This window comes from Ylistrum balloti, unplaced genomic scaffold (assembly GCF_031769215.1).
Source record: "Ylistrum balloti isolate Yb309-2 unplaced genomic scaffold, AGI_CSIRO_Ybal_v1 Utg370586, whole genome shotgun sequence".
Classification (NCBI taxonomy): domain Eukaryota; kingdom Metazoa; phylum Mollusca; class Bivalvia; order Pectinida; family Pectinidae; genus Ylistrum; species Ylistrum balloti.
The window spans coordinates 58,017-202,195 of NW_026782364.1; the positions used below are offsets into that span (position 1 = coordinate 58,017).

The 144,179-nt window shown below is 34.7% G+C and overlaps 9 protein-coding genes across 9 annotated transcripts; 4 read left to right on the plus strand and 5 right to left on the minus strand.

The window, feature by feature from the left end:
• Positions 1-6,421: 6,421 nt before the first annotated feature.
• Positions 6,422-18,379, minus strand: LOC132556735 (24-hydroxycholesterol 7-alpha-hydroxylase-like). The gene is made up of 13 exons (XM_060221176.1): positions 18,170-18,379; positions 17,160-17,295; positions 16,188-16,337; positions 15,328-15,422; positions 14,880-14,965; positions 14,539-14,626; positions 12,533-12,628; positions 11,814-11,910; positions 11,025-11,152; positions 9,697-9,792; positions 9,423-9,511; positions 8,082-8,172; positions 6,422-6,586 (listed from the first exon to the last, which is right to left on the minus strand). The coding sequence occupies exons 1-13, from the start codon at positions 18,377-18,379 to the stop codon at positions 6,515-6,517; spliced, it is 1,434 nt and encodes a 477-aa protein (XP_060077159.1). The 3' UTR covers positions 6,422-6,514.
• Positions 18,380-18,502: 123 nt separating this feature from the next.
• LOC132556722 (protein OSCP1-like) lies at positions 18,503-41,582 on the plus strand. The gene is made up of 10 exons (XM_060221164.1): positions 18,503-18,660; positions 23,346-23,500; positions 26,375-26,542; positions 30,032-30,112; positions 30,612-30,715; positions 39,086-39,211; positions 39,559-39,634; positions 39,953-40,080; positions 40,623-40,695; positions 41,300-41,582. The coding sequence occupies exons 1-10, from the start codon at positions 18,549-18,551 to the stop codon at positions 41,399-41,401; spliced, it is 1,125 nt and encodes a 374-aa protein (XP_060077147.1). The 5' UTR covers positions 18,503-18,548; the 3' UTR covers positions 41,402-41,582.
• Positions 41,583-46,888: 5,306 nt separating this feature from the next.
• LOC132556731 (enoyl-[acyl-carrier-protein] reductase, mitochondrial-like) lies at positions 46,889-48,179 on the minus strand. The gene has a single exon (XM_060221173.1). It carries the CDS (start codon positions 48,174-48,176, stop codon positions 47,052-47,054), a length of 1,125 nt encoding a protein of 374 aa, XP_060077156.1. The 5' UTR covers positions 48,177-48,179; the 3' UTR covers positions 46,889-47,051.
• Positions 48,180-48,386: 207 nt separating this feature from the next.
• Positions 48,387-75,442, plus strand: LOC132556730 (sperm-associated antigen 17-like). Its single transcript, XM_060221172.1, has 40 exons — positions 48,387-48,476; positions 49,675-49,815; positions 50,185-50,376; positions 50,699-50,873; positions 50,979-51,167; positions 52,024-52,050; positions 53,547-53,731; positions 54,039-54,183; positions 54,684-54,877; positions 55,091-55,228; positions 55,365-55,641; positions 55,969-56,175; positions 57,985-58,005; positions 60,063-60,263; positions 62,062-62,235; positions 62,627-62,814; positions 63,414-63,568; positions 63,784-63,956; positions 64,608-64,795; positions 64,929-65,066; positions 65,618-65,885; positions 66,931-67,104; positions 67,369-67,505; positions 67,802-67,937; positions 68,213-68,391; positions 68,721-68,859; positions 69,096-69,295; positions 69,458-69,602; positions 69,892-70,768; positions 71,263-71,432; positions 71,594-71,799; positions 72,174-72,315; positions 72,474-72,575; positions 72,708-72,854; positions 73,021-73,128; positions 73,340-73,491; positions 73,875-74,135; positions 74,325-74,469; positions 74,628-74,765; positions 74,933-75,442. The coding sequence occupies exons 1-40, from the start codon at positions 48,387-48,389 to the stop codon at positions 74,965-74,967; spliced, it is 7,059 nt and encodes a 2,352-aa protein (XP_060077155.1). The 3' UTR covers positions 74,968-75,442.
• A 1,531-nt stretch (positions 75,443-76,973) lies between these two features.
• LOC132556719 (uncharacterized) lies at positions 76,974-82,768 on the plus strand. The gene is made up of 4 exons (XM_060221161.1): positions 76,974-77,143; positions 80,813-80,936; positions 81,201-81,679; positions 82,294-82,768. The coding sequence occupies exons 1-4, from the start codon at positions 76,974-76,976 to the stop codon at positions 82,766-82,768; spliced, it is 1,248 nt and encodes a 415-aa protein (XP_060077144.1).
• A 7,040-nt stretch (positions 82,769-89,808) lies between these two features.
• On the plus strand, positions 89,809-91,332 carry LOC132556726 (uncharacterized). Its single transcript, XM_060221167.1, has one exon. The coding sequence runs from the start codon at positions 89,809-89,811 to the stop codon at positions 91,330-91,332; it is 1,524 nt and encodes a 507-aa protein (XP_060077150.1).
• A 643-nt stretch (positions 91,333-91,975) lies between these two features.
• LOC132556720 (low density lipoprotein receptor adapter protein 1-like) lies at positions 91,976-108,604 on the minus strand. The gene is made up of 9 exons (XM_060221162.1): positions 108,455-108,604; positions 101,808-101,965; positions 100,973-101,085; positions 99,166-99,280; positions 98,440-98,535; positions 97,667-97,766; positions 97,153-97,238; positions 96,764-96,819; positions 91,976-96,378 (listed from the first exon to the last, which is right to left on the minus strand). The coding sequence occupies exons 1-9, from the start codon at positions 108,528-108,530 to the stop codon at positions 96,225-96,227; spliced, it is 954 nt and encodes a 317-aa protein (XP_060077145.1). The 5' UTR covers positions 108,531-108,604; the 3' UTR covers positions 91,976-96,224.
• Positions 108,605-117,009: 8,405 nt separating this feature from the next.
• Positions 117,010-124,643, minus strand: LOC132556732 (general transcription factor IIE subunit 1-like). Its single transcript, XM_060221174.1, has 5 exons — positions 124,555-124,643; positions 120,586-121,288; positions 119,802-120,033; positions 119,169-119,382; positions 117,010-118,145 (listed from the first exon to the last, which is right to left on the minus strand). The coding sequence occupies exons 2-5, from the start codon at positions 121,230-121,232 to the stop codon at positions 117,976-117,978; spliced, it is 1,263 nt and encodes a 420-aa protein (XP_060077157.1). The 5' UTR covers positions 121,233-121,288; positions 124,555-124,643; the 3' UTR covers positions 117,010-117,975.
• A 10,101-nt stretch (positions 124,644-134,744) lies between these two features.
• Positions 134,745-140,726, minus strand: LOC132556721 (uncharacterized). The gene is made up of 7 exons (XM_060221163.1): positions 140,641-140,726; positions 139,296-139,544; positions 138,798-138,938; positions 138,631-138,678; positions 137,576-137,735; positions 136,028-136,147; positions 134,745-135,381 (listed from the first exon to the last, which is right to left on the minus strand). The coding sequence occupies exons 2-7, from the start codon at positions 139,499-139,501 to the stop codon at positions 135,349-135,351; spliced, it is 708 nt and encodes a 235-aa protein (XP_060077146.1). The 5' UTR covers positions 139,502-139,544; positions 140,641-140,726; the 3' UTR covers positions 134,745-135,348.
• Between the last annotated feature and the right edge of the window lie 3,453 nt (positions 140,727-144,179).

Here is a 144,179-nt window from a genome sequence, read left to right on the forward strand (position 1 = left end):
AAATAAAACTCACTGTTTGGCCCTTTTGAATTTAACTCTAAACTGGTATAAAAAGGTACGATTCATATGTGTGTCTTTGTACAGTCTTTAAACCGCCAATCACATCGCTCATAAATCACGCTTTTTCGCCGGGACATACTTTCAGATTTTAACGCTACCATCCTTGCGTGATAATATTTTATGCCACGCGGATGTTACAATGTCTCCTGCCATGTCGATATTTTGGAACAAACCGGTTGTCATACGTAATAATTTGGTATTTCAGCTATTTAGTTTCACGTTGGAAACTAAGCACTAAGCTAACAAGACTGAATACAAACACTGTAAAATATATATGTAACAGCTTTATTTAATTTGGTCATTATTAGAGAAAAGAATGTCATTCATAAGAAGGAAGGAAGGAAGGAAGGAAGACATAAGAATTATGGAACGCTTATTGAAGGCTTTGGAAGAATACAGATAAGAGTGAAAATACACAAAAATAGGTTACATGCTGTTTTATTTGTAATGATAATAAAATGGTTTCTTTCAATTGCACATTTTTTCAAAATTTCAAATTATATCCAATTGCTTAGAGGAACTTTCATATATCATGCCTGAATCAGAATTTTTATCACAGGAAGTCTAAAGATATATTCTGGTACAGAACTGAGATGAAAAAAATATAGCTGAGCTGAATTCCTTTTGCTTTTTGCAATAAAAGTTAAGTTAAACTTTTAACAAGAAGACATACTACAATACTTATTCCAAAACCACTGATAGAACTACATATCTATGGTTAGTATCACTATAGATAGGTTACCATAGCAACTCTACACACTGATAGAACTACATATCTATGGTTAGTATCACTATAGATAGGTTACCATAGCAACTCTACACACTGATAGAACTACATATCTATGGTTAGTATCACTATAGATAGGTTACCATAGCAGCTCTACACACTGATAGAACTACATATCTATGGTTAGTATCACTATAGATAGGTTACCATAGCAACTCTACACACTGATAGAACTACATATCTATGGTTATTATCACTATAGATAGGTTACCATAGCAGCTCTACACACTGATAGAACTACATATCTATGGTTAGTATCACTATAGATAGGTTACCATAGCAACTTTACACACTGATAGAACTACATATCTATGGTTAGTATCACTATAGATAGGTTACCATAGCAACTCTACACACTGATAGAACTACATATCTATGGTTATTATCACTATAGATAGGTTACCATAGCAGCTCTACACACTGATAGAACTACATATCTATGGTTAGTATCACTATAGATAGGTTACCATAGCAACTCTACACACTGATAGAACTACATATCTATGGTTAGTATCACTATAGATAGGTTACCATAGCAACTCTACACACTGATAGAACTACATATCTATGGTTAGTATCACTATAGATAGGTTACCATAGCAACTCTACACACTGATAGAACTACATATCTATGGTTAGTATCACTATAGATAGGTTACCATAGCAACTCTACACACTGATAGAACTACATATCTATGGTTAGTATCACTATAGATAGGTTACCATAGCAACTCTACACACTGATAGAACTACATATCTATGGTTAGTATCACTATAGATAGGTTACCATAGCAACTCTACACACTGATAGAACTACATATCTATGGTTAGTATCACTATAGATAGGTTACCATAGCAACTCTACACACTGATAGAACTACATAACTGTGGTTAGTATCACTATAGATAGGTTACCATAGCAACTCTACACACTGATAGAACTACATAACTATGGTTATTATCACTATAGATAGGTTACCATAGCAACTCTACACACTGATAGAACTACATATCTATGGTTAGTATCACTATAGATAGGTTACCATAGCAACTCTACACACTGATAGAACTACATATCTATGGTTAGTATCACTATAGATAGGTTACCATAGCAACTCTACACACTGATAGAACTACATAACTGTGGTTAGTATCACTATAGATAGGTTACCATAGCAACTCTACACACTGATAGAACTACATAACTATGGTTATTATCACTATAGATAGGTTACCATAGCAACTCTACACACTGATAGAACTACATATCTATGGTTATTATCACTATAGATAGGTTACCATAGCAACTCTACACACTGATAGAACTACATATCTATGGTTAGTATCACTATAGATAGGTTACCATAGCAACTCTACACACTGATAGAACTACATAACTGTGGTTAGTATCACTATACATAGGTTACCACAGCAACTCTACATTGAAACAAAGAAGTTGTGGTGTATTGAAAAAACCAACACACACATCAGAAGTAAGACAATGCCATTAGATTATCACTAGAATGAAAGTTAAAAAATACAACATCAGTGTATGTACATCACCAAAACCTATGTCAATAACATACAGGTTGCAGAACAGCACTGTTTGTATACATCAGCAATTCATGTAAGTAGAGTGAGTAACAAAATATATAACTAATCCAAAATAATATTTTTAAAAACACAAGTACATATGTATATCATGAAATACTTAAAAAGTCTTAAATTCTTAAACAATTCTAAATATTTAAATTAAAGTATGGCACTCATTTTTTGGTAACAAATTAGTATTTACATGAATATACGTACCTGTATTTAATTATCGTTGCTTAGACAGGTGTATCTGCACTCCCCAGTGTGGGATTAATCATATCTGTTACTCCATTGGGGTTGAGATAGGGGCATCCCAACCAGAGGAGCAAGATTATTAAGTTCACTGACATTTTTGCTCCTTAAGAATCTGTCCCCTAAGGTGATGATCCCATTTCCTCAACCTCAAGGGGGTGAATTACTATTTTTTTTCTAACCCCTTTATGGCCTCGTATTGTTATCTCAATGCTTAGCATTTCTGGTGTGAAGTAATTTTTATGAACACTAATAAAAACACAAACGTGGGATGTGAATATATAGTTCACAATTATAGTTCATCTTTAGCAATGAGGGATCTCTTCAAAATTTCATCAAAATTGTTTAAAGATTTTTGAGAAGAATTTGAAAATTAAGTTGTTAACAAATGCATGTGTGATGCCAGAAAAAGGCTATCACAAAAGACTTTATCTCAGATGACCTATTAATACAGGAATCTAATACTCTCTGAGATATAAAATCAAGTTGCCAAACTTGGTCATATTGCCAGTTTTATAATCTCCCCCAGTGTCACCCCAAAAAATATTATAAATTATGTTTATCACCATGTCAATATATGTATACAGGTCTAAAACAACATCTTACACATTGGACTACAAGTATTTCATTTGTGATTTAGGGATAGCTTGTAAAATTTCCTGATATAGAAAAATCAGTGCAACTGGATTTAAATTTTAGCAGAGCTCAATAGATACCCCAACTCCAATATATCAAGTTGCTTTTTCCCTCAAAGGTCAAAGGAGGTCAAAATGCCCAAAAGATTGTATGAAACAGATATTTCCATGATACATGCCAAATTTGATGATGTCCAGACATAGTCAGGAAACAGCAGGCCTGATTGAATGCTTTGAAAATAATATCCAGGATGACTTGTATGACCTTGAAAGTGGGTTAAGGTAATTCATTTTAACAAATTTAAAAGCATGCTAATATCCAGTTATCATAACCTCATACCTCCTTTAAGTTTTAATATGATTGAAGCAACAGGATTTGCCTAATGAAAATTGAAATTGTTAATCACTTTAATAAAATTCACCACACAACCCCTGTAGCAGATAGAGAAAGAAAATCTCTGCTGTATCTCTCTGTTTATTGTAAGAGGTGACTAGGTAATTCTGGGGTGGCCCTTGCAGGTGGGGGGAGGGGGTGTTGGTAGTTTCTTCAATGTCTTCAGTAAGAGGACATCTGAGAACCAAAGAATATGGACTGATGTATTATGTGTGATTGAGGGAGGCCACTGAAAGTGGGCTCCTTGCAGAAATGGGGGTTTCCTCCTGTGTCTACCAAAAGGACATTGAAGAGAACAATACAGATCTGCTTCCCCCATGGTAATGCTTTGGAACCTGGTCTTTATTTTTACCATTGTTGGTGTCCTATTTGATAGCTATCCTTATATGACCCTAGCTGCTGTGAGGACATTAAACCTATAAAACAGAACAGTATTAACTGGTGTTCAGTCTAGAATTGAGCCAGACCATCTTTAGTATATCCCCTGTTAATGTAATTGATTGCAATATGTTTCCCCTTCCCAACACAACAATCATATGGCAATGACATGACAATGTCATTTTCTACACAGCATGGCTTGAAAGTTATGAAAATTGCATTATCAAGACCATGTTGGGGGATGCGGCACCAGGACTCTAAGACAGGGAGACACAGGAGAAGAGGATGAAGAGAAAAGAGAGGGCAGAAGAAATCTTAAATTAGTACCAATTAGAAAACAAACAAAAAATAGTCCAGTGTACACATTAAATGTAATCATGACCTCTCTACAGTGACCTTCCCCATTCTGACCTTGATTAAATACATTTCAAGTGTAATAAGCAAAGTATTTTTCCTATGACCTATCTTTTAATTTCCTTTTTTTTGTCACCTGGTCAAATTTTGGTGAATATATTGAAGAGTACGACCATCAGTATGATATCAATCTTTGTCCAGCAATTCTCTTTAAATTCTTCATTTCATTTGCAAGATAACATATGTCATATTCTCAATAGTAGACATTCTGGAACAATCAGACTGTAACCAAACCTGACTTCAAGAACAATACCTTAAAAATAAAAACTACAATTTCGAGCTTTTACAATAAAGTATATATTTACCTGAAAATCACTTCATGGTTGATTTCATATACCTAATTAATAATTTAACAATTGACATTCATCACGTATATGAAATCATTTGACTGATTTAATTTATTCATAAATTGCAAAATCTAAATGTTCAGTTTCTTACATTGATTACCTTTCTTACACTAAATACTGGTAAGAATTGTTTAAACAACAAACACTGTTAGGAATATCATCATACTGAGTGACAGTTATATGTGTGGAGGAGATATGATTGCATTTAAAACAGATTAAATCTACAACATATCGCTTCAACATCAATATCAAAAATAAAAATATCACATAAAAATATCACAGTAATAGCTTTGATTTTCAGTTTCATTTTTTCTGAAGATGTCAAAAATACAGCGTAGCTAGGACAAATTAGAAGTCATTAGTGGAATGTGATAGTTTTAGTATGAAACATCAGTGTTCAATATTGCAGTACAAATACTGATATCACTCCTTGATAAATATGCCTTGAACCACATCCTCTTGGTATGTCAATTACATTGTTACGGGGGCTGATTGATAAGTTAGGAGCCTTGTATTGAAGTGGTTAAGCATAGGTGTTTCTTTTTCAGCTCTACAATGACTATTTCGTATACTATAATGAAAAAGTGGGTGGTGGAATTTAAACATGGCAGGCAGAGTCTTGGGGATGATGCCTGTTCTGGAAGGCCTGTCACTGTTGCAACCCCAGAAATGGTCAACAAAGTCCATGTTAGTTTTATGACTGACAGGCGAGTTACAGAAAGATACATAACCAGTACAGTTTGGATTTCACAGGAAAGAGTACATTCCATTCTTATGAAAGATCTTGCAATGAGAAAGCTCTCAGCCTGTTGGGTACCAAGACTTCTGACAGTTGATCAGAAGCACACCTGGCAGACTTTATCATGTGCTAATCTGAACCTGTTAGAGGCAGATTCTGCTAACTTTCTGCAGAGGTTTGTGACTGTGGATGAGACACAAGTCTATCATTTCTCTCCAGAGTTAAAACAACACTCTAAACAATGGAAGCACCATGGTTCACCACCAGCAAAGAAGGCAAAGACTGTTCCATCAGCTGGAAATGCCTCAGTTTTTGGAATGCTGACGGTATTCTGATGGCACATAAACAATACTTCTTAAACAGGTAAGAAAAAATATTCAAGTGCCATGGTGAAGGTATGTTGTTCCACCAGGACAATGCTCCTGTTCACAAGTCTGTCATTGCCATAGCTGCCATTAATGACTTTGGCTTCAAATTGATTAAGCATCCACCTTATTTGCCTGATCTTACTCCATCAGTCTTTCATCTATTTCCAAAATTGAACAAAGCCATTTCCAGTACCCACTTTCGGTCAGATTATGACGTCATACATGTAGTGGAGGACTTACTGAATGGTCAAGAAAAGAACTTCTTTAAAAGTGGCATTGAGGCCCTTCAACATGGTTGGCAAAAGTATATAGATACTGATGGGGATTATGTTGAAAAATGATACAATGTGTCCACCAAATCTTTAAATATGAGGCTCAAAACTTACCAATCAGCCGTCATATCAAAGAAAAATCAAAGCAATTTAAATCCAGAAATATTGTTTCATTTGGTAATGTATTATGGCTTGAAGAAAAGAGTAGAATCCTGGGTGTTCCTTCTGGTTATTGTTGTTCGAAATAGAATGGCTGTTCTAGAACATTTATCTGTTCAAAAAGTCTGTTTTAGGTCCACGAGGAATGGCTCTGCGGGCTGCTGTGTTCCCACCAAATGCTTTGTGCTCTACAATAATATAACAAAGAAATATTCAAGACAAAATCTATTAATCTTGATTTCAATTTTATTTTTTGGAGGTGGGATGAGGTCAGATATAATCACTTGGGACAGGGTGTGTTCAAATGATTTATTGTTGGTGGTGTGCATTCAGATATACTTACTGGTGGTGTGGCGTGGTCAGATATACTTACTGTTGGTGGCATGTATTCTGATATACTTACTGGTGGTGGAGTATTGTCAGATATACTTACTGGTGGTGGGGTATTGACAGATATACTTACTGGTGGTGGGGTATAGTCAGATATACTTACTGGTGGTGGGGTATTGACAGATATACTTACTGGTGGTGGGGTATAGTCAGATATACTTATAGGTGGTGGAGTATTGTCAGATATACTTACTGGTGGTGGGGTATTGACAGATATACTTACTGGTGGTGGGGTATAGTCAGATTTTCTTACTGGTGGTGGGGTATTGACAGATATACTTACTGGTGGTGGGGCGTGGTCAGATATACTTACTGGTGGTGGGGCGTGGTCAGATATACTTACTGGTGGTGGGGTGTAGTCAGATATACTTACTGGTGGTGGGGTATAGTCAGATATACTTACTGGTGGTGGGGTATAGTCAGATATACTTACTGGTGGTGGGGTATAGTCAGATATACTTACTGGTGGTGGGGTATTGTCAGATATACTTACTGGTGGTGGGGTATAGTCAGATATACTTACTGGTGGTGGGGTATAGTCAGATATACTTACTGGTGGTGGGGTATAGTCAGATATACTTACTGGTGGTGGGGTATAGTCAGATATACTTACTGGTGGTGGGGTATAGTCAGATATACTTACTGGTGGTGGGGTGTGGTCAGATATACTTACTGGTGGTAGGGTATAGTCAGATATACTTACTGGTGGTGGGGTGTGGTCAGATATACTTACTGGTGGTCGGTTGTGGTCAGATATACTTACTGGGGTGTGGTCAGATATACTTACTGGTGGTGGGGTGTGGTCAGATATACTTACTGGGGTATTGTCAGATATACTTACTGGTGGTGGGGTATGTCAGATATCTTACTGGTGGTGGGGTATAATCCACTTTTTGTGAAAGAGAGGGTGAATCTCCATCTGGGTCAGATATAAACACACTGTTATAAAATCATGGTGGTAGGTAATTCATTGCAATATCACTATTTCATAATCATATAATTTGATTGTATTTTCTATCTATTGATTATCCCTCGTGAACACTGACAATATTTAGTTGAAATCATGAACTTTTCTACCAAAGGGAGGTTTGGCATGTATGGAACAAACTCTGCAATTTGCATTAATAGTAATTAATGGGATTAGGTTGTGGCATTTACAGAACTGAGTGTCTTACTATAAACATTGTCCAGTCTGGGGTGTGGTCTTACTATAAACATTGTGGTCCAATCTTAAACTGGTGGTGGGGTGTGGTACTATATACATTGTACTGGGGTATTGTCAGATATACTTACTGGTGGTGGGATATGATCAGTTAGCACAGTACAATCCACTTTTTGTAGAAAGAGAGCCACATACATCTGAATCTCCATCTGGGCATACCATCTGATATCATAAACACAGGCTGTTATAAAATCATGCTGATAGGTAATTCATTGCAAATCACTATTTCATAATCATATAATTTGATTGTATTTTCTATCTATTGATTATCCCTCGTGAACACTGACAATATTTAGTTGAAATCATGAACTTTTCTACCAAAGGGAGGTTTGGCATGTATGGAACAAACTCTGCAATTTGCATTAATAGTAATTAATGGGATTAGACAAAAGAGCATTTACAGAACTGAGTATCTTACTATAAACATTGTCCAGTCTCCAATCTTAGACAACAAAACTGATTATCTTACTATAAACATTGTCCAGTCTCCAATCTTAGACAACAAAACTGATTATCTTACTATAAACATTGTCCAGTCTCCAATCTTAGACAACAAAACTGATTATCTTACTATAAACATTGTCCAGTCTCCAATCTTAGACAACAAAACTGATTATCTTACTATAAACATTGTCCAGTCTCCAATCTTAGACAACAAAACTGATTATCTTACTATAAACATTGTCCAGTCTCCAATCTTAGACAACAAAACTGATTATCTTACTATAAACATTGTCCAGTCTCCAATCTTAGACAACAAAACTGATTATCTTACTATAAACATTGTCCAGTCTCCAATCTTAGACAACAAAACTGATTATCTTACTATAAACATTGTCCAGTCTCCAATCTTAGAAAACAAAACTGATTATCTTACTATAAACATTGTCCAGTCTCCAATCTTAGACAACAAAACTGAGTATCTTACTATAAACATTGTCCAGTTTCCAATCTTAGACAACAAAACTGATTATCTTACTATAAACATTGTCCAGTCTCCAATCTTAGACAAACTTTGGTATAAAGCTAAATGGGTATAATTCTCAAGGTGTCATACCAGATATATCCTTGACACTGTCAAGCAAGGTGAAATTAAGGGCAATAACTCTGTAAGTGATGAAGTAAATCAGATATATGGTATTTTGTACAATGTTATGTAACTTGAATAAAGGACATAGCTTTGTAGGTGATCTAGAGTATCAGATACATTCATATGGTACTCTGCACAAAGTTACAGAATGTGAAATAAAGGGCCATAACTCTGTAGGTGATAATAGACTTATGATCTACCTCATAGTACATCAGATATGCCATACTATGTACAAAGGTTTTTACTCAGTATATCATAGGACACAAGACAACCATCCCAAATGTTGTAGATGAATTTATTTTGATAATTTCCTGTCACTAACCTTCCTGGACACTGGTATCTTCCACCACCAAATGCCACAAATCCATCTAAAAACAGATTTTTTTCCAGGTCAGCATCTTTCCATCTATCCTAAACAAAGACAAATGACAAGATAAAATTTTAATGAAACATCATTCATAAAACAGATAACATCAATAAAATCTGACATCATCAATCTTTTATTTAACAATTCCTTTGACAATTCAGTGAAATTCTTAAAGGAAATATCATATCAAAGTCTGCAATAAAAGCATAGAAGTTATTGCTGCACTTACTGGTCTGAATTCTTCACAATCAGAAAAATATTTTGGGTTGCGATGGGCCCAATATGGAGACAGCATCAACATGTCACCCGCAGGTATCTCCATTTCCTATAAGATCAATGAAAGTAAATGGTTAAAGCAAGGACAATTATAAATAAAAAAGTATTGCTGCCACCACTTCTTCATACAATAATTAGTTGATTCTACATTTGTATACAAGTCAACATTAATAGGAAACCCGATGTATGCTGTAACAGGTACTGTTACAGTCAAGCATGGGGAACTGCTACTATTCCTTTTATGGTTAAAAAGAATATGTTTTAATGTACATTACACAGTGTTATTTAAACAAAGTCACAATGATTGAAAAAAGTTAATTCAGGCCCAACCATGCTTTAATTATACATGAGGCCCATGGGCCATAACCGCCATCCGACAATCAAATCATTCATTCAAAAAATTATTGCCGTTTTAACAAAATTTGGTTGAATCAACTTGGCCAATTAGGAATACTAGTACTGGACAGCAAATTTAGCTTATTTCTCCAGCCCCAGTCTCCAGAGATTGCAACAGCTTTAATTTTTGTGGTTATTAGGGAACATTACCACCATTTTGAAAATTGAAATAATTATTATTGGTTATTGGTGTGGGTGAAAGTCTCTTTGTACTAATAAAACCAAGAGTAAACATTATATATCAGTTCACTTTACAATACTTCAATCCAAAATAGATTTTACCTTTTGCTTGGCTTTCCTTAACAAAATACATAGCGATATTGTCAATCAATTTTAATTACTTTGCACAAAACTCCCATTAACTCTTTTTGGGCAATTTATTTTATACTGTTTGAAGATGGTTTTTAGCAAATGATTACAAATGGACACCAATAGGAAGTTGTATTTTTGATCTTCAGAAAATTTTGCTTAATGCAAAAAGAGCGTGTTCTTTCTCAAAATTCATCACATTTTACCTCCTGTTATCAATGGATTGAAAGCTGTGACTTCTTGCTTTACATATTTGATATCTAACATGTTATTAGCAGCATGTTTATGTTTAATTCTCTTAAAAAATGAAGAAATGATATTGTAGCATTTTCCCAAAAAACACATTTTTTTCATTTTTGGCACAAAAAGGACGCTATATTTTTGTGTATGTACAAGTTTGTAAACTATTTGTAAACGTACAACTACAGAGGCTACAAATAGCATATACAAGCTGTTGTATTTTCTTCATAGGCCATTTTGCAACCTTACCTTCAATAAAGTTATGCTAAAATGTATGAAATCTTAAAAGATTAAATGGCAAAACTGAGAGTAAATATATCAGGCAAGTACAGTTACCTTTATTTTGAAAGCCTTAACAACACGTCTGGTAATAATACCAGCAGGTCGCAGTCGTATGGCCTCAAGGACACAAGACCGAAGGAATGGCATATCCCTGATTTGCTTTTCTGTGATTTTGATCTGACCTACCATTTTAAAAGAAAACATGAACATTATGTTTTATACTACATTCTGAAGTACAGTCAAACTTCATTAACTTTATATATAAACTATAAATAACTTTATATACAAGTTGTCAGGGTTGTGGAAAAGCTTTCAGTTAGCAGAGTAACTAAATATCAATTCTTTTTTTTTCAACTTTTGATTTATTACCTGGGTAAGTGTTACACCGACCTAAATACTAATTTAGAGAGTAATACTACCGACACGGAATTCATTCTGTATACTACACGTATGACTTTTCAATCAATATCAAGCATATATGAACAAAATTTTGTAAATTTTCTTCAAACAAAATAATTATCACCTTTTACATTATCATTATCATTCATAAAATATTAGAGTGACATCCAATCATTAAACGATAAGGAGTAAAGTAAAGGGAGAGAACTCTTGATGACATCATAATTTAAAAATCGAAAAATTTATATTTCAAATATAGCCTGCATGTAAAAATAAAAATAGTGCTCATGTATATTATAAAATCCTTAAAAACTGTTTCAAGTTTAATCTATTCTTCTTAACGAAAAATGATTTTCATTCAAAGAGGTGAAAACACAAATAAAACAAAGAATGCCTTTTTTAGTTATACATATATGGCAGTGATGAATGTCCTTATAATCTTACCATTCCGCTCAGTTCCTAAGGTAGATGATATTTCCTTTTTCAATTCTGACCAAACTTTCTGATCTGATAGGATAAAAACTAGGCACCAAAAAGTTATCTGCAAATTAATATAGACATTATCATTAAATATCATTAAAAATGCCTGTCCCATACAGAGATACAGCATTTATTATGTGTTAATGTATAACAACCAAATCCTGACTGTAATCAGATAATATGTACATAAAACTCTACTCTTATTGCACCTCAATATGCATTGCATGTATTTATTATATCAAGGACAAAAATAAAAAATTAATTATATACACAGTACATCGTTAACATCAGGTTGTCCTTGATATGATGTGTTAATAAATTGTAGTCCCCTAATCATAACCATCATGACAGTAAAACACCTTATCTAAACAGATGCATATACAGCCTTGTCCAATTTCTGCATTTGTAAAGAACATTAGGAGGAGCAAATGCACATAATGACGATTGATTTTTTTTTCTTTTTCTTTTTTGTGCTTGAATAAGTGCACTTATATATAGATGATACAATTACATGTATAAGAAAAATGTGCATGTTAGCTGAAAGTCTGAAGGAAAAAATAAACTGTGACCAGCTGTAGGCCTATCTGTGAGTAGGTGTATATTTCACCTCGTACAACTAGTGTAGGGAATGGACTGGATATCATAACTGATGATGAGGTAACAGATCAGCAGCCAGTACTTACAGGGACAGCGTTAGCCAGAGATGCCCACAAAAACAGCAAGGCATAATTAGGGGCATGTTTATCATCCACCAGGTTCAGGAGTGTCTGTAATATTGTCTGCAGAAATGAAATTAAAAAAGTGAAATCAGATTGAATCATTTTGCCCCAGAATCTAAAATCATATATCTCTGCATAGCTAAGGGTAGATTTTACAGAACAAAATGCAGGAAAAAATTGCCATTTTATGTCCTTTAGCAATGGGAAAATTAAAAAGATGTGTATTGAATTTTAACAAGAATTCAAATTATCCTTTGTTGTTCCAATGTTTTTTTTTAATTATTTGACATTTTAAGTCTAATCGTTTCAGCTAGCTTGTAGCTACACTGGCACAGAATCTGCATCTCAGATTTTGTGACTGACTCTATGTATAACAATAACAGGAAGGGAACATCAGTATAATGCTTTATTATATAGACTTGAATCCTGTCACTTGAGTGGCCTTAAAGTTATTTATCCTCTTTTCAAATACATGGTTTTTCCTCTCCCCAGGGAATCGACATCCCTCTTTTAAACAACAATGAGCTCCATTTATTTGTGATTCTTCATACCATTCACCTCTGTGGTCATATCTTGAAAAGCAATTTTTTAAGGAGAAAGTTAATAACATACAGATGAATGAATTACTGGAGCAGAGAAATATTATATATTCCAAGATGGAGCATCAGAATTGATCTGTATGAATTCTCACTATATAATATATGGCCTGAATAAAACTGATCTTCTGAACAGCTATGGATTTAAAACATGTTGATCATGGCCTGTACTGATTTCTCTTAATCTATGCAAGGTTTTTTTTTATGTTTTTAGGTTAAATATTAAGGTAAAAAGCAAGAAAGGTTTTCGTAGAGAGGGCTTTTATAGGAATTGCCTGTTACCCAATTCCTCTTGTATTCAAAATATTCTGATATGAACAGCAATGGAAAAATTAAATGAGAAAGGTCAATCAAATAGGATCCATATAGATATTTTCTTATCACATTATAAGACAAGAGATCCCTGAGCGATCTTGGCGCCCACCATTGTTTTCTCTTTGAAAGTTGGATCTTTTCCCTTCTTTTCTCACCTTGTCTTTGTTTTTGCTTTTAATTATAAGACATTTGAACATTCCTTTTTAGAAATTGTGATGATAATCTATACCTGCCAAATCCAAAATAGCTGCCTGGAAGCCATTTGTTTTTTCTTACCAATCCCAAAATCAAATGTGCAAAAAGAGAGACCAAAGGGAACATACATATGAAATTTTTTCTGAAGAAATAGGGATAACAATATTTACTAGCCAAAATCCAAGATGGTTGCCTGTCCGCCATTTTGTTTTTCTAATCAGTCTCAAACTCAAATAGGCACAGCTATGGACAAAGAGTAATGTACACATGAAATTTAAGAAAGATATATACAGTACTTTTTAAGAAATAGTTATAACAAACTTTCAAAGTCAAATCCAAGATGGCCGCTTGTTGGTTATTTGGTTTTTTCTGACCAGTACCAGAATCAAACTGGCACAACTAGGGATCAAGGGAAACATACACATGAAATTTAAGAAAGATATATACAGTACTTTTTAAGAAATAGTGATAACAAACTTTCGAAGTCAAATCCAAGATGGTCTTTTTTGGGTTATTTGGTTTTTTCTGACCAGTACCAAAATCAAATGGATACAACTAGGGACTAAAAGGGACCTACATATGAAATTTAAGAAAGATCCATCAAGTACCTCTCAAGAAATAGCGGCGATAACAATCTTTCATTATCAAAATCCAAGTTGGCCATCTGTTGGCCATTTTTTTTCTGATCAGTCCTAAAATTACATGAGCACAACTAGAGAGCGAGGGAAACCTCCATATAAAATCCACGAGAGATCCATCCAGCAATTATCAAGAAATAGCGATAACCAAAACTGTTTACGGAGGGATGGATGATGGACAAAGGCTCAGGGTGATTTAAATAGAAAAATAAGTGATAATACTGACCTCATTTTCACTTCTTTCCTTGTTCTTGATACCTTTGTATAAATCTTTAAACATCCCAATCAACCACCATTTTGAGGAGGTCCAATCCCTAGTGCAAACAATATCCATATATTGTGTTTTGTTACATATGAATCAACACAGTTCACATTTCTATGTTTACAGTGATCACTAGTAAAAACTCTACTGGCTGTTTATGAAATATCTAGATAATACAGGTAAAAATAAATAAATAATTGATTGAAATGCATGCAAACAGAAGCATTTTGGATAAAATCCTTTCATAATACAGTTCTTTATACTCATGTTAATTCTGTTATTGATGACAAACAAAGTATGCCCACCTAATCATAAAGGTAGGTAGCCGTGCTCCATACTCAAACAACTCATCAAACAAGACAAAGTTCTTTTCCAATTCCTTGAATTTTGCCTGATAAAAAAAGAAGAAAAACACCAATGCCAACATTATACATACATTCTTAGTTTTCATTCATATTTCCACAACTGTATCATAGGTATTTGGTTCCAGATCCATCTATATCAGACTCTCTGCTCATAACCTGGTTTTTTCCTGGCTAAAGTAATACTGCCAATCAGACTTGATGAGTGTGCATTTACAAACATGAATATAAAAAAGTTCTCTATGGTCCTAAGATATTGGTTGATTATAAGTTTCTACTCCTGACAAAGGAATTTTTACCGGAATAGAGGTTCAAATTTCTGCTTAGATTTAGGACATACTGATTATCTTATTTTAGCTCAATACAAACATAACAAAAGTACTGTACATACCGGGTTTGTGGTAGGAAGGACTCCAGGTCCAAACAAGTTATTAATGACAGCAATATACATGGACTTTCTGACCACATCATGGAGGTTACAGGGACCTTTATAAACATTTAAGAGATTTTAACAGACAAAGGTCATTATGACTGAGACAAGTACAAGAATCTTTTATTCTGGCAAGAATAAACTGTGACAGATTAAATCAATTAATATATTAAAAGAATGTAATATTCTGTTTATCACATTACTTTGTTTGATCCTAACTCACTCCTGTGTTATATAATATGAACAAGGCACTGTCTTGAAGACAACTCATTTTGTTCATTAAGATGTACATTGATATTTGTATATAATTTTAAACTGCCTATTGTGTGACTTCAATCAAACAGAATTAAATTCAACTAATCATATGTGTCAAATAAAATACAAAAATGGAGATCCCAGAGGGATCATGGCATCCACCATAGTTTTATCTTTATTTGTTCTTTAAAAGTTCCATTCTTTTCTCTTATTTCCTCTGATTTTGCTTTAATCAAATTTTGTGAAATTTGAAAATTCCTCTTCGGATATAATGATAATTATTTTAACTGCCTAATCCAAGATGATCACCTGTCAGCCATTTTGTTTTTCTGACCATTCCAAAAATCATTAGGGCACATCTAGGCACTAAGCAGAACATACACATGAAATTTAAAAAAGGTCCATGTATTCCAGAAATAGTGATTACAAGATTTTTTACATTTGAAATAAGGACCATTTAAACACCATCTAATCAGATTATGGTGTGATAAAGATTTGCTATCAGTTTATCTAGTTATGCCTTGTGTGCTGATACTATCCTATAACAATGTAACCTTATAGTTTACCTTTCACTGACACAGCAGCTGCAATCTCCTTGTTAAATCCTTCACAAAGGTCATCGTGGAAATGTACAAGGCGTGAAGATGCCAATCTCCCTTTAACCATGTCATGAATCTTTGTGTGGAACTGAAAAAAGGACTCTTCACTTACTGATGCTGAAAAATAAATAAACAAATTCTGGTATTAGCTCCCCTCGTTGACAGTTGATCATAAAAGAACACTGAAAATGCAAAGAAAATCTTAAGATCAATGAAAATGAGCTGCTGTCTGTCTTAGCTGTATAGTTTTATTACCATCAAACAGAGATACATATATATTTGTATCAAAAACAAAATAAAATTCTTAATTTTTCATCAGAAATGTCAAACTTTCTGACTTTTTGATCCTTCTCTGCTTGGGCAGATATTCAACAATGAAACAGTGTCAAGGGAGAAATTTATGGAAGAAAAGGTTAAGAAAATTTAATATCACATCAAATTCATCTGATCCCTATTAAAATCTTTTCAATTAACATGTACTTCTTCCAAGCATATGCACCCATTTACATTCACAACCACAGTAATTGTTAATTCAGAATTTTGCAATCAGGCACCCCAAAGTATATAAATGCAGTAGGTGGAGTCCATACCAAACATACAAACTTGTTAATTGGTTACTATTGAAGACTGATGACTAACTAGATGAGATTTAAATCTGTAACTATATAAAAGAATACCTATACTATCTATAAACACTTAGTTTCTACAGGAATGTGTTTTTATTAATGGTGCATACCATTTCCAATCATTATCATTTTATAAATTTCTATAGCCTTGAAAATATCCTCAGGTACCACAATGTTTGAAACACCTATCATTCAACAGATGCAACTGCAGGTCTATAGAATGATTTTCATATGCCTATCATAAATGCACATACAACTGATGCATGATGATCTATTAATCTGATTAAGTAGGCCTGTGTATTATGATATTTACCTATATTCTGCACTGGATCCTGCACTGCTTTCTGAAAATCTACATTCGCTGACTGGAAAAAGTGGTGAAAATCATCTGCATCAGTGAGAAAAGTGAGACGTTCTCCTGCCACATACAGGGTGTAAACAGTGCCCATCTGAAAGAAATCCAATTATCACTGTTGTAGTCAATGTTACATGTTCATGCAGCTCAGCATGCAATTACACCTGTGAATCTACAATGATTGCGTTTAGTCAAACATGCCTTAAACTTTATAAATTGTATATAAATATCTTGAAACTTGCAGGCCAATCTGACAATGAATTGGTTATTATCGACAATAATATTTGCATTAACTACACTCATTATTAACATGCTTTCATGTCATTAAACGATCATAATTGAATTTTTTATGGCTCCAATATTTGTGGGGAGGTCAAAACAAATCAATAAAAGCATGGAGTTAGTCCACAATAAAAATGGATTCACCAGAAAATAAAACTCTGGATGTTAAAAAAAATTCCAAAGGTCACTGCAAAAAAGGTTATCATAGAAGTGTTTACAGGTTAAGTGCATAATGCATCTGCTGCACACTTTTTTTGATGCCATATCACAGGTAGAATGCCATTGTACAGTCATTCGGCAAAGGAAGGTAAATGGAGACGTTTACAAAAATGTGTGAAATTCAATCGCTTTTATATCAATACCAGTGCATAATATTTTCTTGAGTATTACTCAGGTAATTATGAAAAGTTATAACAATATAAATAGATTATCTTTTCTCTTAAAAAATTTAATGCAATGTACGTATATTGGGGCTTTAATGTATTAATCAAATATTTAACAATCAAAGCAACATTTATGAAAAAAGGAAATACTGTGTTGTTCTGACAGAACATACATAAGTGTTCCATTATGTACAGTACAGTACATAAGCAGAGACGCATATATCACATATACACTATATATGTGTTATATATGTCTCTGACATAAGTTACTTTTAAACATTACGAGGACAAAAAGTACCTCACCTTTTGTCTCATCTTATCAATGAAAGAAAGTGGTTCAACACCAAACTCAAAAGCACATCCAAGCCATGGCACCAAGCCTCGTCGTAGAGGAGGAAAATTCTTTTCATATCGAGGTTTAGTTAACCTGTAAATAATATACATTAAAACCACAATTAAACCGGTAAGTAACATGCTAGGCGGTGAAAATGAAACCAGACTTTGAGCATCCATGATGTTCGGGTATACTCGGGTGTTATCTGTTTATGATAAGAAAAACACTAGAGTGTTCCGCTTATACCTAACAATGACCTTCACCTTCTAAATAACATGTCACGGCGAAACGGGATCTGACAGATCGGTAGAATTGTAAAAGAGAGAGTGATTTTTCTACACAAGCAAGATGTCATTTAAAACGTTACCTTTACTGTTCATAAATCTAGGCGGGGAAATGATTTACATATTGGATCAGCGATTACGAGCTCAGAATATAGCTGATGAAAAAGCAAAGAAAGGTAAGCCGCTTGATTGGTATGAAATTCATTGAGAGTGATAAAGCGGGCGCAGAAAATCCGAACGTGTAGGCCTACTGGTATGAGTTACCATCGGAAGGCTTGTGACATGTGTAAAATCAGGTGTTTTTTGAACGTGTGTACTTGAACAGATAAAAATATATTTTTCGATTAATCGAACAGACTAGAGTCAGAATTATCATATATGAAACGCGAATTTTTAGTGACCCAGTGCATAGATTGTCATACAAGCTTTGTACATTTGATATGTTATTTACATACTGCATATGTGTTCAAGCAATTAAATGTTGTAAAGGAAGTATTTCCACTTATTTTCCCCATTTCCACCATATTTTGCAGTAGTTGTCTATACATAGTATATGTGGAGAAGGCATTTTAATATCACATGGTAGTATATGGTATCACGAAAGATCAGTATGATATTGGTACATATGTATGCATGACAGTCTTCTACAATTCAGTTAACAATACCTACCCAACAGACATTTTAAAGTACATGTTTAAAGTTGCTTCAGTCTAACTTTAGTGAACCAGCAAAACAAGCCATTGAAATCCTACAATTGGTATATATATCCTAGGTAAGGGATTTCTATTAATTGATAACTTTGTGATCGGTTGTCAAGGGATATGCACACAATTGAGGCAGGGACAGTTGCAATAAGGCTGAAACAAATGACAGACTAGAGAGCAGATTGTGAGATGCTTTGCACCTTTTTTGAATACCTGTTTGGTCCAAGGTTATGTATGGCTCAATAGAAAGTTTGTTGTGCGATGATCCTGACCAGAGTTATTTCCCTAGATTACATAGCAGTTTAGGCTTTAGAAAGATGTTGTTGGTTATTTTCAGAATGTCTATGTGTATTTACTATGAATGTGTAACAGAGGTCATTATTTATTTCAATGCTTCCACTAGTATTTGAACCCGGGACCTCTGGATTCCTAGTTTGACATTCAACCGATTGTGCTAATGAGAAGATCTTTCTAGTTGAGTGGTAAATTGCAGCGAGTATTTACTAGGGTTACAAATGCATGTGTTCATAATGTATTTTATTGTGTGATTATGTTTCATTATCATAAATAATAATACAAACATGAAAATTTCCAAATTGAAATTTGTTGTTCAATGAAGTCCAATTAACATCATGAATGATTTATTGAATGTCTACTAGATGTCAACAGTGATGTTTTACACAAAGACAACAGATCATCCATGATGTCTGAATATGATATGCACTGCATACATTGTATTTACATGTGTTTTGATCATTTCTGATGCTAGATCAAATTTACTGATGAATAAGACAACTTGTGTTCATTTGGGATTATTCTATTCTTAGAATCAAATAAGTTTGTTAAGATGTGAAAATGCAGTAATTGTATAATGAACACATACCCTACATGCAAGAGACTCATCAATTTAAATGAGCATATATGTTATTTTCTCTTAATTCAATTTCACGCATCACTACAGATAAAACGGACATTATGTATGTGCCATCTTTATCTGGAAGTATTGAACCCTATCATTATTAATCATATTCACTTTGTATTTTTATGATTTATAATATATCAAGCAAGTGGATTTTTCACATTTGTTCTCTATTTCATCTCATGATCAAACAAGTTTTGTTTATATCAATCATTCAAAACCATATTAAATACAAACAAGAGTATTTCTCTCTATAGAAATTGTCATGTTGTAAGTGCTTTTCAAGACTTCCTCTTCCATATTTTCTTTACAATTACGTGAATGTTTCTTGTATGACATGAGTTTCACAGATAATGCCTCTGGTGATAATCTGGCAACGGTCATATGACTATAAATATACCGTATAGCTGTATGCTATATACCTGTGGCATGGGCAACTGAACACCGCACATGTTCTTCATGTGGAAACAAAAAAGTCTGGACTAATACAGGAATATTACTATAAAAAATCCATTCCACCCCTAAAAGGTATTTCAAGAACCGAAATTGGAATTTCTGAACTGCTGAGTATAATTAACTTGTGGAAATTGGCTCCCAAAATTTCTGTTTGGATTGTTAGATTTTTGGACTATCAGCTTCGGGTTTATCATAAGATTATCACAAGTCCACTGTATAAAGGTTAGAGGCAAATTTAAAATGTAAATATCTTAGCCAATTCTTGAATCAAGGACTTCCTCTTGCATTTAGAGCTTTTTGAACAACACTAAGGAAAGGCTTTTATGTAAAAATGCAGCAAATCATCTTTCAAGTTCATAGATTGCCAAACTCTGTCTTCATTTTGCACTTAACTGAAATCAAATCCCTAAAACCCTGCATTCCATCAAGGATTTGACTCAAACTCAAGAAATTTATTCAGCCAAAACAAATAATTGATTCCAACATTTTGGTTTACAAGTCCAAAATCTTATTCATGATCAAGACTTTGACTTTTTGAATGTAAACCTTCTGTCTGGGTGCAAACTATTACACTACAAGGACAGATTGATAAATTGTGAGCCTTGTATTGAAGAAGTTAAGGAGGGATGTCCTTTTTCAGCGCTGCTGTTCCCTGACTATTTAAGGCTGTGTACCTAGTCTGATGTGGCACTCTAAAGTAAACAAGGAAAGTAACTTCTGTAAAATGGACAAAATCAGTGGAAGAACACTTAGTCAATATTACAAAATATAGGTTTAGCATCTAAGGATATCCATACTAATAGGGAAGCAACACTAGGGAATGATGTTCATATGCTACAGTGAAGAGGTGGGTGGCAGAATTTAAGCACATAGAGATAAATATCCAGTGCAGTTGGGATTTCACAGGAAAGAGTACATTCCATTCTTACAGAAGATCTTGCAATGAGAAAGCGGATATTTTGGATATTGTAACACAACTGATGAAGAAAGACAATTTTCAACTCATGCCCTGTCCAGACCTTGAACTCACAATCTAGCTACAGCACCAAATCGCCTAGCCAAGAAACTGCTCAACTATTACACCACCACAACATACCCAATAAAGGATGATTGGAAGTTTAGCTGATAGTAATGTTCAAAACTCCTGTCACTTTTTCACTTCAGCAATACATGCAAGTGATATCTTTTGATGTCATTGTAGGCTAGTTCAGTTTTATAGCTAATAAACAAATTTAATGAACCGTGTTTGGTTATTTTTGGTCCCAAAATAAATGAATTTTGCATACAAATTATTTGCAAATTTTCCTTTTACTTCTTTCAACACAGCAGTGGATTGCAATTTCTCACTGTAAATATTTTAGTGACTGTATTCCTTTGATTTAATTCTGTTGTGTTTTGTAAATCCTGTATCATGAGTTGACAACTGACATCTTTATATTAACATTCAAGAAACTTCAAGCACTTAAGAACAGAAACTATTTTCTTGTGGATTGAATCAATCTCTGTAGCTTTAATTAAAAAATGATAGAACAGTATTGTACTAGGCATAGTGAAATATTCCTTAAATATAAATTATGTATGCACTGATAAGAGAGATGGTGTCACTGTAATGTATAGAATGCCTTTACTTTCCTGTCGGTGTTATATGTAAACAAACACAGGTTATACTCTGTACTATGGTCCTGTTTTCTAGACTCCATTAGTCTAACTCAGATCACATAATCTGAGATGCTATTCAAGCACAAAGAGGATACAATAGTAGATACAGGGATAATTATTGGTGTGTGTATTGATCATCACCTGTAGTTAGTTTTATGCTGGCTGTACATTATTAGTGTCAGAGCTGGGTGAGACTTTGTATGCACGACCAAGCAGTAAAAACAGAGAAATGTTGTCACTACAGATTAAATGTACAAGGAATACAAATTTCATTCTACTTGATCTTGAAAAATTAAAAAGTGCAGATTGTCAGAGAATGTCTATATATATGATGTTTGTGAGAATGAAGGGCTTCTTCATGGAGATGTTTTTTCTGCAAATAACAATCAAACCTTGGTACCTATGCCCATAACTGGGTATGTTGATATCGTGTTTGAATTTTAAAGATAACTTCTCTAGACCATTTGGTGACAATTCACTCAAATTGCTATTGATTATCTTTAAGACCAGAAAACGAGATTTTTTTATATTGTATTAGGTAAGGAAGGATTCATTATAAACTTCATTTATTTTACAACAATTGTGGAAGGAAGAATTTTTCACCCATAATATTGAATGGCACAATATCCCAACTTTAAGGAAGAAAGATTTTAATAAACCTTATATTTTGAATATGATGTCTTAATATTTTTAAAAAAATCTAAGTCTACATATATAGATAGGAAAGAGAATGCTTTCTATTTTACAAGTTTGCCAATCGAGCCTTCATCAAACCCCACCTAAATAGGAAAATAGGAAAATCTTGTAAACATTGGGATCGTTTATCTTTTAAATTTGATTTAGGAGAAAGATTCCTTAACCACTCTCCCTAAACCTCTTTCATCAAACCCTTTTAGATTGTAAACAGTTAAGGTAATGTGAATTTAGTTATTGGCAGTTGTGGTCACCTTATTTGTGCATTGTTGTGTATGCATCCTTGCAATCACATACTGCTGCCATACTTATTTACGGTGTGATATTTTGCCATTTAGATTTTCCCAGTAATAGTAAGGAACAAAAAAAAACAAAAAATAAATAGATAAAATAATAATCATTTTAAGGATCTCTCCTTTGACTTTTTCAGTTTTACATGACATCATTGCAACTATGTATCACAAGAGGTTCATGGAGGAATTATTTAAGCCCCAGCCACTGTATTCCAAAAAAGCTATGAGGACAGTGTTTGATCGATTGGCCCATGCATCCATTATGAGGCTAAATGCTGCCAGTATGGACAAAGTAAGTAAAGTATTTATGTAGTTTTGTAGTTTACTATTTTTGTTTGCTGATTAGAGAAAAAAGGCAGACAGGCAACCATCTTGGATTTTGACAACACATTTTTGTTATTGTTATGTAATACATTTAATATTGGATGAATCTTTCTCAAATTTCATAACAATATTCCCCTTGGTTCATAATTGTATTCTTAGATTTTTGGATTGATCAGAACAAATGGCTGCCAGGTGGCCATCTTTGATTTTAATATTGGAAGTTTGTTATAGCTCTTTCTTGAAAAGTGCAGGAGGGATCTTTCTTAAATTTCATTTATATGTTCCCCTTGGTCCCTTGTTGTGTACATTTGATTTTGGGACTGATCAGAGAATAAAATTTGCTGATAAGTGGTCATTTTTTATTTTGGCAATGAAAGTTTGTTATCACAACGTTTTGAGAATACTGGATGGATCTATCTCAAATTTTACACAAACATTTCCTTTAGTTCATAGTTGTGCCTCTTTGATTTTGGGACAGATCAGAAAAACTGAAAATGGTTGAGAACTGATGGCCATCTTGGATTTGGTAGTTTAATATTTCTTGGAGGATTTTATCAAATTTCATTAGTGCAAAAACGGAGGAAAAAAGAAAATAAAATATCCCACTTCTAAAGAAAAGATAAAGATGAAATGTTGGTGGATACCTAGATCTCTCAGGGATCTCTGGTTATATACAGTGTTATATATAATTGTTTGTATAGCCAAAAGTGAAACACTTGATATAACATTTTGTGGAATGTTTGCTGGTATATTCAATTTTTATTTGTTTCTTGATTTTGGAAAAAATGAATCTGTTAGTGAAAATTGCGATACAGTCAGCTAACCTTTCTTTATGATTATAAAAAGAAATCCCTTAGTATTTTTCTATCAAAGCATTAAGTCTCTAAATATTTTTATTTCAGATCACTGTCAAATATATGAGGTTAAAACAATTATCCAAAATTTAATTGGTTACTATGGAGTTTTAAAAAAGTAACATGATAGTCTATAATTTACCTATTAGTATGATTTGCTGTTTTTTTATTAGTAGTGGGATTATAGACAATCGTGCCATATTATATGTACTGAACATTTTCAACTATTAAATCTTGAATAAAAAAGTTCCTAGGTTTTCTTAGGTCACCTGTTACCAAGTCCCAGGGTGCCTATATTCAGTTTGTTTGAATGAATGACTGTGACACATTGTTAAGGACACAGTGTTTGATCAAACATGTTAAAATCTTCGGAAAGCTTCTTCTTTATAACCAAAAGATCCAGTCTATTGATATAGGTTTGTAACATCATTGGATGAAGGGCTACCAAATTTATTAAAATGATTGACCATGACCCACTCTCAATGTCATTAGGGTCAAATATTTTGAGAATTTACAATTCTTCCTTTCAGCAAACAATGGCATGGGTCATGGTATTTATGTGGTAGCATGCTTTAGGAATAGTATTTCAAATTTGCATATGTATTGACGTTATTGTCTGACAAAGTCTGCTTTAAGTGAGTCATTCAGGCCCATTAAGTCTATATCATATATAGGTCTCTATACTCAGATGATCGTTAAGGCTAATGTAAACATTTTTTCAATCACCTACAATGTGCATTCTACCCAGCAATAACTGTCAGTATATAGCAATCAGCTACCTTCAAAACCCGGTTGTTTCTGGTGTGAGGTACTTAACCCTATGGAAATGTTTTGATAAAATCTGATTGAAAGTTAAGCTGACAATGACATATATTGTTGTGGATAAGTTCAGAAAATCATTGTTCCCAGATTATGGCAATATCAAAATAGTGGATATACATGTTAAATAATTTTAATCTTGATGTTGATAGTTGTACCCATTTCATACCTGAATGATTGATGATACTCAAAAGTAGTAGAAAATTAGAGTTTTGATACAGTACATAAATGGTCTGAATCCATTGAAGGTAGAACAATTCAGCTGTTTCTACTTCTTGTTTGAGGGTGGAGCAATTGCTTCATATTGGCTTCCTGTATATTCGGCCATTTTTCATTTAGCTGTCAAGTTGGGACTGTAGTCAACATGTTTTTGTTTACCAGTGTGTTGTTTAAGGAAGAGCAACTACTTTCTGTGTGAGAGTCATTAATGAAAGGCTTTTTATGTTGCTGTTTAATTTCACAATAATCTGGAAATGGAAATCACTGTTTTGAAGAGCTTTGATGTGAAAATCAGATCAGTAAATGAAATTGATGTACATATATTGGAAAATAAACAGTAAGCTTTAAAAAATGACGATGCTAATGTGTAGACTGTGGCCTTTATAGTAATCAATATGTTCTGTACTACAGAGCAGAAAGTCAATCAGTAATAGCCTGAATTCCTTCATCCAATACACAGTGGTCAATAATGACTTGTGACTCCTGTGATTAACCTGACCTGTTGATACTCACGAGTATACTGGAAATCAAAACATGTAAATATTCGTGTATAAAATCAATGCACATAAGGTTTGACATGAATTTGATAGGTGAATATATGAATCAAGTGTTTAGATTTTTCATATTGTCTCGCTCAAATGAAAAATTAATGATGATAAAGAAATTTAAGAACATTATCACATGATAGATTTGATGTTTTGTCTGTTTTATATCTGTTCTTCGATCACTTTTTATATGTGAAATTCTCATTTTACAAAATGAATGTATTAGATTGCATTGTTTAAGCAGAGCTACAGTGTTGTTGTCCTGATTGAGTGGGTTGAGTCCTAACGTACACTGTAGGCTATTTGAACAAAACAATCATGCAGTCATTTATCGTATAGCCTCATAATTTTTACATATTTTCAGAGATAATAAACTCTTTTTAAGATTCTGTATTTTTTTTCCAGCTTTATGACTTGATGACAATGGCATTTAAATTTCAAGTGTCTCTTAGTCTGCGCCCCAAAGACATAATCCTTGCCACCCTCAACCACATAGATGCAATAAAGGGCCTGCTGGATGGTGCTCCTCATGTACAACAACAAGTGGACTATGTCTACCGGCTTCTTATAGAGGTAATATTCTTCACACTTCACTCCTCAAATTTAACTCCGAACCACAGATGTGCTCTGGAACCCAAATCTCTTCGAATTCAATCTCACTTCATCTTGCTGGTGTGATCACTCTCAAGGCACCCTCAGGTCTTGACTGTGCCTATCCACTGGTCTTAAGAATACATTGTACATCAGATGGATAGAATTTACTAGCTTTATTCTTCTTTGTTAGTTTTCATATTAGCTCAGTCCTCATCCACCTATACACCTGCACTCAACCTCAATATGATATTTAGCTAAAGCACAATCTTAAACTGCACCAATGCCATACCATTACATCCTCTGACCTCACAAACACCAAAACACAACCTTAGACTACATCAAGACCACAACAACACACAACCTCATACTACAACTACAACACACAACCTCAAACAACACCAACACCACAACGACACCAACACCATAACACACAACCTGTAACCACTCTAACACCACATAAACACACGACCTCAGATCACACCAATTCCCTCACATCATTAACCTACACCAACACACAACCTCAAACCACACTAACATGGATGGAAAGTATGTTATAAAGTAGAGAGTATTATGTGGTAATCATATGGTCCCATTACTTACTTCCATGTGTACGAGTGTGTACACATACAGGTGATATGATATAAGGTATACATACAAGTGATAGGTTTAAACATACACATACAGATGATAAGTTTTAACATACATGTACAGGTGATATACAGGTGATAAGTTTTAAAATACACATACAGGTGATAAGTTTTAACGTACACAAACACATGATAAGTCTTAACATACACATACAGGTTATAAGTTTTAACATACACATACAGGTGATAAGTTTTAACATACACATACAGGTGATAAGTTTTAACGTACACAAACACATGATAAGTTTTAACATACACATACAGGTGATAAGTTTTAACATACACATACAGGTGATAAGTTTTAACATACACGTACAGGTGATATACAGGTGATAAGTTTTAAAATACACATACAGGTGATAAGTTTTAACGTACACAAACACATGATAAGTCTTAACATACACATACAGGTTATAAGTTTTAACATACACATACAGGTGATAAGTTTTAACATACACATACAGGTGATAAGTTTTAACGTACACAAACACATGATAAGTTTTAACATACACATACAGGTGATAAGTTTTAACATACACATACAGGTGATTAGTTTTACTACCGATGAAGGGAAGGTGTGAACGTTTCAAGTACTGTAGTACTGAACAAAGTATTGATAGTATTGTACTGAAGTACTTCACCAATCGAATTCCTTAAATTTATGCAACAAGCTCTCTGATTGGCAGAGCCAAGTCTAGATCGATTGTGGGTGGAGCCAGGTGAAAAAATACTGTGCAGACATCGGCATTTTACAAACACTCGACTGTCGCGAGAGGTTAATTGGAAGAGTCCAAGTCACAGGTGGCTTCAGATCAGACCTAATTGGGTTGTCCCATTTGTTTCGTTCTACACCCAATGATACCTTGCTTTTCCATCGATGGTACAACGAGAAAACGAAAGTTACTCAGTACTAAACTAATTTACGTACAAAATATATATCAACAGGTTAGATCACTGGGACCGGAGAATTCATAACATCTTAACAGTGAATATAGTCATATAGTCATTCTGTACTAGTTTTATTTATTTATTTATTTTTTTGAAAGGGGGGGGGGTAGGGTTGGCTCAAAATATTTCGGTTTAAGCCCAAGCTCTATTATATGTAGCAAAGAATTACGAATTACCTGGGACCTCCTGATATATGCCGATAATTTATACTGCATTAAAAAATAAAGGAATTCTGTGGTCCCATATATTTTTTATTTTATTTTTTATCTTTCCATCGAAAATTATACATATCCGCAACATGTGAAAAAACTTTGAAGTTGGTTGGGCGGAATATCTAGAGCATTTACTACTGCAAGTTCCAGAAATTCTGACACAAGTCGGGTATTTGCCCGAAGCCTCTGTCTCATGACATTGAATACATATTCAGTTACGTTGTATTCCGGGGAATAAGGCGGCTGAAAAACCAGGGACACGCCATATTCTTTCAGCATATTTCTTAAAATGCGCTCTCCCTGTCTATGGTGATGGAATCCACAATTATCCATCACAACCACATCGCCTTGTACAAAAACAGGATTCCCCATATCGTTCGTATCGGACATAATTTTGTCAAAGAAAATTTTGCGTACTGTTGCCGTCGTCGGACATTTTTCCAGTGATTACTTAGTAATTGTTATGTAACTGATAGTGTACATTAACTCCGCCTACCGGAACAAATTGGGTGTCAGATCAACTATTCAGGTTGTCTAAACTCCGCCCCCGACCAATCACAGAGGTCGTTGTATACTTGACTCGATTATTTGAATACTTCAATACAATAGTATCAATACTTTGTTCAATACTATAGTAAGTGTGTCGTTCACACCTTCCCTTCATTGGTAGTAACATACACATACAGGTGATCAGTTTTAACGTACACAACCAGGTGATAAGTTTTAACATACACAAACAGGTGATAAGTTTTAACATACACATACAGGTGATAAGTTTTACACATACAGGTGATAAGTTTTAACATACGCATACAGGTGATAAGTTTTAACATACACATACAGGTGATAAGATTTAACATACACATACAGGTGATAAGTTTTAACATACACATACAGGTGATAAGTTTTAACATACACATACAGGTGATAAGTTTTAACATACACATACAGGTGATAAGATTTAACATACACATACAGGTGATAAGTTTTAACATACACATACAGGTGATAAGATTTAACATACACATACAGGTGATAAGTTTTAACATACACATACAGGTGATAAGTTTTAACATACACATACAGGTGATAAGTTGTAACATACACATACAGGTGATAAGTTTTAACATACACATACAGGTGATAAGTTTTAACGTACACAAAGCGGTAATATGACATAAGGTATACATACAGGTGATAAGTTTTAACGTACACAAAGCGGTGATATGACATAAGGTATACATACAGGTAATAAGTTTCAACGTACACTTACAGATGATAGGCTATAAAGTACACATACACACAATGTGCTGTAAAGTTCATGTACACACACCGGTGGTTGGCTACAACGTATATATACTGGTAGTGCTATAAAAATGACAAATCAAATACTACTAACATGTCAAGAAAATCATAATCCAAACTCAAATTGAATAAAACTTGAAAAATATGAACAAAACAAAGATTTACGACAGCACACACCATGAAATTCAAAGGAAAACAACATAAGCAACAACAGAACCAAAATGTATACTCTTATCAAGCACCAAACATATCCAACTTCATATTTACCAATGAGATCATTACAAGATGTATACATGCAGGTTGTGTGCTATGTCAGTAAACTTATACTTATGAAAGATATTTACTTCATTTTACAGACATTTGGGTCTCTGTCACTGGGAGAGTTCCAGCTTATACGCCAAACACTCTTAAACTTCTTCCAAGACATGCATATAAGAGTAAGTTGCTTTATTTTATTACTGTAAAAACTTTCAGTTCAGTTAATTAATACAATGATTCTCAGGTCAAGTGATTTTTTTCTGTTTCAAATGTTGGATATAAAGTCTAAGCAGGTAGGATTAAATATTGATCACAATATCAGCCAAGTTAATTACATTATACAGCTATTCATTAAAATAGTATTTCATTGATCAATATGCTTCTTCAGTATTAAGACTATTTAACAGAATTGGGAAAGTTAAAATGCTCTTCCTAATAATAAAGATCTCTGGTGTTCTGTAGATGAAATTATGAGAATCAAAGTGCAGCACTTTGTATGTAGTGAAAAAATAACTTATCCTTCTTTTTTTAAATGTATCCCTGCAGCAGACAAGTCAGCTGGCATTCTTCCAATGTTTTTAATTAATTTCTCATCAATATTTTAAATATTGATCAGATTAAATGAGATCAGTTCCACTTCAAAAAATCTTAACAAGCGTATTTTGATCTTGTAAACAGGTATCTATATTCTTAAAAGAAAAAGTACAGAGTAGTAATGGTAGATTTGTATTACCGACCAGTGGAACATTACCATATGGAACAGAATCTCCTGGTGTTATAAGGTGAGTTTGAACTTATAGGGGTCAAGATCATGATTAGTAGGAGGTATGATGTTAGCAGGGGATGTGACAATAACTGATTGGGTACCTGATGGTAACTGGCAGGAGACAAAAATGATAACTGGTTGGTGATGATGACTGGTAGGGAACCTGATGGTAACTAGTAGGGGATGCAACAGTAACTGGTAGGGACCTGATGGTAACTGGTAGGGGATGTGACGGTAACTGGTAGGTAACTTGATGGTAACTGGTAGGGGATGTGACAGTAACTGGTAGGGACCTGATGGTAACTGGTGGGGGATGTGACAGTAACTGGTAAGGGACCTTATGGTAACTGGTAGGGGGATGCAACAGTAACTGGTAGGGACCTGATGGTAACTGGTAGGGGATGTGATGGTAACTGGTAGGTAACCTGACTGTAACTGGTAGGGACCTGATGGTAACTGTTAGGGGATGTGACATTAACTGGTAAGGGACCTTATGGTAACTGGTAGGGGATGTAACAGTACCTGGTAGGGACCTGATGGTAACTGGTAGGGGATGTGACAGTAACTGGTAGGGACCTGATGGTAACTGGTAGGGGATGTGACGTCAGCTGGAAGGGACCAGATGGTAACTGGAAGGGGATGTGACAGTAACTGGTAGGAACCTGATAGTAACTGGTAGCAATATGACAGTAACTGGTTGATAATATGATGGTGATTGGAAGGGGACCTGAATGTAACTGGTGGGGAACCTGATGGTAACTGGTAGAGGACCTGATAGTAACTGGTAGGGGATGTAACAGTACCTGGTTGATAATATGATGGTGATTGGAAGGGGACCTGAATGTAACTGGTGGGGAACTTGATGGTAACTGGTCTGGAATGTGACAGTGACTGGTAGGGGATGTGATGGTAGCTGGAAGAGAACCTGATTATAATTGGTAAGGGATGTGACAGTAACTGGTAGGGGACCTTATGTTGACCAGTAGGGGATGTGACAGTAACTGGTAGGGGACCTTATGTTGACCAGTAGGGGATGTGACAGTAACTGGTAGGGGACCTTACGTTGACCAGTAGGGGATGTGATAGTAACTAGTAGGGTACCTTATGTTTACCAGTATGGGATGTTAAAGTAACTAGTAGATGACCTAATGTTTGAACAGTAGGGGCTGTTTTAGTAACTGTTAGGGAACCTTATGTTGACCAGTAGGGGATGTGATAGTAACTGATAGGGTACTTAATGATGACCAGTAGGGGATGTTATAGTAACTAGTAGGGGACCTTATGTTGACCAGTAGGGGATGTGATGGTAACTAGTAGGGGACCTTATGTTGACCAGTAGGGAATGTTGTAGTAACTGGTAGGGAACCTTATGTTGACCAGTAGGGAATGTTGTAGTAACTGGTAGGGGACCTTATGTTGACCAGTAGGGAATGTTAAAGTAACTAGTAGATGACCTAATGTTTGAACAGTAGGGGCTGTTTTAGTAACTGTTAGGGAACCTTATGTTGACCAGTAGGGGATGTGATAGTAACTGATAGGGTACTTAATGATGACCAGTAGGGGATGTTATAGTAACTAGTAGGGGACCTTATGTTGACCAGTAGGGGATGTGATGGTAACTAGTAGGGGACCTTATGTTGACCAGTAGGGAATGTTGTAGTAACTGGTAGGGAACCTTATGTTGACCAGTAGGGAATGTTGTAGTAACTGGTAGGGGACCTTATGTTGACCAGTAGGGAATGTTAAAGTAACTAGTAGATGACCTAATGTTTGAACAGTAGGGGCTGTTTTAGTAACTGTTAGGGAACCTTATGTTGACCAGTAGGGGATGTGATAGTAACTGATAGGGTACTTAATGATGACCAGTAGGGGATGTTATAGTAACTAGTAGGGGACCTTATGTTGACCAGTAGGGGATGTGATGGTAACTAGTAGGGGACCTTATGTTGACCAGTAGGGAATGTTGTAGTAACTGGTAGGGAACCTTATGTTGACCAGTAGGGAATGTTGTAGTAACTGGTAGGGGACCTTATGTTGACCAGTAGGGAATGTTGTAGTAACTGGTAGGGTACCTAATGATGACCAGTTGGGGATGTTGTAGTAACTGGTAGGGAACCTTATGTTCACCAGTAGGGAATGTTGTAGTAACTGGTAGGGGACCTTATGTTGACCAGTAGGGAATGTTGTAGTAACTGGTAGGGAACCTTATGTTGACCAGTAGGGAATGTTGTAGTAACTGGTAGGGTACCTAATAATGACCAGTTGGGGATGTTGTAGTAACTGGTAGGGACCTTATGTTGACCAGTAGGGAATGTTGTAGTAACTGGTAGGGGACCTTATGTTGACCAGTAGGGAATGTTGTAGTAACTGGTAGGGTACCTAATGATGACCAGTAGGGGATGTTGTAGTAACTGGTAGGGAACCTTATGTTCACCAGTAGGGAATGTTGTAGTAACTGGTAGGGGACCTTATGTTGACCAATAGGGAATGTTGTAGTAACTGGTAGGGTACCTAATGATGACCAGTAGGGAATGTTGTAGTAACTGGTAGGGTACCTAATGATGACCAGTAGGGGATGTTGTAGTAACTGGTAGGGTACCTAATGATGACCAGTTGGGGATGTTGTAGTAACTGGTAGGGTACCTTATGATGACCAGTAGGGGATGTTGTAGTAACTGGTAGGGTACCTAATGATGACCAGTTGGGGATGTTGTAGTAACTGGTAGGGACCTTATGTTGACCTGTAGGGAATGTTGTAGTAACTGGTAGGGGACCTTATGTTGACCAGTAGGGAATGTTGTAGTAACTGGTAGGGTACCTAATGATGACCAGTAGGGGATGTTGTAGTAACTGGTAGGGTACCTAATGATGACCAGTAGGGGATGTTGTAGTAACTGGTAGGGACCTTATGTTGACCAGTAGGGAATGTTGTAGTAACTGGTAGAGGACCATATGTTGACCAGTAGGGAATGTTGTAGTAACTGGTAGGGGACCTTATGATGACCAGTAGGGGATATTGTAGTAACTGGTAGGGGACCTTATGTTGACCAATAGGGAATGTTGTAGTAACTGGTAGGGGACCTTATGTTGACCAGTAGGGAATGTTGTAGTAACTGGTAGGGGACCTTATGTTGACCAGTAGGGAATGTTGTAGTAACTGGTAGGGTACCTAATGATGACCAGTAGGGGATGTTGTAGTAACTGGTAGAGGACCTTATGTTTGACCAGTAAAGGATGTGCTATTTCTGCTGTTTTTAACCTTGTTATGACCTAGAACGTATTAACCATGCCACGTAGATTTCTAAGATACAGATGATTTGATATTCATTGTCTGTTATATAGCTGTTTGAAAGAAGTTTGAAATGAGAGAAATGATAATAATTAATAATAATTGTATAATATATATATGATAATTAATTAATGATACAGAACAAAAATTGTGGTAGGCAGTATGCATTAATATCTCTTATGTCCTGATGATAACTCAGTTGTGAAAATGATGGTTGTTGATATAAGAGTCTGATCAATAACTAGAATGTGCCAGGATTTTTTTATCTTTTATCATACCTTTTGTAGTCTCAAGTAACATTGTTGACTTCTCTGATACAATCTGAATGACTGTATTGTTGTAAAAAGCCTAATGAGGACACGATCAATCAGGTAGTAATAGTCTGGCACATCCTTGTTCAGCCATTATACCTTGATAATGCTATTGATCAATGGTTCCTGGCCTCATCAAATGGATAATATCACAAGGACTTTCATTTTCATTACTGCAGACATGGCAAGATCCATAAGAGGCTTTGGTATAGGTGTGCACTTTTATCTCATCATCACCATCATCATTATAGAATTGTGTACCTCTGTTCAGTACATAAGAATTAGATGAATGAATGTCTTTGTTACATAAATCAATGAAAATAATGTGTATATAGATGGAGTTAACAGGTTATGACTGACTTCAGTCACATCCAATAGAAATTTAATAAGTGATTTACTATAACCTGATAACCAGCTCTCTGCCAATAACATATGATATCATATTTAGTTTGATATTTATATATATATATAGCCAAGACACTTTCTTATTTACTTTTTTTGGTTTTTAGGTCATCTTACCCAAAGAGTTTCTATATATAGTTGGTGATATTCATTGTAATTTTAATTTGACTATATTTGCAGTCATTGAAGTAAGTGTAAAATTATGATATAAGTAAACATGCTTACAGTGAATAGAAGTCCTTGGAAATGTACATGTCACCTACCTGTATTCATGGACACCAATGATAGAAATTTAATCATCATGAAATAAGCCAAACTGAAACAACCACAAAAAATTGGCCTTGAGAAATAAAACAATTATATATTATATAATACAGATATCAGATGTCTTTCAATAGTACATAGTCAACAGAAAAGTAAATGACCATGTTTGATATTGCTCAAACACAGTTGTATTAACTGGTAATTACCAGCACTCAGGGACAAATGTATTTGAACTAATGAAAAGGTGTTTAAATGATTATGTTTTATTACATAACCATAGAAAATTCACACAAATAAAAATTTAAATAACACTTAAAAAATACTTTACAGTACTGTACTACTAAACATTTAGAAGACAACTACTGATAGAGATCTGCGACAGTTCTGATGGTTTGGGTATGATATTGATCTGTGTTGTCTAATTATCCATTAGTCATGTATAGACAGGTAATTAGTTTGAGGAAGTGACTGAATTTAACGCCTTGTTTTTGTGACTAGAATTTAACCAGGCGATTTAGGAACACCATGATTATAGTAGTTGGTTCTTAATTCTGCTAAGTTGTGTAATACTTAGGCAAACATAAAGAATTATTGCATTGTTTTCCAGAAAAATGTTATGAGTTGTAGAATATATAGAGTATATGTCATTTTTGTGCTAAAATTCTGGTTCATTATGAGTTATGATCCATTTTCTCTAAGGCAGAGTAGATATGGAAATCATAATATTGATAAATATTTTAAAACACTGCTCCTTTTGAAACAGTTAAACATATGTCTATGAGGAATCCCTTGTTACATTATATGTGTGAGGTATCTCTCTTGACATTATCTTAATGGGAATGGGGTACTTCTTGGTACATTATGTGTGCGAGGTACCTCTTGGGACGTTATGTGTATGAGGTATCCCTTGGGATATTTATATGTATGAGGTATCCCTTGGAATGTTATGTGTGTGAGGTATCCCATAGGACATTATGTGTATGAGGTATCCCTTGGGATGTTATGTGTATGAGGTATCCCTTGGGACGTTATGTGCATGAGGTATCTCTTGGGACGTTATGTGTGCGAGGTACCTCTTGGGACGTTATGTGTGTGAGGTACCTCTTGGGATGTTATGTGTATGAGGTATCCCTTGGGACGTTATGTGCATGAGGTATCTCTTGGGACGTTATGTGTGCGAGGTACCTCTTGGGACGTTATGTGTGTGAGGTATCCCTTGGGATGTTATGTGTGTGAGGTATCCCTTGGTACATCATGTGTATGAGGTATCCCTTGGGATGTTATGTGTGTGAGGTATCTCTTGGGACATTATGTGTATGAGGTACCTCTTGGGACATTATGTGTATGAGGTACCTCTTGCGACATTATTTGTGTGAGGTATCCCTTGGGATGTTATGTGTATGAGGTATCCCTTGGGATGTTATGTGTATGAGGTACCTCTTGGGACCTTATGTGTATGAGGTATCCCTTGGGATGTTACGTGTGTGAATTATCCCTTGGGACTTAATGTGTGTGAGGTATCCCTTGGAATGTTATGTGTGTGAGGTATCCCTTAGGACATTATGTGTATGAGGTATCCCTTAGGATGTTATGTGTATGAGGTATCCCTTAGGACATTATGTGTGTGAGGTATCCCTTAGGACATTATGTGTATGAGGTATCCCTTGGGACGTTATGTGTTTGAGGTATCCCTTGGGACGTTATGTGTATGAGGTATCTCTCTTGACATTATGTTGATATGGAGGTATATTTGATACAGGACATTAGGGGCATATATATCATTAGGGACATATTTGATACAAGAGGTATTGTTAGGGACATATTTGATACAAGAGGTATCATTAGGGACATATTTGATGTAAGAGGTATCCCTTGGACATATGTTATGTGTGATGAGGTATACCTTAGGGACATATTTGATGAGGTATCATTAGGGTGTGAGGTATCCCTTAGGGACATATTTGATACAAGAGGTATCCCTTAGGGACATATTTGATGTGTGAGGTATCCATATTTGATTGTGACATATTTGATATGTGAGGTATCCATTAGGGACATATTTGATACAAGAGGTATTCATTAGGGACATATTTGTACAAGAGGTATCATTAGGGACATATTTGATGTGTGAGGTATCATTAGGGACATATTTGATGTATGAGGTATCATTAGGGACATATTTGATGTATGAGGTATCATTAGGGACATATTTGATACAAGAGGTATCATTAGGGACATATTTGATACAAGAGGTATTGTTAGGGACATATTTGATACAAGAGGTATCATTAGGGACATATTTGATACAAGAGGTATCATTAGGGACATATTTGATGTATGAGGTATCATTAGGGACATATTTGATGTATGAGGTACCATTAGGGACATATTTGATACAAGAGGTATCATTAGGGACATATTTGATGTATGAGGTACCATTAGGGACATATTTGATACAAGAGGTATTGTTAGGGACATATTTGATACAAGAGGTATCATTAGGGACATATTTGATACAAGAGGTATCATTAGGGACATATTTGATACAAGAGGTATTGTTAGGGACATATTTGATACAAGAGGTATCATTAGGGACATATTTGATGTATGAGGTATCATTAGGGACATATTTGATACAAGAGGTATCATTAGGGACATATTTGATACAAGAGGTATCATTAGGGACATATTTGATACAAGAGGTATCATTAGGGACATATTTGATACAAGAGGTATCATTAGGGACATATTTGATACAAGAGGTATCATTAGGGACATATTTGATACAAGAGGTATCATTAGGGACATATTTGATACAAGAGGTATTGTTAGGGACATATTTGATGTATGAGGTATCATTAGGGACATATTTGATGTATGAGGTACCATTAGGGACATATTTGATACAAGAGGTATCATTAGGGACATATTTGATACAAGAGGTATCATTAGGGACATATTTGATACAAGCGGTATCATTAGGGACATATTTGATACAAGAGGTATCATTAGGGACATATTTGATACAAGAGGTATCATTAGGGACATATTTGATACAAGAGGTATCATTAGGGACATATTTGATACAAGCGGTATCATTAGGGACATATTTGATACAAGAGGTATCATTAGGGACATATTTGATACAAGAGGTATAATTAGGGACATATTTGATGAATGAGGTATCATTAGGGACATATTTGATACAAGAGGTATCATTAGGGACATATTTGATACAAGAGGTATCATTAGGGACATATTTGATACAAGAGGTATCATTAGGGACATATTTGATACAAGAGGTATTGTTAGGGACATATTTGATACAAGAGGTATTGTTAGGGACATATTTGATACAAGAGGTATCATTAGGGACATATTTGATACAAGAGGTATCATTAGGGACATATTTGATACAAGAGGTATCATTAGGGACATATTTGATACAAGAGGTATTGTTAGGGACATATTTGATGTATGAGGTATCATTAGGGACATATTTGATACAAGCGGTATCATTAGGGACATATTTGATACAAGAGGTATTGTTAGGGACATATTTTATGTATAAGGTACCTTTCCTTGGAAAAGACAATTGAGTTTTGTATGATTATAGGTAGATATGTGTTACCATGCTAACATATTTACTGCAATATACTGCTGAGTTAGAGAGAACTTTCTTAAGCCAGGAGTGCAGGTTTGAATCCTGGAGGCATTAAAATAAATGATGACCTCTGTTACACATGCATGATCACCTGTTATCATTGGTCAAGATCGAATTTAGACAGATCTTCCTGAGTTGAAGACAAGCTTCATTGTACAGTTTGGGATGATTAAAATTAATCAATGGTATTTTATGTATCACTTAATGATACATACAACAAAACAAAAAAAAACAAAAAAAAGGGAATAATTCAAATATCACAGGTAAATCATATGTGAGACAGCAGGTATTAAGAAAAAGTATTACAGCCTTGTCATTGTCTCATCAAACAACATTTACCTTTCTAAAATGTTAGGAAAAGGGACCATAGATATGTAATGGAATCAGGGATACAGTGTGTTACCTGTAACATCTATTTAGTGATAACATAGCTGATTGTTACTTGTTTATTTTCAGACGCTATGAAGCCAATGGTTCTGTTAACACCAGCCATTTCCCAGTGAATGGAAACTTTATTCCTGCTTTACAGGAAGGGTCCTTTGACATCAAAGGGAGCCGGGTCACAAAATTAGGAACAAATATGTAAGGAAGAAAACAAATCTATATTACAATATCAATTTTTCAAGCACATAGCACCATGATGCTTTCTATTTTCATTAATCTGAAGAAATGGCTGTCTGATGGTAAGAAGTTTTGAAAAATATTTGTTCAAGTAATAGAACTCATCAATAATTGCCTCATCAAGGCTATTGATTAAAGATTGGGACACATTGATCTGAAATATGTTATACTTTGAATGAAACTTTTATAATTTGTCTCCACATAACCATCTTAGAACATCAATTTCAATATCCAAAGTGTATGTACCTTACTGATGACATGAAAGATGTAAACATGAAATATGATCAAAGATCGGTTTTGATGTTTAGGTACAGTGTGGTAAGAACAGTGGAAACAATGAGTTCAGGGGCACCAAGACAACAGACCAATGTAGTATCTGATATTGTAAGTATTCTATTGGTGACATCATCTTATTTTACAAAACACAAGGCTCATTTAGTCACTGATATTGTAAGTCTTCAGTTGGGCTCATCCTGTCACCGTACAAAACAGTGAACCAGAAAGTCTATCTATTTGTTGGTGACGTCATGTCATAGTACAAAGCATATAGATCTTAATTGGCAGTTGTAGGCATTTATATCTGATGTGTCAGGGACACTGGTTAAACATCAATAATGCTGGTTAATGTGTTTGTAGTGTAATAGTGATCACATGTAATCTGTTACAGATTAGTTTACATTTGACCTCATGTTGTGTTCACAGGAATCCAACACCCCTGATCCTTTAGCCAAAGCTCAGCTAGATCTCCTCAGCACCCTTATTGGAGGCAGAAAATCAGCCTCCAAGCAAGAGATTCGACTTAATCTGTTTAATAATGACAAAGAGGAGGAGTAAGTTGCCAATGTTACAGATGTTGTTCTGTTGTTTTACATATCATTGTGATACATTGTATCAAAAAATTCCAGTACTCGATGCTTATTGGTAAATTAATCACATGTTGTACATCTGTGTTTGAGGAAACATTTCCTCCAGTTTGATGAGTATATACCCAAGATGCGAGTAGCCCAGTTTCATATGATACATCATACTCTACATGTATATATTTGTGTTATTTAAACAGTATGTTTCCATAGATGATTATTGTGTTAAAAAACAATAAAAAATAAGACAATATCAAATAGTATGTGTACCTAATAATGACAAACACATTGAGTCCTACATTGATGAAGCAGATGTCAACATATTGATAAACACATCTGTTTATTACAGTAAGGATAACTTATGTGGTCTTATGATCTTATGTAAACATCGTTCCTAAAATTCCATTTGGTTATGCTATATATATCTGTACTCTCATAACAGGTATTATGCTTAAAAACTTCTTTCACCTTGGATGTATTTTATTTAAATATGTTTTGTTTTTGTTTCCTAGTGATGCGGCTATGGCTGCCATGAAACCTATAGAAATGGCTGAATCCAAAGTGGTTAAAATTGATGCCTCTAAGGTTTGTTAACATTTCATTTTTGGTTGCATGGGTCTCCCTTCATATATATACTTTTCTTGTACTTTGTGTATCTATATCAAATATTGTTAAGTTTTAATATTTTACTTACTGCATTTCTTTGACAAAACCCCATATCTGGTAATAAGCCAACAAATATCTATTGGTGTTCAGAAGATTGAATTACCGACAAATTATGCTACATGTTGTCATATAAAATTCCTAGCCCCTACTTTGAGTCAGAGGTTATGTATTGGCCCCCTGGGCTTGTTTCAGATAGTATGGTATTAAATGTATTTATACTCACCTTCAATCAAAAGATAATGGAATAAAGAATAATGGTTTAAGTACATAAAACATGCAGTTTACTGATGCTGTACTCAGTATAGCCAAATCAGAGGATTTCATTAAGTTCACATCATATTGGCCTTATCAAGATCTTCACAGATTGGGAGGCAGTGCTACCTGGTAGAACCCATTTTAATGGGTTGTTACCAAGTATGAGATGACTGCTGCTTTGGAACAATGTGTATCATTGACATAATTTTTCATGTTTTGAAATAATTGAAATTTTTCAAAACTACTGTCATAATTGTTTTTGTTACAGAAACAGAGAGGTGCAGAGTTGAATAAAATAATGGGTGAACTCAATGTCCAGGAGAGCGCATCTCATGACGATGATCTGCTAGACCTGATGGACAGTGCATAACTCTCTCACAATAGTGCCTCTCTTTGATCTCACAAACCTTTCATCTCTTGCTCTGTTATATGTGGGATACCTGGTATTTGAATAAAAAATCTAGAAATATTTAACTGTTATTTGGTAACAGTTGCTATTGGTCAAATGTAAAACCAAATTTTAGTGTATTTTGATTAAGATGTAATTATTGTATGACATTTGAAATGTTTAAAAATGTTGGTTTAATTCACATTGTTTCAGGGAATTATTTCCCAAAATGGTTTGTTAAATATAAAGGTCTTAATACAGTGCATGTGTATTAACTGTATTTCAGTGTAACTAAATTATGTATGTACTTGTTTAGAACTCTGAAACATGTTCGCATTTCTTTTTATGACAGTATTGAACCTTCTAACAATTTAGAAAAAAAAAACATTAAAGTTACAGACCTATCTATTACTGTTGGTCTAGATACCTGATGTTTTGTGTTCAATAACTTCCCTGAGATTATCTTTGATTGTGGCACTACTAGAAGATGTTAATGTTTAATGGCGAAGCAAGCTATCATGTCTTTGAATAAATCATCCACCAAAAAATATATAGGAACATGTGATTCATTGAAATTGGTAAGAGCAAGTTTTTTTCTTATTAAGCATTCTAATGATGTTTGCTATCCTTAACAGTCACATTCTAATGATGTTTGCTATCCTTAACAGTCACATTCTAATGATGTTTGCTATCCTTAACAGTCACATTCTAATGATGTTTGCTATCCTTAACAGTCACATTCTAATGATGTTTGCTATCCTTAACAGTCACATTCTGATGATTTTGACGTATATAAATGCTGAATTTTGATTCTAAATATTATTTAAAGATCATTCTGTAAAATTAGTACATGTGAATAGCTGCTATACATGTAGTAGCACAGTTTAGCTTCAGCACTGCTAGACAAACAGTAGAATCACTGACTAATCATGATGAGTTTTGTTGTTTTGATGTGTGAGTAGTGCCATATTCTTCAGTGAAGCTAGGTAATTACTTGCTCCTACGAGAATTTAAGTTCACAATTTCAAATTTATGGTATTGTTGTTATTTTTAGAAATCTGATTGCTTTGACAGAAGAGGAGAAAAAAAAAGTAAAAAAAATTAATACAAAAATAAGTCTTATTTCACTGTAGTGTATCTTAATCTTTTTTTTTTACATAATCAAAAGTAATTTACCACACATCCAAAGAAACAGATGACTGTGTATTTGCAAAAGAATAATGTTGTGATGTTTTATTTATAAAGTTTGGAAGATGTAATGAACCTTTACTTTTGAGAATCACAAGAAAATCAATGAAAGCTGTATTCGAATAAGGGGAGATAACCTTCTTTATATCTGAATAAATATTTTTATAATGATTTAATTCCAAATATTTGAATATACATTGATTCATAAATTAAAATAGATACAAGTATAATGCACTGATGTATGTCAATTTGTTCATATTTGTGTACATCTTATACAGTACATAAAAAAGAGGAAAATATGAGAAACTTTGTAATATTAACATTGAACTCAGGCAAATATTTAATCTTATTTTAAGTCATAACTGGTATGTCAAGTTATGTTTAAAGCCAAAATTAACTTATTTACAAAGGGTAGAACTGAGATGTAAAGATATTTGATATTTTTGTTTTTTTTTTTTTTTTTTTGTTTGTTTTATTCTTGATATCAAAAATGTACATACATACGCTAATACTACATGGTAATTGTAATTAAGATTTGTTTTTGTTGATCTGAAGGAAAGTGATGGGTGTCATTGATATCAACTGACATGATCTCTGAACCTTCTGGAAAGTAGTTATTGTTTGAACAGAGTTTCTAGTAACTTGTGTAGCTTATTCTAAAGAAATCATTGTGACTTGCAGTAATGAGATATCACTTTGATACATATACTGCTATGACATAGAAACAGGTTTATGCTTATTCTTCTTATTTTATACAACAGAATTCATATTTGCATGTTTTTGCTATAAAAACCACTGTGTTGGCATACATGTGTACTGTACTAACAGTTATTTTCAAAATAAATATTTTGCTTTTCAGAGAAGTATATGAGTATCTAAGTAGATTCTGAAATATTATCTGAAGCATAAAACCTCTCTATATTTCTACACCCACCATGATATATTTTGTTTAGTGCAAATATTTTTATCTTGCATTAAAATGTTGATCAGAAAAACTTTGAACATGAATATGTATTTTATTTGAAGATATGATATGCAGAATCAATGCATTGCCTTAGGATTATCACACAAAAAAGGAAGGCAGGGTATTTTTTTTAGCTATATCAACCAAACCTGTGGTATTTTGGCAGTAAAAAGAGTTTTGGTGTTATGGCTAATTATATACAAATGAAGAAGGAAATCGAGGAATAATAAACACATGAATAGATGTGAAACCCTGAGGCAAGTGCCAATACACCTTATGATTCTGAATGCATATGTTTTTAACATAAATTGTTGTTAATCTAAAATATCTTGGTTATCATAAAAATAACAGCTTTCAGGTTTAATGTTAATTTTTTCTCTGTGTGATTTGATAGTGATTTGTATGACTAGCTGTTGGAGATTTCTCAGAGAATTATGACAATGCTTAATTAGGCAGATATAATAAGTATATGATAATGAGCACTGTAGTTAGACTGTAGCAGAAAAATGGTGTTTTAAATACAGCTTTCAAATGAAAAGGCAATAGAGAGAAAACTGTCTTGTCAAAATAACAAAGGCTGGTAAGAAAGGCAATATTATTATCATGGTACAATCTATCAATTAAAAACTGTTCAAGGAGGTTAGAGTAATTGCTAAATCATTGATTTGAAGATAATGCTAGTCATATATCTTTAACAAAAGCACGTGTTTGTCTCTGGGGTTTGAGCATTGTATTTCACCTTTGCTTTGTCCAAGCACTTGTAAGATGTAATCCTTGCTCCTTGTGGTCAGCATGACATTTTTTTCTAACTGTTCACAATTGCAGAAATAGTATTTCACCTTTGGCATTACCATTGCATTTTTATTTTAAACTTAACTGGTGTCTTCTATAGATCAGTCACATGTGTAAATACATTTGTTAAATGCATGTTAAACTAGATAATTAATGAAATACACAGAAACTGTGTTACAAATTTTCATTTACAGAATTTAAGGCCTATCATTGTTGATAACATGAAATTTTAAATGTGCCTTAAAGCTGATATAAAGTAGCCTTTTGTACTGGATTGGTATATATTGTATTATTTTGTATGAGCTTTTTACATGTGACCTCAAACCTTTACCTGTGACCTTTTGCCTCTGACCTCTAACCTTTACACGTGACCACCATCCTTTGCATGTGTCCTTTGTTTCCCTCATATCACACACTATAGTGCTATTTCTCTGATGATACATGATGAAAGATAGCTTTATTGTGCATCCTAACTAAACTTTTTGTTTCTAGTTATTCTGAATACCATAAACTATTTCAATGGTAAGCAGAGTGTAGATGTCAATTAACTGGTGAAGGTTATATAGACCGGAGAGTACTTGTACATGTAGTATGATAGGATACTTAACTGAACACAAGGGTGATCTTAATATGGATCAGGAAACAAAACTCTTTTCTGATATGTCATGTTTATTGGTTTACCTGAAAAATATGTCTACACTTCAATCATATGTCATACCTCTATTTATTCCATTGTATGTATGTTTGGTACCTTGATGATAGTGTGTGAGGTCTACATAAACCTATTATCTGACTGGTTAGAATTGTACTCTTTTCAACATTTGACATCTTTTTCACATGTTGTTAGTGTGTTTATTGCTGTTGGGAAATAAAGAGATTCATAAACAGTGTAGGAATATGTGAATATTAATGAGAAAAAACAGGCTCAATGAATTAAGTATTGACTTATAAATGTTTAATTGTGGCAGTTTGTTAAGTCTCACTACATATCAAAGCTTAAAATGTGCCTCTGTTTTGGTGACCAATCCGTCCAGAAATTTAAGTGCTTGATTTTTCTTTTTTGATATTTTATTTTTGTATCGGTGGCATGCTTCATAGTGTAACACATCTAAAGTGTTAAGTTTGTTATCAGAAATATAAACTAAACAGGAACCAGAACATTAGTTTTGTTTGACAATATCACTCAAATAAAATATTTTCATTCATTGCTTTTTAGTATTGGGACTTCTTGATGTTAAATTCTCTTGTTGTTTGTGTTCGTCACACTTAACAAAAAAAGTTTTTCCCTTCAAAAGATTAAAGAATCAGTACTTTCTGAAAAGAGTTTTTTTTTCCTATCAAGTTTTTATTTACCTTTTTTTGTTTCTTTAAAGCATTCAAACTTTGATGTTATTGAAATGGTATCACAGTGAGTGTCTCTTTTTGCAATTTCTACTAGATTAAGATAGGGGAAACATTTTATTTTTAGAATGTTGGGACCAAACAAATTAATTTGTGCAATTTTTAGGAGTTAGCTGTGGATTTATTACTACTATTTACCTTGTATGACTTGAATGTTCAGACTGGCATTAAATACGATCTTACAAGCCACAATACTTCTTTTGTCTTTATTAGATTCCCTGAAAAGGGAATATCTTTATATCAACAACATTGGACAGTCTTTAGTGGCAATCTCTTAGCAAACTTTTCTGTGTGATGGGTTTAATGCAAACCTAAAATTTCAAAGAATAACTCTTAATGAATGTGCTTGCTATGGATTGATTTTAAGGTAAGAATATTACAAGTCAAGAGGTGCAGAGGGCCTGTGTTTCTCATGTAAATTAATGCTAAAACAGTAAAATAATCATGTGTTCAAAGTGCTAATGTATCTTAAAAGTGGTGTGTTAAATTTTATGATATAACCACGAATGATCACTCTCAGTACCCTACTTTTCCAGATCAGATGTTGCTGTTAACAAATCTGACCCCTATAAATCTTCATATAACAGCTAGTCAAATATCAGTATCCTTTATTCATACTTAGGTCTTGTGAAACATGAAAACGGGTCATAGTCATTGATAAATATATGCATTAGACAACTTTATGGCATCTATCCTGGGGGAAAACTGGCCAGACACCAAGGTATCAGTACCCTGGGTCTGATGAAACGTGATTTTTAACATCAGTTATAACATAAATACAAGACCATTAGTCCTTGAAAATAGGTCAATTAAGGTCAATGCATACGAGGAAGTATAAATACATGTATCTAAATAAGTATACTCAAGTCCACCACCATATACTAACATTTGTGTCATGATATCACATCTGAATTACGTGGAATAATGAAACACAAATCTTAAACATACTGGACTCAATTGTGTTCAATCAAAATTGGCATGATAGTGTTTGGTGTAAATCACTGATCTCATTAAAGTTTACGAAAGACTGTCAGGCAGTGTCCTACACTGCAAGTTGGTTATGCTCATATAGAAATAATAAATGGCAGGTAAACTAACAATAATTAATGATTAAATAAAAAAAGTCTGAAAACACATTTTATTTCCAATAAAATAAAAAACAAATATTTAATTTGAATCTGAATTCTTATTAACTTCTATTAGATATCTGAAATCTATCATTCAATCTGATTGCAACATTTATTTTCTGTAATAGGCATCAGTTATTTTAAAAATTTAAAGCCAAGTTTAAAAAAACTTGTCATCCATCACAAGAACTTTTTTTTGTTGACGGAATCCTACCATTGCTTCAGCAACAGCATCTTCAAATTTTTCGAAAGGAACTAGATCACTCTCTGGAGGAAAAAATTTTTCAGCTCGCATTAAGTCGCATATATCCTTATACATTTTCACTTTTTCTGGAGATTTACTGTTTAATGCATTCCATTGTGTGTTCCAATATCCAGCCAAACGAATTTCCTTAAAGATAAATGCACCAGTAGGAACAACAACAGGTTTTTTTGACATCCCTCCATATGTTACCATGACACCATTTTGGCCTAAAAAGCGTGTCAATTCAGTTGCACTTTTTCCACCCACACAATTCAATGCTAACATTGGAGCTTTTGGTAAGCTTGCTACCATATCCCGCATTTCTCGTGACGATGCAAATTCTTCTGTCACAACATGTGTAGCTCCAAGATCTTTTAGTTGGCTTGTCAGCTTATCAACATCGGGTCTATTTCTTATGATGTTTATAGTAGTAATACCCCATTCTCTTGCCAGCTGAATTACACATTGCCCAACAGAACTGTTGGCACCATTCTGAATAACAATGTCTCCCTGCTTCACTGGGACAAAATCTTTAAGCATTCTGTAGGCCGTACACGGATTGACAGCTAGAGTCGCAGCACCAAGGACAGGAATATCATTCTTGATCTTCTGTACGCTAGATTCCTCACATAATGCATATGTCCTCCAAGTGCCCCAGCCAGCATGTGCTGGCAACACCCAATCTCCCTTCTGAAAGTTCTCAACACTTTTGCCTACATCAACAACCTCTCCTACCCCTTCATTGCCGACATGAGAAGGCAATTTTGGTCTAATATGGTATGTTCCTTCTATCATGTTGATGTCTGACGGATTAATAGGAGCCATCAACATCTTCACAAGAATCTGAGAGCTTTCGAGTTCTGTTGGCATTGGAATAGATTCTTTTCTTAGAACTTTCCTTGGGTCTCCAAAATCGGAATAGGTAATTGCAAATGACTCTCTGGCGTTACTGGACGATCTTACTTGACACGGCTCTTGCTTACCTACCCATATCTTGTGAAAATTGAAAACACCCGGCGACAGCCGCGTAAACTTTCTCATCACGGCAGCCATCTTCGCGTTTTTGTTCGGAATTTATCGGCAGTGTACTTACAACTAGAATAATAACACCCGAGAAGCCCTGAACATTTAAACCGGAAACGAATAACTTAATCGTCTGCGCATGTGAAAGAATCATAGCAACCCTCAAACAAATATGGCCGCAATGTGATGGTTAGATGTTGTAGTTTACAATTGTAAAGGACTCGCAGGATGTCTAAAGCTGGGAAAAGGGTCAAAAGTGGCTCTGGACAAGGAGGAGCAAAATGGGAACAAGCTCTTTTATCTGCACAGTTTGATGAGGTTTGCTATCATTCTGATCACGAAAATTTGTTCAAATTAATTCATCAAAATAATCACAATGTTAAGAATAATATGTGCTGCTGTCAAAAAACTTCATTTTTCAATTAAGACGATTTTATTTTTCTGCATTATAGCTGAAGTTCTATGAGCCAATATGCATACACCATTAATTGTATCATTGTTGTTATTTGTGAACTGTATCCTACATGTACAGTACATTGCACGATTAATGTATGCACAGAACTTTATCTACCAAATTCAAACCCATTTTTTTTTACCTCATTTGGTCAGAATAATGTTCAAACATAACAGATCATCATTTTAAAGCATACTTATGTGATAACATGATAACTTTACCATAGAATTGATTATATGTACTCATTTTTTTATGATCATTTCAAACAATTTGTCACCCTTGATTTTGAAAGGCTATAACCAGACATTATATGACTAGAGGATGACAACACTGTGTGACTAGTAGATTACTGTTCTAAGTCAAAAGTAAAGCAACTCATTTCTTGCTCTTTGGTTTCCTTTTACATTTTTCACAATGCTTGAAATTTGTTTTGATGGCATGTACATTTATACCTTGCATTCTATTTTCCCGATACACTAAATTAATTGACACAGTCTTCAAGTGAAGAGGATGTTAACATTAGTGGTTTTTGCCGGTTACATTTTTTTTTTCAGTATAGCTAAAATATTGCCAAATAGAAATGTTTGTGGGTACATGAACATGATAACGCATTCATGATAACCTTGTATACAAGAATGATATCTCATTCAATTAAATATCTCACGAATCCCTGAACAAATTTGGTTCATTTTCACACCAGCATCATTCCACTACAAAGATCTACACCTGATTATTTTTTGGTGATCATTGATATCCAGGGGTGGGTGATATATCTATGTAAGCCCTTTTAAGCCCTTTTGCATATTTTTTCATTTAATATGTATATGGATCCCACTCATGTGCTGTATTTGTGCAATTTCAGTATATATAATTATACCAGTGTGAATATATTACAGTAAATCAGGAAAACAATTACTAGAATTATGTTCCTGTATAAGTCCAGTGGTTATGTCCAATAAACACTTATTCCTTCTACTTATTGACTAGAGTTATTAAATTTCTCCTAAAGTATCTATATGCATAATTAGAGTCATGGGATGTTGTCTTTATATTCTCTCACAGGAAAGTTGGAAAGCAAATGTCACTTTTGTTGTTGGGAATAAAGTTGATGACTACACATGGATAGATATCTTGGGATCAACTGTTGCCAGTGGACCTCGCAAATTATTCAGTGTTATATCAAGACAGAAGCTTGAGGAAGAGGTAGGTTTTGCTGCAAGGAAAACATCTTGTTTATTGCATAGATTTCATTGAGAAATTTTACATTTTTCCTGTTTTTTTTTTCTTTTGAGGCATGACCTAACAATAGATTTTAACCCTTTTCTCTAATGTTATTGTGTAAAACAATCAATTATGTATACACAATAGATTTTAACCGTTTTCTCTAATGTTATTGTGTAAAACAATCAATTATGTATACACATATATTACAATATATACCTACTACCCAATGTATAAATTTTTTCGTTCAGTTGTTTTTTCAAAGGGAACTGTAATCACTTTGGTCTTCCTCAAGATTTTATTTACTTGAAGAGTTTATTCAGGCAAATTTGTCTGGTAATTATATTTTAGGTGAGAGAGCTTGGTAATCCTAAAGGCAAGAAACCCAAAGATGTCCCACAGCACTATGAAGTTACAGAGCCTTGTAAAATTCATCTGGATAACAATGAAGACATCCCATTTCCTCTGTTAGCACGACTTATCAAATACAAACTACTGGCAATCAAAGCTGCAGACATTAAAAGGCGTGAAACTGAAAAGAAGGTATACACTTGTAGTCAATGACAATTCAAATATTATCTATCTACATAAGATAAAATAATGTCATTCCAATTTAGCACCATGTCATTCTCCTGCTTTCAACAGAACCATAGAAAAGAGAGATCATTGTAGACAAATTCATTTCGTACATGACAGTATGGTCATTAGTGGTATATATGTTCACTTTCAATGTGAATGTATTCCGTTGTAAGTTAATTGATGAAACCGTGCAACTTGGGAAAAAAAATACTTGAAATGTAGAAATGAAAACATCATGGACACTGTGGAATTATAGATATATTTCTCTCTTGGTCTGTTGAAATAGGCATCAGTTGATAAGGATAAGGCAAGAAAAGGATCTGGTGGAAAGGGAGGTAAAGAAAGAGGAAAATCACCACCAAAGGGAAAAGGAGGCAAAAAAACTCCAGAGCCTCCAGCAGCCAAGGAGGGTAGTAAACTGAGAAAGAGAGGAGAGGAAGATGATGAAGGAAAATACATTGGTAAGTAAGCCCATGATCTTACATGTTTTTGTTTTTTTCTTTCAAAATTCAATCATTTTAAAACATAATTCCAAAGAGAGTAACATTTTAAATGATGATTTGCAGATGATGAACCAGATGATGGGGCCCAGCACTATATCATTGTGTATGGATACAACAGCCCACATCTCATCACACAGCTAGCTGAGCTGAGTATCACTGTTGACTCAATCCTTAGAATTTCATCTCAGGACTACAGCAGATTTGAGGTCAAGGATGAAATTCCTGCAGTAGAGAAGGATGAAAAGACTCAAGGTAATTAATGTGTATTTGTTATCAGAAAAAAATCATAGATGAAATGTTTAACAATTAATTAAATTGACATTTTGAAACACATTATAGATTAGCCAATGTGTGCTTAACACTTTCTCAGTCACAGCAAGCATGCATGTTTGTGAGCACTTGTCACAGCTGTAGTGTCATCATATTTCAAACACTTTGAATTTAATAAGTAAAATCTTAAGGTTGGTGACTAGTCTCTATCTTGTCATTTCAACCAAGCTGATGAATAATTTGCATTTTTCCACAAATATACACAAGAACAAAACTTAATTGAATATCAAAAAATAATTACAGGTAAGGTACTTCTGTCTCCAAAATGAACAATATTTTGTTTTCAGAGTCATATCAAACTTGTCTTTTGTCCCTCTACTTTATGAATTATCATTGTTAGGAAAACTGGATGATACTACTCCTCGTAGTGATGAAACTTTGAGTAAGTCTGTTGTAGATTCAGTTTGTCAGGAGATGGGATGTATTAAATTTTTTTAGACAGATTTTGATGTACATGTACATGGTCAGGAGGTGGGAGATATGTGCTCTAAGCAATTTCATAGTTGTTAAATAACCAATGGCCGGGAGTATTGGTAATGGGTATATACATAACGTGTGGTTATATTCTAACATTTTCCTCATTTTTTTTCCAGAATTGTAACTTGTTTACTAAATTATACACATGTGCTATAGTGGTAGTGTAAGTGTTGCATTGCTTTGAATGAAATTTTAAAGAAATTTTTTATGAATGAAAATGACACCCTTAAAAAGAAATTGGAGAGGACAAATCTCAGTCACCTTGTATATGAATTATTTGGATAATACATTACATTACCAGGAAAAGACAAAGCTGCCCAGAAAGCCGGTATGTAAGAGATGGTGGAGACAGTGATTGTGTCCACAACACCAGTTGGTTGTCGGACCCCAATGAGCACTTTTAGCTCTGCTTCTACCTATCAAATGTTGCAATATTGACATCATTCATTTCATTTGTTTGATTTTCTTTGTACAATTTATTGTTGTATTTTAATAGATTTCATCTTGTTAATGACTTGTTTTTCATTAAATGTTTGCTAACATCTTGTCATTTTGTGTAGTTGTACTAACACATTAAAAACTTGATTTTAAATTGTTTATATATAAAATAACACTAATTTGTTCAATACTGGCAGTTTCTGTCCAATTTTGATGTCTTATTCAATTTCGTTGGTCAAACAGAAGTTTGAGAAGAAGACAAAATGAAACCATAAATTTTTCATATTGGTAGTCATTTGCTTCATGATATTTTGAGAGTTCAACTACATGTCTATATTGCAACATATTGATACACATTGTCTTGTGCTATTGAGCAAGTTTCTGCTTTTTCTTGCAGAGCGTTTTTCAGGTTAAAGGTTAACAATGTAGATTACCAAGTATTAATATAAGCACCAGTAAATGTAATGATAAGTACCGGTAGCTGGTACAGACCAATTCATCGGTGTAAATCAAACAAAATGGAGGACATGAATGGAACAGATACCAGATATTAGATCTATAACCCTCAGTCTGTTAGATTACAGCACTGTACACCAGACCTCCAATTGTCACAAATGTGGTAGGAAATACAATTCTATTATCTTCTTCTTGATAGAATTGTAAATGCTGTACATAACAGTAATCCAGATGTTGTCTTTTAACCTTTTTTCATGTTATTAACACATTCTGTTCTGATCTGTATCCTTAATCGGAATAAGGAATACCTATTGACCATGAAACAATGAGGACATCATACTCAAGCACAGTTTTTTAACTTATCAGTATCTAACTTGTTAAAAAATAAGGATCCTTTGTTCTGCGTAGAATAGAAAGCTAGAATCACATAGACTCCAAATATATTGTCTACATGTCTAGAATACATGTCCACTGCAGTGGATACTTTACGATATCAAGATAAATGCCTCTATCAAGGATTAATGATTATCAAACAAGTATCATTTATATAACCAGAATTATAAATGAGTTAATATCATAACCATTTTGAATCAATACTATCTGGATTATAAAATTTTGTTTGTGCAATTTTAATGTTATAAAGTATAATCAAAACTATCTTTTTTTCAATTCTCATATGAAAATTTTAAAGTATTAAAGAAATCTTTTTCATGAGTAATAATTGATATAATCATTAGAGCTGGTAAAACAAAGTGAAGTGATTTTGTCATCAATAAAATAATGTGATATCAAAACTACTATTATAAAATAATGATGTGATAGTCTGATGCTTTATATTGGTGTTTGGATGTCTGAGTGTGTAAGTGTGTGTTTACCTGTGTAAACCTGTGTAGATCTACCTGTTTAACACTTGCTGTGTATTGATCCCAGTCCTGGAGGAGGTAGAGCGGGCCACCAAACTCAAGATCAAGAAAGACCTCAAGGAGTTTTGGAAGGATGTCCTACTGGTGTTACAGAAACAACCAGATGGTTCCCGACTACACGACATAGCTCGACAGGAGTATGAGGTTAAGAACCTTCTGATACCAGAAGATCTTGAAGATGCTGAGCAGAAGGTAAACATTATTAACATTTTGCAGTATAAGAGTATTGACTTTAGTATGGTAAAGGAACACTTATGTGATTTCTACAATAGGAGTTTAGATGTGATTTTATATTGAATGTGCTCCACTTGAATGGCTGGCATTGTTAAAGTATACCAATCATTTGTCCATTAATGACTGATTGTCAAATCTTTAGTTCAGTGATTTGTGGTTTTGTTGCCTGATGGGAAATGGAGAAAAATAACCAGTCTTTTACAGACTGATCGAATGTTGACAACTGTACATTAAGAAATTTTAAAATGTTAATTGATGTTTTCAGAATGTGTTTGGCTTGGCTATGTTTGAGGATGTAGCTTGTATGATCTATGATCTGATTGATTACCGCCGTCAGTACAAAAACTACCTAGAAAATCTCAAGCTTCTTCATGTACCAATGTTCGGTCAAGCAGCACCTCCTGCACAAGGTGAGTTTGAAACAGTTGTTTTATGGGTACATAGAGATTCTTGTTATAGTGTACCCAGAGGTTCTAGTTGTAGGGTACACAGAGATTCAGTGGGGTACATAGAGAGGGTACCCAGATCTATACTTTTATTGGTACACAGAGATTTTGTGGGGTACATAGAGAGGGTACCCAGATCTATACTTTTATTGGTACACAGATTTTGTGGGGTACATAGAGAGGGTACCCAGATCTATACTTTTATTGGTACACAGAAATTTTGTAGGGTAAACAGAGATTGTATATGTACACAGAGCTAGAGATTCTACTGGGTACATGCAGGTTCTGTAAGACAGGTTTTCATTGAGCAGTTAAACATGAAATAAGCTATTGAGAGTCATGCTATGGGTTATTTACAATGTTGAACCTTATGGTATGAACGGTGTATAAAACCTTCGATGAGGAAAAATAAATAGGTCAGCTAGATTCTATGTAATATTAAACATGATGATGTTACTTCCCAGAGGAACGCCCAGCTGTGTCAGGTGCCCCTACCCCATCTGCCCAACAACCTCCTGCCCCCAGTGTGCCCTCTATCCACCCAGACATGCTGGAGGTTGCCCCACAGGTTGATATGAGGTTCTACAATGACCTGATGAGTTGTGTGCCCCAGGAGAGTGTCAGTGTGTCACTTGTCATGCACGCCATGCTGGATCAGGTGAGTCAATGAATATATACAGTTACTGATACTAGACACTTGTATTGTAATTACAAGGTCAGTCTTAGATCTAGAGTCATCAAAGGGTCATATCCATTTGTGTTGTGTTTATTGCACACCAAAATAATATTTTTCCATATTGACTATATTAGTTAATCAAAGGATGTATATTTTTAGATGGTAGTAGCTGAATATTGTTGGTCATGTTTGTAGGTGGTAGCCACTGAGGAGAATATTGATCCCCCAAGTGAACAGCTTCCTCCCAAGAGACAGGATGGCCTCAACTCTGAGCTGGCCGCTCACATCAGTGGCTTGGCTTTCAAACTTGCTCTTTCAGAGGATGAACAGAAGGTATTGTCATATTATTGCATGGTTATTGAACTTTTGTCGCAATGCTATTTAATTGTTTTATTAATAACATTCATATGAAAAATAACTGTGACCATTGAAGTATTTTCTGTTTTAAATTAATTTTTTTACTTTCTAGATTCTGTCTGATGTATTTGATGCTGAAGAGCAACCCCCAGAAACACCAGGTCAGCCATTATTAATGAACTTTCATGATAAAATCTCAGCCAGAACCAATCATCTTAAAAAGATCTTCAACTTTAACCCTGAGGAAGTAGAGAAAGACATGCTCAAGCGCCTGCCATTTGCTTCTCTGACACACATTCCTCGTCCTGGATCTCGCATTGCGAGGGAGCGTGCCGCCAGACTCCAAGAGCTGATACATTTCTGTGCGACAGGAGGACTATCACAATCAGGTAAAATCTTAATAAAAAAATTTGAAAAATATGAAGGAGATCATTTGTATGTGCCCACCCATTCTATGAGGAGAAGAGAGGCATATGTTGTTACTTACATTCTTCCAATTGCAACATATCAAAACATCCATTTCAGTGTTACAGCTCTGATCAGCTTCATTCTGAAAAAGAATTTGATGAAAATTTGTGTATATGAAGATCTAATAATGAGAATACCTTTTCAAAATGAGTTGTGCATAGACAAGGAGGCCATTCCTGTATATAGAAATCTGTTGTACAGTGAAATGCTATGATGATTATTACATGGTATAATTACTTTATCTTCAGAGATTGACCGAGCATTCAAACAGTTTGTATTTGAGAGTATGGACCTTGCCAGTACAGATCCAAATGGGTTTATCATCACACGTGATAGCGAAGGGGTTGAACACTCAGCCATCCCTTGGGATGATCCCTACCCCTTTTTTAAGGGAATGATACCGACCCAGATAAAGGGGGTCAAGGATGAGATAGATGTGCGGTCCTCGAGATCAGGTAACTTTTTCAACAATATAGGATTTCATCTATATATAGATAATCTGAGATCTCACTTGAAGTAAAAACAGTACATTTTATTATTAGAATATGAACTTTTGTCAATTTCATTACCATGTGTTATTTTCTTTTTATCTTTTTGTGATACTTTTAACATAAAAAATGACATATTTTTAGGGAAATATTAAAAATGTTCTGTGTTATGAATGTTTGGTGATATTGTTCAATTTACTCAGAGGTTTTTCAGAACTTGTTTCATTCCAGTTTTAGTTAGATAATTAAGATGCACTCTGTATTTACACATGTGCAAATTCTATACCTGTGTGCTTACATGTGTACACCCTATACCTGTGCGCTTATATGAGTACACCCTACATCTGTGTGCACACATGTGTACACCCTGAATCTGTGCACACACACATGTACAAGTCCCACACACTTGTACTACACATCCTTCCTGTACTTACATTTATTTACCTAGCCTTTACACAGCCTCAGTTGTTGTGAAGGTATACAGCAGGTGTTATAAGATATGATAGTTATCAACACTGTAAGACAGGCTGTGGAATCAATAAACATGTCTGAGTTTTGTATTTCAGTCAGAAAACCAATGTAATATCAGACTTGGATTAGTTATATGATCAATAGCCTCATTCTTATAGCGTAGATAACAAATTTGTCATCCTTCATTTTTAATTCCATTGTAATTTCATCATTTTTTTTCTTTATTTTTCTTAGAATCAAAATAAGCACACTTAAGTTTCTAAAACCTGAGTGATAACTTTTGTTTCACTTCTTCTAATTAAAAGAGGATAAACTAGCACAATGTAAATTTTGTGGAATTTTTTTCCAAAAAACTACTATTTTGTTGGCACTTGAGTTTTTGGACAAATACATAAATGTAATGCTCAAGAAATCTACTGCCACTGATTTCAATATCTATTAGATTTGTGGACATATAATCAGAAATCTTCCGACTGGGAGTGTACCCATGAAATCAACAAAAACATAGTAATTGGCAAATGTAAATGGGTAATTCACAAATTTGTTTTGAAGGATGGCAGTTGCATATGTCAGAATGTTTGGTTCCATGCAGTTGTTCCATGCTTGGTTAGAGTTATCTAGTGGTTAGTGGAAATTTTTATGATCATTATTACTGAAAAAACAATGAATTTGAAAGCAAAATTGACAATAAGGGTGAAAAAGACATCAACATATCTGTAATGCTGTTGCATGATAAAGAACATACACAGTTTTGTTAAATTCGTGTTTGAAAATTTTTGCTTATCACTGGTTAATTCATACCAAGCATCTCGACCCTGGATGCTTGTTTGGCATGTCAATAACAGCATTCTATGACAATGTAAAATGATATGTGTATATGGTTAACTTGATTAACTAAATACTTTATTTGCTGTGAGTGTTGGAATTGTACTGAATTACCTTACAACCTATTTATCCATTAACAAATAACTGTGAAAAATATTTTTTCAAAGAATAGACACTAAGGAAAACTTTTGCTGCAAAAGTCCATTTAGAAGAAAGTTTTATCACTTTCAAACCTCTGTGGTCATTTCTTTAAAATATGAAGGTACTAGTTTTGTATATCAAAATATGTACAATAAAGAAACAGGAATCATTTTGTCAGTGCTAATACCTATTCCTCATTACACCATGAATATCCCCATGTATTGTTGATGTATATACAACATATTTGCCTCTAGACTGTGAGTAGTGGAAGTTTAATTGACACACAACAATCTATGTGTTTGTTCATGTACATATGTATCTGTGTTTTTGTTACCACAGTCACTATCAATTTGATCCCATGTAAGTTCACCATCTGCCATATTCATTCATTTTTATGAATCACCATACTTACCTGGAAAAGCTTGTTCCTGTTTGGATGTAGACTGATCACACCATGTATATTGTACACCCACCTGCACAGTTCAATTACCCATAGTTCTTATATTTTATATTTGTCTAAGGGAAACTATTTTCACAATAAATATTTACAATATATATAACATTTAATCATTAGAGTCAATGTTAAATTTTCATTACCTATTCTTATTAACAATTTTTATATAATTAATTTGCCTCACAATTTCTCAAATCATCATATCACTTTCAAAATACACAAGCTAGAATATACATAATGCCTATGACTGAATTCTGCTGGAAAAATTCAAGATCATGTCTTGATTTTTATTATCTATATGTATTTTAACATTACCTGTACTTTTGCTTGATAAACCCTATTTTGACACCCCACCAGAATTCTATTCATGCTTGAGAGAATTCATATCCTGCATTTTTTTCTGTTCTATTTCTATATGCTCCTATATATATTTACTAACCGGATATATTTTATTTCTTGAATAATATATTTGTAATATTCCAGATGCTTACTATGTTATATGCAAACATATGTGTATTTAACCAGAACATACCTTCTATTCAGAAAATGTTTTCTTGCTTGACAACAATTTTTTTTCCAACATATTAAAATTTATTTTTACAGTGACAGTTATGTCGCTTTACTCGGACCAGTCAGGTACATGTTTGGTGGACGACTGTGTATATATATATATGATATATATTTGATGTGATTTTGTGGTCAGTGGGGTAATCAATCTATATTCTCCTGGTCAATGTCATTCATTTCTGATCCCATTAACACAGACAAGGAAAATCGCATTGTCTATTCTTCTGTAGTTAGGATCATGTTCTGATAAATTGCTTTAAAGTGCTTGTACTTGACTTACAAGGAAATCAAACTATATATAGATTAAAAGGAAAGTCATCCTTGAAAGAAATTAACCCAATTATAAAAGTATCTCAAGTCATCATGTTATCCTTATGTTTTATTTTCCATTTGTCTATTTTCTCGTTCTGTTTTTTTTTTTGTCCTGTCAATAGTTGTTCCTAATTATAGTTGTTCCTAATTAGTGCAATTTCTAGAAGTTGACCTGAGAGAGATGTATAAAGCCCTTTGTTGTTGTTGTTATTCAGTTGTTTGTAATTTAGAAAAGACAAGTTCATAAGGATTAATCACAACAGGCTATGATATTGATCCCTATGAACTGATGTAACATGTCTTGTCCGTTGCCCTGCTTACCTTGTCATGATGAGGGGTTAAGTGTCACAATTGTAGACATGACGGCGTTTGCTTTACACTTCCTTACCTGGATTTGAAAGTTAGTTGTCAGTGTTTATGTTTTTATGTTGTCACATTTAACTGTCAATGAAAACACTAGACTGTGTGTACAGTAAATGTAAATACTGTCTATAGATTTGTCTTACTACAGCACATGGAACAGTTACTGTCCGTCGGTCCATTAGAAAATTGTTTTGTTTCACTGGCATTGATATTGCCTTTGTTCTGTTTCAATGTTCACACATATGTATATACCAATCTCAAACAACCAGGAAATGTTTTTCATAACATTACAAATTATTTGTTTTCATTTCTCTTGAACAATGAGCTTTTTATATTTTATTTTGTTTAGAGACTGATAAATTAATTGTTAGCTTTTGAGACAAGTTTACAACCTTCTATATCAATACCAAATTAATGAAGCAAAACTATTTGGGACAAATTTCAGGCTCTTTAGTGTTGATAGCATGTACTGGGTAAATCTGTCTTGAGATAATTAAGCTGTTGACAGGAAAGTGTCAAGGAAAATTTGCCTAGAGCAATCAGGATACCAAATGACAATCTGAAAAAATCTTAACTAAATTAATCTTTAATACTTTAAATAATAATGATTCCTTTCTGCATGTGTAAGTACTACCATGGGTTTATGGTTCTAATGTGTTGTTTTGCTTGAAACAATAACCAATTGTCTGTTCTGTCTTCTAACCTCTTTGTTCCATCACAGGGAGTTTAAGCGGGTTATCAGACCTGATAGATTACTCTTTGCCTGGTACTCCTTCACCTCCCCCTCAACCCTCCGGTGCTCCTGATAACAACACACAACTCCAGAAGTCTGTCCATGAACCTGAACCGCAGGCTCAGCCTGTAGACAAATGCCCTGCAGAGAACAAGTCACAGAAGTCTAGATCTAGGACGAGAAAGAAAAGTAAAGTCGTGTAGTTAAACAGCGCTGGTCATCTTTCCATGGAATGACCAGGCTGATTTGTTGTGGACACCACTGTTTTAGGAGATAAAAGTTTTAGTTATAGACCAAACATTAGGTTCTAGGTTTTGTTCCTATTGATCAAGTGTTTGTTATCTAGCAGGTGCATGAAGATTTTATCATTTCAAGATTTTAATCCTTTATGCTTTTAATGAGTGAAGGAACTAAACCAAAAGTCAGATTTCATATATCTTTTCTCTTTAACATTTTCCCCTGTGATTTCCATGCACCTACTTGATATCATATTCTATCTATAATGCACAAGCTTCACGCTAGTTACACATTTGTATTTTCTTCATCTTCCATCTAAATGATTCTTTCTAGCCAGTTTTTCTCTGTTTTTCTTGCATGATCTTATTTCTAGAAGTACAAAATTTAATTTTGAGATTTAAATGAAATTTAATCTGTAATGCATGTTGCTTTTGGTTTTTGTGGATGTCTTCTAAATGATTTGGTGGTGGATATGAACTTTGATGTAGTCATTTAATTTTAATCTTGCTATACGTGTGAAATTCAAGCTGCAGCAGTTTCTGTAAAAAGATGCCACCTGATGATGTATAACACTCAGATGTAGTGTGTATAGTAAGAAATCTGAAATTCACTACTTCTAAGATATTTACAAAAGTTTGCGTAAACTAAAGTTGGGTTGTACAGTATATAGATGTCTTTTTGGTTGTTGTTGTCTTGCAGCCTCTGGATAATATAGACAAATGTTTGGACAGTGCTTGAAATGGAATATCTGTGAAACATTAATCTATTTAGGAATCAAAAGAACATATGAAATAATTAGTTATGGGGACTTTATCATACTGTTCTTTAAATTTCTTTGGCTTCTCTTAATATTCAAAATTTCTTTTTAATAAAAAGATATTATGATAATGAATAAAACATAATTATTAATAATGAAAATAATAATAATGACAACTACATGCAATAATTTACAATATCTCAAGTATTATCCTGATGCAGTTTTACATCTGAACAAAACCAATATGTTACCTTGCATGCTGTAAACAGATATTATGCATGCTGCTTTCATTGCGATGGAAAATTTAAAAAGCCAGTTCTAAATTTTCAGATATGACTAAGAAAAAAAACCACTTCAGAATTTAGAGTTGGATATAGAAACAGTAGAATTTAGACTAGAAAGCATGCATTGTAGAATTTAGATTGTATAAAGCAAATGTTGAATTAGATATAGCCTTATTAAAACAAAAACATGAGTACTTCAAGATCATTTCAAAATTTTACTTAGGTCAAGCATGTCATTAAAATCAAAAGCAACTAAATGCATGTACTTGTATAAAGTTTGTTTACGAGGAAAACTCTGCTTATTTTCAAATGTAAAGTAATTAACACTAGACTTTGATTTTTGTGGCAACTAAAAAATATTGAAATTGTGAATTAAATATGAAGTGTTTTATCTTAATATTTAAAATTTGTATTACGTGTGTAATTTTCTCTGATGTTTGATGTGATTTAATTGGTGGAATAGATAGAGACAGGTTTCTAGAATGGTGCAGAGATTGGTAACAATGTATATCAAGTCACAGTATGATCCAGTAAATTTACAATGTTACAATAGTAATACCAGAAAGATGATCATGACTTTATCATGATATAACACTTTCCATTGTGTATTTCCAATCTCTTTGCCATTTTATAAACACTGGTGATGTGGCACATTGTACATGTAACAACATGGCTTAGTAAGATTCATGTAAGGCCCCTTCCTGTTTAGCAGCAATGTCTCCAACAACAACCAAGAGTATGAAGACAGAGGAAAAATCTGTGTCTGTTGGGGACCAGAAGGATGGTTCACGACCTTCTAGTACAGACAGCAAGAAAGGCATACTGCGACCTCCTTCAAGGTCAAGGTCAAGTTCTGGTGGCCACAGATCAAGGAGTAACTCAGGTCAGTGTCAAGGTCACATTAATTTTCAGGGATTACAATTCAGGGAAATGAAAGGAGTTAGGTATTGATAGAAAGTATCGAAAGTACATATACTGTAAAATGTTAAACAGTAAAATTTGAGAATGATTGCAGTGTTCCTTAAAAACAATACTTTATGGTAATAATGTCTGTTGAAATAAGTAAATTACTTAACAACCACAACTTAAAACAACAGTACATCACTGGTAACATTTCTGTTGTGTGGAAATGATCAATGTAAGGCTTAACTTATATGTTACTTATCCTTAGCTATGTTATCACTTATACATACTCTCAGAAATACCTATACACTGCCCTATTATATAGGTTTGTATTGTTGTGATAATAAAAGCTGTTTGTTACACTGTTACAGTTCACTTTGAGAAGGATGAGGAAGGTAAGCCTATACGTCACTATGAGGAGGAGGATGAGCTGGATATTGTTGAGACAGAGCCAGACAAGACCACTGACGAGAGTCTCATGGAAATTGTGGATGCTCAGAAACGCAACCTAGACCAATGGTGTTTTGCGGAACATTATGAACCAAACGTCCTTTTACAGGTAATGAACGTGCTAGTTAAGTGTATAAGTAGGTCAGTGGTTAAGTGTATCAGTTGTCAGTGGTTAAGTGTATCAGTTGTCAGTGGTTAAGTGTATCAGTTGTCAGTGGTTAAGTGTATCAGTTATCAGTGGTTAAGTGTATCAGTTATCAGTGGTTAAGTGTATCAGTTATCAGTATTTAAGTGTATCAGTCAGTGGTTAAGTGTATCAGTCGTCAGTGGTTAAGAGTATTAGTTGTCAGTGGTTAAATGTATCAGTTGTCAGTGGTTAAATATATCAGTCAGTGGTTAAATGTATCAGTTGTCAGTGGTTAAGTGTATGAGTTGTCAGTGGTTAAGTGTATGAGTTGTCAGTGGTTAAATGTATCAGTCAGTGGTTTAGTGTATCAGTAGTCAGTTGTTCAATGTATCTGTAGCCAGTTGAGAAGTGTGTCATCTATGGGAAATTTACAGTTTACTGTTGTATGTAAAGGACAGATAATAAGGTTTGAGATACTCTGTAAATAGTTTGTTAAATCCTGTAAATAGCATGTTTATTGTATCACAAATGATTAGTTAATGTAAAATTGAACAGAAATAATGTCATTTTTCCTTTTACAGATCATCAAGGAAGCTTCCTTCTTGCTTCCATTTATGGATATGTACTACCACAAAAGAGACAACTCACTGATGTTAGTCCTCCACAACCCGTCCAGTCTGGAGCTTCAAAATCATGTTGACTGGCATACAGAACTTCACTGTAACCTTGGATTCAGGTACATTGTACTTAAACAATTGAATCTCTGAAATTTACATATCATGTCAGCATGGTTATGACTCATTTTATCATATAATTGATATTTTTGTGAAAGACATCATGTTTGTTAAGAAAAAGGTGAGGAGTCTCGGTGAAATGAATTATTCTATGTAAACTGAAACATTCTGATAACTGATGAAGAGGTTTTCTTAACTTGATTTTGTTGGTCGGTAGGAATTACATGGAGTGTGTAGCTGAGTCAATAGCTGACTGGAACAAGGAGGAAGAGGCTAAATACCAGGCTATCCTCCTGTCTAAAGAGCTTGTTAAGATGAGGGATGATGAGGAGGCAAGCATTAAGTCTGCAGAAAAAGCCAAGGGCCGCAAGTCACCTCGTAAATCACCAAGTAGGTCTTCGTATTAGCAGCTAATATCTTTTTCTCCTGTATTTTGTTATTGTTCCTTAGAATAAACAGTTGTTTCCATGTGAGGATTTAGAATCCACTTCATCAGAGTGATGATCTGGTCTCCATTACTTATGGCTTATTAACGTTGGTTGGTAAAACTTTCAAATTATGAAAAACCATACAGTTGATATATCAAACTTTTCTACAATGATATCTTTGTGAATCAGACTTGACTGTTAAACTGCTTTTGTGAATCAGACTTGACTGTTAAACTGCTTTTGTGAATCAGACTTGACTGTTAAACAGCTTTTGTGAATCAGACTTGACTGTTAAACTGCTTTTGTGAATCAGACTTGACTGTTAAACTGCTTTTGTGAATCAGACTTGACTGTTAAACTGCTTTTGTGAATCAGACTTGACTGTTAAACAGCTTTTGTGAATCAGACTTGACTGTTAAACTGCTTTTGTGAATCAGACTTGACTGTTAAACTGCTTTTGTGAATCAGACTTGACTGTTAAACTGCTTTTGTGAATCAGACTTGACTGTTCAACTGCTTTTGTGAATCAGACTTGACTGTTAAACTGCTTTTGTTAACTAGACTTGACTGTTAAACTGCTTTTAACTCTTATTGTTTGTTCTTAAATTGATAGGTCGCTCCAAAAGTCCTGGTAAGAACTCGCGTTCTAGTAGCCAGGAGCGCCCCTCATCAGCTGCCAGTAACATGTTTGTCAGAGCTAACTCACTAAAGGCCTGGAAGGAAGAACAAGATAGAATAAAGGCTGAAGAGGAGGAAAAGGAGAGAGAGAAAAGTGCAAAACGAGTGAAATCAGGCAAAAAGGTATGTTATGTTTCTGATAGTTTTACACTGACAGTTCTAGCCTCGGAACATGTATTAGTTTATTATCATGTTGCTATTAATCATAATTTCAAAACAAAACTTTTAATGATACAAACGGTTACCTCTGTGACAGGCTGAAAAAGAGAAGGAAGACAAAAAGGGACCAGGATCAAGGGCCAGTGCCAAGTCTAAGACATCTGCTAAAGAGCCCGTAGACGATCAGCCCAAGGAGGATGGAGATGCACCCCCTGTGGAAGAAAAATACTGGCCGGTATGTGTTCATGTAATTGACTATCTCATGCACAGTAATTGATCAAATCAATTCATCTGATCTGCTTTTTCTGCAATTTCTGAATATGTAGTCTGTAGATATTCAACATTTAGATTTACATGCTATTTACATTTGCAGAATTACTATATGTATGATGAGAATGACATTAGAAGACCCTTTCAATACTCAATTGATTTACGATCACTTTCACTCTCTGCACCCCTGGAAAATGTCTTGGCAAAATTGAAGGTTCCAAGTGAAACACCTAGTGGACAAGACAAAAAGACTAGTTTGGTCTTTTGATGTACATTAAACAAATCTTTGGTGTTGCTCCTTTGTAATCTTTAAAAGGAATGATCAGTATGTCATTGGTCAGTTGTTTTCTCTTGGAACCAATCAAAGTACGTACTTTGTTTGTGCCTTCAATTTTGCCACGACATGTGCCAAGGGTGCAAAGACCCCCTGGAGTATTGAGGATGTAGAAGACTGTAAAGATGTTTTATTGATCCTGCAAATTTTAACTTAGATATGGACTTCATTGGTTTATCTAGTTCACTGGATATGATGTGGGTAACAAACTGATCCATGTGGCTGGGATGACAACCACCCTTTTCCCATCGGATGGTGGCCAGATCAGGACTGAGAAGTTGGAATTTGCACAAGGCACCAACTCTATAAAGACATCTGTGTTGAAAGATGGACATGTGTTCTGTGTGCATGTCATCGACCCAAAGGAGGGAGGAGAGGACAGTGAAGAGGAAGATGAAAACAAAGAGGAGGTTGAGAAGTCCGAACATGAGAAATCAGAGAAGGACCAGGGTACGTATATGGGGGTCAAGGTCAACTTTAGATAATGCAGCATTAGAAACAAGATATACCTCTGAGAGTTATTGTAAATTTAGGTCAGCAGCTTTTTCAAGGAGTTACCTGTTTATGGCTGTAATATCAAAGTTCAAGGTTTTGGAACAGTTGCACTGAGGAGATATAGGGATGTTCCTGGATATAATATAGATCCTTGTCAGTGCTCTAGCAGCTTCACTCCTTGAGGGGTTTTGATAAAAATTCACTTACTTATTTGGGCCATAACATCTTTTACAAATTCAACTTAGGTTGTAGGGTCAAATATCAAGGTAAAGGATTTTTCAACAGTTCTTTTTTAATCATGATGAATGTCAGGAGGCAGAAATAGGAATGTTCCCATAGGTCATGCATGTAATATATGTAACTTTACACTTATCCTTGTCAGCATTCTAGGGGCTTCATTTCTGGGGATTTTGATCAAACTTCACAAATTAATAAAGGAATATAAAATATTATACAAGAATGAATTTCAGGATTCTGGGGTCAAGGTCAAGGTCAAGGTCACTGTTATGATATTTATGAAATCTTGTTGTCACGCTATTGCTTCTTTTCTCAAGATCATTTTAAATTTTTTTTAAAGTCCTTCTCAGCAATCAAGCAGCTTCATTTCATGAGGGATTTCAATCCAACATAATACACATATAAAACACCAAAATAATATAGACAAGCCTTAGTTTCAAGGTTATAGGTCAAGGTCAAGGGTACTGTTATTATTTTCAAAAGTCTGTCAGCACTCTAGTTACTTGTTAGTGGAGGGATCTTGATGAAACTACACACACTTGGCTATCTTCTTTGTTGTGCTCAAATTAGGGTGAAACCACAATGATATTTGTATCGTTTTCAATGCCATGTTGAAATTGATGTATATAATTATAATATTTTTTAAAAGATATTTTGTGGTACAGTAGGTCTGGTAAAGTCATGTTTTGTATACTGACAATAGAAATTAGAACACTTTGTTATGTAAAAATGTAGACTTTTATGTTTTGACTGTTTTTTATAGGTGATAAGATGACCAAAGATGGAGATGCTGGGAGTACAGCAAGAAGTAATTCTACCAAATCTGAGGAAAAGAAAACAAAATCAGTCAGTGCTTTTGGTAGCATAACTGCTAATCTGCAGGATGGAATGACTCTGTCACTCAGTCAGTTTGGTTCTAATGGAGTTTCCCAGGATGGTCAGTATACCTGTTTGTGATGTTGATTGATGGTTATAATTGAGAAAGTTTTCTTATCATAGACATGTTTCTTCTGCAGATAGAAATCTTTATCTTATCACTTAGGGTTTAGTCATTGGTACAAACAGATAAAAGAATTTAGTTTAAACAGTGAATGGATGTGTGTTTAAATCATGACCTCCATGGAATTCTAAAAATAAAAAGATTTGCTCTAAGAAATATCACTTACACAACTGTAGTCAATAAATAAAACTGACTTTGCAGGTAAGAAATATGAGCCAAAGGTCTATATTCCACCACCCACCACTCCAAGTCCTGTACCACCACCATCACCCACAAAGAGTAAAAAGGGGGACAAGGGTAAAGGAGCCCCAACACCAGAGGCCCCACCTCCAATCACAGTAAGTATCCAGAGACTGAATCAAATAAAGTCTTTAAACTCTCTGAAAAGTGTAAATATTATCTTTAAATCCCATTCACTGTCAATACCAAGGGAAAGTCTGTGGAAAAATCTGACAGTTTCTGAAAAGTGTAAACAATATTGTAAAAATTTTAATCTGAGTGAGTCTTCTATTTATTGAATGAATTGAAACTGAAGGAAAAGAAGGTTTTCAAATTAAAAATATGAAAGCAAAAATCATCAGATATGTGCATCTAAATTAGAGAGTTTTTAAGTTGCATCTCCTGTAATTTGTAGCCTCTAGAAACGGAGAAAGAAGAGGACCAGGAGGAAAAGAAGGATGAGGAAAAGCCAGTGCTTCAGCCCTTCCAGCAGTTGTATGTTAGTGCACCTGATGGCCTCAGTGTAAAGTACATGCTGGAGAGTTCTGTTGGTACGTGGAAATTCCAATGTTAGACTGAAAGTTGGAGAACATACCACTATCAGTAATGTGTACAGTTGTGGTCAAGATAGATATAAAAGCAAATTTGACACTCCTAGTCACTTTCAATTGTTTCGTAGTTGTCGATACATTGCCATGGTTTTTGTCCTTTAAGATTTAATATAAAAAATGAAGGTCATAATTTTTTTGTAAGGCCAACAATATACCATATATAGAATACTAAATGTATGAGCAAAAGTCATGTGAATTTCCTGTTTTGTTGCCAGGTATGAAGCCGTTGTCCGATGATGACCGCCGTCTGCTCATAAAGCAGAGTTATCCCTTTAAGACACGGGGTGAACAGCCATGTGAAGCCATGCGAAGAAAGTATGCCTTGTCAGAACAATCACGAATCATCACATCAGAAGGAACAGTGGTCAAAAACATGATGGATGGGTCTATTGAGGTTTGTTTGGACATTCAAGGACACAACTTTTGCTTAAAAAAGTCAAAGTAATTTTAAATATATCATATCATATAAGTGAAACAAGGAATATGTTATTTATGTAGGTGCTGTATGATACATTGTTAGGAATCTGATGTACCCTGTAGGTGCTTTGTGATACATTGTAAGGAATCTTTGGCCTATGTAGGTGCTGTATGATACATTGTTAGGAATCTGATGTACCCTGTAGGTGCTTTGTGATACATATATTGTACCCTGTATGAAACAAGGAATATGTTATTTATGTAGGTGCTTTGTGATACATTGTAAGGAATCTTTGGCCTATGTAGGTGCTGTATGCAGATGGTACAGTAAGTGTTCACACTGGTCCTTGGATAAGCAAGCGAAGTAGCAGTAGTTCCCCCCAGAGAGTGGGAAGTGCCCGTAGTCAGACTGGGGAAAGAGCAGAAACACCCACCAAGAAAGCAGGTAAGAACTCAAAAGTGTTCCAAAGAAATATAGTATGCAGTGAGTGTTTTTTGTGCCAGTTTTCTTGTACATTGTAATATATCTATCTAATATTGACAGTAGTGTACTTGAACAGCGTATAAAAGCTATATTACAATATACAAGCTCTTGTTATTGGAACAAAACATTACAAAGCTTTATTGGACTGGATATTGAAAAATTGCTCTTGTACAGTTTATCAATAATGTTTGTAACAGCAGCCAGTGCTAAGGGAAAAGCCAGCAAGTCACAGGACAAGATTGCAGAACAGGCTCCAGAGGAGGAGGTGCCAGAGAAAAAGAGCATGTGGATCACTACTTATCCTAATGGAGAGAAAATCGCCTGTAAAAGTGATGGCAATGTAGAGGAACTCAAATCTGTCATGGTCAGTTTGGCCTCTGACCCCCAGACAAGCCAGGTATGCTTTTGTAATTGATAAAAAATGGCATTTTCTATGTAAATCGCAAATTGATCTCAATTAGACAATTGGGTTTGCTTATATTAAACATTGTATCCTAATTGATTGGAAGTACTGAACATTGATCAACAAATTTAACAGGAAGTTCTTTTCTCTATGTAGTCCATGGCAACACGGGATGACCATGTGATCACTATAAGTTACCCTGACGGTACTACAATCATAGAACATGCAGATGGTACAAGAATCACCACATACTACAAGGAGAACCAGATATCTAATGGGGATGAGGAGTTTGAGGATAATGGTACTTACTTTCTCCAGTACATACATTTACATGGGAAAATAAGTAATTTTTAAAAATGATGAAAAAATGCTTTCAATACATTACATATATGTAAGTTGTAAATATCCATATGTACGGTACGAGTTGTACTTCCCAGTCAAATAATGAGGGTTTGATGATTTATTATTGAGCAAAAGAATTAAATGCTAATGTGGTTTCAGTCATCAGTGGTATACAACAATATGTTGGGTTTTTTGGAGGGTTTTTTTTATTGACGTTTCAGATTCATATTTTCTTGTCATTTTTTCAGATATAAAAGAATTTGAAACTCAAACAGTGAAGTTTGTGAAGGTAGAGTGTCCTGCATATGCTACAGTAGAATTCAACTGTTTAACAAGTGAGAACTTGACCATATTTGGAAATGGCACAACCATCAATGTATTCCCAGATGGATACTACATGTTACACCAGCACGATGGTGGGCGTGTAGAGGTGGATATGGAGGGCACCCTCACCTACTACCCTCGTCCAATCAGAAATATGGAACAGCTGCTCCCTGAGAGAGAACTACAATACATCCTGTGTCACAATGCAGATGTAGTTGTGGAAACTGTTGACTCAGATGGAAATGTATTTAATGTAAAGAGTAATGGGGATTTTACAGTGATCCCTGTTAATGGAGATGCACTTTCTGAATCTAGTATGGATGAAGGTAAAGGCGATAAAAAATTGACTTCTTATAGAGAACATGCTCCCCGATTTTTCATTCTTCATTCTGATGGAAGTGGTACAGAACTGTTACGGTACCAAGATGTTGCAGAATATATCAACACTGCTGAGCACAGTCCTGCCACAGCAGTCCTTAAGGATGACCTTCCCGATTATCCTGGTGTCCAAGGGATCACCGTTCTCAAGCCATATCTTGGAGGCCCATCAGAGAAATTCTTTAAGAAATATGACCAGGAGTCCATAATTCCTCCAGGCATACGCTGTAGAGATCTTACAACCCTTCCTCCTAAGGAATTCAAAACTCCTGGACCAGGCTATGGAAAAAACCTGGGTCAAGGCTTGTCTGTGGGAGCAGCAGTAAGACAGCCAATCAGGATTCCCATATTAAAATGTCCGAACATCCTTGAACTGAGACAACTTATACAGTACAAACCTGTGTCAGGAGGTCTCAGAGAGAGGTAAATATAGATACATACACAAATACCTATACATTGGTATTTCAGTAGACTACACTGTATTACCTGATGGGACTAAATATAATAATTTTGAACTTTATTAGTCATTAATTCCTACAGATCATTCAGGTCTTGTATCTTGTAATTTGTTTTCTACTTTTTATTTACCGAATGTTATGAAAGTAATTCATTATACAATGGTTATAAGTACACTAATGATAGATACTAATCATTTCTGATTTGAAAGACAAAATTAGTGCAAGGAAAAATGTTTTTTGGCAGTGATAGACGAAAAACTCCAGGCTCAGTTTCTCACTGTACACTCACTGATTTCTTTGATAACTTTCTTTGTAAAACTGTTGACAATTCTTCAGTTTTTTGAAGCAAAATGTTTTGCTTAGATTTATAATATAATCTGACTCAAGTATGCAGTTGAAACAGAGTAAAGTTTGTATATGTCAGAGATCTATATAACGGTATATTTGATGTCTACACAGCCTGCAGGCAGGAGTAAAAGAGTATGCTGAGTTTGTGACGGAGAGAAACAAGGTCACTAACATGATGCAGGTAGTTGATCCAAGGACAGACGAGGAAAGGATACATGCAGCAGACCTTACAGAGATTGGTCTCCAGACAGCTCAGCGGGAACTTCCACAGTATGAGCCTGGTAAGGTCAAGCAAATGTTCATATCTAAATTAAGGTTCCTTGGAACAAAAACATTCAACTGTAGCTTGTTTGCAAAACTTATAGTATATTATAATATATGTTATTTTTTTCAAGATTTCTGAAACAAAACTTCTTTGATGATAAAACTTGCAATATTTCAGCCGATATCAAAGGCATCTATGAGAAGGTGACAGCACCCCCGGTACAAAGTCCTCCCCCAACTCCTCAGCCCAAACGCACCATGGCTGACTGGGAGCGGGACCAGCGTGAGATGAACCAGGAACTAGATGGAAGAGATGCACTCAGAAAGAAGAGAATTCCTACCTACTTTGACAGTGAATTTGGAAAGGCCTTCCTCCTTACACAGGTCATAAACAATTTCCTTGATAAAGTGAAATCTTCAAGAAAAAAACTGTATTTATCTTCATGATGTGGCATGCTGTAAAAAGTTTTTTGTTGAAAAATGTAAATAACATTATGTTCTTGACTAGGTGAAAAAAAATAGTTATTTTGCATAAATCCTGGACATTCTATGAAAACAACACTGGCCCTCCCACACAGCATTTAAATTACATGAGTATATTGACTGCATAATATATATACTTATAGAGCCTTTGTCTTTATCACTGTAATGAATTGTGGAGAAAATGTGGACATTCATTAATCCCAGAATATTCCATTGAAACAAATAGGTTTACTTTGTAATGATGACTAAATTTAAAACACTTTTCTGTTTAACAGGCTAAGGATGTTGATGAGATTTTACAGCAGTTGACAGAGGACCCAAGAAAGGATGGCACAGAAGCTGTCCGGGGCAACTCGTCTAGCCAAAGTAACAACCCTCAGCAAATCTCCCCTGATACCAGTGCATACCCAGCACGATGTAAGCTCACATTAAATCTGTTGTAATAACTTCTTCAATAAGCTCTCGTTTAGCATCTAATTTGGATAGGATATGATAATTTAAGTTTGCAATTTCATTAAACAGTTATGTGAAAAGTACCATATCTTTCATGTTGATACATTTTTCTGCTTGAACAGCCGTAGCAGCAGTGACCTCAGTTCAAAGTGACCGGTCAAGCACTTCACCTGTGGACACTCTCCACCCAAAACAAGTCTCTGACACACCAATTTCATATGCAGGTCAGTTATCATGAAATTGTCTTTAAGAATTTGTGTTGATGGTATTCATGTTAATTTCTGCTTCATAGCTAACAAAATATTGCAATGACACAGCAAGGAATGTACTTAATTGATAATAATCTACTGTTCCAGTGTATGCAGAGACTGTTCCATCCCGTGGAGGTATCCGCCCAGGAAACCCCACCCCAGCTCATGCTACTGGACAAGGCTCCCCAGCCCCTCTTCGTCCAGATAACCCCACCCCTGGGCATGCTGTCAAAACCAGCACTGGCAGACCATGTAAGTCATAGATTCATGAAATTGGTGGTCTTGTATGTTTTTTTTTTTTTTACCAGATTTGTAGATAAACATATCAATTGTTACAGTTAATGGTAAAAAGTGCATTTTCCCTCAGAGCTTTTCAAGATCAATTAGAGATGTATAAACAATATTGATAATGTTACAGATAACCCTACTCCTAAACATGCTGGAGGTCAGATTGACTCACCATCTGACCTACCGTCACAGCTAGACTACCCAGCCATCATCATGGAACAGCCATTGGAGGAGGAAGGTATGCTGTTTTAGGGCCATCTATACAAGAACACAGCTTCTGTCAGACCTATTGACTGTCAAAAAGATCTTCTGGTAAAAGTTTACTAATACATTACATGTACTATTAAACCCAGACTGAAATGTGCAAGACAACAGATAAAAATGTGTGGTCAAATAGAGACTAAAAAGTTTGAACACATCTTTTTAACGGTTTTATTTTCTTTTAATAGATTATTCAACTGGTGAGGTTCCTGAGGGAGAGAGTGAGTTAGTCCTGACCCGAAGCCTGAAGATGGATGTGACAGGTCGCCCAAGAAAGGAGGCTGTAGTGCTTCCTCGGGGAATCAAGGGAGGACGTCCTGGGGCTATCCCCAACACCAAGGTAAGCAGATAAAGATACAGAGTCCTTGAACACACCTGACAGGTATTTATCACAAACTGTTTTGACTTTAGAACCCTGATAAAACCTTATCATGTTTCCCAACTGGTTTCCTTTCTGCTGACCAATTCAAAATGATTTTGTATTACAGCTTTACATATGAACTAGTTATCTCTCTGACACTTTATATATTCACAAATTAATCTCTTCGCACTTTCACCCAATTGAAACATTTTACATTTCAATGAAATCTAAAGAGTATATTTACTCTTAACATAAGTTGCATTCTATTTCTAGAATCAAAATCATATAATATTATCTCACAAATAATATTACACAAGTAATATAACTTGGTGTTAACAAAGTTTAACTGTTTCACAATTCAGTATAAGAACATTGAGGTGAGCGTACGTCGAAAAGTGAATACATCTGTGACAGCTGGAGCATCTGTCCCTTCTCAAGTCCAGTTGGAGAAAATGAGGGGCCTTATCCTGCTACCAGAGGAGATTGACTTTGGAGTCCTGAGAGAAGGGAATACATATGTCTGTACTGTCTGTCTAAAGAATACAGGTGTGGACTCCTGTCGCTTCAAAATTAGACAGCCCCCTCCTGCTACTGGACTTAGGATCAACTACAAACTAGGACCAGTGAGTAACCATTGTATTCAAAGATAAAGCCTCCTGACTTATTGAAGTTATCTAGGATATGTTCATGATGTTATTTAGAATTACAAATTTTTCAACTTACAGGTACAAAGTCAGTGTGTTTATAATGTTCATTTTTTTCATGCAATATACAGCTATATCTCCACTATCCTGTGTATTTGTGTTATACAGATTGCTGCAGGAATGAAGACGGATCTTGATTGCGAACTGTACGCTATTGCCGTTGGAGTGGAAGGAGAATCTGGTGTTGGGTCAATCAGACATGACCTAGAAATTGTCACAGAAACTGACATACTCTTCCTCCCCATCACAGCAAATATCCTTTTTTGAAAGTTCACAGAAAGTTCAGAAAAAAGTAGAATGTGATCAAGACTACTGTATTTTTATCAATATTAGTTCTTCATGTACTTTTGCATATTCATATAAAGCATGACATTTCAGACTCTAACACTTTGTGATCCTTAACCTGCTTACCTGTTCTGACTGCGGATGCCTACGACAATAGGAGTCCCAACAGCCCTCAGGGGGGGAAATCCCCAGGGACACGTTTGGTTTCCACCCGTCCCCCACAGAGTACAGGCATTATCAGGCCCAGGAAAAACCCCTTCCCAGGTCAGTCATCTTACACATGGTCTGTGATAAGACTGATGGAACTAATATGTTAAATCTTTCAATGTTTTTGAATTCAGAAATTCAAACTGAATATTTCTCTTATCGATGTTCTACTCAAAGTGATTTTAGCCAGGTTTTTTAATTAAGTTTCTGTATTTTTTTTTCAGGTCCACCTCAGCCAGATTCCACATATGTGAGATGAAGATGATGAAGTGCATAGTGAACTTTTTCAGTTTGTGCTCAACAAAATGTCCTTTGTGACATACATGTAATTATTGAGTAAAATCTGTGATATATTTCAATTGTAGGCCACAAACATTTTTAAAATTCCATTTAAGTAACTGATATTTTTCAAATTACAAATGTAATAGGTTCCTTTTTAGCTTCTCGTTTCCTGTGGATGCTAATACTGATATACAAATGTGTATTGTCACTAATGAAGTAAGACTTAATTCTGTCCATCATATTCATGGAAAGATTCCTGCCAAAGATGATCTGATACATGTAATTCTATTGACATCAAAAATTATTTGAGCAATAAGATGTGTACATATTGACTGTCACCTTGTGATTTTTTTCATTTGGTATGAAATCATACAGAATGCAGTGTTAAAATTACAATAACCTGTAATACCACCATTTGTATATTTTGTATAAACTGTATTTATGTAACTTTTGTGAAGATGAAGTAAATACATGGACATCATATTCATGCATATTGGATCTTTTTATTTACATTCCTGAGTAAAGTATGTTGTGTAAGATCACCTTGATGTTAACTGGATCCAGAGTATGATACTTTTATTACAATAGTGTAGATAGGAGGATGTTGGTGTGCAATTGATGACCATGTGGAAGTATACCACACCAAGCTCAAGTACTCAAGCAAAGGTGTTCATAACTTAACTCTAATTTAATTATCAACGAAAAACAGTATATTAATATTCTACCTCCTCATGGATGTTTGGTGAATTTTGCAATAAGGAAAAAAAATTGTGCAAACCTAATATTTTTAAATGATGGATAAGACTATTGCTCGTTAGATGCACCAGTATCAATATTTGTAACTATGAACTTGTGGTAGGCATAAGTCCGATGTTTAGTAATAATGTATCTGCCTGTGTTAATTCATTACTGACGTCTACTGTGAACAATTATATATTGACCAGTGTCCAGAGGCATTCTGTCCTTGCTGATCAGCTACACATGTTCATGTATTAATTCGTTCCCTGGTTACATAATTCATTACCCGACTTAGATCCACTTTCTAGGTCACTGGGGTCAAATGTGTTGAGAAATTCAAGCAGTGAAAAGAAATTCTTTTGTCAATTAGAAATAAGTTCCGGGACATTGCTTTAGTGTAGTAGTACGTATTAGGAATACGCGCATTGTATCTCTATCATCTATGTTTTTATATTCAGATGACCGTAAAGGCCCCTGGGCCCATGGATTGTCATGATTTCGATTTTTCTTTGTAATAATAAGATTCCTTCTTACTTATGATTCCTATATCACGATTTCTCTGATATACCAGACATTTCACCAACAAGAAGTACAACTCATTGTTTCCATAGTTGCTTAGTGATGAAGACTTTCGGGAAATTTTGTGGCCGAGTGGCTTATACGCCCGTAGTTTGATTCCCTGTATGGACGTGAAAAGTATGGTAGTCACCTGTCCGCGTGGGTTTTTTTTTACTGGTTACTCCGGTTTCCTACCACAGAAAGAGCTTGAGCGCTCCCACCCGGGCAACACTGGAGTAAATGATTAAAGCTGATTACTTGTTTCGGCTTCGGTGTAGATAAAATAAAGCTTATATTTGTGCTTACATTTTTCTTAATTCAAAAGAGGATGTGGCATTTCTCGAAAAGATTTACAACAAGACAAGAGTAAACGGAGTGGTCTGTACTGAAGTGGGTGTGTCCATGGGTGAGACACTTTGCCCTTTCAGGATGGCATGCGATGTGCCTTCCGTACGTTGTTCAGTGAGGTTGTCACCAGTTACTTCAAGCAGACCCCCGCCTCAAAATGACTTTTGCTGTTTATGGGTCGATAAACATAATAAACAAACTGGTCCCTAAGAGTGATTACTTGACCTGTGTCCTATCAGTACAGAAAATACCGCTATCTTTCCGGTGTAGCACGAGATAGCGATATACGATATCATTGTACATCCCATTTTATACAGTGTATGCCAGTGCGCTATTGTTATGGACGCCGAAGCAGACGACAAGAAAACCGAACCTCAATGGCTTCACAAGGTTCCCGCCACCGCGGAAATGTTTCTTGCGCGCTTCCTGAAAGGGTTCACAAGTGGAGTCGTCTTGTACGGGGGAGTAATGGGCGTGTCGGCTCTCATGCGCAACCCCTTCCGAGAAAGGTAAACTTAAAGAGTGAATCCCTTCGTATTGTCAGTAACTATGTATAGGTAACGAGTTAGACTCTGTATCTAAATACTTATGTCCGATTCGTCTAATAGATAACCGATTAAACAATGTTTGCTCACATGTCTGATGCAGTTTTTAAATACCGTTGATAACAAATAATTTTGTTATATCTCTCAAATACGCTTAAATCAGCTTCCAAAGAAAAGTTTTTGTTATTTTTATTACTTTGTTAATTTGATTTCGACCTTTGTTTTATAAATATTGGCATCTTTTGAAACTATTAGAAAGCTCATCAGAATGTTTCATAGCCTCTAATGACTGTTTTAGTATATATTTCGTTCATGTGTACTAATGACAGAACTAAGACACTCGGACAACGCCCTTGTTGATGATTTGATTTAATATCCCTTAACTGTTTTTCAAACATTAGGGAAAAAAAGTATGGAAGTCATGGTATTTGATTTTAACATTATCATTTTAGTCAGCTTTGATGTTTCCAGAGTAACAAGATATTTACTTTGATCAATTAACGTTTAGCATATCAATTATTTTTATTACTGACATGTCTGTAACAAATTAATCATATTTAGCATCCATGCGGCACTATATGCTAAATACAATGTACACTGTGTTTACTTCGATTCTCTGATTTCCCATTAATTTTATTCCTTAGAGTTTTCACGAAAATAATGTATTCTTGTTCCAGCCTTCTGTCATTCACCACATGATTTCCTATATATATATATGACAGTTCCTATAAATGGACTGCCGTGTATTCGTTTTTTTTATTCGACCTTTGTAGAATTTTCGAACTTCTGATTAATGATATGTTGTTGTCCCTCATTTTTCTTCCAAGCGAATGATGCCTCAATTATTCGCAGAGTAATCTTTATCTCTGAGTCAGATTGCAGTCTTCTCCCAGCCTCCAGTACATCGCTAGCATTTTCACGTAATATGCAATGTACGACTAATGTTACGTTTTTTTTCTGTTCTGCCTGAAGAAACCATACTGTGCCATGTCATACCACTTGTCAATATGTTTGTTTTATCGCCCCAGAGCCACTAGCCATAACATCTATAGTTGAGGTAATACAACGGAATGGTACAAGGTTCGATGCCTTGTCTAGCTTCTTACCTTTTACTCTCCTGTTAGTAACCTTTGTTTTCACGTAACTGTTGGCTCACTTGCCAAGGGAGTCCCTGGTTATGAGGGGTGCTACAATGCTAAAGCCTGGCCTGGTGGCCAAGTGCCTCAATTGGTTTGAAATTGTTCGGATATCCTTAGTTCGAACCTTGGTTTGGCCAATTGCATTCTCCCTATATTGTATCTACTGCTATGGGCAATTCTGAATGGCTGTGTGATATCGACTTTTGGGTAAGAGTACATACGGTGTCAAATAGATAGGCATGATATTGAAGAAATACGAGTGGATTCGTATAAAAGCCAATATTTTGTCTGGTAGGTTTATCACGAACAATACACCGTATATTACGTAATAGTGTATATAAACTAACGTAAGTACATGCTTGTTATTCACATTATGATTATAGATTTTACTCATCGCAAATACCAGCTTAGTCATAATTTCTTCAAATCACAATTTTGTTACATGACAATTAGATTGTTATCACGATAATGATATCGACAGCTGATCTTCCATATGTTCACAACTAGACATGACAGACAGACAGACAGACATTCTATATTTCCTCCTGTTAGAGATTACGTTGTCTTGTTGTTTATACAGACATTCTGTGTTTTTTCTCCTGTTAGAGATTACATGGTCTTGTCGTTTAGATAGACATTCTTTATTTCCTCCTGTTAGAGATTACATGGTCTTGTCGTTTAGATAGACATTTTTTTATTATTTCATCCTGTTAGAGACTATATAGTTTTGTTGTTTGGACAGACATTCTTTATTTCCTCCTGTTAGAGATTACATGGTCTTGTCGTTTAGGTAGACATTTTTTTATTTCCTCCTGTTAGAGACTACATAGTTTTGTTGTTTAGACAGACATTCTGTGTTTTTCCTCCTGTTAGAGACTATATAGTTTTGTTGTTTGGACAGACATTCTGTGTTTTTTCCCCTGTTAGAGACTATATAGTTTTGTTGTTTAGACAGACATTCTTTATTTCCTCCTGTTAGAGACTATATAGTTTTGTTGTTTAGACAGACATTCTGTGTTTGTTCTCCTGTTAGAGACTATATAGTTTTGTTGTTTAGACAGACATTCTTTATTTCCTCCTGTTAGAGACTATATAGTTTTGTTGTTTAGACAGACATTCTGTGTTTTTTCTCCTGTTAGAGACTATATAGTTTTGTTGTTTAGACAGACATTCTGTGTTTTTTCTCCTGTTAGAGACTATATAGTTTTGTTGTTTAGACAGACATTCTGTGTTTTTTCTCCTGTTAGAGACTATATAGTTTTGTTGTTTGGACAGACATTCTTTATTTCCTCCTGTTAGAGATTATATGGTCTTGTCGTTTAGATAGACATTTTTTTTATTTCATCCTGTTAGAGACTATATAGTTTTGTTGTTTAGACAGACATTCTGTGTTTTTTCTCCTGTTAGAGACTATATAGTTTTGTTGTTTGGACAGACATTCTTTATTTCCTCCTGTTAGAGACTATATAGTTTTGTTGTTTAGACAGACATTCTGTGTTTTTTCTCCTGTTAGAGACTATATAGTTTTGTTGTTTAGACAGACATTCTTTATTTCCTCCTGTTAGAGACTATATAGTTTTGTTGTTTAGACAGACATTCTGTGTTTGTTCTCCTGTTAGAGACTATATAGTTTTGTTGTTTAGACAGACATTCTGTGTTTTTTCTCCTGTTAGAGACTACATAGTTTTGTTGTTTGGACAGACATTCTTTATTTCCTCCTGTTAGAAATCATATGGTCTTGTCGTTTCAAAAGCTTACAGTATAAACTTTACATATGTTCATATGTTACATACTTTTAAAATATTGTCCTAACTCCAAACAAGGACCTACCATGGAGAAGTAGGTTAATTTCTGTGAATATCACTAATAGCGACCATCAGATTGTCCCATTTTCCGTGATGATGATATCATTCCCTTCACCAAGAATGAATGAAAAGTTTTCCATCTTCTAGCTTAGTGTGAAGAGTATATTTTTTAAAAAAAAATACAAATTTTATCACAAATTTGTTCCAGAAAGATGTTTCTGGTTTTGAAAAATGCAGGACGTTGTTTAAGGAATTGTTTAACGCCATTTCTTCACCACATTGTTGCACAATTTACACCTAACTGTAGGGGAGCTTAATTCACATCTCCACGAAACTTCAAAGTTATAGACCATAAGGAATAAGCCAAATATATTGATGAACTGCCCTGTAGTATAACAATTAGCGACAATTTAAAAATTGATTTACATCAGGCATCAGATAATTGTTTTGTTACAACCCTCCTTAGCAATCGATTTCCACTGAAAGTCCCTACATAATACACCAGAAACGAATAAGTCGAAGAAGGATGACTAGAAGCTGAATTCATTATTGTGTGTCTACAATGAAGCTCGTGTTTTGAAACGATTGTGATCATAAATGTACATCAACTAACAATAAAAATAAGCGTAGGAAAAAGACAATCTAGTATTACACAATTGTTATAATTGGTGGTTTTGTCTGTATTTCAGACTTCCCGACATTCTGAAGCAGATATTCTCGAAAGACTGTCTCAGGTTTGCTGGATTCCTTGGTCTCTATCCCAGTACATACGAATTAGTCAGGGAAATATTACAGGAAAGAAGAAATTCAAAGGTAAAGAGAATTAAAACAAATCGAAATTTCATAAAAATACATTGTAACGTGTCAGTACAAACATATTTGAAAACAGAGACAACCGCATAAAGGAAAAGAGAGCCAGACACATGATTTCATAAAACAGTTTTGCAGCACTAAACTTATTTGATTCTGCCGTGTTCCGTAGTTCTGACTATGAAGCCTTCTTTTAAATATTTGTTACTTAATCTTTACTTTATCTTCTTCTTTAATTCTATATTTGAATTAATGTTGTGTGTTTAGGACGGCTGGAACAACTGTATCGCTGGAGGTTTGGCTGGTCTCACTATATGTATAGAAGACCCGGGCAGGAGACTTATCTACACACTTTTCGCTGTGTCTCGTGCCTTTGGAGCTCTCGTTTCTACCTTGGTGACAAGAGAAAAGATCCCAGAAATTCCATATAGTGAGACAATGTTGTTTTCCTTGTGCTGTGGTTTTCTGGTTCATTGTGTAGCCCTCCGTCCAGACCTTCTCCAGAAAGGCTACTACTACTCAGTGCTCAAGTGGTCACGTGACTACAACGACAAAATTCTACAGACTCTGTTTAGAGATTCCGGTGACAGGTTCCTCGGGTGCCAAGAGGCAGGTCTACACCCAGATTCCTGTACCAAGCACGCCTTCAAAGACATGATATTCAGTATTCCGTCATTTGCCAAACTGTACCTACCGATACATATAGCACCTATTGTTATTTTCAGATGGAAATTAATCGTCAAAAGGTAAGTCTGAAGCCATCTCTCAAGCAATGTCATGTTAAGTTCTGCACTTGTTCTTTTCCATATTCCAATATGGGGTGAGTGTTCCTCTCAATCTATTTGCGTCCTTAATTTCTGGATTTCCATAGTTCAGGGCCTTAGCATCATTGACGAGTGCTAGAGAGACGAAACATCTCATGATACAGTTTATTTCATTAGTGTTCAACATATCTGTATCATAATACATTCGCCTGCAGTTCTTTATTGAAATCTTTTCAAATAGTGTCACGGTAGTGCGATTCGCCCTTTGAATAGTCTGTTGTACATGGTGCTGAAAGAAAAGACGACGACACCCGCTTTGTAAATCTTGGTCAATCTAAATAAGTAATGTTGCGTTGCCAATGAAGAACACGGTAAACTTCAGCGGAATATCGTGTGCAGATTAATTTATTCAATACATCATTAGGTATAGTAAGGTGTTATCCAATTGTGTTGTACATAGTACTGAAAGAAAAGTTGATAAATGACTGTTCAGGGTAATTGAGGTGTAACATTTTCCGGACAATTTACATTCGATTTGTTCATTTAAAGGAATGTGTTTACTGTTTGGAACTGATGATATTCATTCTTTATTTCAGACCGAAGTCTATTCTGAGATCATTGCTAAAAAATGTCGTGTTTTCGACATCTTTCCTGGCTTCCATGGTGATGCTTGCTAAATACACGATTTGTCTCCTGAGAAACCTGAGTAAGAAGCCTCCTCCATTGGCCAGCTATATTCCTGTGATTGGCGGACTTGTATGTGGACTTAGTGTTCTTTTTGAACGAGCAAATCGACGGAAAGAATTGTCCCTGTTTTTGATTCCTCACACGCTCTACGCGCTATACACGTGGATCAAAGGTCACAGATTGGCATCTAACATCGATGTGCCTTTCGGATCCGTGCTGCTATATGCTGTATCGATGATATCAGTAATGCACGCGTACGAGCGCGAACCAGAGTCACTCTCACTCCTCCTGAACGGCCTGCTGCGATATTTTGTAGGCGATATAAAAAATCCAGTTGTGCGACCCCCAAAGAGAATAAGAAAAATCAGTGACATTTTTGCATAAGTGAGCAATTCATTCACTACCTTAGCGCTAGTGACCTCAAGAATCTAGAACTTGCTGGAAATGCATCCACCAAATTGAAGATACCGCTGATCTGTTTACTAAATGGGGAAATGTTTCTATTATGTTTTTGTCGATCAGATCAACAAATGTTCATTTCATGAAAATTCCATGATTGTGACGAAAGCTGTCACAGACGAAGTGACAAAAATAATACTTTGATATTGTTTAAAAGGGACCACTGTAGTGTGAGCATATCCGAACAAAGAAATGGTGTCAGATATAAATGATGTGTGATCATGCCGCCCAAACACAGTTATCCTATCGGATATAAGGAACAACTTAATGGTGTCCTAGCTGTCCTCTAGGATTTCTACATAACGGGAGTCTAGCGTCGACGAAGAAATCAAATACATGATCTAGTATAGACTGTACCTATAACCAAATTAATGTATTATTCACAAGTGCAAAAAAGTCTTTTAAGCATGATATTTAAAACATACCATATAGCCGATTATTTTCGCGGAAATGATATCAAAGACGGTATAGGAAGTACCTAGATCAGACTCAAGTTCGATAAAACAAGGGCAAAGTATTGAAAAATCACATGGAGTATAAGACCAGGTGTCACGGAAGAATAAGCGTTTTCTAATTAATCGACGACACCGTCTAATTAAACTTGATCTATTTATGAAGGTAATGTTATTTTACCAAATACCTGGTAAACAATAACGGAACCAACAGGCAAAAATGAAATAGGAAAGACAATATTTCGCAGTGAGATCATTATAGCGGTGATAATATTTCCCTATAATGTTTCAAACAAGTTTCCATTATTTATATTTGTTACTGGGTGCTAATGGAATCACTACCTTGAGTGCAAACTGTCAGGGTCTGGGGGATCATAGAAAAGATGTATTTTCATATCTGAGGAGTAAATCATATAGTATTTTTTTGTCTTCAGGACACTCATTTTACAAAGGAAAAGGAAAATATCTATAGAAGTGAGTGGGGTTTTGAGTGTTATTTTAATTCTTATAAATCAAACGCTAGGGGAGTTGCTATATTAATGAACAATAATTTTGAATTTAAGGTAAACAAAGAAAAGAAGGATAGTACAGGTAAGTTTTTAGCTTTAGATATCACAGTTGAAGGGTCGAGAATAACTCATTAATATCTATGGGCCGAATTATGATACCCCAGACTTTTACAATTGCATAACTGAAGTTATTGATGATTTTGAAAATAGTAATATTATTGTATGTGGTGATTTTAATCTTGTTTTGAACCCAGAGATAGATCATGATAGTAATTATAAAAAGATAAATAATCCTAAAGCTAGAGAAAAAGTTTGTGAAACCAAAGATAATCATAATTTAGTAGATATTTTTAGAGAACATCATGAGCATATTAGGAGATATACCTGGAGAAAGAGTAACCCACTTAAACAGGCTAGGCTTGATTTCTTTCTCGTTTCAGAAAATATGTTATCCAGTATTGAAACTTCTTCGATAGACCCAGGTTATGTCTGACCATTCTTTTCCAAAGATTACAATAAAGTTTAATGAATTTATGAAAGGAAAGGGCTTGTGGAAATTGAATAATTCCTTACTGCATAATATAGATTATCTCAACCTTGTATATACTTGTATTGATGAAATTAAAGCTAAGTATTGTTTGCCAGTTTATAATCTAAATTCCATCCCTACTATTTCTCATGCTGACTTACAATTCACTATCAACGATCAATTATTTTTGGAAGTTCTTTTGATGGAAATAAGGGGTAAAACAATTTCTTTTTCAAGTTACTTAAAAAACAAAATATCAGAGAGAATAGTCTTCAGAAATCTATACAGGAGTTAGAGGATAAGGAGAACATTGATATTCACGATTTGACAAATAAAAAGAAAGAACTTGAGGCAATAAGGTTACATAAAATAAAAGGGAACATAATTAGGTCAAGAGCAGAATGGATAGAGGAGGGGGAGAAACCTACAAGATACGTTTTCAGCTTAGAAAAATAGAAATTATACGTCGAAAATTATACCCAAATTACAGAAAGAAAACAATGAATTGATAACTGATCAAGTCGAAATTTTAAATGAAGTGAAACTTTTCTATGAAAAATTATCTTATGCTTCTGAAAATGCGATTTATGCTAATTTACAAGATTTTCTAATTCACTGTGATGATCCAAAACTAAATAATACAGAATCGGAAAGTTTAGAGGGTATAATTACACGAGAAGAAGCAGGAAAAACACTTAATAAAATGAAAAACAATAAAAGTCCAGGATCAGATGGTTTTACTGCTGAATTTTTTAAATGTATCTGGAAACAGATAGGTACTTTTGTTGTCAGATCCTTGAATTTTGGATATAATAATAATGAGCTTTCTATAACACAGACAGGGGGTCATAACTTGTATACCAAAGGGAGATAAGCCTAGACATTTCATTAAGAATTGACCTATATCACTTCTGAATATCGTATATAAAATATCTTCAGGGGCAATAGCAAATAGATTAAAAACAGTCTTAAATAGACTTATCAATAATGATCAGGCAGGTTTTTTAGCAGGACGTTACATAGGAGAAAACACCAGACTTATCTATGACATAATGAATTTCACAGAAGAAAATGATATACCAGGAATGCTTTTAATGATAGACTTTGAGAAAGTATTTGATTCTGTTGCATGGGATTATATAGACAAAACACTTATGTTTTTTTGGATTTGGAGATAGTATAAGAAAATGGGTGAAAACTTTTCACAATAATGTTTCATCAGGGTGGGAATCTTTCAAAATTTTTCAATGTCAAACGCGGTTGTCGACAATGTGACCCGATCGCACTGTATATTTTTATATTATGCACAGAAATTTTAGCAATAAGATTAAGAAATAATAACAATATAACAGGTATAGATGTTAATAATTTCCCATTACTTCTTTCTCAATATGCTGATGACACTTTGCGAGAATCAATTTCTGAACTAAATTTATTCGCCCAGATCTCTGGTTTCAAAATTAATACAAGTAAAACACAAGTAATATGGATTGGGAGTAAGAAATATAGTAATAGTACATTTTTACCTGATTTAGATTTACAGTGGGGGAGGGATAAATTTACATTGTTAGGAGTAGATTTTAGTGTGAATTTGCATGAAATGCCTAAACTTAATTATGACAAAAAGCTGGTTAATCTTAAGTCTCTTATTAAAACTTTGAGTAGAAGAATATTAAGTCCTATAGGAAAGATACATATAATTAAGTCCATTTTAATATCACAGTTCAACCACTTATTCATTGCCCTCCCAAATCCCAGTACTGCTTTTATTAACCAGTTAAATACAACTCTTTTTAACTTCCTCTGGAGTGGCAAAATAGATAAAGTAAAAAAGAATGTTTTAACTAAAGATTACTATGAAGGGGGGTTGAAAATGGTTAACATTAAGGCCTTTATTGATGCACTTAAACTAGGATGGCTTAAGAGATATTTTTTTACAGTGTAAATACAAACAAGCGGAAAACATTTTAACTAGCTGTATAGACGTTGAAAAGGTGTTAGTTGTGGCAGTGATTATATAAGAATGTGTCAAAAAAGCTGTAAAAATAAGTTTTGGTGTGATGTTTTTAAATCGTGGGAAAAGTTATTGAATTCTTATTGTAGTGTAAAATATGAACAAGTGTCACTCCTTAAAACCCCCTTATGGTACAACCGAAAGCTGACTATTAGTGGAACTTCTGTTTTTTATAAGGACTGGTTTTCTAAGGGTGTTAGAGTGATAAATGATATGTTTAAAGACTCAAGCTCACTTTCCTTCTATTCCTTTACTGAATTTACACAGTTATATGGTATTCGAACTAATTTCCTTAAGTTCCAGGGGCTTGTTAACTGTATACGAAAAAATTATAATCTACAGAAGATAAATGGCACTCATTTGACTTTACCTTACCTTCCTCCTAACATGGAATTATTTCTCAACAGATGTAAAGACACTAAAAACGTATATACTGCTCTATCCAAAAACAATGAAATTCCTACTGGTAAGAAAAAAATGGTCTGAACAATTTGATTTCGAGGAATCAACACGGGCAAATATTTTCTCTTTGCCTTTCAAAATTACTAATAATTCAAAACTTCAGTGGTTTCAGTATAGAATCTTGCATAATATTTTAGCAACAAATGCGATACTCTTACACTAGTCCAATATGTACTTTCTGTAAATCTGAAACAGAAACTATAACCCATATCCTTTGGGAATGTGATAACGTGCAAAATTTTCTACAGAGTTTAGAAACACTACTTGAAGCCCTCCTTATACCTTTTACTATCAACAAAGAATCTTTTCTATTTGGATACTGGACACTTAAAAGTAGGAGCAACAAAATTGACAATGAGGTCAATATCATTATTGAATATTATATTTATAAAACCAGATGTTTAAACGGTTTTCTTAACATTAATGTGCTTATTAATTCAATTAAAGATCATTACAATGTTAAAAAATATATTGCAATAGCAAAAGGAAATTCTTTTATGGAAAAATTTAGTTTAGAGTGGAGAAAATGGAAACAGTAATTATGTCTTTAGATATAAAAAATTTCTGATACATATGTTTGTCTTATTACTTATAACTCCCTCCAACCCTGACAGGTGTTCACCAAATAGTAGTAATGAATCTTTTAGATGTTTAAACCTTAATTTAACTGATAATTCCATGCCTGCAGCCTCTCTCTCTCTCTCTTTCATCCCCCCTCTCTCTCTTTCCCTCCCCCTCAACCCCCCCCCCATCTCTCATCTCTCTTTTCTCACTCTCTTCCTCTGTGTGTGTGTGTGTGTGTGTGTGTGTGTGTGTGTGTGTGTGTTGATCATGTAAAAATTGTATGTCTGGTTTTGTTTTCTTGTGTGAGAATGTGTATATGTATGTATATTAAAAATCATACATGGATGATGATGGCGATGATGATGATCATGTATCATTAGTGTGAAAATGCTCGGATGGATGATGATGATGATGATGATGATGATTGTATATGGATACTGTGTATATGGATACTTTTGATAAGAATGATGATAATAGCTGCATAAAGATGTATATATATATATTGACGATGATGACGATGATGATGATGATGATGATGATTTCATTATCCCTAATGTGAGTATGTGTGGGTATGTATGAGGGTGTATGTGTGTGGGTGTTTTTTTTTTTTTTTTTTTTTTTTTTTTTTTTTTGTCATATGTAATGAAAATTCTTTAAAAATAAAAAAGAAAAAGAAAAAAAAAATTCCCTATAATCTTAATTATATTATATATATATATATATGATGGTTACAAGGTTGTCAAAATTTCGTCACACTTTTATTAAAGGAAGACTTCAGTTTTTACATACAGCAATTCCGGTGCCTATTTTCCTGCCAATAAATTCATGAACATTGTAGTAATTTAATATGCTTTAAAATATGTCAACAAATTCTAATTCGAGTTAATTCATTCCAATCGAATACTTGCAAATAAGTGAAAATTACGGCAATATAAGAAAATGGCACTAGTTTACATAACAAAATCCAAGAGGTTACCAAAATTATACCAAAAAAATACCCTGACAGCAGATTTATCCAAACTGAACAATAACATTATTCATACTTTATCGATAGAATTATAAAGGAAATAAGAAGCTAATCGCAACATAAAGTGTTACCTTTCCGTTTTGGGTTTAATTTTTACTAAGTACTATCAATACTTTTTGCTTATATTTTTGTGGTATTAGCGCGTAAGAAAGACGTGCGTCCGTTGAATATGGAGTGTATCAACAAAAGGAAAATTGTTGCCATGTCGGAGTTGGCGGTGACTAGACAGAGGACATTTAGTCCGTGATGCACGTTTACGTTCACACATTCTTTCATATCAGCTTACGCGTGATGATTCAAATGAAATGTATTCTTACACATGGCTACCTACAGATAACGTTGTCTATATTTGATAAGTATGGATTTCAACATACAGTATCTTTTCAATAAATTTCAAATATCAACTAAAATAGAAACAACAAAAATTATTAGATGTTGCGAAAAAAAAATGTTTTTAGACAACTCTGAATGTCTTTGTGAACATAACATAGAATTAAATTGTCAGTCACACTAAAAATAATACTTCAGAGATAGAGTACAGACGATAAAGCTGATACTCTACTTTTGCTTATATATCAAACAGTCGTTAAAACTGAGGACAGTCGGTCTATATTAAGTTTGTGTTTCATTGGATCCACCAGGGACGTATAATACATAATAAATCTGTATTATACGTCCCTGGACCACTATATTTATCATCTGTGTGTTGAATTTGTTTATTGATCCGTATCCAAAAAAAGGTAAATAATTGATTTAGAGATTTCCAGTGTGAAGCACCTCAACATCGAATAAAGGGTGGCTAGAATGATACCTGTACACCAGCACAATTACTAGAGTAGAAAGTTGCACATCAACGTACATACCAATCAATAACCAGGGGCGTAGCTAGCCCAGCAGAAATGTGTAAGCCCAGACGAGGGGTCTAAGTATCATGATTTTGTTTTGAATCGTTTTTTGAGACAGTTTTTTTTTTATTTCAATCCCTGATATTTATTTTCAACCTTAGTTTTGTAATTTTGTCCGACATACTCTATGCACGGTATTTTTTTATGTGTAAGTCCAGGCTTTTTCTTTCTATGTAAGCTACGCCCGTGATAACAAAAGGTATAAGTGACACTTAAAACAAATAACAACCACCACTATGCTTTTTATGGAAGAGACTCAACGGTTGTGTCTTCAAATGTTTGATTTTACGTCGTTTCGCTGCAAAATATTTCAATGATCCTCTTCAGCAGACGACATCCGTGATTCCGTGTACACGGGCCAGACGCCAGTAGATATTTGCGCATGCGCTCATCGATATAGGTGATAGTTTGGCGTAGTAAATATCCCTGCATATATTGAATTTCTGAAGACTTTTTGATGTGAATGATTCCAGGGTTTGGATACAGGTCTACACAGCAACAATATGACGTCAAAATCTGTCGTTTGGGCGCAGATACCAGTAAGAGTGAAGGGCAGCTCAATATGCGCCCATCACCACGATACGGAAGTAACTCTCGCCTGTCGACAGTGCTCGGAGCTAGCATGTGTTAGGTGCATTGCCAGTGTTCACAGCGGACACTTACTGGACAACATCGCTGACGTCATTACTACTAAGAAAGGCAACATTCAGTCGTTCATTCGCCGAACAGAACATCAGGATATTGTCAATCTCAAAACAGAAATCGGTTCTATTACACAAAAGATAGAACAAAATGAAAGGAGATTCAATTTTCATCAGAAAGAACTTGAAATTCAAGGGAACCGAATGAAGGACGAAATTAACATTATCGTCACGAAAATAGTTTCTGAATGTACAGAACTCAAGCGAGAAAATGAAAGTCGATTGAAAAAATATAAAGTTGACATGGAAAAGAGAATTAAGGAGCTAACTATACTGGTGCAGAAATGTCAAGTTGCTTTAGAAACTGAAAGTGATGTTGAAATATTTGACGCGGAGAAGGAACTTTATCCGTTACCAAATCCGGAGTTGAACTTGTGTAGCCTGGCATTTACACCAAACATGCATCCTCAAGGATATCTCGACCTTGCTATGGGGAAGCGGATTGTTGCAGGGTATTCAATGACGTATGCTTCTATACATGAGGATAATGAAAACGATTCCTCGACGGGAACATTGGCACAATTGAAAGAAGTCACCCAGCGAAATGCACCCTTCAATGTCAGTGCAATAAGTGCAAAGAGAGAAAACGGTGCGTGGATCTGTAGCAATGAAGTATCATCTATCTATGAAATAAACGATCAACATAGAATTAAAAAAAGCTGTTTTAAAGTATGTATCAATGACATCAGTGTGTCCCCCGTAACTGGTAATGTGTGGGCATGTTCAGGAGGCAACAACGCCATAATGGAGCTCCAAGCAGACGACTCATCAATCCAGAGGTTTACAACTTCTTCAACACCGCGATGCCTCTGCGTGACACAAGATAGCAACATAGTTGTAGGAATGGCCTGTAAACTTGTGTGTTGTGACGTTCAAGGAAACGTCCTGCTTTGCAAGAATGTTAGAACAGCCACGAAGGTCGCTGCCTGCCCAAACACTAGGAGGATAGCAGTTGTCGAGTTAGATTTCCGTGAGCATGATGGTGAAGGAAGGCCTCACATTTTGGTACTTGATCGAAAATTCCAAGAACAGTATCGTTATTACAATAACAAAGAAGACAAAGGTACCAATCCAGAAAGTGCTTCAACAGCGTTCCACCCTAGTGATGTGGCGTTTGATTCGACGGGCAATCTTCTTTTCGCTGACTATGAAAACAAGTCCATCTTAATCATGAACAGCACTGGGGATGTTAAATCCATTTATAGTGATCCATGGCATGTCGTAGCACTCAGCATCAACGGCATTGAGGAGGTGTGGGCAGTATTCAGGTACCGAAACTACCCAAACTATAGGATCAAAATGCTGAAACCAGAGTTATATACGTGACTTTAGATAAACCGGAAAATCTGCTAATTGGTGATTAAGGAAATAAATCAGTTTCGGTCACCTCAAATTGACGCTTATCAGACACGTATGTATCATGTGTTATGTCTCTGTGTTAATGAATCTCGGTTACTTAACATTTGACAAGACTTCAACGGTATTCAACCGTACCATATATGTACGTTGTTTGGTTCTGGACTTCATCCTTTGTAGCCGGATAGCTTTTTAGAAAATGTTCGTTTCTCGTTCCAAGAACATTTCATGTCAAGCTGGTTTGAGATATATGGATATCTTCATCGTGTGAAAATCTCAAGTTTGTCTGGATCATGAAGATATAGGGCCAACTTCCATCCTCAATTTGCACATGCGACCTTTAGACTTTGGAAACCATATTTCGTTTTAGTTTTTATCAGCTTCATCCAATGAGCTTGCCAACCAAATGTAGTATCTTGTGTAAACTTCTGAAGAACATCTCAATCGTTCACTGCCAAATATATATTCTTTGTAAGCTTTTTTTAGTGTAGCCTTTACCGTCATGTACAATCGAGAAATAACGATTATATAGTATATGTAGTGTTTCCATTACAAGATCACTGGAGAAGGGAGACGACTCGGTGTTGTATAAATGATAAAATATATACTCATATTAATAAGTCAACAGTTTATTATCAAAAAATGCATGTTTAAGAATGCAAATTATTATAACAGTGAAAAATAATAATAGCACAGATATTGCAACAAAATTATGACTACTACAAATGGAATCCCAACTATATGGAAATCAATACACACAGTAAACAAAGTGTTTATCTTAATGTTCTAAAAGTTTTCTGTTGTACAGGTATAACAATACTGGTACTGGGGACTGTTAAAGCACAACATATACAAACTGCTTCTCTACATGTAACTTCAGTCTTTTTACAGTTCAGACGACCCTTGAGATCTAACTCCACTTCTTAGTCATTTCTCACAAAACTCTGGAGATCTAACTTAAGTAAAGTATTATTTGATCATTGTCCTTGAAATGAGATAGAATGTTTCTATTAATTGGTTTCCTATATTCAGAAAGTTATGCACCATAAGTAAAGTATAAATCGTAGTCTATAATTTACTGGTGAATTTTCATCAAACCATTGGACACCCATCAATTTGGATGTTCAAATCATAACTCAGTTCATTTATACATAGACAGCATACCTCGAGAAAAAACATTATGTATGAAAAAAATAATTTACCTTAATCATGATAATCAAGTTATAAGCTGTGGAGAAACCAGTTCTGCATGAAGAAAGATTTGGTTTCAAGTAAAATAGCAGAAATAGTACAGTCTGAAGGGAGAACTGGGCCTAAAAGAGGAAACACTGTCTCCATCTATATCTTTTATGTTAAACTGCCATTTATATGAAGCTAGCTGTGCATATGCTTAGATAAGTCCTCCAGTACAACACAACAAAGAATCATTCATATCTGTATGAGGGGTCCAAAAGCCATGAACACATGGCACCAGATCTACACAAAAACAGGATAGGTACCACTGATTTACCAGTAAAGTATGTTTACCACATATTTTTATACACTCGATATCAGTGCTCTATAACACAAGATAGCAATACTTATGCATAGTTAACAGGAAATTGAGCATTTCATCAACCAGTTGTACTTAAAGCAAAGGAAACTGAAAAACTATCAGACAATGAATCACATAACGTGAAATTCTTACAATACATCATTATTTCTCAAATGATGGTCAATAAGTCAAGTCTACTGCACTTCAAACCACATCAGCTGACACTGTCCAAACCTAGACGGTATATGATCTGTTGATGGTAATGGTGAAAATAATCAGAAACCATAACAAATATGGACAAGTACACCTCTTTTTACTGAAGGAATTGATGAGAAATTGTACAAAGTCTACTAAACATACTGACACATCAACTGACACTGACCCTCCAACATCTTTTAAATCTATTCAAGAGAATTATGAATTTGACACCAGCAGAGGTACCAAAGAGCGTTCAGATTCCTTATGTAAACTGTCTTGATGACTTGGTTAGAGTTGAACAAAACATAATATAGCTAGTGACACTATTTCTTGAGAAATTGCTCCTCTCTATATCTATACATCTTATCCTGAAGATGATGCATACAATGTTGAATAACATGGCATTACACACAACACCATTATACTCCTAAAATGTTGAAGTCTAAAGGCTTGATGTTGAGCATTTCTTTAGGTTGAAGGAAACTGTTTATTTATACAACAAGAAATAATTTCACGGTGTGAAGTATGTACTAATACATATCACCTATAGAGTAATATTCAGCTTGTACAATCATCAACATTTATATTAAACATCTGAACTCTGTATACACATACAGTACAACAAACAGACCAGGATCAACAACATAATAATAAATAGATTATACTGTCACCCTACATACATCACAGTTATTACTTCAATGTTCTTACCATAATTGTTTTTCCCTAAAATCTTGGATATAAAGCATTAACAGGATTGCAACATTCTTTATTGATCATGTTTATTAAACTTTAAAATTTAATGCTAAATATTGTACTTTACATGAAATGTATCATCACATTTTAATTAATGATCTTCTAATTGTATTTGATCTATTCACTCTTTATCATCTAAATTCTCCATCTTTATATCAACTTTGATCTAAAACATTATAGCCAATGCCCCCAGAATGATGAAATTGATTCAGGACGGGTTGTGAAACGATTGAACAGGACTAACAGGACAGATAAGGCCGACAATTATGGACATCCACATTCTTAACATATAAAAAAAGTATACTAAATATTACATACTTCCGAGTAAGTCAGACACTGATAGATTGGTGATCCACTGTTTGTGACATCGATATCTTTATAATATTACATAATAATAATAATACCTGCTTTTTCTGGTGTCCAAATAGATAGTTTACATTTCATACTAACACTAAACAGCAAGAAAAATATCAGGGTTGTTATATTATCCTATTTCATTAAAACCCTAACCAGTACATTTTCTGTATAACAAAGACAGGTGTCCGTATGATACAACAGATCTCATTTCTACCATTACCAAGATATAAAAAAAACGTGAAGCAACACCAATGCATGGCATTTTAGTAACTAAGACTGTTTGATAGTCAATTTAATGATACAAGTTAAAGATTAGGTTTAGGGTTACATACTACAAGTTAAATTATTATAGAGTGAACTAAGGTTCAAGTTAAGACTAGGGAACACGCATTTGATTTCTTTGCTTAAGTTAATGTAATACAGACATGGGTTTAATATACATTTTACAAGAAATAGGTAATTGTAGACTTTTTTATTTAAATTTTGTCAACGTATTCAATGTCAACAGGTACCTACTACCAGTAAATGGATTTCATTAGATTTACTTTATCTAAGAGAATGAAAAGATAATAGTTTGATAATGACTTCATAAAAATAGCAGGTAACCATTTATCATACATATAGTGATTACGAAATTATCAAGCTGAAAAGCACTTCTCTGGTAAATACATTTGGGTGTGTTAAACAAGATTATTTGTCTTATTTTAGACATGTAGAGATCACTTAAAAGTTAAAAAGTTAAAAGGAAACAAACTCCTCTAATTGTGGAAACATATGTTGACATTTTCACTGTCAATACTAGAGATTATACACATTACCTCCCAGATCAGTTTTTCCTTAAACAAAATCTGTTGTGATTTAGGTATATACATGACATATAATAACATTCACACTCAGCACAATATAACAAGCATACATCATACACCACATAACCACTAATACAGCACAAAATAATATCACCAAAAACATGTTCGATACGAAATTCAGCAGTTGATGTGTAAACACACGCCAATAGTATTGAAGACTAATGTTGTGTCAACATCATTCAATTATTTTTTAATTTCACTGGAACTCTGTCCTTTGTAATGACAGAGTCTACCCTGCAATCCATTTCTATCTAATTCTATCTAATGGAGACATATACCTATCATTTCTTGCAAAATACTGTTACTGTACAGCGTTATACTGACTGGTCTCAATGTGACAAACATTCTTTAATGTATTGCTTTAAATTTTTTTCCCCTGAAATCTTATTGGAATTAAGGAGACAATCTTTAGTGAGGAAATTCCCATTATAATTCTGAAGTATATAACTTCTGTAAAATTTCAAAATGTAAACTTTGATACCATTCATTTACATTTTTCAGGTCCCTAACCTTTGCATAAATTCCAAAAACAATTTAAAGGCAAAGAAACATATAACTAGCACTTTCATCTCCTTTAAACTTTGTTAGTCAACACAAATGCCAAACATCAAAACTAAGGAAAAGAGACATAAATTACACAATTCCAGATGTGGAATATGGAAGAAAATTAAGATGATCATTGCATTACATCCTAAGTCCCTCAGAAAACACTGGCAATATACAAATACCTCATACATACAGCAAAGATGCCTTCTTGTCTTCAATCACAAGATGCCATCCTGTACTCCATGAAATGCATCTAAAAATAATCAACTGCTCTAATATCTTTAATCTCAAAATTGAGGAAGACCTTTGTAGTCCTAGGTGGCTATTTTCATCCACATACATTTGGTGCATCACTGGTTTTGTTATTTTCATGATGAGTAGATGTTACGATCTAGTGCAAATATGGCATCTTTGTAACACAAAGCAAGAAAAATGATATCTGATGATGAATGTGGAAAATGTGAAGGTGTTGTACACAAAATCTGCAGGAGCACAACGTTGCTGTTACAGCTCTTTTGAAGGTGAACCTTCTAACAGAGCTGATCGACTCTTTAGAGTTCCTGGTGATCAATACATTTGAAGATAACTACTATACAGGTAACACTCCCTCATAAGCAAAGGAGGTCCTCCATAGATTTAGTCCTGGAGAATTCCTCTAAACACCTATTACTGTCAAAATACTGTGTCAAACTCTCGTCGAGATCATCCTGACAAAGGTTAGTTCTAAATGAAGGTACAGGCCTCACACGGTTCTCTGCCAGTCTACAAAGAAATATACTGAATGTAAATCTGGTTTAAACTACTGGAGAAAATATATGCCTACAGAAATACAGCTTCATATACATATGAATTATTCCCTAAGGCTCTGCCATAGACTTAGCAATGAAGATGTGTACCAATACTTATAATTAAGTATGAGGAGAAGGTATTTTTACTGCAAAATCATTTTGCAATAATACTTGATTACAAAAAACACATTAATATGCTAAAATTGTTGTACTCTTTTTATCAAAACTTGTGGTTAATACTTTGTGTACTTTTTATTAAGTACTGTAACAAGATTAGGAGTTACCAGGTACCAGTAATACATTATCATATTTCATGAAATAAGAACATATTGACAGTTTAATGTAAATTATAAAATTACCTGGAGAAATCATCATCCAAGTCTTCAGCAGCAGCATCATCATCATCAAATTGTTGCTATAGGAACAATGTTGTAAACAATGGGAAACATTTTAATGACAAAGAACATTCACATATACAAAGATAAACATAACTAAAAATGATTGGTTCTAATAGACCTAGTTAAAACTTTTTTTGTATTTGTATCTCTGCTACCAATGTACTACCAATATATAATACCAATAATGATATTGGTTTACAGTTCGCTTTTTCTATCCTTCCTTCTCTAAAATTGGCACCAAATCACTGTTACAAATAAGAGGATGTCAATCTCTCTGGTATGACAACATAATTATATCAGAGAATGATTTGATTTATTTTGTGTAATTTTTTTTCTAATGGAATACTTACCCATTCACCACTATCAGAGGTGTTGGAAGATTCTACAGATTTAGAGCCAGGACTCCTTAATTTTGGAATAGTAATTTCTGAAGAATCTGCAACGAAACATGGTAATTTGTCAATAAATTCATTAAACATAAGCTATTTTTGCATGTACTTTTCCAACATATAAAGATAGTGTAGTCTTAATTTTGAGTTGAAATGCATAATTTGTTTTTGTATATTTTAATTCTTCCATATACCAACAAAAAGAGGGGGTAGAGAAAATGTACGCAAATAAAAAAACACATGTATGTCTATGTTCCCATACATAGAAGTATCAATATTTGACAAATACATGTAAAATGTAATGTTGAGACACAATAAGGGAGGTTTGGTTAAATAATCTTCTCTTTGGGGAAACATCATGTTCTCATGTTGATAACTTTATATAAATCCTACAGAAGGCCATCAGTTATTAAGTTTTATCTTTCAATTCTCTGAAAAACTGGAAACTGGTATAGATTTCTTAGACTAAGAATACCTGTAGAGTGAGTTGATGTAGACATGGACTTTGCTGAGGTTTCATGTATGCTTGGATCACAGATTCTGGAGGTGCTATTGTTGTGTTTGGACTGTTCATTCTACAATATAATAAACGCAATTCTTTAAACAGACTTTCTATAGTTTTCTATGATTTTGTATACTCACATCACTCTCTCCTACATGAGAATGTTTTATATTACTTAAAAGCCCTTGAAGTTAAAGAACTAAACATTCTGTATCTTCAGTTCATTTCATCTTTCTTTAGTAGTACATGCTTCATTACAAAACAATCTACATTAGTCAATTTCATAACTGCTGCAATAACATGTATGCAGCGTCTAATTGAGCTCATGACATGTCAAAAGATATGTCTACCAGCTATAATTTTGTACTGAAATATATTGACAACATAAATTTAAGGCTTTGCTTTCTGATTAAACTGAAGAGACTGTATCAATGAGAATTTCAAACAAAATAAAGAAATATGTTTCCAACAATTTTTAATGGTTTGGAATAAGGCTTTGATGTTCTTATAATTCATCTTGTCATCAGATATGATTACAGAACAATAAAATACAAATAATCAACAGGTTTCATTTTATTTTGGTTTATATAACAAAAAACTACAGGTAATCAACAGGTTTGATGTTGATGACAATCTACATTATTTCATCTTTTCATGACAAATAAGATCAGAATGTTACACTTTGTGTTAATTTTGACTGATTTAATAAGTAATTAGTACTTACATTTCTAATATATCAAACTCACCATGGTAGTTTTTGTTGCTTTCTCATTTTCCCAATTTCTGTCACTATCATGGGCAAGTTCAAAGGCTTTAGACACTGTCAATGTTACAGCTTGTGCCTGAAAACAAGACAGGTTTCTTATGCATGCATCATCTTTAGTTTCTTGGTCAATCACAAACACTTCAATTACTTCACACCTGATTTTATGCATCCTTGATACTCCAAGGGTTACTCTCACTATCACTCTCTGCACCCCTTAAACATATGGTAAAATTGAAGGCACAAGCAAAATGATTTGATTGGTCTAGAGCTGGTTCCAAGAGAAAAACTGACAAATCCAAGCTAATAGGCTCCATTAAGATTACAAAGGAGCATCACCCAACTTAAAAGCCATTACAACATAACGTTATGCAACCTGCAGATTTGTTTGATGTACATCAAAAGTGATTGTGTCCCTGGAGTATTGAGGATGGATTTTATGCAGAACCAATTTTCTTTCTGCTATATATATGTATTATATTTCTATAAAGTTTCAGAGCTTAATGTTTTTGTCCCATGGAACTTTTATTTAGATATACATGTGCTTATTCAGAAGAATTCATTAAAGAAATCTCAGAGTTACATACAAAGAAAGGACAGATCAGATCACAGCAAGGTAAAAACTGTACTAAGTCAAGTCTTTATTATCTATCAACCAAGAGGATTCAAACAGCAGTCTTAACACATACAAAAGAAAATAAATCCTTACTAGTTTCTTCTTCGGACACAAGTAGGCATGACATTCCATTGTTTCATTCACTGTTGTTCTAGCCATATAGGCAAACACTTTATCATGGTTTTTGTCAGCTGAGCAAAACGATATTCTGAAATAAAGAAACAAAATATTATTGTGAAAAATATTATCTGTATAATCATAACATGAATAAACCAGAAGGAAACATATGTAGCCTAGCAGGAGGAATATGATGAAAGCTGAGAGTCTGAATCAAACCTGGAAGATGAAAACTGAGCTGTATCAACCTAGCTATAGGGTATGAAGAAAACTGAGACTGGATAAACCTAGCTATAGGGTATGATGAAAGCTGAGAGTCTGTATCAAACCTGGAAGATGAAAACTGAGCTGTATCAACCTAGCTATAGGGTATGATGAAAGCTGAGAGTCTGAATCAAACCTGGAAGATGAAAACTGAGCTGTATCAACCTAGCTATAGGGTATGATGAAAACTGAGACTGTATCAACCTAGCTATAGGGTATGATGAAAGCTGAGAGTCTGAATCAAACCTGGAAGATGAAAACTGAGACTGTATCAACCTAGCTATAGGGTATGATGTATCAACCTAGCTATAGGGTATGATGTATCAACCTAGCTATAGGGTATGATGTATCAACCTAGCTATAGGGTATGATGTATCAACCTAGCTATAGGGTATGATGAAAGCTGAGAGTCTGAATCAAACCTGGAAGATGAAAACTGAGCTGTATCAAACAAGCTATAGGGTATGATGAAAGCTGAGAGTCTGAATCAAACCTGGAAGATGAAAACTGAGACTGTATCAACCTAGCTATAGGGTATGATGTATCAACCTAGCTATAGGGTATGATGAAAGCTGAGAGTCTGAATCAAACCTGGAAGATGAAAACTGAGCTGTATCAACCTAGCTATAGGGTATGATGTATCAACCTAGCTATAGGGTATGGTATGATGAAAGCTGAGAGTCTGAATCAAACCTAGCTATAGGGTATGATGTATCAACCTAGCTATAGGGTATGATGAAAGCTGAGAGTCTGAATCAAACCTGGAAGATGAAAACTGAGCTGTATCAACCTAGCTATAGGGTATGATGAAAGCTGAGAGTCTGAATCAAACCTGGAAGATGAAAACTGAGACTGTATCAACCTAGCTATAGGGTATGATGAAAGCTGAGAGTCTGAATCAAACCTGGAAGATGAAAACTGAGCTATATCAACCTAGCTATAAGGTATGAAGAAAACTGAGACTGGATCAACCTAGCTATAGGGTATGATGAAAGCTGAGCTGTATCAAACAAGCTATAGGGTATGATGAAACAGAGATGATATCAACCAAGGATATGATGAAACTGAGAATTTATCAACGTGGATAAGATGACAACTGTAAGACTATGAATCTGATTGAATGAAAACTGACAAACTATAATCATATACAGACTGGAAATAGGATGAAATATGTACAATTTTAATTATATACGAACCAGCAGAATTATACCAGAAAAGCTAATATATAAATGGATAGGATTAAATTAAATAGGAGATAGTTTTCACTGGATAGTATTTAATAGGATAGACATTTTCACTGGAAAGGATTAAATAGAGGAGACATTTTCATTGGATAGGATAAAATAGGGGAGGCATTTTCACTGGATAGGATGAAATAGGAGACACTTCCTCATTGTATACACACATAAATATATGTAATTATCTATATCAGTGTAAAGTGTATAGATTGTCAGATATATTAAGAAACAGTTATTCTATTCTGGCAATAGTCTCACTCTTTGAAAACTGAGATGATTACCTGTATATTGAGGTTTCTTGGAGAACATCCTTGGAAAGCATATCCACAACTTGGATACCAGTAGGCGATGCTGTCAGTGCAACTTTCTTCAGCTTTTTCCCCAACGCTTTAGCCTGCAGACCGAAGATCACAAAAAAACTATTATACCTGCTTCACTGTAATATTAAGTATTAATAATAAGAATTTAACTAGTACAGTAAAATATTTACCTTACAGAAGATCTCTATAGGGTATGATATGAGGGTATGAAAACTGCTATATCGAAGCTATAGGGTATGAAGAAAACTCACATAATCAAACAGAAGCAACAAAGAGAAGTTAGTTGTATTAAGCATTGTTTCCTTCAAAATACACCATGCACTGACATATCCTTATTTCTGGAGTCCAATGGGAAAATATGATACTAGAAAACCACAAAATATAGGATACAAATCATAATATCAATGATATTCCTTGTGTTAAATGTTTTTCTACAGGAATTGAAAAATATGAGATGATACTTTTTTTCTTCATTTTCAAACATTATGAAATTGACACACTTTTTAGCTTGAGGAACATCTTTAACTTTTTTGGCTGTGAAAAGGTTAAAAATCACTGACATGGAAATATCTTTCTATTCTAAATGTTAATCCTGTGGTTATTGATCACAAAGGTAACTGGAGGTTTCGGGATTAGGAAATAACTTGGTTTAATACATAATTCAACAAATAAATTAGACATATTCCAAACCCCAGGTTTAAAACACTGTAATGCCTTTCTGATATCCGATATTTGGTTTGTACCACATCTTGGCTTCACGATCAATACAATGTTATTACCACATCCTGTTACATACCATTGTGACAATATTCTGTACAGCCTTAGTGCTGGCCCCATCACCATAGCTTTCACCATCATCTGCCTCCTCCACCAGAGTAGAGCCCAGGTACTTCATATAGAATGTCAGGCCATCTTTTACAGCCTCTTTATTCTCATTGTAACCCTCTGGTAGCTCTGTAATATTTAAAAGAACCTGGTTACCCTGTACCAACTCTACAAAAGGCAATCACTGATATCCTGTACCAACTCTACAGTAGACAATCACTGTTACCCTGTACCAGCTCTACAGTAGACACTTACTGTTACCCTGTACCATCTCTACAGTAGACAATCACTGTTACCCTGTACCAACTCTACAGCAGACAATCACTGTTACCCTGTACCAACACTACAGCAGACAATTACTGTTACCCTGTACCAACACTACAGCAGACAATCACTGTTACCCTGTACCAACACTACAGCAGACAATTACTGTTACCCTGTACCAACACTACAGCAGACAATCACTGTTACCCTGTACCAACTCTACAGCAGACGATCACTGTTACCCTGTACCATCTCTACAGCAGACAATCACTGTTACCCTGTACCATCTCTACAGCAGACAATTACTGTTACCCTGTACCAACTCTACAGTAGACACTTACTGTTACCCTGTACCAACTCTACAGCAGACACTTACTGTTACCCTGTACCAACTCTACAGTAGACAATCAATGTTACCCTGTAACAACTCTACAGCAGACAATCACTGTTACCCTGTACCATCTCTACAGCAGACAATCACTGATACCCTGTACCATCTCTACAGCAGACAATCAATGTTACCATGTACCAACTCTACAGCAGACAATTACTGTTACCCTGTACCAACTCTACAGCAGACAATCACTGTTACCCTGTACCAACTCTACAGCAGACAATCACTGTTACCCTGTACCAACTCTACAGCAGACAATCACTGTTACCCTGTACCAACACTACAGCAGACAATCACTGTTACCCTGTACCATCTCTACAGCAGACAATCACTGTTACCCTGTACCATCTCTACAGTAGACAATCACTGTTACCCTGTACCAACTCTACAGCAGACACTTACTGTTACCCTGTACCAACTCTACAGTAGACAATCACTGTTACCCTGTACCAACTCTACAGTAGACAATCACTGTTACCCTGTACCAACTCTACAGCAGACAATCACTGTTACCCTGTACCATCTCTACAGTAGACAATCACTGTTACCCTGTACCAACTCTACAGCAGACAATCACTGTTACCCTGTACCAACTCTACAGCAGACAATCAATGTTACCCTGTACCATCTCTACAGCAGACAATTACTGTTACCCTGTACCAACTCTACAGCAGACAATCAATGTTACCCTGTACCATCTCTACAGCAGACAATTACTGTTACCCTGTACCAACTCTACAGCAGACAATCAATGTTACCCTGTACCATCTCTACAGCAGACAATCACTGATACCCTGTACCAACTCTACAGCAGACAATCAATGTTACCCTGTACCATCTCTACAGCAGACAATTACTGTTACCCTGTACCAACTCTACAGCAGACAATCAATGTTACCCTGTACCATCTCTACAGCAGACAATTACTGTTACCCTGTACCAACACCACAGCAGACAATCACTGTTACCCTGTACCAACTCTACAGCAGACAATCACTGTTACCCTGTACCAACTCTACAGCAGACAATCACTGTTACCCTGTACCAACACTACAGCAGACAATCACTGATATCCTGTACCAACTCTACAGCAGACAATCACTGTTACCCTGTACCAACTCTACAGCAGACAATCACTGTTACCCTGTACCAACTCTACAGCAGACAATCACTGTTCTACCAACTCTATAGCAGACAATCACTGTTACCCTGTACCAACACTACAGCAGACAATCACTGTTACCCTGTACCAACTCTACAGCAGACAATCACTGTTACCCTGTACCAACACTACAGCAGACAATCAATGTTACCGTCTACCAACACTACAGCAGACAAATGCTGTATTGACTCTACAGCAGACAATAGTTGTTTTCCATTTTAGAATACATGCATCACTGATGTAATTTACACTTTTTTTAAAATGATGACGACTGCACACTCAACCCATTAATATTTTAATCAACAACAATTGTAAAACTGCTGACTGGGCTAATCAATAAATTCACTTAGTCATGTATTTTCTATTTTGCTTCTAATTTCAATGCCAATGTGAATACAAATATCTTAGAAACAATGTGTGTAAAACAATGAAGGTTGGATTTCAAATGAACATTGAATTATATGCTTCCAATTAGTTTATTACAGTTTAATCCAATATCTTTGTGCTATAGTGTGAGAGTGAATTCAACAGAGACCTGTGGACAGGCATGAAGTGCTATGATGATTAGCTGATGACATTGCTTAGTCAATCATATGTATGTTTGGTATGAGCCCGATCAATTAGATGATGTATCCAGTCTCTGTTTGATGGCTGACAACAGCATTACATTACATATACTGAAATATATCGTATAGATCTGCATTATTAATGACTGATCTACATGTATATGTGAAGTATAAATTATCTGGTCTTTTCTTAGCAATTTCAACACGTCTGATTTTACAAAAAGAATTCACTATCTCTAGTACACACAAATTTACAGTATAAAAATCAAAGGATTTTTTTTTTGAGCATGTTGCTTTTATTACAATCCACAAATGAGTGATAATTTTCCCAAACCCAGCAAATTCATAGTGCTTCGTTATATATATTCAATTGATCATAATACAATTTTCAAATGTATATGCTGTACATGTTCTGACTTCTAGTTTATAAGGTTAGATCATGCAGTACATTAATGTATATGAAGCTGTGCACTCTGTGGTATTTTTTTCTTCCATAAGTGGCCAAATGCAACAATTAAACCCTTTCTCTTTAAAATTAACTTTCAAATTCTCAATGCATGCCCCTCCCTTCCCAATTTTTCTCTGTTTTAAATATCCCCAAAATATATGTAGGTCTATGAAAGAACAGAAAACTCCATCACTGTGATCCAACGATAACAAACTATCCACTCAGCTCTGTATATATAGTGTCTATTTCCTAACCCAGACATCTATATCATAGAAACAGCTATAAATAGCACATACATGAAGCAGAATTGTATCTATTGCCTGTATGTGTGATTTAGAATGAACCCTTCAGTCCCATAATAACTCGGTACACAGAGCAATTTAATGAATACAAGATAAACATAATTGCTAAATGTCACGAATAAATACATAAAATGCATTTGTATTACTAACCATTGGCAGCATGTAACTATGATAAGCCAATAATACTTTCTCTCCTTACAGAACATGTATACATGTAGTACAGTGGTGTTTGTTACTCTATATACCCCTGAGTTAAAGTAGTCTACATTATTTATTTGACAAAGTAAAAGTATCAAAAAGATTGCACCTAAAAAGCATTTTTGGACTAGCAAACTTCCACTGTCTTCATTTATCTAAAAATTTCCCTTTTGACTTATTTCACATAATGACATACATATACCTGATGTGTACTTTCTCATACCTATATTCCCACATATTTCACTTGATCATTATAAATAGTTAAAAAGCCTTGCTGGATGCTTTTTATAATTAAAGATCATTCCAGTATAGTGACAATGTGAATGAGAGCATTTTAGCTCTTTCTACGGCAGCTAGATTTATTTAGGGATTATGGTACAATTAGCTCAACTGGAATTTGAACTTGAGATCTAAAGATTCAAGACAGACGCTCAAAGTTTCAGTAATGTTATTCTGTCCAGGCCTCTCCCAAGTCTTATAGTTTTAATACATAAGGCCCATGCAAATACATGTAATTGATCACAATACAGAGTTATTAATTTTGAACTTTTACAAATAAAATTCAGTTAAAATATTCACAGAAAGGATCTTACACTAGTGTCAATGTAATATGGAATTTGTTAACAGAATTTAATACTTTGTTATATCACCAGCATTTAGGTGGTGTCTAGATCTGATTGATGTGAGTGTAAAATCCTATTTACTTGTAGTTAAACTTTATTTCCGAAAGTAAGTGAAAACTCTCAAATTATTTCCCTTTAAGATATACCGGGGAATTACATTTTTCACTCCAAGAACAATTATGTGATCATGATGTCATCAAGACGTGACTTATTTATGATGTCAAAATAGTGTTATTACATGTGTCTTACAATATTTATGACATGGCTGTATGACATGACACAACAGATCAGTTACATCATAAAATAAATTATACCAGGAAATAGCACCATGATGAACCAGAGTTGCAGACAAATAACTTGCTAAATTTAAAAAAACTCGAGTTTCATTTAAACATGAGAAATATCCATCACTCATTGGGGAACACATGATAAATAACCATCACTCACTGGGGAACACATGATAAATAACCATCACTCATTTTGGAACACATGATAAATATCCACCACTCATTGGGGAACACAAAATAAATATCCATCACTCATTGGAGAACACATGATAAATAACCATCACTCATTTTGGAACACATGATAAATATCCACCACTCATTGGGGAACACAAGATAAATATCCATCACTCATTGGAGAACACATGATAAATAACCATCACTCATTTTGGAACACATGATAAATATCCACCACTCATTGGGGAACAAAAGGTAAATATCCATCACTCATTGGGGAACACATGATAAATAACCATCACTCATTGGGGAACCTCTATCACATAACTCTTATGTGATCTGTGGACTAGGACCCATAACATAATTTTACTTATCTTAAATTTTATTTGATGTGAAATATGAACTATTTCATTACAGTGTCATGTGCATTTTTGAGTAATGTGACGTCACCAAGAAAAAGTGAAAATATTGCCAGATTATCATTTCTTAAACAGTCTAATTAAATGGACCCCCATACACACTTTATTTTTACAAAGTTTGCAAAACTATCAACAGTATGTGATAAACACAATCTTTCGATGGTTTCCACTTCAATGTGCTTGATGGAAATTATCTCAAATTTTCATTTAACCTCATCCGTGGCTTAGTGAATAAAAAGTTCTTGTCTCACAAGTTCCCTCTGAATAGAAGCTACCCTGTACCATGTTTATTATGTCATGTATATGCAGACTTCAGTTGGATACCTATAAATAATTAAGACTTTTTAGTTGTAGTGCTGAAGTTCTGTCGACTAGAGCATCCATATGCATCTAGAATTAGATTGGATGTCAGCTCCATTATACTTTTCATCTACCTTAGCTGTTGATTTTCATAATACATGTTCTCGTTTCAGTGATTAGAATTTCAATTTGGATTGATTTGGATTGTAAATTAAATTTCTATATATGCCAACATCCTGCTGTTGACCAGGGTTGTCTCTAGCACATTTGTTAAAATATCAATGATTGTGGAGGTCCCAGATTTGAGATCAATGCAAGTGAAGCAGTATTGCACCGAATGTTACCTGATGGATTTATTGCGATAAATCTTTAAACCTCATGGTCCTCATTTGGGAATCTGACATTACTTAGCTGGACTGACCAATATTTACATGCCATGCTTTGTAAGATAAGTCTGGGATACTTACCATTCTGGTAAACCTAGTCTACTTCTTCTATTACACTTTTTTACAGCCTTTTTTTCTGTGTAATTCTTTCTTTGGCTCATATTTCGCCCTTCTTACATTACATTTCAAGTTTGGATTCAGAATTTAGGATGTCTCATATTTTTTTAACTTAATTACTTCTTCAATATTAAGGTCACTATCGCTCGATAATAGAAGTTTTCACAATTTTTATAATGCTAACAACAAACCCACAGAGTTTTACTGGACCTACCCCCCACCCCTTCCAACCCAACCCAACCCAACACTATACAATTAATTACATGTGTATAAATTATGTAATCCTAGTAAATGCTAGCCAATATATAATACACTGCTTGGCTAGTCAAAACTTCTCTTTAGCTCTATCAGTTGAGCATAAGAGTAATAAACCAGACGTCCCGGTTTGAATCCTAACAGAGACATTTAAATAAAATAATATACAAATTGGCACCCATATTGGAATTCTGGAATAGTACCTTCCATGCATCACTGTAACTCCTGGAAACTCAAGGACATGTTCTTTCCTGGTGGGGGTGTACCTGTGGTAAATACTAACCACAACATACCCCTAGGCTAGACAGAACTTCTCAGCTTGATGAGTTTGGCTTTATACTATTAAGTCAGAGGTCCCCGATTTCAATCCTAGCACTGGCATTAAAATAAGGTGTGTATCATCTACAATCTCGCAGCTGAGGTTCTATAAGTGCTCAGGTAACAGACTACATACGGTACAATGCATTGGTAAGATGATTACATTATAGGCCTATAAATGAATTCAATCTAACACACAGTACACATGCTGTTGCCAACGCCCTATCCCAATATATATATACTATATGGTTATCGTCAACTGACTCAGAGGGTAAGCCTATGTTGTGCCAGGGTGCTCCCTACATTGAGTCGTTTAACTAAATACGCAGGAAGGAGACAGTTTGGTCATTGGCCAAAATACTGATATAGCCAAGCGGGATGGGGGTCACAACCAGTTTGACTTACTCTTGTGTCGGGACTTCCCAAAGCCGTCCCGCAACACATTGGGGCTCTTCTTCATCGCACGACGTAAAGCATCCATGTTTATGTCAAACTAGAACACAACAGTGTAATGGAATGCGGTTACAATTCTTATCTCTGCCTCTTTTACATCCGATTTGTAGACCACTGAATGGTTGGTTACACCTGTTCCAAATATGGTAAGTATGGGCGTTCACTTGGCAAGACAGAGTATGGTGCGACAGTCATAGTCAATCAGAAGCTTGAAGAAAATGTATTTTCATACCGAAGCGTCTTACGGACTGTGATTACTTAGTTATGAATGAACTACAGGTCATCCCCTATGATAACTGCAAATCGATAGTTCACAACTTCAGAGGTTGACAATCTGAAGGTATAGATAAGATTATAGATCAAAGTAAATATTCTGAATCAAGCATTTAAAGGGAAACAATCTGCATCAAACGCATAGTAATGTCAAAAACGAATTAAACCGACGCATAATTAGCCTATCATTAACGCAATTAAAATCAAATGCTTTACGCATCAACTTTGCAAACGTTCATGCTTTAAACCTCATAAATTGTATCAAGTCGGTGGTTAAACATAGTTTTGATTATTTACGTGATTTCGTCAAAAGCATCAGTCAATCAAACAATGTGTTAGAGAAACCAGTCTACTATGTTAAATAAACACCGTAGTAAGCAGGTCATATACACTGTTGTTATATATTACTATCCGTATATATCAAACGTCTCTGATATACGGAATTAAATTATATATCATGGTACTGGAATCGGAGCTTTGATAAAACAATTTGGCATGTCAAAAAGCAACACGAAAATACAAATATGTCAATAAAATCATAATGAATAGCTCAAATTCAAGAAAAACTAGGGCAAAATATGAATAAAAGAAAGATTTACACGGAGACTCTTGAAAAAGGTACAAAGAATATAGGATAATGTGTTCCGGAAGAATTCCTTGTAAACGACGGTCAATCCAAGCAAGTAATATCACGTTGTCAAACTAAAAAGAATAAGGCAGCAACAAAGGGACAAATAGACCAGGGACCTGAATAGACAAACTAACGAACATTAAACACATCCAGTTACATATCGCACACATACAATATTTCTTAATGTAATCACTATAACGAACGTGAAATTAGCCCATAATGTTCTGTGCCACGAGTTTGCCCGTCAGTTGACGACTTCTTGCAAGAGAATCATAACGGGGACTGGCCCTTGAATATCGAATCACACGCGACATGTAAACACCATAGATTGGGGATGCTGGCATGTTGCTATCCAGAGATGCAAAATACACAATTGGGAAATAGAGATCATCACATTTATCATAAAGCTTGGTGGATGGCTGTCCATATTGATTTCGTTGTAGGAAAAGGTCGAGATATACGGTTGATGTAGAAGTGTCTATCGTGTCTTTGTTTTCCTATTCTTGTGGGTCAATAAAACTCTTGTTATTCAACAATAACGAATTGCAACGTGTTTAGCATCAGTTTTATTTGTTCACAATGTTCGTCCTAACACCGTTTTCCCTTACTGGTAATTATGAGCTGCCGCTTTGTTGGACTGTCTACCTGTTGTTGTACTTTAATTTTAGCGATGAAAAGCTTGAAAGATCTACGGTTTGCTTTTTCGCATCAAATCTACACTGAAATTAGCATCTGAATGATCTTTCCTGAAAATACATATTTTTTCAAATAATGTACATACTACCGTACATTTTTTTGCGATCTTTCTATAATTGTTGGCTTGATATAAACATATTATCTATAAGTTCTGACAACTTGTGCACTTATTTCCCGAGAATCCTTGGAAATTACGTCGAACACCTGGAATATTTCCTTCTTTTTTCTACACGTATGCAGAAGTTATGCAGATAAGAAGAGAAACTAGAAAAGAATGCGGACGGAGAAAAAGAAGCTTTGAAGCTGTGATATGAGAGAAAGCGTGAGGTTAGAGAAGGTAATTCATTATATTAATACAATTACAAATGACCTTAAACCTATTACCGAACGAAAAATGTTCTGGTTGCCCCGCAGACAGATTCCATTAAAATGTTGTCAGCCCAGTAAATACAACAAATATACATTACATTTCCCCTTTCGTTTCTGCATGCACTGTCTCGTTATAAATAATACTATGAACAGAAAGGTTAGCGTGCTTTCCTGGCATTACAAGTGAATGATTGAAAACGAAACGACGTTTTTGCTATATATAAAAAATGAGCAATATTATTTTGTTCAAATTCAACGGTTTCCAAAATCATTCAAGCTCCTCGATCGAGGTTCACACAACTATAACTTGTATTTCGTTTGAATTTCATAAACGAACGCATGTTTCTGGGATTCTTAGGACTTTTGCTATTAACCATTAAGCATCGCTTGTCACGAATACAAAGGAAAACAGCTGACGCTACGCAGACGATTCGTTGTAAAGGCACCGGCTTGTCAGTCCAAACAGTCCGCAACAGGTTGAAAGCCTTCATACCAAATGAAAGCGCTGCGTCCCTACACTGAACCCATTTTGTTCCGACGGCAAGTATAGCTGAACCATGAATTCATCGTCGGAAGGCGTAACGGAAATGTCTTATGTTTTTTCCTGCAACACAGTAACGGAAGGCGCAGGGCGCGTGCAGGCGATGAAAGAAGCGTTTTGCGAACTGCTGCGTGGCAGACCGGAAGTTTTCCATTTCCTTGAACAATGAATTAAACTTCTCTCCTCGAATTATTCACCGGTTTACGAGTACCTCGCGACGACCCTGCATTGTCGTCTACCTCGTAAACGATTGTCCTGCCCGTTACTAGTGGTGTCACATTTGAAATCGACCTCCACGTCATCTAATGTCGAATAAAACCAACTAAGTGCAAAGTTTTGATTTAACCACGATAATGATTTATATGGAATAATCAATTACTTCACAAAGGCGATAATGAAGTTTCTTGTTTCTGAGAGTGGTTCAAGTAGAGGATGGATGGCGTTTTGTTTAAATAAACACATAGTAAGCAAATTGTAAAGAAATAACAGCGCAAAAGTAACACAGAATGCTAAGGACGTGTTGTCTACCTAAACATGGTTACGAACCTTCAGCAACAGAAGCTACATCTATATCGTACATTTAAGTGTAGTGAAAAATGAAACTGACGTTTCCACTCACCTGGCCCTGAGGGTCAAGTAAACCCATGCTGTTAGGCGTCAATCATCTGTCCATCCGTCCAATATCAACTGGTTTGAGATTAAAGTGACTGGTTACAAACCACTATCAGTTGTCAACAGGAATAATCATTGTTGTCTGGTAGGTTCATGGGAGGAAACACATACAACTCTGCGAAAATGAATTACCTTGACTCACTTCAAGGTCACGTGGTAAAATTTATTTAAACACTTTCACGATATCTTCTGATAAACCAAATGAATCCGTATTTGGGATGTAGGTTTTCTGGGATAAAATCCGACAAAGAAATAGAACTTGACCCATATTTCAGGTCACATAGGTCAAATGTATTAAAACAACTTCTTCTGATCAACAAAATTGCCTAGAATCACGATAAATGTATTTAAGTGATAGGTTCCTGTGATGTAGCCCAACAAATATTGCGAAAAGAATATTCAAGGTTTTATCAAAACAAAAAGCCAAGAATATTTTTACAGGTTTGGGCTTTAGGATGCAGCTGAACAGTGAATTAAAAGAAATCCTTAACTATGGTCCTTACAGGATAACACCAAATAATAGTCAATAGACCTTCATAATATATGAAATTCAGACAGCGCCACTGTCTGTATATGTTATCATCGATATTGTGCCATGTCCCATGTCCAATTTATGTCATTTTAGTATGGTGACACCTTAAAGATCTCCGTGAGTGTCAATTTCACGACAATTACGTACCAGGATACGAGCTTATTTTTTCTGTAACTTTTTGATATCCATGACAGAGTTAGGCTCGATACAGAGAATACCGTCATACCGACCAGAAGTGACTATGATCGACTAATGATTAACGCCCGGGATTGGAGCTGAACATTGAGACCTAAAGCTCCGAGTTCAGTAACAACTTTGTAAGACTAAGTAAGTATGCAAGTAAGTAAGCAAGCAAGTGAGTATTACATTATCATTAATAATGACATTTCGGATGTTTTCTTATTGTTTCAATGTAATTTTAACATTTTCTTAGATACATGTAATTTTCACATATCACTTATTTTCAATTTGATCACGGATGTACGCTCAATATTAAATCTGGATATATCATGGTGTACACACGCATGATTTTTCTGCGTTGAGACAGCTATGCTCCTTCGATATCAAAGTAACGACATCCGTCCGTAAGATGTAGACACCATCAGGATATTACAAGAATTAAAATAGAGTAAATGTAACAAAGATTTCTTTAGTTTTCTGGAGTACTCATTTGTTTTAAAGCAACCGCATGACACGTGGAAATTGTAGTGTTTCAAGGAAATCGAAAAATAGATATGCTCACACAATGCTGCTATTGTGCTGACAACAAAGAATATTTCCGAGAATCATTAATTTAGATTCAATTATTTTATCCGTCATATCGTTGGGTCACTTCCCGTTCACGGATCAGGAAAAGTTCTTCATAATACCACTTTATGTGTAATCACCTGTTTCCGTCAGCCACTTTAATAAACATTTCACATACTAGTGGAATATCACCCGCGGTATATATCCAGCAATAAGTTCATGTGTGGAAATAATTCCCTTCCAATCTCTTTCTCTAGGAATGCAATATCACAATCTAGATGTAGATCAATATTCATACAGAACCATCATCGTATTGGCTTTTTGGCCTTATCGTAGAACAAAAAGTCCTCCTTTCTTAGGAATCCATCCCTCTGCTGAAAGCGGGTCTAGCCTATGGCCCGATTCACCCAAGTATGTACTCGAACAAATTTCAACAGATGTAAAAGACCAAGAGATTTCAGAGGGATCTTGGTGCCCACCATTATTTGATCATTGCTTGTTCTTTGAACGTTCGATCTATTTAATTCTTTTCTCTTCTCTGCTATTAATGATGAGAAATTTTAACACTAATCCTTTGCAGAAATAGTGATAATAATCTTTCAACTGCTAATTCCAAGATGGTCACCTAGAAGCCATTTCGTTTTTTTCTGATCAGGCCCAAAATCAAATGGAAGCAACTCGGGACCAAGGGGAACCTAAGCATGAAACATGTGAGACATCTATTCAGTAATTCCTAAGAAAAACCCAGAACAAACTTCACTGGGCGAATTCTAAGATGGACGCCTGTCGGCCATTTTGTTTTTCGGATAAGTTCTAAAATCTAACGGGTACACCTTGGGATCACGGGGAACCTACACATGAAATTTGAATAAGATCTATGCAATTGTTCTCAAGAAATAGGATAACAATCTTCATTGAAAAGAAATCCAATATGGCCGTCTCTCCGCCACTTAAATTTTCTGATTAGTCCCGAAATCAAGCGGGCACAACTACACACCACGGGAAACCTACATGTGAAAATTGAGAAAGATCAATTCAGTACTTTGAAATAGTGACAAGAAATTTGTTTACTGATGGACGTCCGGCAATTTGAAATTGCTGAATTTTCCTTACCCTGCCCCATTCCTGTGGTCAATGGGGACCCAGACTTGTAACCTATGTCAGGCTTCTTCCCAGCAGCTTTTTTCTGCAAATATCCTGATTCTGAGTTTTTCAGTGTTTTAATTTGACCCATACGACCTTGAGTAAGAATTTTTTTCTCAAACTCTGTAAGGCTTCATCCTAGAAATCATTACCCTACACAACTTGGTTCTTCGAAAGAATCCATTAAAAGCATGTACAACAGACAACTGACAGACAGTTGGATGTAATGGCAGATGATTTACTCCAGAATTAATGTCACTGGTCCCCCTGATCATGTGAGCATGAAATCAAAATAAACTGCACTAGGGTAACTCATTTTTATTTACCACTATTTATCAAAATTATTAAGAAACAAGTACAAAAAATTCATAGTAGCTGTCTGTAACACAACGGCATAGCCGTTACACTATTTTCTCCACAATGTGATGTCTGTAAGTTATCACAGCACCATATACATTTATAAAAATCTGACTAATCAAGCACTCATTTCCATTGAAAACTTGACATCAACATCATGTACCATATATCAGAACTAATAGTAATTTTGACATTAATCTTTTACACTTTTAGCATTTATTCATGTTAAGGTAACTGACACTCATGGCTAATTATTGTCATTGTTTAATTGATTTCTATAAATAATCATGATGGCTTAATGATGTAACTATTCTCAACTGGTCTTAGATATGATTTATACATGTCCACATCTTGACTGATCACTGCCATCACTCACACATGCCGATCCCTGCTAGATTGATCAGAGCCATTACTTATATATGTCCTATTCCAGCAAGACTGACCACAGCAATAAATTAATCATATTGTTTCTCAGCTAGACTGACCACAGCCATCACTCACCATACATGTCCGATCCCAGCTAGATTGACCATAGCCATCAATTATTCATGATGTTTCCCAGTTAGACTGACCACAGCCATCAATTATTCATGATGTTTCCCAGTTAGACTGACCACAGCCATCAATTATTCATGTTTCCCAGTTAGACTGACCACAGCCATCAATTATTCATGATGTTTCCCAGCTAGACTGACCACAGCCATCAATTATTCATGTTTCCCAGTTAGACTGACCACAGCCATCAATTATTCATGATGTTTCCCAGTTAGACTGACCACAGCCATCAATTATCAATGATGTTTCCCAGTTAGACTGACCACAGCCATCAATTATTAATGATGTTTCCCAGTTAGACTGACCACAGCCATCAATTATTCATGTTTCCCAGTTAGACTGACCACAGCCATCAATTATTCATGATGTTTCCCAGTTAGACTGACCACAGCTATCACTCATAGATGCCCTATCCTCGACTGACCCCAGACATCTTTCATTCATGTCCAATCCTAGACAGAACATATTCACCATCACTCATAGATGTCCTTGCCTTGACTGACCCCAGACATCTTTCATTCATGTTCAATCCTAGACAGAACATATCGACCATCACTCTTACATGGCCTATCCTATGTTGACCACAGCCATCACTCTTACATGCCCTATCCTAGACTGGCCCCAGACATCTTTCATTCATGTCCAATCCTAGACAGAACATATCCACCATCACTTTTACATGCCTTATCCTAGACTGGCCCCAGACATCTTTCATTCATGTCCAATCCTAGACAGAACATATCCACCATCACTCTTACATGCCCTATCCTAGACTGGCCCCAGACATCTTTCATTCATGTCCAATCCTAGACAGAACATATCCACCATCACTCTTACATGCCCTATCCTAGACTGGCCCCAGACATCTTTCATTCATGTCCAATCCTAGACAGAACATATCCACCATAACTCTTACATGCCTTATCCTAGACTGGCCCCAGACACCACTAATACGTCATACATGTAGAATAGAAGTTCTTATAACACAACCAGTCAAAAATTAAGAGTTTAACATTTTGATGACTACATGGTCATCTTCATCAGACAAATTACCCATGTGGAGCGTACTAGCTGGCGTACATAGTGTACAAGCCTACAGTAAATTGTTATGATCTTGTGTATTTTCTGGTCTATAAGCTGTTTACCATCTTTTTGATCTTTGATCTTAGTGTAAACAGTATTTTAGGACAACCGAAAAAAAGTTGGTTGATTCCTTACCATCTCATACACTACCTATGTCATTGCTAGTATGCTCCACACTAATCATTTGTCTGATGAAGGTGACTGTGTAGTCATCGAAACGTCAAACTCTAATCTTCTACTGGTTGTTTTACAAGAACTTCTATTAAATTGACATTGCCTGCCTGAAGAAAATGTTCCAAAACATCATAAATGTCCTATCCTAGACTGAAAACAGACATCACACATACATCATACACATCTTATCCTAGACTGAAAACAGACATCACACATACATCATACACATCACATCCTAGACTGAAAACAGACATCACACATACATCATACACATCTCATCCTAGACTGAAAACAGACATCACACATACATCATACACATCACATCCTAGACTGAAAACAGACATCACACATACATCATACACATCACATCCTAGACTGAAAACAGACATCACACATACACATACATGAAAACAGACATCACACATACATAATCATCTCATCCTAGACTGAAAACAGACATCACTCATACATCATTCATGTCCTTTCCTAGACTGAAAACAGGCATCATTACTACATCATACACATCTCATCCTAGACTGAAAACAGACATCACACATACATCATACACATCTCATCCTAGACTGAAAACAGACATCACTCATACATCATTCATGTCCTTTCCTAGACTGAAAACAGACATCACACATACATCATACACATCTCATCCTAGAATGAAAACAGGCATCACTCATACATCATTCATGTCCTTTCCTAGACTGAAAACAGACATCACACATACATCATACACATCTCATCCTAGACTGAAAACAGACATCACTCATACATCATTCATGTCCTTTCCTAGACTGAAAACAGGCATCATTACTACATCATACACATCTCATCCTAGACTGAAAACAGGCATCACTCATACATCATTCATGTCCTTTCCTAGACTGAAAACAGGCATCATTACTACACCATACACATCTCATCCTAGACTGAAAACAGGCATCACTCATACATCATTCATGTCCTTTCCTAGACTGAAAACAGGCATCATTACTACATCATACACATCTCATCCTAGACTGAAAACAGGCATCATTACTACACCATACACATCTCATCCTAGAATGAAGAAGACATCACTTATACACCATTTTATTATTATGTTATCAATGCTTAGCTACAAGTATTATGTTGTCATCTGCTTGTCACTCTATATTAGGAGACAGATTTACATAAGTATTGTTATACTTTTTTCTGAATCCTATTTATATTTGTAATAATGATGTACAATTATGACACGTATGAAATAAATAAAATATGTTGAAACTAAACTTATACACCATACATATGCTATCCTAAACTGAAAACAGACATCACTCAAACATGTCCTTTCCTAGACTGAAAATAGACATCACTCATATATCATACATATGCTATCCTAGACTGAAAACAGACATCACTCATACATCATACATGTGCTATCCTAGACTGAAAACAGACATCACTCATACATCATACATGTGCTATCCTAGACTAAAAACAGGCATCACTCATATATCATACATATGCTATCCTAGAATGAAAACAGGCATCACTCATACATGTCCAATTCTTGATTGAAAACAGACATTTTTCATTTATGGCCAATCCTCGACAAACATATTCATCACTAATATATGCTCTATCCTAGACTGAGCCCAAACATCGCTCATACATCATACATGTCTATCCTAGACTGACCCAAGCCATCATTCATACATGTCCTGGTACATCTCTCTTCCTAGTCTAATGTATTCCTCCTTCTCTGCAGAAGACATCTTGGCCACCATATCGTCAGTGACCTCATGATATGGAACAGGCTCACCAGCAACGTGGACCATTGGGATGGAATCTTCCTCCTCACTCTCCATCTCCTCAACTGAAACAGAGAGTAAAGTGACATTTGTTGTCTTCCTAATGTCTTTGTGTACTGAATCTAGTGATCCTACAAAGTGTTTTTATTTCAAGAATTCCCTGGTTTCTTCCAACAGTTTTGCCCTTGCACACTTAGATGAGGGCCACAAGCTAAAGTGATTTAAATGAATTATCATTTTTCACAATTATGATTAAATCAAATAACTTCATTGGATTCTGAGTTCAGATACAGCAAGACACTCATAACAGTTGGACAAATAAAGCCAAATAAGATAATTAGCTGTAATGCACTTTCATGGTGGTACAGTGACACATGTACTAGTTTAAATGTTCTCTGACTCACCCACTCACATTATTGCTAAAGCAAATATCAGGCCTTTGATATAAACATTGATTATCACAGACGTTTATTATCATAGATAATGAAGCTAGTATAGAAGTAACACATATGCAGAAAGTCTACTCCATCAAGACATTAATGTTGAAGTAACCCTTCTGTTTACTGTAAGGTTTTGGTACCGGGTATTTACCTCTATTTCTTTTTCACTGTTTACATCATTTAACATTCGGAGTGTAAATATTTTCAGAGAATACTTGTGATTTCACTGAAATAAAGCTTAGATAATAACTCTAATCACTATTTAAACATAATGTGTAGTTTGAACGTTAATAAGACTTTAGTTATTTTATGATCAAAACGCGGACAATATCCTACATCAACTGACGCTACTTTACAATTTCTTTTCAATTTCTCTTTCAGAATTTTTAATCGGCAACATGTCTGAATCAATGTGATAGAAAAATTACATCATTTTTTGGTAGGAATTGTACTGATTTGTATTTTCCTCATCGTAGAGACCATGTCAATAATTTTACTAGAAAGTCTGAAATGATTTGTTACCACCTGACAGCGATTGGACTACGTAAAATTTGATAGGTCACATATATTAGCCAAGGACCACATAAATGTGGTAGTCCTAGTCTTAACATTGTATTACCAGTACTGGTGACTTTGTCCTTGTATTACCTGCTGCAGCTGTTGGCTTTTGTTTCCTTGTCCTCTCATCTTCTGAGTCACTACTTGAACTGTCACTGTCAGCCCCTTGGAGCCCTGAAGTCCCAGGTAAAGGGGGACCACTTTTTTTCTTCTCGTGAATGATTAACAAGGTCTCTATTTCGTTAGTATTTGGGTATTTAGGAAGTTCCACTCCAGATGGCCCAGCCACATCCATTCTGTCTGGCTGTTAACGAGTCAATCAAAGAGTTAGTAAAATATGACATTTAATGTTATAAAAGTAATATATATGTAAATGGTTTCAGTGAAGCGAATTTTTTCAAAAAAGTTCCTCAATTCCATCCCTTCTTTGCTTAATGTAAAATCATATAATACATTGCAAAATTTATTTTCTGGGTGAAAGATGGCACAACGTTAATGTTCATTACATTTGTACATGTATACACTTTTCTAGTTGATAACTTCAACAAGTAAAAGAAAACTGAAAAACTTGAGTGTTTCTTATATGGCACTGATGTAGAATGAACCTCCATAGTTGTAATGACCATTTTTATCTATTGCTTTTTCTTTGTACAACTATCAATTTATAAGAAGAAAAGTTCTCTGAATTAGGCTGTGAATATTTGGGAAGCAGCTTGTATTTACCATATCCACAACGTCATTTGAAGCAGTAGTTTGTACTGTACTCTTCACCATCCATTCAGGACGATCCTTGATTTTCTGTTTGTCCCGTTTCTGTGCCTCCTCCTCAGTATCCATAGTGATGGTGACATTGCTTTCCATGTCAGTATATCCAAAACCTGTCCCTCGTGTGGCATCTCCAGACCAAATCCTTGATTCACTCTCTTTGTTACCGGATGGCTTGCTGGTACCATGACTGACAAAAACAAGATTAATTGAAAACAGATAATCAATAAAAAAAAATACTCAATACCAATTTAAAAGGATATCTCTAACTGGAGAACATATTACAATTGTACAAAAAAGTTATTTTTCTGCTGTGAGAACAAAGTGGTTTTGTTTCTCCAAATGTAACTGACTTTGAAAGAGAGCAGGGTTAAGTATGGGAATTAGGCATGCATTGTTAAGCTGTTCATGGCCCTTGTGTTCTTGATGGTAGATGAACTAAAACTATTAGTAGACCCTCATTTCGAAGAAAACAAGACATCACTGTTTCCTCCATGAATATTATTCATATTTTATATGCATATATATAGGATATTCAGCACTTTTAAACAAAGTCACCCTCTTCTCAACTGTCAACAGAAATTAGGACATACAATATATCATGATGTGTATTGTCTGCCATACCACATAAAGTTGAGTTAACATGGGATGGATCTTATTCAAGATATAAATAATAGATACACATTTTATCATGTATAAAACATATCAACACTGTTGCAGTTTACATGGCTTATCACCTTACCTTTTTAGATGTCTGATATCAGTTGGTTCAGGTTCCATTAACTCAGGTGCCAGCTTAATATCATCACATTCCTTCAACAAGTCAAATACTGACTGAATCTGTTCATTAAACTTAGCTAACAAAGTCCTAGCATCTTTCTTTGGCATAGCACTTTCATCTTCTTCCACCTCACACTCACAAAAGGTACATCTAAATGTCTGGCTCATGAAATCAAAGAGCTGATCTGCCTCCAAGTCTGTGTATGATTTACAACAAGAAGGGCATTTAAATGATGCTCTACTTGTATTGTCCCTCTCCTCCATTTCAATTTTGCGTCGCACATGATCAAGTTTGTATTTGACTACATTTACAAACACCTGGTAGCCAATGAAGTAATAATTATGTCTTGTACTTTTACCTTCTGCATCTGTTTCAACTTTCATCCTCATTTTAACAATTTTTTCATTCTTCAGTGTATTAAGTAGTGATCGTAAATGTTTCCGGTCAAACTTTAGCAATTCTGCTATATCGTCCTCCTTCATACATGGGTTGCGTACCAGTAAGTCTATAACTATGGCATGTTCCATACTGTAGAAGCCTCTTGCTATCAACCTAGCCAAACGCTTCAATGTCTCCGGGACCTCTGTTAAAATGTCTGGCTCATTCATGATGGAATTCCTTGAACTGATACCTTTAATTCATTACTTTATCATGGTTCTGCCATCTAAAATGAGAAAAAAATCCATAGAATTTCAATTATATATATTGTGGTGCAAATTTTTAATGGTTAGGTCTATATCTATATACATGGAAATTTGTCTATCTAGATACAATGTGATAAAATTGTCTAATATCAACAAGACAATTTGGTAAATAAAAGTCCCCTACCAACAAACTGCCTTACCAAAGTGAATCCATACTTCAAGTATGAAGTTCCATTGACAAGAAGTGTATGAAATAAAGTGATCTGCTTTTGATACAAAGCAAGATACATTGCCTCATCAAGTTCCAGATATCGGCAATGTAAGAGATTGAGCCTTAACAAGATTGCAGAGAGACAAACAGATAGTGCAAAAAACTATTTTCCCCTACCCACTCCTCCCCAGGTCCGGTGGGGCACTTGATGATGAGCTATAAGTGAAATTAAAAAACTAAATTAGGAATTTCAATAAAATTTGAAAAGGGAAATTCAATTACACAACAAAACGGCATTTTAAATCATATTCTAAGTGATTGCTCTTGATCAGGTACCTTTTTACAAAAATATAGACCTTATTTTCTAACGACTGAATATAACATGAAAATAATATTAGTGTACACAGCTGAATGAAAATAATGCTCACCAGTATAAGCTGAAAATATCAACTACAGCAGAAGCTGATAGCAGAATTTTAATTCCACTTTCATAAGAGTTACCTCTCCTTGACCACCAGGTTAATTTGTAGTTACTAATTCTCTTAAAAATACTTAATCAGACAAAAGTGTTGTGATATTTCTTGTTGAATTGTCACCAAAAAAAAGACCAAGACTGATGGTTTTTTAGTGCAGTGTTAATTACTGGTGGTCAGGTTAAGCAGCGTTAACTCTAGATTTTCACTTTTCATAAGTAACCAGGAGTCAATTGATTTGCCATCAGACATGAAAATAATGTACATATCTAATTTTTGCTAATTCAAGCGACACTTTTAAATTGCAAAAAAGCGCAAAATCAGAAAATTTCTATGTTTTTTTTCCTTTTTATTGTAAATGCAGAGTTATACTTCTATACATCTGATATACTTAAATGCACCTCAACTCTTTCTACTCATGAATACTCCTATAATGAACAAATACTAGTCAGTACGTACACTTCTTATCTAGTATGACTGGTCTGTTAGATCTCCAGCTGATGTTAGGATTTACACAGGTATGTATCTAATTTATGTCCATTCTAGAGTATTTAAAGGGCTGGGCATTTTCATAAAAATTGCTTAGTACAAAATTATCCTGATATATGACATCGGGCCACCTGCCTAACCTAGTGCATTCTCCTTTGATAATTCAGTTTCTTCCCACAGTAACACCTTTTACATATGCATGCTTCAACAGGATCATTGTCATTAATATACAAATATTTAGGATCATTGAACCTAAAAACAATTGGGTCCACAAATGGCGATATACACAATTTGAAACAATCTTGCACAATTATATTTTTGTGAGTTGTGGTTAAGGGGGGATAACTTGCCCAGGTTATAGAGCTTTTAGTATTCAGATACAGACCATAGTGCTAGTATTATTTACAAAATAGTATAACTGAAGTAATTGTCACCTTGCTTAAGACAACGTAACTTGAATAATGAATACATGGGAAATTCAACATTTGGTAGATCATTAAAACATTACAGTATATAACTTGTTCTTTGCTTGGATAAAGTTTGTTGAAGCAGATGGTAATTTTTGCTTCCTCTAAGTGAAGGTACTTACATGTAGTCTGTCAGACTATTTCAATGGTAGGGTAGTCGCTCAAATTCTGGTAATATTCGAGTAGGTTTTTAATACTTCTTAAATAAGATTATTTCCTCAGGACATTCAATAAGTAGTGGTGTAATGATATTGCGATACAGATCAATGTCATCAAATTTTCTGATTTGATAAGATACAGCAGAACAATATCACAATATACCCATTGTACACTAGTAATATTCCAGAAGAAAACCTACTAACATTGCTTATGAGATGTTGCACAAATCACTGAGTAATTTTCAATTTTTGAGATGATGATCATGATCCAATAATCATGTGGCACCTTGTAATACATGTGGTTTTAGTTATTATATTTATGTCTTTTATTCATGTTCATTCACATAAGCGTCGGTTACTTTCGTTTTGTGAAATGTATACATATAGTAGGCCAGGAATAGACATACTATTGTTGGTTATATATTGTACATGTGCTGGACACTGACTGACCACTTGACCTGTGACATGCGATGTTCAATTCTATCTTCCTTTTCCCACCTAACCTTTCTTATGTTTGATTGCTGGAACTGTAAATATGTGTTTTCTCATCTAACATTACTTTATCATGCCATACACGGTGAATTCCTAGAGCTATGCATGTACTGTGAAAAACACAAATATGGGATGGCATCATCTGGTCTGGTTGGTTGTTGAAGAAAACCTTCAATCCCGACCTTGCTACAATTACAACACTTGTTAGGTAATTAAAACTTTGTATTTAAAAGTTTGTTTTAAATTCAAAGTAAAGGTGGAGGAAATGAAAATGCTGTGTTTGGTTTTTCATATTGGTTGACAATACACAGGCCTATCATAGGTTAATTTTTGTAAACATGTTGTTTAGTCAGGGCTATATACAGAGTACATACAATGCAAATTCTTCAAGAACTCACTGATAATGTTGTTTGTGATTACCATTTTTTACTTTAAGACTTCGTATATATTTTTATAACCTTTTGATATCTATCAAACTGGCTTAAATTCACAATTGTAGTAAAATAAAAATTTGTTGTTTTGTTTCATGTTTTTTTTTATTAGAGATTTAGGTTAAATGTGTCAAAAGATGAAGTGTTGTTTAAGGTGCAAATGCTTCGAATATACACGATATGAAAATGTTAGATTGTACATGTATTGCAATTGGCAAGACATCCACTGTAGTGCGTGACAGTGATCTTAGATGTGTGGAATATGTTCTTACTGCTATAACATAACAGGCAACTGGCCATGGTCAGTGAAGTTATAATTTGGCGCTATTGTGTCGACTTCACACGGTGTTTGTTACAAGTTTCACGCTTTGCAAACGTATTTTTAGAACAATATGTGATCACAGTTCTATTTATAATAGTACAGTAAATAGAGTACAAACTCAATTATTTCCTTCACGCCTATCCAGGGATGATACATATATAACTGAGAAAACACGATCAGGTACATGTACTTGTGGAGAAAACCACTGTGCTCGTCAAATGTTAATAACACGTTAGTCATTACCTCTCCTTTCCAGTCCTTTTGGTACACGGAGTATACTTCTTCCGTACGACTAGTATAACCCATACAGCTTCGTACGGTTATACGATATACTGTGTATGTAACATATCACAGTAATATTACACGCTTATTTACGGTCGTGATACCGCGCTTGCAACCGGATGTTAAAAATGACATTCTAAATTCACAAGACTAGATACGGACATGAAAAGAGATTCCGGTAAATAATCATACCTCGTAAATATGTGGCCATGTATACAGATTATCAAGGGTAAAACACTACAGTATTTATGAACTAAAGGACGCCAAGGATGAATGATTATATTAGATTATCTGCCGTAGAAAAGAAGGGAAGTAGGGTGGCGTATTCATGACAATAAGCTTACGATAGAAACTGCCTTTCGAAAAAATGATTTTAATTTGGGTAGTCCTGTCTTATGTTATTCAAATCCTTCCAAAAACATACAATATTATCTTCTTACAAAAATATTATCAATGAAAATGTATCTCAAAAATTATAATTTACGACAACGGAGTCATCAAGATCACAATGATCAAGAAACTAATTTAGTAATCAAGATTACTATTTCACATTTTCCACAAACTTTTATGGGGAAATGTTATGGTTGCCATAGTGATCTCATTGAGAAATATCATATCTCTCTGTGCGACATGAAGCTGGATGTATTTGATGCTCGTTAATGTGTCTGTGAGTTCGGTTGTTGAGTATACCTTGTTCTCATTAGAGAACGTGACATTACATACTTGGATTGAGGAAGGTTTACATGGCGGGTGTCGTCGATGAAGCAGAAGACGCTTACTCTTCCGCAACACCTGGTCTTATTATCTTTTTACTTTTTCAGGAGTGTCCATATAAATCTTTCTTTTGTTCATATTTTGCCATAGTTTTATGAAATTTGAGTTTGAATTATGATTATGTTGACTTGATGGTATTGATGTTTTTTTTTTATATTTATAATCTTTGCAGGAGTTTCATAAACCACATATCCGTGGAATAGAAACTCACGAAGGTCCTTTTTATCACATGACCGATTGTTCATGCAAATGTTGTAGAAAACAAACATTTCAACATCGAATTTGAAGTGATTTCGACTCTATGGTCCCAGTTGATAAGTCACAATGCAATCTGTAAATGTATGGCGTTATATCATTTCAAAAACTGTAGGTTACATGATAATGATAATGTTTCTTTCTCCCATCGTCTTACTAGAATATAAAATCATCTTCCATGATGTCATTCTTCATTCGTCGGTAACTGTCTAAAGTCCTTTCATTTGCTACCGTTCTTTTGTGTGGACTTTTCAGTGTTATCCTATTTGTTTCAGTCATTTAGTGCTGTCCTTTTGTCTCGGCACTTTTGCGCTGTTCATTTGTTTTGATCTTCTAGTGCTGCTCTTATGTTTCGATTTGTTTCCACATTGTCTAGCCGTCCTTTTTTTCGATCTTTTACTTCTGTCCTTTTGTTTCTATTTTTAGTGTTGTCCTTTTGTTTCTTTGGTTTCGACCTTTTATAGGCGTCCTTTGGTTTCGATCTTTTATAGGCGTCCTTTTGTTTCGACCTTTTATAGGCGTCCTTTGGTTTCGACCTTTTATAGGCGTCCTGTGGTTTCGACCTTTTATAGGCGTTCTTTTGTTTCGACCTTTTATAGGCGTCCTGTGGTTTCGACCTTTTATAGGCGTTCTTTTGTTTCGACCTTTTATAGGCGTCCTTTGGTTTCGACCTTTTAAAGGCGTTCTTTTGTTTCGACCTTTTTTAGGCGTCCTTTGGTTTCGACCTTTTATAGGCGTCCTGTGGTTTCGACCTTTTATAGGCAGTCTTTTGTTTCGACCTTTTATAGGCGTCCTTTGGTTTCGACCTTTTATAGGCGTCCTGTGGTTTCGACCTTTTATAGGCGTCCTTTTGTTTCGACCTTTTATAGGCGTTCTTTTGTTTCGACCTTGTAGTGTTGCCTTTTTATTTCAACCTTTTATAGGCGTCCTTTGGTTTCGACCTTTTATAGGCGTCCTTTTGTTTTGCTCTTTTAGTGCCATCCTTTTGTTTCGAGATTCTTTAGTCGATCTTTAGTGTTGGCCTTTTGTTTCGACCTTTATGTCTTTTTGTTTCAACCTTGTAGTGTTGCCTTTTTATTTCAACCTTTTAGTGTTTTTTATTTCGACCTTTTAGCGCCGTCTCATTGTTTCGACCTTTGGCTTGAGGTAAGTCTTATTCTGTAACACTCGTGATGTTTCAGTTTTGTTGATATATTTGATTAAAGACCTACAGTGGTGTCAAAAGCATATGGCGAACCCATGGTTTACGTGAGCTTTCCGATACTGATCCATTCCACTAAGCTTGTTTTGTTGTCTCCGATCACATGACCTAATTATTGATCCATTATACTTTCGACGCATTCGTAAACGCATGAAGTATTCTATATCAGAAGAATTAACATATATTCTCATATTTCAGAACAGTGCTGTCAGTGATGAAATGGTGAGAGATAGATACAATAAGACATGACACCGACCGCTCTTTTGAGAAGATGTACAACTATCCTCGATGCAGTAAGCTCGAAAAATTAAGAAAACAAATTGAAAACGAAAGTACAGATTACATTATGTAATATACAATGTATCTAAATCAAAACTCGGAAGGGTGATATTTTTTAACCGGATTAGCAATATATGTAATATATTTAAATCAAAACTCGAAAAGGTGATATTTTTTAATCGGATTAGCAACATTTGTAATATATTTAAATCAAAACTCGATAAGGTGATATTTTAATCGGATTAGCAACAGAATTAATTCGAGTGATCAACTGTTTTTAGTTAAAATGAATAATAAATCCATGTTCCTTACTTAAACTTTTATTTGAAAAGAGACACCAATGGTTCGAGTTTGTAATACTAAATGAAATATCTCACAAGATTAAAGAAACATCATTATAGGGTGGACAGTCATATTTTGAAGGTATCAATTTTCCTGACCCACTAAGGCGGAAGGACAAAAATAGGGAAAGAGACTTTTTATTTAAATCCTTTAAATCTGTTTTAAACACAAGGATTTTTTTTATCAATTTGGATGTGAAGCGCCTTAAAATGAAAATTCAAGTTCCTCAAGGACGGGAGAGGCGAGACAAAATAATAATAATAATAATAATAATAATAATAATAATAATAATATTAATAATAAATGGAACTTTACTCCTTCTAACTGTAAAGGTACGGTGGCTGGAAACGGACATCAAAGTTTTGTATCCAAACGAAATATTATTGTTAGAGAAAATCAAAAACTCGTTTGAACTTTTCATAAATCGACATTATGTTTATAACATAAAAACGTGGCACCACTGTTACAAAAACATTCATGCAAAAAGTTCTTCTGCGATAAAATGATGAACTTTTGCGTGAACTGTAAGCTGAACCCCATACCAACAAGCTGTCATTATATATAAAAACAAAATGTGTTAAAAGCTAAATACTTCCACAAATTGAGATCATAGCAGCATAGATTAAGCCCACAAAACCACCCTTACAACCAATCAAGACCTTTGTACGATACAAACATTGAAACATTTGGGGAAAGAAGAGAAAATGTATTTATGGATTTACACTATCAATTACACTCGTGCCAAACATTAAACGCCCTAACACCTTTCTACTGACTATATGTCCTTGCATATAGGCCTACTTGCCTAAAACTAAAAACGATCAAAAATTGACTTGGCTGACGGACGTCTTCAGTATTCATTATTAAATTCGCTGTATCAAAATATGTCGAATATATACCCATTGCCGAACTGACAAACTCTACTGAATTTGAACCAATATACATGGTCAGGTCTGTGAAGTAACAGACACCAACACGTGTTAGACGTCTGTTGTAAACACTAACGATCAGTTGATATAATAATCAATGTAAGGTGTTAATGCCAATGAAATAAACGTCGATGAAATAAAGTAGAGTACTGTTACCACACAGCAACTCTATAGAAAGATACACCGTGAATATTACATCATTCGTGACGACTTCCATAAATATCATCCGAGATGGAACTATTCAGTCTTAGCGGTCGTCAGAATTCATACGATGTTATGAAGTTCTGATGTTATAATGGAAACAAATTGAACTTCAGCCAATCAAGACTCCACTAAGTCATATAACACGTGTAGTAATTATATCACCAATCAATACGTAATGAGTTTTAATATACTCACAAAAGGGCAACTAGATGATAGAGAATAGAATAAACGGTCAGTGTCTTAAAATACAACTTTTTCAAGGAAAAACAATGACAAAAATGACGAGGCACGCCTACATTTCTGTCTCGAGCTGATCGTGAATCAATTATCAGGAACGCTAAAACGCTCAAACTGTGTTTACCTGACGCTCAATACATTGTATTTGCTTCGCGCAAAAATATATTTCAACTGATACAAAACTGTTTTCTCTCTTTTCCTTTTCAAATTTATCATTTTTTTTATTAAAATTACTTTGCCTATATATTCAGAATGTAATTCTTGCAAATTAATGTACGGTGAAAAATATAGCTGTTTTACATCACTGCCGAACACAACAAAAATATATGAGGCAAGTTAATTTTGACAATGACAGTCAGTTGCAGATTAAAAAGTGACTAGACTGAACTTATTTTTATGAAGTATTCTTCATTGTAATGCCAAAGACATACATAAATATAATTTCTGTTTTCCTAACCATGCCAGGCAGAATGAAACCTTAGAACCTTAACAATGAGACTGGCTATATATTTTTTTACAACAAAATAAAACTAAAACACTAAGCATGTGTATACATTTTGTTTATCATATTTTTTATTTAAGCAGTAATTGGTAAAGCAATAGTTGTACAAACAATGATTAACTGATAAAGAATGTACATGCTTTAAAAATAAGGGAGACCAGATTAGCTGTAAAAAATCAACAATGAACATAAACAGGAGTTCACAACAAAGATGAAGCATACACAGTAGGAAGAAAAACCTACAGGATTTTACGTAAAATTCTCTTGATACAAGATTTATGAAGGGACTCTAAGAATTTTCATTTTATTTTGCATTTGAAAAGTAAAATGAGAAATGCATGATAAGCTTCATAAATATCATAAGGATTAGAAATCAGTGTAAGTTTCTGTTTGCCCCAGAACTAAAATCCTCTGAAACAAATCAGGAAAACAGCATTTAATTACACTGATACAAAATCTAAAATGGCCATATTCTTACTCACTATCACATGACTTCACGAAATGAAAAACATGACAATCTTGTAAAACAAGTTTTCTATAAAATTGATATATCAGATTAAAAAGAAGATGAACACATTCATGTATTAACATACACTTCCTATGAAACCAATGTCCTGTTAACAAATTATATAACAATGTGCATTTCTCAGATTATGATGAAATGTTTTATGTTAATATAAATGTATATGCGTATTGTATACTTTATTGCGAGACAGATATCATAAATTGATACCAATATGTTAAACTGAATTTGAAAAGTCCTTAATTCCTACTCAGTAATGATAATAACTAGAGCATTTTATAAAAATCTTGACATTGGTAAACACATCTTGAGCTGACAGCAAAAAAGTTTCACTGTGTAGGATGGTGAAGCTGGAAATGTAACAATGTACATGAATGTATATAATTCTATGCTAAATAACAAGGCACCTAAATCGAACACATGAATTGGGAGAGCAGCATATGGAATCAAACCACATCACAGATTTATACCCTAAACATGTATACAAAGTTTGTTAAAGGAATAAAAATGAAATTGCTGTACCAAATTAAAAATTAGTAATGGGACTGTCTTACATTCAAAATGAAACAGAACTTGGGAATATGCTAGCAAACTAGCTATAAACAACTCATATATATACGGTGTGATCAGTTTGATTTTGGATTTTAAATGTCAATGTAATAATCAGGGTACATGATATATATAATGGAATTAAGGAATTAATGTATTACATGTCTCCTTTTGTTTTCGGATAACCGTTGTTTCCATATCACATGTTTAATACACATTTCCAATGGTGTAAAATCCAACCATATGAAACATGATAATAAGACTACCATGACACATGGAGCAGAACTGGGAGAAGGTATGAAATTAAAATCATAAGAGTTTACCCCTCACAAACACCAAACAAGGATAACACAGCTGTCACAATCAATGTCTGCCTAATATTACTTTTGAATCCATGTGAAAGTGATTTCGAGTATAAAGCTTTGTGAAAATCAAATTAAAAGTAGAATTGTTTTATGCATTTTGTCATTAAAGTATTGTTGAGTGTGAAGATTTTGAAAGTACAGTCTAGATGGATTGCAATATTTGACCTGTTTGTTCTTTTGGCAACTACTGACATGGTTTAAATGATAAAACCTTTACCATCCTTACATATCAGTCTTACCAAATATTGTTTGGTAAAATTCATGTTATAATTTATTTGTCAGGAGAGAGGAGTTTATCTTGACCCAGCCCATGATTACTGATTAAACCATTCAACATCTGATCTTCACTAACTTTGCTTAATATCTTACAACAATCTTTTACCAACAACAGGGACCAAGCACATTTTATAGATCATTTAGATCTAACCCTAAATGGTTATGATATGTTTAGATGTCAATAGGTCAAAGGCAACTAAACATGTTACATTTGGAGATTTTCTCAGGTCCCGGTGGTATCTACAAGTGATCTCTAACAACTGATGATGGAATTCCTCATTTTGCTAATCCTTCCTTCACAATTTCTTTTAAAAACAAAAACAAACCTACAGGTACCTTAATTTTTCGTTACTTCATTGCATTTGGGATAAAAACGATAATAAGTCAAGGTATGGCACATCTTACACAACAACAACAAGATTTATCATACACAATTGAACCAGTTTCACAAAATTCAATTATAAAAGAGGAGATAGTAGAGAATCTGAGCTAAACAAAGGGCAATAACTCAGTATAAAACTGGTCACTTGGTACTATAAGCTAACTTGTTTAGGAGATAATGACTGTTTTCAGTAATGCATGAGATTTTGTGATATCTGGTAGAGAAATAAAGGCACAAGAACTCTGTAAATTTTGAGCAAAAAATCACTGAAGGAAATACAGATAAAACAATTACAATAGAAAAAGAACAGACATCCTTAGGTAAACAAAAACTTGTCTAACAGGCATCCTTAGGTAAACAAAAACTTGTCTAACAGGCATCCTTAGGTAAACAAAAACTTGTCTAACAGACATCCTTAGGTAAACAAAAACTTGTCTAACAGGCATCCTTAGGTAAACAAAAACTTGTCTAACAGGCATCCTTAGGTAAACAAAAACCTGTCTAACAGGCATCCTTAGGTAAACAAAAACTGGTCTAACAGGCATCCTTAGGTAAACAAAAACTTGTCTAACAGACATCCTTAGGTAAACAAAAACTTGTCTAACAGGCATCCTTAGGTAAACAAAAACTTGTCTAACAGGCATCCTTAGGTAAACAAAAACTTGTCTAACAGACATCCTTAGGTAAACAAAATCTTGTTTAACAGGCATATACAATCTCAGTTTAAATATCTCTGCTATTTCTCAATGTATATAAGATATGTCATTGCATTGGTAATCAACTCATAATTGATGTTATTACTGATGCTAAGTACCATTTTACCAAAGTGATTGAAAGAAGCAGATAAAGTATACTGTACCTATCAGCTCTGATAGAAGTGATAATATTCAAATTGATATTTGTCAGATTGTTGGTACCAAGGCTCCAATTTTTTCAGACACATAACTGTACTTTTTACTTATTGAAACTTAATCTAAAACTAAGAATTACTGAAAACTGGTGTTGTGTTGTTTCCCTATATGATCTGTTCTTCCATCCACAACTACTAAATAGCAGAGTGTCAGGAGAAACATTGAAATTAAAGCATCCTTTTAGTTTCATTGTCCGATATTTGAGATACCTGTTAGTGTAAAATGCCTTTTCCAACAGAAGGCATCATTTTATCAAACCTCTCCAACAAAAAGATTTAGTGATGTCATAACTAATTCAGTATCCTAAATATGTGTGAAATGTTTTATGTGCCTTTCCCACCAGATAAGTTACATGAGACAGTGTTGTTTTGATTAAACAAAGTTGCAAAAAATTCACACAGAAAACAATGTAAACAGAGTATTTAAAAACAATCAAATGAAAATAAGCCAGCAGAGTATATTAATATTTAAGAAAAGCATTTTAATATAGCATTACTTCTAGGTAAGTAAAACACTACAATAACAGGGATAAAACAGCTCTTGTAACAACATTCATAGAAATAACAAGGTTTATTCATGATACTAAAGAAGGCAGGTATATATAAAAAAAATGCCTACCACAGAAACACAGACAAAAATATACAACTATATAAATACAGACGTACAAACATTTATGTTGATTAATTATTAGTATATAATTATATAATACTTCAATCTGAATACTTCACACTTGTATATACTATAGACATATTTGCAACAAAAACTCCTATAAATATACATGAATTGCCATCAAAAGTAGTTTTGATATTTCTTCATTAGGTTTTGATATGACAGCTTAAGAGATAGTAGGGAGGGGGTGGGGGAAGAGAGGGGAGGTGGACAGCTACATCATCATTTTAACTTCATATTAATGCCGTTAGTTCAGTACAATAGATTAGTAGGTTTACCAAATAAAAAAAGAATATATAAATGCAATTAGATTCTGTCACATAAATATTAATAAAAGTATGGATTTCTGTTGATAAACATAATACTGGGAGCTATTGTAAACAAACTGCACATGTGGTTATACTAACTAAGTGATGAAACCTTGCCAAGCCACTAAGAACAGGTAGCATGATTTATATCACTTAATCAGTAATTTCAAACACTAGTAACAATATGATACAACAAATGTATTACACCAAAAGCAAATTACTCTATTTGGTGTCAAAACAAGAATATCAAATTTTAGCCAATGTGATATTTGCAGTTTATGAGCAGGAACTAAAAATATGTTACCAGATAAGCAAATAAAATGTGCCGGATCATTATTTGTAATCTAGTCCTATGGCAAAAATTTGACACTGCCGAAAGATAAAATGCAGTGATGAGGAGGCTACCTGTATAACACTTGAAATAGTTTCATTCACTTTTGGTTGAAAAAGGGAATTTCCTTAAACCATATTCAAATAAATTTTTCTTCTTGTCACCAAACTTGTTGCAATATATTTATATATTTCAATAGTGACTTGAATGAACAAGAATATCACAACACTTTGAAGGAAAACCAGCAATTCATTTTATGTTGGTCCATAAATACTTTTGGTCTACAGCTATCACTGCCATCTATGGCAAGCACAAGATTGTATGGGACAAACAAATCATATACAGAATCTATCACAAGTATTGTTCAGATGTACATCAGATATCTTTGTAGAAACTATTGCTGAATGAATATGTTTGTTCTTTCACTGGCTTTACTGTATGTACAATTACCAGTTATTGCAGTAAAACATCTGTCCCATCCCTGGATTCCAGGTTTTGTTAAAGGATTGTTGCAGTAAAATATCTATCCCGCCCCAGAACTCCAATCCCACCCCAAGTTTCCAGGTTCTTTCAAGGGTATGATCTGTCCAAGTAAAACATTTATACCACCCCAGGACTCTTGGATTCGTTTAGGGGTATGGACTGTCCCAGTAAACATTTATAACACCCCAGGGTTCTAGGTTTTGTTTAGGGGTATGGACTGTGCCGGTAAACATTTATACCACCCCAGGGTTCTAGGTTTTCTTTTGGGGTATGGACTGTCACAGTAAAACATTTATACCACCCCAGGGTTCTAGTTTTTGTTTGGGGGTATGGACATGTCCCAGTAAAACATTAATACCACCCCAGGGTTCTAGTTTTTGTTTGGGGGTATGGACATGTCCCAGTAAAACATTAATACCACACCAGGGTTCTAGTTTTTGTTTGGGGGTATGGACTGTCCCAGTAAACATTTATGCCACACCAGGGTTCTAGGTTTTGTTTAGGGGTATGGACTGTCCCAGTAAACATTTATTTCTGCCACACCAGGGTTCTAGGCTTTGTTTAGGGGTACGGACTGTTCCCATAAAACTTTTACACCACCCGAGGAACCCCTTGGTTTTGTTTTGGGATAGAATTGCTTTACATCCTGGGGTCAAGTAATTTTTTTTTTTCTAGCATAACCCTAACCAGAAAGTTCTGGTTAGGGTTATGCTAGAAAAAAAAAGTCACTGAATATATTTTGAATAAGTTAACTGATAAACTAAAAGTTCAACACTTATCAACCAACTGCCATAAATCAGGAAGATTTGCGTAGTTCTATTTCTGTAGATTTTCTAATTAGAAGGGCATATGTATTGATCTTTAGTGAGAATAACAAAGAAATAAAATAACCATATCTGCATTTATGTTGTTTAAGTGTTAATAAATTATTAATTATACCAGACCGAACCATTTGGAGGAATATTTGATTGATTGAAAATGTTTGTCTCCAACCCTAACACATTGTATGTAACGAAGTACATTTATATAGGGTTCTTGTAACTAAACCACTGTGAATTTGTCTTCTGAAAATCTATTAACACTCAACAAATAAATCAAAGAAAGAAAAAATAACAATTTTGTTGATGAATACATGTACATATGAATAACACAAAAGTGTCTCAAAAATAACCGTCAATTGCCCTAAGAAGTTGAATTGCATTAATATCTTTAATATCCTCCTCCCTGCCAGAGAATTAGTCCAGTCGTTTTTCCATATGCTGGAAACACTATAAAATACAATAATATTGATATTATGGTACATTTCACACAGAAACATTTGCTTCATCTATCCACAATTCTATCCTTTATTCGGTTGAGAATTAAATGCAAAAGTCAGTGAATATATAAACTGTATCACATAAAGTTAATAAACAACTCTTGCCTAGAGTAAGACTTAAAGCTAATCATCCAAAAAACTGCATTATTAGTATGTTTGGTGGAAATATCTTTATCAATAAATTCCTGCTATTTCCACACTTAACAAAATTCATACTACTTCTGCCAGTGTTGCATACATATCTGTCTAAATCTAAGCTGAAAGAAATACTCTGTTACAGTAACTTAATGTTAATCCTGACCAAAAGATAGTCTCAACTTCTCATTTTTTTCTTTTCATAAATTTGAATTCATATTGAAATCTCATCATACTAAAAAGGTTGTGAGTGGAATTATTCTTAACAACGGACAGATAGGACTCAAACACTGAATACCAGGCATGTCTAATTATATTTTGGAACATTTTCTACAGGTTAATAATGTCTTAAAAAAGAAATTCTAAAACACAATCTTCTACTGGTAGTGTTATGAAAAAACTTTGACAGTATTCTAATACCATACAGATATAATTCCTTTAAAATAATCTGGTATACTTACACATATACCCACTGTACACCAAAGCCAGCCACACTTCCAGGATCTACTGGACACAGTGTATCCCTGTCTTTCGTATAAATGTATTGCCCAATTGTTGACACCAACCAGCAGGGAAATTGTCTGTGAATAGGCAACACACATATTACTTAACCTTTTTAATATACTTCTCTCCCAATTCTATAATCTACTGGTGTGGTGTAAGGCATCACTGTATGAAATACATGAGTATTCACCAATCATGATCTTTTTTATAATTTTTTGCCACCTGAAGTTACTTAAAAAAAATTTTAACACTCCCTTATTCTGTAATCTGTTCATGTAAGTAATACAGATTTCCACAAAATCATTGTTCGACAAAATTCCTTCTGTGTTGTCAATAGACCCCAGCAGTCAGAATGTCTACTGTCTCCTATTATTAATTCTAGACAAAAATAACACTGAAGGAATTCTCTCATCACTCATTCATTTTTCACCTTGTTGAAATTTTGAAGGTCTTTTTAAATAACAAAAAAATTTTGAAAGGCGTCATTGCAAAACAAGCACAATGCACCAGAAGGAACCTCCTGGTCTCCTTATTATTCTTCCTTATCAAAATCAGTTAAGATATTTCCTAGTTATACTAAATGTTAATACTGACAATATAACATTTCATTGAGTATTTCCTTTGTGAACAGTCTAGATACCATGAAGCAGGATATATTTGTGTTGTGAAATTTTTGCTTAAACTTTTAAAATGTATGTTTTGCAATTTTTGTGCATTTCAGTTTTTTGCAATTTCGTTAGAAATTTGAAAGGCCCTCTTTTGAAGGTTTTGAATACTTCTGAATCGATAAAGCTTTTATTTATACTACCGGTAGTGTGGATTCTGACATCAACTGGATATCTAACTGACCAGTCATCCTTGATAAGATATTTACATACCAACTAGTATTTATTTAATACAGAAGTATCACAATACAAATAGTTCAAGTGTCTATAGGTATGTCATCTCTATCGATGTACTACTTACTAATGCATTTCCAAATGAAAGAAATCTACATGCAAATTTTGTGATTTTATTTTTTTGCAATGTTGAAAGGGTCGCTAAATTTGCAAGAATTAGATGCACATGAAAAATCCCAATAAACTCTTTCCCAAATCCTGCTGACAGAAATAGACAAGTCTGTCACCTGTATGTTGTGGTGAGTCAGCCTGGATCTAACTCAATCATTTGACATTGATTTAAACAGGCCGATATCCCATGATTCTGTAACATTACAGTGTGATTGTCTAGGTATTCCTGTACACATTCTTGTCTGCTTTTGTTTGTGAAAAATGTATTCTAATTCTGACATAAACAGTTCAGAAATCCCCTTTTTCTGCTATTTCTAAATATCACACATTATGTACAATATGTTTTCAAAATTAATTCAGTATCTCACTTACTGAATGTAAACTAACAAAACCATCCCACACTACCAACCAGAGTGGTGACAAACTTGAAAGATTTTTTAAGTTTGAGCCAGTGGTTCACTTGACATTTTCAGACAATGAATTTACATGTCCTACCCGACAGCCATGGATGCGAGCCTCATGTTCAGCTCTGTCCAGTAGGGCTTTCCCAATACCCTTTCCTCGGAATTCCTCCTCAACTGCCACCATATCCAAGTAACACTCATGGTCCCCAATGTTGTCCACTGTACGGAGTCCATAATTCAAACATTTAAGGCTGCACATTAAAACAAAGAATCTTAAATATTGTAGTTGTCTACAATGTTTCTTGTGTAATACATAAAAGTGTCCAGATTTACTTCTGACATTCCAAACTCTACTAAGCTATGTTATGCCACTCAAAGAATGCTAAATGTAAATACATACTTATGCAATATAGTCATATAGTCCTGATTATTTATTTCATTTTTAAAAGAAGTTTTTGTGTGAGACTATTAGAGTGTGTCAGGAGCATCCCTTTACCAGAGTAATCACCTTCAGGTCAATTATTACAATCATATAGGACTCATAGTTCTGTTCATTTCAAAGAGAGCAAACATGAATAAAGATAACAGTGTTAATACTTATTGTACCAGCAGGTGAGTTAACACTGGAATTACATATTGTACCAGCAGGTGAGTTAACATTAAAATTGCATATTGTACCAGCAGGTGAGTTAACATTGTAATTACATACTGTAGTACCAGATGGTGAGTTAACAGTGTAATACTATAGTGTACCAGCAGGTACATTAACAATGTTATTACTTATTGTACCAGCAGGTGAGTTAACAGTGTTATCAAAGATTGTACCAGCACTTGAGTAAACAATATAATTTCATATTGTACTAGCAGGTAAGTTAACAGTGTTATCAAAGATTGTACCAGCACTTGAGTAAACAATGTAATTTCATATTGTACTAGCAGGTAAGTTAACAGTGTTATCAAAGATTGTACCAGCACTTGAGTAAACAATGTAATTTCATATTGTACTAGCAGGTAAGTTAACAGTGTTATCAAAGATTGTACCAGCACTTGAGTAAACAATATAATTACATATTGTACTAGCAGGTGAGTTAAGAGTAATTACATATTGTACCAGCAGGTTTTTTAATACACACGCCAAAAACTTACCCGCAAACATCACAACACCCAAAGGTGTCCAAGGCGTCTGTGTTTTCCCTGTAAACAAACAGAGTAAAGTAATGATATATTTGGTATATACAACAAGGTAACATCATAAATGTCATAACATGTAGCGTATAGACTGTAATGTATTTTACTGAAGTAATACCACATACCTTGGTAAAGGGTCTCCACGGAAAATGAGGTAGATTATACCAACAGGTTTGCCATCATACTCAGCAACAAAGTTCCTCTGGTAGTAGATAGGATCCTGTCCACGCTGTTCCATTGAAATTGTTCTGATGACATCAGGTATGCTAAAGACATTTCAAATATCTTAACTTTTACATGGTGTGAGAAACATCAAATATAAATATATAAGGCTAATTTCGTTAGGATAATAATAGATAAAATATATCAACGAAACACTATGCCCTTGGTTGCAAAAAAAATTCCTAAGTAGGACATTAAAACTGTACTGTGTAAGGCATGTGCTAATTACGTGCACACTTTGTTAAACACTGATTTCTTTACTTTTTAGGTTTAGGCAGTAAGATACTTTTGGCAGATATCTAGAAGTTGGCAAAAGAACATTAAATAATGAATATACAAACTGTGTCACATTATCATATTCCCCTTAACAGTTTCTTACAATTCTAACATGTTCAGCATACCTTCCTTCACTTGTTGCATGGACATATTTACTTCTGAAAGCATTCACTGTCAGCTTTCCTGCAAATGCAGCATCTTCTGCATCATCCCGGAGGCACCGTATGTGGAATGGAACAGTCAAACTATTAATGTCAGCATGGATGGGTACTGGTTGAGGCTGCGAGACAATTGGGTTTAAGGCAGGATCCTTTCCATTTTGTGGTGTCATTATTTTGGACGGCCAGTTTAGAAAATATAAAAAAGCAGGGATTCTGTAAAAGATGGAGTATGCATTACATATTTTGATACAGTATATAGCTAATATTTGATAGTGTTTCAAATGATTAAAATTTTGCCAACAAATAAAGTTTGACATTCTGAAAATAGACTCAATCACTCACTTGGAAAATGTTTAACCTTTATTTACTTTTTAAGATTTTTACGTGGTCTATCAGATTTAATAAATCGTAAAAGTAGAATTCTCTTGAAAGTGATGATTAATGAGAAGCGCATACATTGCTAAGCAAAATAATCTTTCTTTCCATATATGTTGTACAGTAGCTGGTCTATATATAACACAGTTTTAACTTTTAATCCAAATCATTAAAGTTTATTCAGTAAAAAGGCACTAAAAAATAACTTATTTCTTAAATAATTTCCTTATCAGGTCCTGGCCTTGTGGTCAGACAGATGTCAAATTCACTATTCATATCCATTGCTTCAGACCAATATCCTTGTATGGAAGAAGGATTTTTAAGAACATATTTCCCCCAATAGGACCCAACTCAAGTGGCCATGATCTTCATATTATATTGAAACAATGTAATATACATTCCCTCTCAATATTGGGTAGTATGGGTTATTGATTTAGCATCTGATTAAATAACACGTTTACAATACCTGCCTGATCTTAATGTTTTCGTTTTCTTATTGGGGGGGGGGGGGTGTCGTTTCGGTACCAGGTTATTGCTTTACTTCCAAACAAAGTCGTTTAGGTACTTTTAAAAAGGTTTTTATTTATGTATTTGATCACGTTTTAAGGTGCTTTGTCATTCGTAAATATTGCTCATTCCGTAACTGAAAAATTGTTCACTCAATATGTCACTAGCTGTGTAAACCATTTTACATGTAGCGAAACCTGGAAATTTCCAAAATCAGGGAAAAGTGTTACGAAAATGTACTATAATTTACACAGTATGTGCTTTTTTACAATAATGATCAGACGGTATAAACGAAATATGTCTCGTCACAAAGGATAGCGTAGAATGGGCCTCATAAAACTACAACAGACAGCAAGCACTCGTCACCTCTCTACTTCAGCACAGTACAGTGGATCATATTCTTTAGTTATGCCTACATTATACATACCATGTGTTCTCATTGGAATGCATATAGTCGCATCTTCAGGAATCACCAATTAAACAACATCACTGTATCCACAAACCGAACTGTATTGTGTAAGGGAGTTGGGGTGATGGGGAAGTTTTGTTTAGACGGATGTTGCTAAAGCATTACAACGTAAGAGTCGTTCTGAGACAAAATATACGGATTAATCATATTTCATACAAGGCGGTAGTTATTATCCAAATTAAACAATGACACATAGCATTTGACGCATCTTGACATGAATACAATTATTCATTTGTTATATCTTGATAGCAATATAAGTTCTAAACAACAGTCGCCGACAAGGACGCTTCCCGGCCCTGTTGCCAAAACCGACTTTTAAATGATTGCCATTAACACAATATAAAAAATGAACCGGTACCATCATTTAAATAAATAATAGGTGAATATACTGCACGTCCATAGGCTTAGAGAATGTAAAGTTAAAGCGGTATTTACGAATATATTCAGTATACATACTCAATTCTGACTTTTGCAGTAGGTACAAATGATGCCAAGAACACGGATGTGTTTATTCCAAATATAGCCCAAATTATCCTGTCGTTTTATCGTCTTTCAAAGTGTTTTTCTGTATAGATATATATATATATCAGTCTGGAGCCAATGACCGTCAGAGCTCTGGTCCAAGTGAGGGAAATAAGCGACCTGAACACGGGTCTGCGTTCAAACTCCGTGATAATTGTGGAAAAAAAATATCGTTATTTTCATATGCATATCGCACATAGACCGAAAGATCTGTTCTTATCTACAAGCTGTTACCAATGCCATGTTTCAAAATTCAGTGCAAATATGTATTTGAATACTTTTTCTGTAGACCCAGACCAATATATAAAGTCGATAAAACGTCAGAATAACTCAATAATTAGAATTATTATACTAGTGATGCATTCACATCAAGTTACTAGGAGGTTTATTCATTTCATTAATTTAACTGCGAATTGGTAATATCTAATCATGTTTTTATCATCATTTGACAGATGTACATAAATCCACATGACATGATCTTAGTTGGCAAGCAGTTCCAGGTGTCGACATTCCTCAACGACATTTTTTCCCTAGTGTGACAGGAATTTTGACACTCCAGGATCATATTTCACTGTTATAATATTTATAAAACTTTATCATGTATTCTAATGCCCGTCTGTAAATCTACTGCCCTTCGATTCACTCTGTCACATAGTAGGCTCAGTATAGCAATAAGTTTGACAGCCGGTGACCGAGAAATGTGAATGTTGGGAGCTGTAAAACTGCGGTAATAGTTAATTTCAAAATTTTGCGTTCAGTTGGTTTCATTCGACGTTTAAGGACGTTGGTTCATTTCAAATGTAACTCTATTAGTGCATGGTAAACATCGTGATTAACGGATTTTTCGAGGAGAGCTATGATTCACTGACCAAGACTTGAACCAGGAAGTTTGACGGCTGATTTTGACGTTCTCTAATGCGTATTTGCAAAACAGGTGATTTCGATGTAAATATAACACCTGCACTTTATTCTGGGCGGACAATTCTGTTGACTCGTCTCATTAAGAATTGTACAACCATTGGTCTTAAAAAATCGTCCAGACATCAAATGCCAGTATACATTTCAACTTGTCATAACAAGTCTAGTAAGACTCAACCCACAACTTCCGCCTTAAACCATAACACTTCCGCCGCCAAAGCGGTTCCGTTCTGCGACACGGCAGTTCACAAAGCACTCCCCTCGTCATTCCCAAAATCTGTGCCTCTCGTTATCATGTTTTAGACAAAGTATGTCCATTGTCGGAAAACCCAACGACGGTGACCTCAGGGTCAGGTATGGCAATTATTATGGCAGAGTATTCTGTCTGACGGCTTGGGTTTGCTGACGTCATTAAGTTTCCGGCTGTACCGTAGAGTTTATGATCATTTGTCTACAACGTATGGTGGCTGATTTCTGCCATTTCGTTGTTTCGTTTTGTCGCCAAGGCACAACGATAATTGTCGTCTTTTTGCCCCGCTAATAATCTTCTTTTCGCTACGAAAAAGCGGAGGGATAATAATCATCGTTTAGTCGCGGCGAAAGGACGATAATAAGCGGGGCGAAAAGACGATAAATATCGTTTTGTCGCAGCGGAAAGACGATAATTATGGTTTTGTTGCTGTGAAAAGACGATAATAAGCGGGGTGAATAACTTTGCCCTCTAAATAGCGGCTTCAAGTTTTCGTTATTTCGCGTTGAGTTTTGTCGTCTTTGCGTTATATCGCTGCGAAAAGACGAAATTTAGCGTGGGCGAAAAGACCATTATTATCGTTCTGTCGGGGCGACAAAACGAAACACCGAAACGGCAGAAATCAGCCACCATAGTAGAGACAATGGCAGTAGTATCATTTGCATTTCCTAATCTTAATCAGCGAGGCGAAAAGACGATAATTATCGTTTTGTCGCAGCGAAAAGACGATAATTAGCGGGACGAAAAGACGATAAATATGGTTTTGTCGCGGCAAAAAGACGACAAAAACGAAACGAAACACCGAAACGGCAGAAATCAGCCACCATAACAACGGTATATGAATTGTATGATGTGTTTTGGCGTGTATTGTTGGTGTGTTTGTATTTCGAATGCAAAAACTCTTTTTTTGTAAATAAGAATTATAAAAAAGCTATTTTTTGTCATTTAAACCATCCAAAACTAAAATTTTGCATGTAAATACCAGCAGTAAACAATAGCAGTAAAACAGTAGCAAAACAGTAGCAAACAACGGCAAAACAGCAGCAAACAGAATCAAAGAACAACAAAACAACAGCAGCAAAAGTTTGTTTTTTAAAATCATTACAAATTTTGAAGAAAACAAAACGAAATTTTGTAAGTGAAAAATGTCAATTTTGCAAATAGAATATGTGATGATGTAAAGAAATGTAATAGTGTTATGAGTTTTTGTCAGTAAAATAGTAATAATTTGTAAATAAAACTTGTGAAAAGCTAAAATTTTGTCAATATAATCAGCAAAAACTCCTCTCAGATTTTGCATGCAAATATCAGCAGTAAACAAGAGCAAAACAGCAGCAAAACAACACCAAACAGCAGCAAAACAACACCAAACAGCAGCAAACAACAGCAGCAAAACATCACCAAACAGAAGCCATCAACAGCAAAAAGCAGCAAAACAGCGACAAACAGCAGCAAACAATAGCATCAAACAGCTGTTTTGATCGGAGAGTTCATCACGTGATCTTTTGGAACGTATATTAACCGACCGTTTTGTTAAGATTTCTAAAAGCAAAGACATAGTTTACACTCTCTGACTGATAATGATATCAAATTAGTGATGGGTCGCTCCTTTTTTATTTTATTAATTTATTTTTCATTATTATTAACGTTTTCAATAAAATGCATATGAAATCTTTTCAATATAACAATTAACACGAAATGCACAATTTTAAAAAGATATTGAAATGTTATAACGGTTTTTATCAATTATGAAATGAAAATCAAACCATTTAGCACCTTTTCATCGAATATGACCAAGGTGTATCTT

Excerpts from the sequence above, each read along its gene's own strand:
- LOC132556735 (XM_060221176.1), bottom strand. The coding sequence starts at position 18,379 with ATGGATGCTCAAAGTCTGGTTTCATTTTCACCGCCTAGCATGTTACTT. Across the intron at positions 17,296-18,169 it reads TTGATAAGATGAGACAAAAG|ATGGGCACTGTTTACACCCT; the intron begins GTGAGGTACTTT and ends GATTTCTTTCAG. Across the intron at positions 9,512-9,696 it reads ATTGTGAAGAATTCAGACCA|GATAGATGGAAAGATGCTGA; the intron begins GTAAGTGCAGCA and ends GTCTTTGTTTAG.
- LOC132556722 (XM_060221164.1), top strand. The coding sequence starts at position 18,549 with ATGTCATTTAAAACGTTACCTTTACTGTTCATAAATCTAGGCGGGGAA. Across the intron at positions 26,543-30,031 it reads TCTACCGGCTTCTTATAGAG|ACATTTGGGTCTCTGTCACT; the intron begins GTAATATTCTTC and ends TTCATTTTACAG. Across the intron at positions 30,716-39,085 it reads GAATCTCCTGGTGTTATAAG|ACGCTATGAAGCCAATGGTT; the intron begins GTGAGTTTGAAC and ends GTTTATTTTCAG.
- LOC132556731 (XM_060221173.1), bottom strand. The coding sequence starts at position 48,176 with ATGAGAAAGTTTACGCGGCTGTCGCCGGGTGTTTTCAATTTTCACAAG.
- LOC132556730 (XM_060221172.1), top strand. The coding sequence starts at position 48,387 with ATGTCTAAAGCTGGGAAAAGGGTCAAAAGTGGCTCTGGACAAGGAGGA. Across the intron at positions 48,477-49,674 it reads TATCTGCACAGTTTGATGAG|GAAAGTTGGAAAGCAAATGT; the intron begins GTTTGCTATCAT and ends ATTCTCTCACAG. Across the intron at positions 67,105-67,368 it reads TAATGGAGTTTCCCAGGATG|GTAAGAAATATGAGCCAAAG; the intron begins GTCAGTATACCT and ends CTGACTTTGCAG.
- LOC132556719 (XM_060221161.1), top strand. The coding sequence starts at position 76,974 with ATGGACGCCGAAGCAGACGACAAGAAAACCGAACCTCAATGGCTTCAC. Across the intron at positions 80,937-81,200 it reads AGGAAAGAAGAAATTCAAAG|GACGGCTGGAACAACTGTAT; the intron begins GTAAAGAGAATT and ends TTGTGTGTTTAG. Across the intron at positions 81,680-82,293 it reads TGGAAATTAATCGTCAAAAG|ACCGAAGTCTATTCTGAGAT; the intron begins GTAAGTCTGAAG and ends TCTTTATTTCAG.
- LOC132556726 (XM_060221167.1), top strand. The coding sequence starts at position 89,809 with ATGACGTCAAAATCTGTCGTTTGGGCGCAGATACCAGTAAGAGTGAAG.
- LOC132556720 (XM_060221162.1), bottom strand. The coding sequence starts at position 108,530 with ATGGATGCTTTACGTCGTGCGATGAAGAAGAGCCCCAATGTGTTGCGG. Across the intron at positions 99,281-100,972 it reads CAAGAAACCTCAATATACAG|AATATCGTTTTGCTCAGCTG; the intron begins GTAATCATCTCA and ends TCTTTATTTCAG. Across the intron at positions 97,239-97,666 it reads TACATCAACTCACTCTACAG|ATTCTTCAGAAATTACTATT; the intron begins GTATTCTTAGTC and ends GTTTCGTTGCAG.
- LOC132556732 (XM_060221174.1), bottom strand. The coding sequence starts at position 121,232 with ATGAATGAGCCAGACATTTTAACAGAGGTCCCGGAGACATTGAAGCGT. Across the intron at positions 120,034-120,585 it reads GATATCAGACATCTAAAAAG|TCATGGTACCAGCAAGCCAT; the intron begins GTAAGGTGATAA and ends TGTTTTTGTCAG. Across the intron at positions 118,146-119,168 it reads AAAGCCAACAGCTGCAGCAG|TTGAGGAGATGGAGAGTGAG; the intron begins GTAATACAAGGA and ends TCTCTGTTTCAG.
- LOC132556721 (XM_060221163.1), bottom strand. The coding sequence starts at position 139,501 with ATGACACCACAAAATGGAAAGGATCCTGCCTTAAACCCAATTGTCTCG. Across the intron at positions 137,736-138,630 it reads GGGTGTTGTGATGTTTGCGG|CCTTAAATGTTTGAATTATG; the intron begins GTAAGTTTTTGG and ends TTTAATGTGCAG. Across the intron at positions 136,148-137,575 it reads CTCGCATCCATGGCTGTCGG|ACAATTTCCCTGCTGGTTGG; the intron begins GTAGGACATGTA and ends GCCTATTCACAG.